The sequence below is a fragment of the Bubalus kerabau genome, chromosome 3 (assembly GCF_029407905.1).
Source record: "Bubalus kerabau isolate K-KA32 ecotype Philippines breed swamp buffalo chromosome 3, PCC_UOA_SB_1v2, whole genome shotgun sequence".
In the NCBI taxonomy this organism is placed as follows: domain Eukaryota; kingdom Metazoa; phylum Chordata; class Mammalia; order Artiodactyla; family Bovidae; genus Bubalus; species Bubalus kerabau.
In genome coordinates this window covers 185016724-185134890 of record NC_073626.1, presented here as the reverse complement: position 1 = coordinate 185134890, position 118167 = coordinate 185016724, and the positions used below count along the sequence as shown (strand labels likewise).

The 118167-nt window shown below is 54.8% G+C and overlaps 2 protein-coding genes, 1 long non-coding RNA gene and 1 other non-coding gene across 6 annotated transcripts; 1 reads left to right on the top strand and 3 right to left on the bottom strand.

Moving 5' to 3' along the window:
* Nucleotides 1-5781: 5781 nt before the first annotated feature.
* On the top strand, nt 5782-69521 carry ALPL (alkaline phosphatase, biomineralization associated). 3 transcript variants are annotated; one of them, XM_055574231.1, is made up of 12 exons: nt 5782-5921; nt 48530-48693; nt 53906-54025; nt 54302-54417; nt 55877-56051; nt 57028-57203; nt 60598-60741; nt 62338-62407; nt 64395-64529; nt 66895-67086; nt 67562-67681; nt 68539-69521. In XM_055574231.1, the coding sequence occupies exons 2-12, from the start codon at nt 48633-48635 to the stop codon at nt 68802-68804; spliced, it is 1575 nt and encodes a 524-aa protein (XP_055430206.1). In that variant the 5' UTR covers nt 5782-5921; nt 48530-48632; the 3' UTR covers nt 68805-69521. The 3 variants fall into 3 exon arrangements, with proteins under 3 accessions (XP_055430206.1, XP_055430204.1, XP_055430205.1); XM_055574229.1 differs by lacking the exon at nt 5782-5921 and adding an exon at nt 41798-42059; XM_055574230.1 differs by lacking the exon at nt 5782-5921 and adding an exon at nt 42072-45541.
* Nucleotides 15519-37556, bottom strand: LOC129647089 (uncharacterized). Its single transcript, XR_008712267.1, has 2 exons — nt 37170-37556; nt 15519-19362 (listed from the first exon to the last, which is right to left on the bottom strand). It is a non-coding gene; the product is annotated as an uncharacterized LOC129647089 (long non-coding RNA).
* Nucleotides 47361-47468, bottom strand: LOC129648165 (U6 spliceosomal RNA). Its single transcript, XR_008712746.1, has one exon. It is a non-coding gene; the product is annotated as a U6 spliceosomal RNA (small nuclear RNA).
* A 15407-nt stretch (nt 69522-84928) lies between the features above and the next one.
* Nucleotides 84929-113109, bottom strand: RAP1GAP (RAP1 GTPase activating protein). The gene is given in 23 exon segments (XM_055574863.1): nt 84929-85943; nt 85945-86066; nt 86782-86885; nt 87269-87371; nt 88611-88734; nt 90892-91005; nt 92093-92202; nt 95100-95231; nt 97322-97459; nt 97919-98005; nt 98608-98679; nt 99136-99291; nt 100318-100447; nt 100581-100681; nt 100879-100962; nt 102665-102718; nt 103085-103163; nt 103439-103542; nt 107026-107211; nt 107785-107823; nt 109047-109094; nt 110087-110122; nt 112891-113109. Coding segments are annotated over 23 exon segments (2469 nt in total). The 5' UTR covers nt 112966-113109; the 3' UTR covers nt 84929-85672.
* Between the last annotated feature and the right edge of the window lie 5058 nt (nt 113110-118167).

Here is a 118167-nt window from a genome sequence, read left to right as displayed (position 1 = left end):
GCACTCCAGGATGTCTGGCTCTAGGTGAGTGATCACACCATCGTGGTTATCTGGGTCATTAAGATTTTTCTGGATAGTTCTGTGTATTCTAGCCACCTCTTCTTAATATCTTCTGCTTCTGTTAGGTCCATACCGTTTCTGTACCTTATTGTGCCCATTTTACATGAAATGTTCCCTTGGTATCTTCAATTTTCTTGAAGAGATCTCTAGTCTTTTCCATTCTATTGTTTTCCTCTATTTGTTTGCATTGTTCACTTAGGAAGGCTTTGTTATCTCTCCTTGCTATTCTTTGGAACGCTGCATTCAGATGGGTATATCTTTCCTTTTCTCCTTTGCCTTTAGCTTCTCTTTTTTTCTCAGCTATTTGTAAGGCCTCCTCAGACAGTCATTTTGCCTTTTTGCATTTCTTTTTCTTGGGGATGGTTTTGTAGGCTTAGTAGGTGTCTGATCTATTTGCTATAAGAGCCATAATCCTTTCAGAACATTGCTAAAGAAATCCCCAAGCTGCCAAATATCAGCTTGCCATCGTCCAAGCCCTAAAGTATTCTTGGGCCCTCAAGTTTGCATCTAACAGGAAGTGGGAGGCAAAAGTGATACAGTCCCCGGGGGAGCACCTCCAAGGCCCATCTCAGATGTGTCCATTGAAGACAGGGAGAGGGATGGACAGCCAGGAGCATGGATGAATCTTCAGAAAGACTTTATCAGAGGGGATCCAAGTCCTGTAAGTATGTGGTGGGGAAAGGAGGGGAGGAGATCTCTCCGCCACCCTGGGTACAGCCTCTCTTCCTACTTATTTGGGATGCTTTCCTTCCTGTCTCCATTCTGGAAATGCCACGGGACTGCTATGGCTGGGCCTGCCTGAATCTGCTCTGATCTCTGGAATCCAGCCCCCAGCAGACAGCCTTGACCCTTCCTTTTGGCCTGCAGCCTTTTCCAGGGCTGAGAATAGGAAGCAGCACTCTCTGTCTTGGAGCTTGGAGCCTGCTCACAAGTCCCTTTAGAAATAAAGGAGAAAATAGAGACATTGTTCCTCAGACAATGGGGTTTTCTCACAGGGCGGGCGCCCCAGGGTTTTGTGAGGAAGGCTTCCTTTAAGTACAGTGGGGGCTGGGGGACACTCTCTGGTCATTTCTTAGGGTACTGGGCACGGGGCTGACTACCAGGGAAGGGGGGCGGGCGGTGGGGAGGTGTGCGAGGGGGCTGGGACTGCCGATGAGCTGGAAGCTTGGGTTAGCACTGCCTGGGAGACCCGGCCTGAGACGGAGAAGAGGAGGGCTGAGCCAGGATGAGGCTCAAGGTGGCATGGCGCACGCGGGGGCGGAACTGGGGAGGGGGCAGTCTGGGACTAGGGCTGAAGCTAGAGCTGGTCCTGGGAAGGACTGTCAGCACTGCTCAAAAGCTCAGGTGAGGGCCTTCCTTGGTGGCTCAGTGGTAAAGAGTCTGCCTGCCTGCCAATACTGGAGATTCGGGGTCGATCCTGAACGGGCAAGATCCCACACGCTGCAGAGCAGCTAAGCCCAGGAGCCACAACTATCGAGCCGGGGCTCTGGAACTCAGGAAGGGCGACGGGAGAAGCCAGCGCAGAGAGAAGACCACACACGGCAACTGAGACAAGGCCCCACTTGCCGCAACTAGAGAAAAGTTTGCTCAGCAACAAGAGCCCCAGCAAGTCAAGAATAAATACTTACATAAAATTATTTTTAAAAAAATAATCAGCAACTGCAGCAGCAAATGATTAAAAAAAAACCCCAAACAAAAAAGCTCAGGCCTTGCCTATAGCTGAAACAATAAAGAATCTGCCTGCAATGCAGGAGACCCGGGTTCGATCCCTGGGTAGGGAAGGTCCTGTGGAGAAGGGCATGGCAATCCACTCCAGTGTCCTTGCCTGGAGAATTCCACGGACAGAGGAGCCTGGTGGGCTACCGTTCATGGGGTCGCAAAGAGTCAGGCATGACTGAGCGGCTAACACTGTTACTCCCCACAGGCAGCCTGACTTCTCCCTGGTGGGCTGGGTGGCCTCAGGAAGGCCTTCTCTTGGCTTCTATCTTCTCTAACAAGTGGCCTTGGCTCAGAGCACGCCCCTGCCCTCGGTTTAAGGGTTGGCTTCTTCCTTGACGTGTCTCAGCAGGGATGGAGCATGTGTGCATGCTAAGTCGCTTCAGTTGTCTCTGACTCTTTGCGATCACATGGACTGTAGCCCGCCAGGCTCCTCTGTCCATGGGGATTCTCTGGGCAAGAATAGTGCAGTGGGTCGCCATGCTCTTCTTCAGAGGATCTTCCCGACCCAGGAATGGAACGGCAGGCGGGGTTTTTTTTGTTTTGTTTTGTTTTGTTTTTTACCACTAGCACCACCTGGGAAGCCCAGAGACAGAGAGAGATATTGCTAGTTGGCCTCTTGTCCACAGTCTGCTTCCCAGCAGACGCATCCCAGAGAGGAGTTGGGTCTCCTTGTTAAAGAATGCTTGGGAATTCCCTCGTCTTCTCTCCCCTGAACACTCTTATGCCACAATCTGTCCCCTTCCCAGCACGCCTCCTCTGCCTAATATCTGCTCTAGTTCTTTATTCATTCCTTTATCATCTTCGAATTTACATATAACTTACTTAACTATAACGTTGATTATTATCTGTCTTCCTTAACTGGAATGTCAGTTCCATGAGGCCAGACGTCTCTGTCTTGCTCATTTGTGTCTCCAGATCCTAGCACAGTGCCTGCACTGAGCAGGCACCCTGTGAATATTCTTGAAAGAATAAGCTGTTAAGCCTCTCTGAGCCAAGAGCTTCCTCATTTGAAAAGCGAGGGTGACATTAACGACCGTGCCTCAGTCTTACAGAGAGAAGTCAACAAAATTTCACCTGTAAAGAGCTTTACACCAGGCTGTTGGGCACTTCTGCAAATGACAGCTCGTATGTGCCTGTTTTCTCATCTGTAAAGTGGGAATAAAAGCCCCTACTCGGTAGGACTGTTGTGAGCATTAGCTGGGTTAATGTGTACAAAGACTCGTATAGGACCAGAGCCTCACACGAAGTCAGCACTTGGTAATGTTGGGCGGTACCACCCTTGGTTTAATGATATTGCCTCAGTTTTCTATTTGTTTTTGACTGTGCTGGGTCTTCGTTGCTGTGAGTGGGCTTTCTCTAGTCGCGATGAGTGGGGGTTCCTCTCTAGTTGTGGTGCAAGAGCTTCTCATCTCGGTGACTCCTCTTGTCGTGGGGCACAGGCTCCAGGGTGTGCAGGCTTCGGTAGCTGCAGCCCGCGGGCTCTCGAGCACAGGCTCGGGAGTTGGTGCACAGGTTTAGCTGCTCTGAGGCACGTGGGATCTTCCTGGCTCAGGGACTGAACCTGTGTCCCCTGCATTGGCAGGTGATTCTTAACCACTGAACCACTAGGCAAGCTCCTGTTTCAGTTTTCTTAGTTCCTTTCCTCTCAGCACGCCAGGCTCCTCTGTCCTCTCCTGTCTCCCAGAGTTTGCTCAAATTCATGTCCATAGAGTCAGTGATGCTATCTAACCATCTCATTCTCTACCATCCCCTTCTCCTTTTGCCTTCAATCTTTCCAGCATCGGGGTCTTTTCCAATGAGTCTACTATTTCCATTAGGCGGCCAAAGTATTGGAGCTTCAGTTTCAGCGTTAGCCCTTCCAATGAATATTCAGGGTTGATTTCCTTTAGGATGGACTGGTTTGATCTCACTGTCCAAGGGACTCTCCAGAGTCTTCTCCAGCACAACAATTCAAAAGCATCCATTCTTAGCCATTCAGCCAGTGGTACCTGGGAAAATCGCTCAGACACAGGGGCCAATGCTGGCCATGAGGTGCAACTAGAAGTGTCCATCCCCTAACAGTTTTGGGGAGGTCAGAAGTCAAGGGCAGGCGTGGGGGCCCATAATCGGTGAAACGAGGTCCATCCAAGTTGCTATTGCCTCAGCCCCCCAGCCTCTGTTCAGGCTGGGACGTGTGGGAATATGCCCCTGGCTCACTAACAATGACATCATCTCAAGTCTCTTTGTATCCCTAACCCCTTCCTTGGAGTTTGTGAGCACTTACAGAACCCCTCCAAGGTTTGAGGCTCCGTTCTGAATGCCTTCACTCACCATTTCTCATGCAAAAGTGTTGTTTCCCAAACTTGATTCATTGACCACCTCCATGATTTTTGCCATAATAATCTAACTCATTGAATACATAAATAATATTTAATCAATGTTTTGATTCACTTTCTAAAAACAAACTTATGTCAGGAAGGACGCTTCATATCACTCCTATAAATAAAGAAGTAATATCAGTTGCTAAAAATACAAGAAAAAAGAAAAATACAAAGACACTCTTGGTCTTTGGTGCTAGTCCCCAGTTCTGGTTCCAGTATACTGACAAGCTGTCTTCATGCTCTGTCTGGGCCTCTGTTTTCTCCTCTCTAAAATGGGGTTGTTGGGAGAAAATGCATGCAAGATGACTGGCCCAAGGTCGGCATGTCCTAGGTAAGATAGAGAATTCTGGGCCAGGACTTTCCTGGTGCCTCAGATGGTAAAGAATCGGCCTGCCAATGCAAGAGACATGGGTTCGATCCCTGGGTCAAGAAGATCTCCTGGAGAAGAAATGGCAATTCACTCCAGTATTCCTGCCTGGAAAATCCCATGGACAGAGGAGCCTGGTGTGCTGCAGACCATGGGGTCTCGGTGACTCCGACCCGACTTAGTGACTCAACTGGTTCTGCCGGTACTGACAGCTTCTCTGCTCAGGCCTCAGTCTCCTCCAGTCCTGCCCCGCCTCCCTTTATCTTTGAGAGCTTTTAGAGTTTCCTGTGCACTTTTCAACCACTGTCTCATATTAGTCTGCCTCTCAGCATATGACAGTGGAGATAGCGGAGGACAGCGGAGCCTGGTGTCCTGCAGTCCATGGAATCCCAAAGAGTCGGACACAACTTAACACCTGAACAGCAACAACAACAGCATGTGATAAGGGCAGCTGGGGGAGCTGACCTCTGCGGGTTAAGGGGCCGGCCAGGCCACAGGGCTCAAGTGATTTGCCCAAGGTCACCAGGGCGGAGTTTTGAACCTGGGCTGTCTGATTCCACCTGGTGTGGGCTTCCTCCTCTAGTCACTGGGGAGGCAGGTCCTCACCTCTGGATGGAATGCAGTCAGCAGGAACCCTGGCTGGCTCTAAGGACAAAGAGGGAACAGTCCCCGTCCAGGAGAGGGGGCTCCCCTCCCCAAGCCACCCCCGGAGGTATCCCTCCGTTTCCTCTGCTGAGCAGAGGAGAGAGCCCAAGGCCAGCGGAGAAAGGGCCAGGCCAGTGGTCTGGTTGGAGTGGGAAGGCGGGATGGGACAGGGAGGAGAGTCACACACACGGGTGGACAGCGGCCGAGAGACACGTGCACAGAGATGGGGAGAGACATAGGTCCCAAACAGAGCCAGGTGGGTTGTCAGACAGAGAGGCAGACAAGTCAGAGGGCGCGAAAGACACAGCCACAAAGAGACACAGCAGGAAGTTGGAGCCAAGGATAAGGACAACCCCAAAGAGACGGAATCAGAGCCGGAGCTCGCGGAGAGAAAGGACAGAGCGTGGCCTCGCTGGGAAGCGCCCGCCCCAACCCGGCGCCAGGGCGGGAGCGGAGCCGGGGCTCAGGAAGACGGAGGGCGCCCCGCTGCCCGGCAGGCGGCGCGCTGGCCGCGCGGCGCGACCGGCCGGCAGGGCCCGGGCCGGGGGAGGGGAGGGCCGGGGCCCGGGCCGGGGGCGGGGGCGGAGGCGGGGGCGGGGGCCGGGGAGGGCTGCCCCGGCCGCGCGCGAGCCCCGCGATCGCCTTTATAAGCCCGCGGGGTACTTGGCCCGGGCAGCGTCGCGCTCCCGCCCCTCCGCGTCCGCGCTCCCAGAGCACCGACCCTGCGTCCCTTGCGCCGGGACGGACCTTCGCCCACGAACTCTGCGCAGGTAAAGACTCGACGCTGGTTCCTGGCTCTCCAGGACCCCCGGGATGTGGAGCGTCCCAGGCCCCCTTTCCTCATCCTCCCCTCGCCGGGAGAGGGCGGCGAGGCTGGACATCAGGGGCCGGGCCGGGCCCTCCGCGCCCCCCCCCCAACACCGCCCAAGGCAGCCCATTCGGAACCTCCAGCCACCTGTCCCGCTCCCGCGCTCGCGCGCATCCGCGGCTCCCGGCGGGCGCACTGGGCGGGCCCAGAAAGTGGACGTGGCCCCAGCGGAGCCGGCGAGGCGGGCTGACTGCGCTCGAGTCGGCCGCTGCAGCCCTGCGGTCTCCCCGCCGCTGCCTGAGACCCCCATCTTCAGTCTCGGCACCGCCTCCCGTTGCCCAGTGGCTGAGCGGCTTCTGCGGCGCCCCCTTGGTCCGCGATCAAGAGACTTGGGTTGCCCACCCCAGAACTGCCAGCCATCTAGCCGTCTCGAGATCTTGGCACAGCCGCCAGAGGAGGGGGCTGGTCTGCCTGGGTGGGCTTCAAAAGTAGTTTGGGCCGGAGCTGGGAACGGTACAGAGAGGAAGGCACTTGGGTCCGGGAGTCGCAGGGGGGCGGGGAGGGGGCGTGGGGGGGCGGCGGGGGACGGACATCCGGCGTGTTGGAGTCTGTTTGGAAGTTGTAGCCGGGGGGCGCAGCGGTCTTGGGGCCGAGCTCTGGAAGCCCCCGAAGCTGGGGGAGTTTGCAGCGATCCGTCTCTGGGCGTAGGCAGGTGAGCGGCTGGCCCGGGGTGGGTTCCTGCAACTCTTCTTGATTAAGAAAAGGTTAAAAGCCTGGTCGCAATGGTGGGGCGGGTAGCTGAGCGGAGCTCCATCCTTCCCCCGCATTGTCTCTTCAGACCCTTTTTCAATGCAAAATGGGGCTGGGGGAGGGGTCTTTACAGCGGCTTGTGGGTGGAGGAGGAGATCTCAAGACTGGGCAGTTCTCTGGCCAGAAAGGGCCTCTGGGCTCTCGGAAAGAAAAGGCTTCAGGTGGGCCCGGCTTCCCTGGGAGGCAGGGGGTGGGCTCCCACACCTGCAAAGTTGACAGCGACCGTTTTTTGAACACCTACTGCGTGCCAGGCTCCAACACTCGACATGCATCATCTCCTTTACAAACAGGGAAACTGAGGCCTGAAGAAGTTAAGCAAGTCTGAGGCCAGGATTTGAAGCCAGACTCTAAACCTACAACCATATCCCTCTGCTACTTCTACACAAACCCAAGAGATGAGGGGCTGATCTTGGTTCTTCCTTCTGACTCTTCTGGTGTTCAGTCTTGCCTCCCCCTACGCCCTAGACCTGTCTTCCAATCTTTAGACCTCCCCAGGGTGTCTTCCCCACCCTACTCTCCACTCCCTGCCCACTCTTGTCTCCCCTCGTCTCCCACTCTTGTCTGTCCTCTCCCCTCCACTCTTGTCTCTGTGTCTCCTTTTCTCTTCCTGAACTTCAATACATCTGAACTCCATAAGCAGAAACGGTTCTTGGACGAGGCTTCCCAACTTCCCAGCCCCTGGAGTGAGACAGAGGCTTCAGTGATAGCCCCTGTCTGTATCTGTGACCCCACCTGTAAGATAAGGGAGTGTACCTCTCTCATAAGACTGTTGTGAGCAACAAAACTGAACTGAGGGCAGAAACAGAACGCCGTCTCCATTCAACAAACATTTATTAATGACCCAAACCCTGTTCTAGGTGCTGGGAATGCAGAGATAAATTACACAGACATCTGCACACTTGTATAACAAAACTTTTTCAGGCTCTGCAACTGACACTTTAGAAAAGGAATCAAGCAATTCACAAGCAAGGAGATTAACAGGCAGTAACATGGGTAAAAGGGATCAGCCAACCTTTCGTTTTCACTAATAGAAAAAGGCAACCTAGCTGTGTGACCTGGGACAAATTCTGTTGCCTGTCCTGCCCCAGTCTCCTCCTTTTAGCTGAGATTAGTAAATAGTATGATTAACGTATGCAAAGTGTTGAGCTGGTGCCTGTGTGCTTAAGAAAATTTTGGCTCTCATCAGCTCTAATCTCAATGGAAAATGCAAACTTGAGATGGGGTGTAGGGTTTTGTCTCGCCCCGAACCCTGGAAACCTGTCACCCACCGCCTGGCCCCTGCCCATTCCCTGATGGGTTGTGTTGTCGAGTGGCACGGTGTCTGCCTTGCTCACAGTCAGATGCCACCTCCTGTCATCCTAGACTCAGCCTTGGCCAGGAGCCTGGAGCTCGGTGTTGGGAACAGGCCTGGGACTGAACCGCCAGAGTCCCTTCCGCCTGGATGTGTCCCAGCTTTGAAGTGAGGTGAAACCATACTCAAGCCCTACCTGTCGTTACATACCCGACCAACCCTGCAAACTGGATGCAGTCCTACAGATGAAGAAACCCGTCCTGGAGAAGGGAGGTGACTTGTTCAAGAACAAGAGATGCTACCTGGGGAGCTGGGGCTGGAGCCCTGGGAACCAGCTCCAGTGATATTGGTATTGTATACGTCTTTGGGGATGAGGCCTCCTAATCCAGGGGTAGGATCCAATGGCACAGCTCAGAGTGCTCACTTTGAATAGGTCCAGCTGGAGTTATTAATACAAAACTCAGAGCTTGAAGAGAACATTACGGGGAGAGTGAGCAAGCTGGGCTGAGGACCAGCACTCAAAATCTCCGTGTGGCCACAGGAATGCAAACTCAGCTTTCCAGTGCTACGTCGTGGTCCTCGTCCTCCGCAGGCTGGAGCTAGGCTGTACAGTGTGTATTTTTGTTTTTTTTTTTTTAGAGATGTCCTTACTTTTTTGAGGGCTTCCCAGGTGGCGCTAGTGGTAAAGAACCCGCCTGCCAATGCAGGAGACATCAGAGACGTGGGCTCCATCCCTGGGCCAGGAAGATCCCCTGGAGGAGGGCATGGCAACCCACTCCAGTATTCTTGCCTGGAGAATCCCATGCATAGAGGAGCCTGGCAGGCTACAGTCCACAGGATTGCTTTTAGAGGGCAGCTGTGGGCAGTAGATTGGAGGTTCATTCCCAGCACTGCTGTATGACTCTAGACAAGTTTCTTTCCCTCTTTGAGCCTTAGGTGAGGAAATCATCCATCATATGGGTTAATAATATATAGTTTGCAGAGTTGTGAAGGGTTTGCAAGATTATAATGGTTTTTCACCATTGAATGGCTCAGTTGGAAATGACCACTGTTCGGGATTGTTGTTGAGAAGTTAATATTCTCTGTGAGACATTTCTGGCTGCTACCAGGTGATTCATGAGGGCCAGAGGGAAGGCCCTGTGTAGGTTACAAAGGCCTCGACAGGAGGCAAAAGAATGGCTTTAGGATCAACACCTTGGGTTCCAATCCTAGCTGTGTGACCTGAGGCAACTCACTTGACCTCTTTAAGTGCTGGGTTCCTAGTAGGCATCCGACAACTCTTCTCTGATGCTCGGTGTCCAAATAACATTCAAGAATAGTCTTCCTATTTTTCCACCCCCTCATGCCATCCCCCAACATTTCCTAATTGCTCCCAGAAAAACATCATGCTTAAAGTTTTCCATGCTGGAATTCTCAGCCTCATTGTGGCATGAAATCAATTGTTTGCATTTAATTTGACTTCTCAAATTAAGGGGTAAAATCGAGACGAGGGTGGGGGTTCAGGGGCGGGGGAAGAGTTGAGGAAAATGAAGTCAAACCAGATGTGTTTTTGTTTAACTGTTGGATGGTGGTTAAACTGCCTGGGTATTTACATCGTTCTTTCTGAATTCCAGTAACTAAGAGTCAAGTTTCACTAAAAATTGTAGTGTTCCTTCCTGGCTACCGTGGACTTGTCCTCCCCATTATTATTATTATTACTATTTTATGTTCATCTGAGGCCACAAAGTACTGGCTGCAGAAGAGACCTCATAGATGCCTAGAATTTCAGAGTTGGAAGGCATTTAAAGGCTGCTTCTGTCAACTGGCTACTTTGCAGACCAGGGAGACTGACGTCCAGAGAGAATAAGGGCTTGCCCAGGGTCTCCCATGACCTTTCTGAAAAGTATCCACTGTCTTGATTTTGGTGTGTACTATTTCCATGGCATAACTTCAATATATATCTATTTTTTAAAAGAAAGAATTGCTGGTAAAATGAGGGGCAGGGAGACAGTTTAGAGGAAAGCAACAAACATGTTTGATGGGTAGATAGTAGGTGATACAAAAAAGATACTAAAAAATATTACCACTAAAAATGTCTCTGGTCTGAGGGACAAAAATAAGGAGATCTTAGAGTCTTCAAATATATAAAATTTTAAACAAATTTTGTTAATATAGTTTTACATTTTAATAATGGATTAAATATGTGGAATTTCAACATAAAGACTCTTCAAAAAATAATGACATATTTGGAATATAAAATTATTGAAATGTTAAAAAAAAAAAAAGAATTGTTAAGGATACAGTTGGTGTGAGTTGGTGGGAAAAATCTGCAACTCAGGACAGAGGTTAAGCCGTTGAACTGGTGCTACCTGCCTGCGTGACCTTGGGCAAGTCACTTGCCCTCTCTGAGCCTCAGGGTCCGTGTCTGTATCCCAGGATGCCCGAAGGGCATGAGCTGGGGATTTGGGACATCCCTAAGACTTGGAGTGGGTCTGATTTAATTTGAGTTGGTCCTCAAACATCTGTGGCTGAAGTTATGGTAGGTCAGTTGCAAACTGCCCTCCTGGGGCAGCAGGGGGTGGGGGTAGGGGAATTGTTGACTCCTACAGTGATTTAAAACTTGGATTTAGTTGTTGGTGTTGTGAAAACAAGTGATTTCGTTTTACATAAAACTAAGGGTTCTGGTTTCTCTGGGAAGATCAAAAGATGTGGCCACGCTGGGCTGCATCCCGCCTGGCCGCGGTGGCTGGAGCCGATCAGCAGCCGGTCCGTCCTCTTGACCACAGTCCCCTCTGCGCCCTGCTCTCACACCCAGCCCCTTCATCTCGTTGCCATTCCCGGCCTGCCTTCTGAGTGTGCAGTTTCTGAGCTAGGTGCATGTGGCTCGAGCTGGCCATCACGCTCGGGGGCGGAATGTGGGGCATAACGGACCCCAGCCCCTCTTCTGGGGCCTGGCAGCATCTCTGGAACATGTCAGCCAGGACGAGGGCGCTCTCTTCCTGCTTTACTGGTCCCGGGAAGGGGCTAAGGGCTCGAGAGTTCGGGGGCTGACCGAGCATCAGCCTGTCAGTTTTTAGGGAGCTAGGGAGCTGGGCCTGGGGTCCACCCCCTTGGGGACAGGCAACCCTGGGTGCTTCAGACTAGAGATTCCGCAGCCCCATCAGGGAAGGGACTCCCTTGACATCTAGTGCTCCCAACAGCCCTGTGCGCTGGTGATACTTCACAGACAGGAAGCACCATCCTGCACTCTGAAGCCACAGTGGTCTGTTTTTTCCCCTTTTCTGGGGGCCTAAAGTGAAGTGAAGTTGCTCAGTTGTGTCTGACTCCTTGCGATCCCATGGACAGTGGAGCCTGGTAGGCTACAGTCTCCTCCCCATGGACTGTAGCCTACCAGGCTCCTCTGTCCATGGGATTTTCTAGGCAAGAATACTGCAGTGGGTTGCCATTCCCTTCTCCAGGGGCCGAGGCCCACGGGTAACAGGCAGCATAACAGCTGCAGCAGAGATCTCCAGATCGCCGTGTCTGAGCTCGACAGTGAGGAAAGCCGTGAAGTCTCATGGTTAAAGCTCCTGGTAAACTTCCCTGGTGGCTCAGTGATAAAGAACCCGCCTGCCAATGCAGGAGATGTGGGTTCGATCCCTGGGTCAGGAAGATCCCCTGGAGAAGGAAATGGCAATCCATGCCAGTATTCTTGCCTGGGAAAATCCCATGGACAGAGGAGCCTGGGGTTGCAAGGAGTTGGACACAACTTAGCGACTGAGCATGAAAGACTCTGGAGGCAGCTGAGATTCTAGAAGGTCTCCACAAGCAAACTGCTCTGGGGGTTACAAGGTGAACGGGGAGAGCCCTGATTCCTGATAGCAGCCACAGGGCCCCTGGTCCTTGCACCCGCAAAGGAGTTCAGAAATGACCTTGAGTGGGAAGTAGCATTTTTGTGAGTACCCGCTGGGTACCATGCAATTTCCCCATCATCCTTGAACCTCCCCTGGCCCTCACACCCTGCTGTTTTGCAGTTGAGGCTCCAAAAGGATATCTTAGGTCCAAATCCCTCCCCTTGGTGGCTCGGTCACCCTGCCCTGACCTGGGAAGGGAGAGAGGGGAGGGGCAACAAAGGCTGTTTCCTTAGCGACCCTGTGGTGAGGTGCTGACCCCCAGGCTCATTCGAGAGAAGCATTCTCATCCTCCCAGATCTCAGTCTGTGATTCAAGTGGATTAATTTCACCCAGCCAGGTCTGCAAGCTGCCAGGCAAAGCTCAGGAAACATTTGATGTTCTTTAAAAAAAAGTGTTTAGGTGGCTTTTATCTGAAAACAAGTAAGTCCCACCTTTAGAAGGGTCTGCCATGTGACTTTCTGTTAAGTCAAGTTCTTGCCTGCTCTGAGGGACCTTTCACTTTGTCCACAGAACAACAGCGTGGCCACCGGCAGCTCTCAGGTTGAGGCGGTCAGGTCACTGTTGGGTTGGTCCTCTAGGCTGACTGTCACTCAGCTGCGTCAGGCGCGGCCTCTCTGAGCATCATTCATCTCTTTCTTCCTCCACCGGCCTCTTAAATACAGGAGTTAATAACTTTCTCACCTGCCACCGTTTTGGCTAGAAAGTGTGTCAGCTGACTCTGAGACCCCCCTCCCTTCACTCCTTCTTAGCACCTCGATAGCTGCCCTGTCTTTCCTGCCTAATTCAGCGCGCTCCCCTCTGCCACCCACACACACACTCGCTAACACTGCCATGCCCGGTGGCGCTCAGCGCCTCTCCTGGAACCGCTCATTTATCTAAACAGCAGCCCTGTGTGGCAGGTGCAATTATTCCCACTTTACAGATGAGGAAGCTGAGTCAGCCCGCTGGGAAGTGGGAAATGCACACATTCATCTCCTGCCATTGCCAATCCGCCCATTCAAGGCTGCTTCCTTCTTTGTGGTATGAATGACACAATCTATCTTCCTAGAAGGGTTTGGTTCCTTGTTTTGAAATCATCAAATCTAGTAATTCATGTTTCAGCTTTAGCTAGCCTAGCAAGATAATCAGAGATAAATAGATTCTCTGAACAGCTTATCTGAGCTCTCGCCTTCATCACTTGAGTTCACTTTTGTGAAAATGCCGTGTGTTTTAATTTTTCCCCTTGACCTCATCCTTCCAACTAACATTTAAGGCAGTGGTTCCCAACATTTTTGGCACCAGGGACTGGTTTCGTGGAAGACAGTTTTTCCACGGGTGGCAGGATGGGAGGGGTGGTGGCGATGGTTTCCAGATGACTCATGTGCGTTACATGTATTGTGCACTTTATTTGTATTATTGTTATATCAGCTGCCTCTCAGATCATCAGGCATTAGATCCTGGAGGTTGAGGACCCCCGGTTTAAGGTCTTAACTCTTGTCAGGAACTGAGCAAATCACTTTTAATGACCTTATTTAACTTGTTATCCTCTCTGTTTTATAGAGGCGAAAATTTGAGCTCAGAGAAGCTGAGTAACTTTCTCAAGGTCATACAGCTAGAAAGTGGCAATGAGACTCAAATTTAGGTCTCATGCCTTCCGTCAGATTAGCATCTGGATTCAGATTTTTGTCTGGATACAAGCCCTTGCTGTATATATCTGTTTTCAGTAGAACCATCTGTCTCTGGGGTTTGCAGAGTCATTTGGGGTGGGCCGTGTCAGATGGAGGGGACCCAGCATAGGCACACTCCTGGTTGGGCAGTGGCTTATGTTCTCCCAAACAATGGGCTTTGGCCTGGACATCCCCTCTTGTAGTCAAAGGGAGGACACGATGACCCTAGCAGGCAGCATCCTCAAAAACCCAGAGGGGCCTGTGTTCAAATCCCAGCCCTGCCATTTCAAGCTATGTGACCTTGGGCAAGTCCCTTCCCCTCCTTGGCTTTTGGTTACCCTGCCTGACAACTATGGCTTGTTCCAGGGAGTCAGTGTTAGGACTTTTCTAGTTCTGCTGCTGCTGAGTCGCTTCAGTCGTGTCTGACTCCGTGCGACCCCATGGACTGCAGCCTACCAGGCTTCTCCATCCATGGGATTCTCCAGGCAAGAACACTGGAGTGGGTTGCCATTTCCTTCTCCAATGCATGAAAGTGGAAAGTGAAAGTGAAGTCACTCAGTTGTGTCTGACTTTTAGCGACCCCTGGACTGCAGCCCACCAGGCTCCTCCATCCATGGGATTTTCCAGGCAAGAGCAGTGGAGTGGGTTGCCATTTCCTTCTCCAATGCATGAAAGTGGAAAGTGAAAGTGAAGTCGCTCAGTCGTGTCTGACTCTTAGCAACTCCATGGACTGCAGCCTACCAGGCTCCTCCATCCATGGGATTTTCCGGGCAACAGTACTGGAGTGGGGTGCCATTGCCTTCTCCCTTTTCTAGTTCATGTGTGGCCAAATAGTTGGCATGCGTACCGCCCCTTCTCCTGTGTTATACATGTCAGACGTTACTAATCAACCACTGTTCTCTTTCCTTCTAAACCTCAGGTCCCTTCTAAATGCAGTCATCCAGGCAGCCATTATTCACTCAATAGAGTTGGCACACACCAAATGGAAAGACATCCTGAACCAAATTCGACTTAGGCATTGTGTGAACAGCGACGAGAAGGGACAGGCCCAGGGTGGTGCCCTGGTCTCTATGCTCTTTAATCTTTCTTTCCTGGTCTGGGAAAGCTGGAGGAACCCTGAGCTAGACCGCCCCAGAACTCACCTCGGGTGTGGGGTGGAGTCCTGCCACGGAGCACCCGGCTGTGTCCCTGTCCATTCCTCAGAGAAGGTGGGGGGCGGCGGTGGGCTTCTGAGGCTGGTCACAACCCAGGCTTGTTAAGACTGAGAAGAAAGAGGCTGGTTTTGGATCCCTCTTGGAAAGAGTTCCACTCACCCCTTCCCCTACCCTCCATAATAATATCTGTAGTAGTAGAATAGTAATGATGAGTTATTAACATTTACTGAATATCTGTTAGGCACCAAGCCACTCAGCTAAATGCTTCTATACATTCGTGCTTTTAATCCTTCTAACAGCCCACTTTTCAAGGGGGGGAAATGACTCAAAAGTGAAACACCATGCCTGCGTTTCCTCGGCTGGTGAACCAGTGGAGTTGCTGAGATTGGGGTTTGCCCGTCCATGCAACCCTTAGCTGTCTCCCCTCCCTGCTCAGTCTCCGTACTGACTCCTCTTACTCACCACCGCCATCTCCCCTTCGTGACTAGGACGCTCCTTCACCTGTGGAAGGTGCTCTTCTACCTGCAGAGCCATCGTGTACACGCGGGAGGAGCACAGCAAGCGGCATCTCCGTGTTTGGGGTTAGGAAATTGGGTCTGGAAATAGGGATGGCCCAGGGGAGCCTGGGGTGGGGGTGGGAACATGGGCGTGTTGCAGCTGAGGTAGGGCTGAGTTACCCACTCTGTATCCTGGATAAACCAAAATGAGTTCCTGTTTTAATCAGCCTTTGGACCATGGATGAGTCACTTTGATTCACCCCCACCTCAGCATCCAGGCTCTTAGACGTTTTCCTTTTTTAAAGCTCTTTCTTATTCATGAACCCAGTGAATCCTGGAAACAGCCGGATAAAGTATGATCTTCATCTGCAGAAGGGAAGCAGGCTCAGGTCGAACGGACGGCAGAACCAGTCCTCGGCCTCAGGCCGGGATCCCAGGCTCGTGCTCTTGGCCCAGGTGTGGCCCCCGCCCTGTCACGCCTTTGCCTTTGCAGCCGCTGTGCCCCTCTGCAGTGTCTTCCCCGCCTTTGTCACCAGTCGGCACCATCACTGGTTTTCTAGATCTTGCTTGGAAATCTTCAGCCCTTTGTAATCTGATCATCCTCGTAGTGTCTGGCCCTGCATGAGTTTCCAGAGGGCAGGAACCCCATCTGAGTCATTCGTGAATCCCAGTGTCTAACAATGTACCTGCCTCCAGCAAGTGTCCAGTGACGTTCATGTATTGAAAGGCTGCCCCACCTGGCAGGGGCTTCCACAACCCAGGCAGGTTTGGTTCGCATGGGGAAAGCTGGAAATGCTGTCCTGCTGGGTTTGACACCTGAGCTACTCCAGGCTGAGCCTGGCTGCCCTTCCCACATCTGCATCTTCTTTTTTTACGACTGACATCAGCTCGTAATCATCAGAGATTTGTCAGTGATTGGCAGCAGGACGAACCAGTTTCCCTATTGGTGGCTCAGGCCTTAGTCAGGTGTGAGTTTTCCCAGCGTCACACCTCTGACCAATCCTCTTGTCCAACTTGTTCACAGATGTACCCTCAGTGCCAAATAACCTCAGCCAGGAACAGCCATCATTTGCTGAATCTATTATATGTACCGTATGTACTATAATGTCTGTACCAAGCATCCTGTATGCACTTAATACATATATGGTGAATGAATGATTGAATTCTTGCAGAGATTAACATCCCTTAGGAACAAAGACCTTATAATGCCTCTGTACCTCAGTTTCCCCACATGTCTATGAGAGGTACTCGGAGGAGTGATTGACACATACATCAATAGATATTTGCTTTAAATAAGTCATGAATCAGGCTCTGTATTAAGTGCATTACTTATATATATTTACTTATCCTCATAGCTGAGCTCCAAAAAATGTAAGTAATGTCTCCTATGTCACATAGTCAGTACCAAGTGTAAATATTTTCATACCTTCCAGGACACAAGTATTCCAATCTATGGAACATGGTGACCACTTTCCCCAAAGCTCTTTCCATAGCACAGAATGCCCTACCCTGAAGCCTATGATCATAAGTAGTAGGAGAGTCCAGGGGTCGTTCTGCCCCCTGATTAAGAAACATCTCCATGAATATAAAATGCTTAACACAGGACTTCCCTGGTGGTGCAGTGGATAAGAATCCACCTGCCAATGCAGGGACACAGGTTCGATCCCTGGTCTGGGAAGATTCCACTGTGGCGGAACAGCGAAGCCTAGACACCACAGCTGCTGAAGCCCGTGTTCCACAACAAGAGAAGCCTCGGCGATGAAAAACCCACCTGCTGCAACGAACAGGAGCCCTCGCTCACCGCAGCTTGAGAAAGCCCGTGCACAGCAACGGAGACCCAGCACAGTCGAAATAAAAAAATTTTTTAAAAAATGCTTAACAGGGTGCCGAGCACGTGGTAGGTCTTGTGAGCATCATCCGTGTAACAGGCGTGGATCCTGCCCTGTGCTGAAGCCCGCAGGAGGAACCTGAGCCTGCTGGGAAAGCTGAGAAAGCCTTTGTGGAAGAAGGGAAAGCGGTCATGAATGACTGTAACAGCGTCAGCTCACGCCTCTTGGGGGGCAGACCCTGCTCCAAGTGCGTTAGATGTAGGAACTCCTTTAATCCTCCTAGTGGGTGAGTATTGTGATGACCCCCACCCCACGGAAGAGGAAACAGAGAAATGAGCTCGTTTGTCCGGGTGATGGCAGCCTGGTGTGTGCATCCTGGCCTTCCAGCTACGGCGTCTGGCCGCCTCCTTTTGTAAGGAAAGGCTCATCGAAGTTTCCTGCTGGTCAGTTCGCTTTCGCCTGTGTTCAGGCCTGGCTGTTGGCTGGCAGGCCTTTGTCAGGGTCCACACTGCTATTACATGGTCCCCGGAGTGGACTATTTCCTGGGGAGGCTTCCCCACATCACATCCGAAGGCTGAGCCTGGATGGAAGTTCCAGAAAAGGAAGCCAGGCTATCACCTCACCCCTGCCTGGGGCAGTCCCGGCACGTGTCAGCTCCGTAATTCCCTGGGCACTGCTCACAGTGGACAGCAGCAGGGCTTAGCATCCTTCCTGATGGGGAAGATTCGTGACGGTTCTGAGGGAGGTGCTGCTCTGGTTTGTAGTACATAGAGGCAGAAACCAGGTTCATTGTGGTTAAGTAACCTGCCCAGGGTTGCAGAGCTGATGAGTGGTGGGGCTGGCGTTTCAAGCCAGAGCCTGGGGCCTTTCTGCTCTGCCTCTCAGTCTGCTCTGAGTCGACTGGTTTTGGCTCTGGTGACGGAAAAAAGGTCTGTCTTGAGGATGTCTGCTGCAGAGATTCAGGCCAGCCTCCGAACAATCTTAATTTGTTTAGTAATACTAAGAGCTGTCATTTGCCGAATCCCCCACGTGTAGCCAGCTAAGTAAGTATTTTACACACCCTTTTTCATTTGGTCCTCTTTTAAAAAAAAAACCAAACTATTTATATATTTGGCTGTGGCTCGTGGGATCTTTGTTATGTGACATGTGAGCTCGTAGTTGTGGCATGTGGGATCTAGTTCCCTGACCAGGGATCGAGCATGGACCCCCTGCATTGGGAGCGTGGAGTCTTAGCCTCTGGACTACCAGAGAAGTCTCTCACTTGATCCTCTTAAACTTCCCACAGAGTAGGTACTCCGATCCCAGTTTTTACAGGTGAAAAAAGCATGGAAAAGGAAAGGGACTTACCCACGGTCATGCAACTCAGACATGGTTAAGCCAGAATTTGAACCTGGGCAGCTTGGCTCCAGAGTGTGGGCACCTAATCACTTAATAAATATTAGATAAAACTCTGCAGGCCAGATGCATAAACTCTTCTTGAACCTGATGGTTCTTCCGGAGTCCAACTCAGGGATGCGGGTGCAAGGCAAGAAATGAGCAAAAAGCAGGAATAGACCGCGGGATACTCCCCGGCCGCCTGAGCTGAGGATGTGGAGTTTATCTACCCCTGTGTGATTCCTGGGTGAAGGCAGGAACAAACGGGTTGGGGGACACGGCGGGGTGGTCCTGCTGTCTCCAGAACCAGGGTCAGGAGGAGGGCAGGCAATCAGCCTGGCTGAAGCTACTGCTAACTGAATCCTCAGTGGGGGACTGGCCCCGGCCTCTGTCCAGGGCTCAGGCCTGACCCTCCTGAGTTTCCATCTCAGGTTTCAAGAGTCTGCCTGGGGTGGGAAATCTCAGCGCGCTGGTTTGTGCAAGAACTTTGCAATTTCCCCCTTCAGCACCCAAGTCCCTGGGCTGGTGTGCCTGCCCCAATTTGTGCTTTTGGAGGAAGCAGATCGTTTCCTCTTCAGTGGCTACATGATTTGAATAATAAAGTATTTCCCCACTGGCCCACGGTCAGACAGAGCTCAGTGTGCAACGGGCAGAGCCCGTTCAGGCTCCAGAGCAGGCCTGCCAGCCTCCTGGTCCCACGGATTGCTCTCCTTTGCACGGCTGAGATGGACAGGAGCCCCCCGTCCTGTTGGCTTTGCTGGGCAGGCCCCGGACAGTTCCTGTGACAGAGGCAAGGCTGGTCTCGTGCTTTGCCACCTCGCTGTCTGGAGTGGCTCCTTTTGGAGGAAGGGGGGACTGTCCTCCTTCAGGAAGTTCATGCTGGAGTGGCCTTTCTTGTCAGCTGGGTGTGACCTCTTGGCGCCTGTTGGTCTGTAGAAAGGAGGAAGCAGAGTCAGGAAGTGGGAAGATGGGTGCAGAACATTCGTTCATTCATTCAGTGAACATTTCCTCAGCCCAGCTGCCTGCTCGGCCCAAGACTGGGTGCTGGAATTCACAGATGAGCCTGGTCTAGTATTTCCTTCAAAGATCATCCAGTGTGTGAGGAGATGGTCATGTAAACAGAGTCCCGGTGGCACAGGATGAAGGAAAGTTTAAGAGCTGTGGGACCAGGGGAGTCCACCTAACCAATCCCTGGGTGGAATGACCACAAATTCCGCAGGAGACAGCATCATTCTCTCTTTTTTTTTTAAGCATCTTCTGTAGGCATGCAGAGTTCTAGGTGGAGATACAGGAGTGAACCACACTCTCCTCCCTCCTGGAGCTCCTCTAATGCAAAAGACAGACCACAGAGTGAAACTAGGTTTTATATACAGCAGTGTGTATACGTCCATCCCAGCCTTCCAACTTACCCCTCACCCCGCTTACCCTCCAGTAATCATAAATTTGTTCTACATCTGTGACTTCATTTCTGTTTTATAAAGAAGTTCATCTGCGCCCTTTTTTTAGACTTCACATATAAATGAATGATATATGAAATTTATCTTTCTTTGACTTCACTCAGTATGACACTCTCTAGGTCCATCCATGTACACACTGCTATATATAAAATAGATGACTAATAAAACCTACTATATAGTACAGGAAACTATTCAATATTCTGTAATGACCTATGTGGGAAAAGAATCTAAAAAAGAATAGATAACATGTGTCTGTATAACCGATATGTGTATATGCGTATGCGGGAAGAGAATCTAAAAAAGAGTAGATGTGTGTGTCTGTATAACTGGCATGTGTTTGTATAACTAATCAGAGTCGGACGTGACTTAGCGATTGAGCACACACACGCATGGTTGATTTACACGGTTGTGTTGCTGTACACCTAACACTAACACAGCATTGTGAATCAACCATGCGTGCGTGCTCAATCACTAAGTCACGTCCGACTCTGTGACTGTGTGCCTTGGACTGCAGCCCACCAGGGTCCTCTGTCCAGGGGATTTTCTAGGTAAGAATACTGGAATGGATTGCCATTTCCTCCTCCAGGGGATCTTCCCGAGCCAGGGATTAAACCCACGTCTCCTGCATTGGCAGGCAGATTCTTTAGCACTTAGCCACCTGGGACTCTGTACTCCAATAAAAATGTAAATGAAATAAAAATTCAAAAATAAATAATAAATAAAAATTAGGTTAATTTCAGCCAACGACAAGCACTGTGAAGAGAAGAAATGGGATTGTGAAATAGTGAGGGGACTGGGGTGTAGTGAGGGACTGGGTTCAGAGGTGGTGACCTTTGACCTGAAGGAGGCGTGAGCCAGGCCAAGACCTGGGTTGGGGGGGAGGGGATGAGTGTTCCAGACAGGGGGAACAGGAGGTGCAAAATCCCTGGGGGAAGACAGCAGAGCACAGAAGGTCGGAGTGGTCAGGGGAGGGGGCCAGGAGATGACCTCAGAAGCTGGGCTTAGACAGAGCCTGCAGACCTCTGACCCTCCTCCGGGAGAACCAGCAGCACCTGCCGGGGCGTGTAGGTGGTGGCTGACCAGTTTGTTGGATGGCCCTTTGAAAACTTGTAAAGCAGGAACCTTCAGTGTTCACCGTACCAGTCCTCTACAGGCACAGAGGGGGCAGCTGAGGCCCAGAGGGAGAGGGAAGGGGACCCTTCCAGATCTCAGAGGGAGGTGATGGACTCTAATCTGGGTCCCCTAGCCTCCCACTGTTTCGCTCCAACATGCCCATGCCCATGCAGCCCCTCTAAATTAAACACTTCCTCTTTGCCAAGGAAGTTATCTATCTTGCCTCCTTTGTCAGGAGGAAGGTGAGGCTCAGGGAGGTGACCAGGGTTCCATGGGATTGACCCTGGGCAAGTGACTGAACCTCAGTTTACTCTAAAATGGGGACAGTAATGATCTCCCACTCACAAAACTGTTGAGCAGTCAGTGAGATGCAACAAGCATTGAGCTCTTACTGTTCAGTTCAGTTGCTCAGTTGTGTCTGACTCTGCGACCCCATGAACCGCAGCACGCCAGGCCTCCCTGTCCATCACCAGCTCCCGGAGTTCACCCAAACCCATCTCCATTGAGTCGGTGATGCCATCCAACCATCTCATCCTCTGTCATCCCCTTCTCCTCCTGCCCTCAATCTTTCCCAGCATCAGGGTCTTTTCAAATGAGTCAGTTCTTTGCATCAGGTGGCCAAAGTATTGGAGCTTCAGCTTCAACATCAGTCCTTCCAATGAACACCCAGGACTGATCTCCGTTAGGATGGACTGGTTGGTTCTCCTTGCAGTCCAAGGGACTCACTCGCCAGAGTCTTCTCCGACACCACAGTTTGAAACCATCAATTCTTCGGCACTCGGCTTTCTTCACAGTCCAGCTCTCACAGCCATACATGACCACTGGAAAAACCATAGCCTTGACTAGATGGACTTTTGGCAAAGTAATGTCTTTGCTTTTTAATATGCTGTCTAGGTTGGTCATGACTTTCCTTCCAAGGAGTAAGCGTCTTTTAATTTCATGGCTGCAGTCACCATCTGCAGTGAATTTGGGGCCCAGAAAAATTAAGTCAGTCACTGTGTCCACTGTTTCCCCATCTATTTGCCATGAAGTGACGGGACCGGATGCCATGATCTTTGTTTTCTGAATGTTGAGCTTTAAGCCAACGTTTTCACTCTCCTCTTTCACTTTCATCAAGAGGCTCTTAGTTCTTTCTGTAGTGCTTGTCAAAATGTGAATATTTACCTAGCATTTTTTTTTAAGTTATTTTACGGACTCTGGGATCTTTCATTGGAGTCCTCATGACCCTTGTTCAAGCATATGTCACTGGTTCATAATGGCTCTCTTGTTTGTTTTTTAAAATTAATTAATTTATTTTTGGCCGTGCTGGGTCTTTGTTGCTGCTCATGGTCTTTATTTGGTTGCAGCAATCGGGGGCTGCTCTCTGTTGAAGTACGCGGACTTCTCATTTCGGTGGCTTCTCTTGTTGCAAAGCGCGGGCTTAATAGTTGGGTGAACCAGTGTCCATTGCACTTCAGTGCAGATTCCCTTTTTTTTTGTAAATCAAACTAATGCATATTTACTTATTTTTCCAACACGTTATCCTAAAAATTTTCAAACATACACAGCAGTTGAGAGAACTCTATAATGAAAGTCCTGGCCCCTGAGGGCCTTCACTCTGCTGAGCTGGGTTCTGTTCTCCACGGAGCTGTATGTCTCTCATACAGATGCTTGGTCAAAAAGATCGGAAGTCGTTGGGCAAACAGGAAAGGGTGTGTAAGAGCTTGTAGCTGCTATAGTTACTCACGTCTCTGCTTTGAAGCCTTGGCTTTTATCTTCCTGCCCCGTTATGTGGTGATGTGTATCACTTTGCAGCAAGGCATATTCTTAACCACTGGACCACCAGGGAAGCCCTGCTGTTTCCATTTTTAAATGTAGTCTTCTTATTTCCTTTTGAGTCAGTTTTGGTATGTTATAAATATATGGACTTCTTTGGTGGCTTAGACGGTAAAGAATCTGCCACCAAAGAATGTGGGAGACCTTGGTTGATCCCTGGCTTGGGAAGATCCCCTGGAGGAGGGCATGGGAACCTACTCCAGTATTCTTGCCTGGAGAATCCCATGGACAGAGGAGGCTGGCAGGCTACAGTCCATGGGATTGCATATATTTATATATTTTTAGAAATGTATGCATTTAATCTACATTTTTATACTTATTGGCAAAGGTTGCTTATAGCATTTTCTTATTGTATTTCTCTTTTCCATAATAACTGTGTATTATCTCTTTCTCCCTCTATTTTTTAAAATTAATCTTGCCTCATTTATCATCTTTTTTAAAGGACCAATTTGTGGCTTTGATCTTTTCAACTTAATCTTTTTTTTTCCCTTTTTGTTGATTTTGCTCTTTATAATCTTTCATTCTGTTTGAGTTTCTGTTCTTTCTAATTTCCTTAATTGGAAACTTAGTTTATTAATTTTTAGCCTTTCTTTGCTGCATTGCACAATTTTTGGTTTATCGTGTTTTATCATCAATTGGTGCTAAGTAGTGTTTAATTTCCGGAGAAGGCAATGGTACCCCACTCCAGTGCTCTTTCCTGGGAAATCCCATGGAAGGAGGAGCCTGGTAGTCTGCAGTCCATGGGGTCGCTAAGAGTCGGACACGACTGAGCGACTTCACTTTCAATTTTTACTTTCCTGCATTGGAGAAGGAAATGGCAACCCACTCCAGTGTTCTTGCCTGGAGAATCCCAGGGACAGGGGAGCCTGGTGGGCTGCCGTCTATGGGGTCGCACAGAGTCTGACACGACTGAAGTGACTTAGCAGCAGCAGCAGCAGCAGTGTTTAGTTTCTACTGCGGCATTTCTCTGATGTATGAGTTACTTAGGAATTTTTTTTTTTTAATCTCCAAGTATATGGGGGAATTGTTTGTTCTTTTAAAAACTGACTTCTAAGTTAATGGTCGCAGAATGTGTGAAGACCTGCTATTTAAAATGTGAGACTTGTTTTGTGGCCTGGTATGTGATGAATGTTTTGTTTGCGTGTTCCTGAAAAGAATGTGTGGGTACTTTGTTTCTCCTACCCCACTTTTTCATTACAACTTATCTTGTTTTTCCTTTAATAGTTTATTACTTTAAAAAATTATCAGCTGTAGCTTTGCCTACAAAGACAAGATGAGCATTTTCTCATATCCCTTGGTCTCTCTCCTCCCTTTCAGCCCTTAAGCTCTTCAACAACTGGCCTTTGAGCCCCCATGATAGCACTTTAAAGTTGTCTAGATTTTTCAGTTCTGAGGGGTGTGTGTGTGTGTGCATGTGCTAAGTCACTTCAGTCATGTCTGACTCTGTGATCCTACGGACTGTAGCTATATATATATATTTATCTTACTCTTTTCTTTGATCTGGGAATTTCTTTTTAAAACACCAACTTTACTAAGTTATTTGCTCAGCTTTCATATATCTTTAGTATCATCTGAGGAATTTGTTTCTATTACTGAAGTGTTAATAATTACTTCAAAGAATTTGGGGGTGAGGGTTGTATAAACCTTTAACATTTGAATGGCAGTTTAGCTGGATATAAAATTCTCAGTTCAGATTCTTTTCCTTGGGTACTTTGGTCGATTCAATTTGACGCTTGCACCTTTGTAAGTGATCTGTTTTTCCCTGGACTTTGAGAATGTTTTTTTATTCTGATGTTCACTCTAATATTTCTCAGTGTGCATTTTTCATTATTCATCCTGTTTGGTGTATTTGGGGCTCTTTCAAAATGAGATCTATCATCTTTCTTCAGTTCCAAGGTTATCTGCATTATTTCTTCCAATATCTCCTCCTTTGATTTATTTTCCTCTCCTGGAACGCTTAATATCTGCTGCTACTGCTGCTAAGTCACTTCAGTCGTGTCCGACTCTGTGCGACCCCATAGATGGCAGCCCACCAGGCTCCGCCGTCCCTGGGATTCTCCAGGCAAGAACACTGGAGTGGGTTGCCATTTCCTTCTCCAATGCATGAAAGTGAAAAGTGAAAGTGAAGTCGCTCAGTCGTGTCTGACTCTTAGCGACCCCATGGACTGCAGCCTACCAGGCTCCTCCTTCCATGGGATTTCCTAGGCAAGAGCACTGGAGTTGGGTGCCATTGCCTTCTCTGGCTTAATATCTAGATGTTAGCAATTATATTTCATCTCTCTTTTTTTGTAGTTTATATATAATTTCATTCAATAAAATGTACAGATCTTAAATGTTCAGTGTGGTGGTTTTTTTTAACTTTATATTTTGTATTGCAGTATAGCATAATAACTATAAAACTCACAGAATCGGACACGACTGAGTGACTGAACTGAATTTATAGCCAAGTAACAATGTTGTGATCATTTCAGGTGAGCGGTAAAAGGACTCAGCCATATGTATGCATGTATCCGTTGTTGTGAGTCGCTCAGTTATGTCCAATTCTTTGCAACCCCATGGGCAGCACCATGCCAACATTTCCTGTCCTTCACCACCTCCCAGAGTTTGCTGAAACTCATGTCCACTGAGTCAGTGATGCCATCCAACCATCTCATCCTCTGTCGTCCCCTTCTCCTGCCTTCAATCTTTCCCAGCATCAGGGTCTTTTCCAAAGAGTTGGCTCTTCTCCTCTGGTGGCCAAAGTATTGGAGCTTTAGCTTCAGCATCAGTCCTAATTTTAGCATATGTGCTGCCAAAGTGAGCACATACATCAATCCTTCTAATGAATATTCAGGGTTGATTTCCTTTAGGATGGACTAATTTGATCTCCTTGCAAACTAAGGGACTCTCAAGAGTCTTCTCCAGCACCACAGTTTGAAAGATCAATTCTTTGGTGCTCAGCTTTCTTTATGGTCCAACTCTCACATCCATACGTGACTACTGGAAAAACCGTAGCTTTGACTATACGGACCTTTGTTGGGAAAGTAATATCTCTGCTTTTTAATATGCAGCTATGTTTGTCGTTGCTTTTCTTCCAAGGAGCAAGCATCTTTTAATTTCATGGCTGCAGTCACCATCTGCAGTGATTTTTGGAGCCCAAGAAAATAAAGTCTGTCACTGTTTCCATTGTTTGCCCATCTATTTGCCATGAAGTGATGGCACAGGATGCCATGATCTTCATTTTCTGAATGTTGAGTTTTAAGCCAGGTTTTTCACTCTCTTTCACCTTCATCAAGAGGCTCTTTAGTTCCTCTTTGCTTTCTGCCATAAGGGTGGTGTCATCTGCATATCTGAGGTTACTGATAATTCTCCCCAAAATTTTGATTCCAGTTTGTGCTTTATCCAGCCTGGCATTTTGCATGGTATACTCTGCATATAAGTTAAATAAGCAGGGTGACAATATGTAGCCTTGACGAATTCCTTTCCCAATTTAGAACCAGTCCATTGTTCCATGTCCAGTTCTAACTGTTGCTTCTTGACCTGCATGCAGATTTCACAGAAGGCAGGTAAGGTGGTCTGATATTCCCATCTCTTTAAGAATTTTCCAGAGTTTGTTGTGGTCTACACAGTCAAAGGCTGTAGTGTAGTCAATGAAGCAGAAGTAGATGTTTTTCCAGAATTCTCTAGCTTTTTCTGTGATCAATGGATGTTGGCGATTTGATCTCTGGTTCCTCTGCCTTTTTCTAAATCCAGCTTATACATCTGGAAGTTCTTGGTTCAAACACTGTCGAAGCCTAGCTTGAAGGATTTTGAGTGTTACTTTGCTAGCATGTGAAATAAGTGCAGCAGTGTGGTCGTTTGCACATGCTTTGGCGTTGCCCTTCTTTGGGATCGGAATGAAAACCGACCTCCCCCCCGCCACCCACAGTCAATGTGGCAGTCATTACCTTATAAACAGAACCCCGAAATAAGATTTCAAAAAATTTTCTCTCTGTCGAGTTCCCTCATACCCCTTTCCAGTCTATTTTTCCTCCCAAATTGCAATCATTATTCCCATTCCTTTTACCATAGATTAGATTGGTTCTCTTCTAGAGTCTCACAGAAATGAAATCATACAGCAGGCACTCTTCTTCGTCTAGCTTCTTTCACTTAGCACAATGCTTTTGATATTTATCTGTGCTTGTTGCCTCGGTAGCTCTCTTTTTTTCCGCCAAGGGGTTTTCCATTGTATTGATATACCAAACCAGCACTGTTTATTCATTCCTCAGTTACTGAATATTTGAACTATTTCCAGTTTGGGGATATTATGAATAAAGTTCCTTTGAATACTTCGTAATCTTTGAGTGTAAATACTTAGGAGTGAAATTGCTGGATCGTGTCATAAGTATATGTTTGCTTGACAAACTCTTTTTCAAAAGATTATTACACAATCATGAGTTTTTCTACGTTTTTGTCATGGTGACTTGGTTTTAGTCATTCTGGTGGATGTGAAAGGTGTTTTGATTTTCATTTACCTGATAATGATGTGGCATACCTAGAGCTATTGGTCATTTGTATGTTTTCTTTTTTTTTTTTTTTTTTTGAAATGGTTAAGTCTCTTGCTGTTTGTGTGGGGTGGGGAGGAAGAGTTAATCATTTTATCTTGAACTTCGTGTGCACATGCTCATTCATGTCTGACTCTTTGTCACTCCATAGACTGTAGCCCACTAGGTTCCTCTGTCCATGGGATTCTCCAGGCAAGAATACTGGAGTGGGCTGCCATTTCCTCCTCCAGAGCATCTTCCCAACCCAGGGATTGAACTTACGTCTCCTGCATTGGGAAGCGGATTCTTTACCACTGATCCGCCTGGGAAGCATTGTCAACTTCAGGAGTTCTTTATTTCCTGGATACAGTCTTTTGTAAGCCATGTGTATTGTACCTATTCTTTTCTAGAATATGTCTTATCTATTCAGTTTCTTAATCCTGTCTTTTTTTTTTTTAAGATTTATTTATTTATTGGCCATGGTGGGTCTTGTTGCTACACCGTGGGGCATTCTTTCTTATGGAGCGCAGGCTCTAGGTATGGAGGCTTCAATAGTTACGGCCTTTGGGCTTAGTTGCTCTGTGGCATGTGGGATCTTCCTGAACCAGGGATGAAACTGGTGTCCCTTGCATTGCAAGGTGGATTCTTAACCACTGGACCACCAGGGAAGCCCAGTGCTATCTTTTGATGAGCAGAAATTTTAAATGTTGGATGAAGTCCAACTTATCAATTTTTTAAATGAAGTCAAGACTCCTTGTCTTACCCAGAGTCACAAAGATATCTGCTTATGTTATCTTCTAGAAGCTTTACGGTTCTGGCTTTTTATTTATTTTCAGTTGAAGGATAATGCTTTATAGTTCTGACTTTTATAATTAGGTTTATGATCCATTTCAAATTGACAGAAGAAGATTGGGGTTGGTGTTCAACTTTTAGCCAATCTCTTACCATTTCTTTCATATTTTCTATTTCGTCATCCCTCCTGGCTTCTTCCTAGAGATATTCCTCCATCTGATATCCCAGTTCCCTATTTCATTGCTCAGATGCTGTATCTGTTCTATAATTCATTCTACCTATTATATTTGTTGTTTCAACTGGTTTTTCATATAGAATATTTCCACCTGGGTCCTTTAACAATTTCTTATTCTCTTTTATTTCACTAATATCATATTTCTTTCACGTGTTTCTAATGCTTGTTTTAGAATTCTTGTTTTAAAATCCATCTGTTGAACGTGGCCAGTTCCAGTGGTATCTCTAATCAGTTATCTCTAATCAGTTTGTTTTTCTTTGGAAGCCAGTCTGCTCCTCAGATTCCCTGTTCTTTAACCCGTGATCTCATTCCTCAGGGGAAGGGAACGTTCAGCTAGCCTGTCTGGTGCTGCACATTGGGGTAAAAATCCAAGCCTGACCCTGATCTCTGTCAGCAGCCCAAGGAGAGGCCAGCCCCAGAGTGGAGACCCTCAGGTGCCAGAGTTGCATAGCTCCTCCGGGTTTAGCATCACAGCTCCCCCCACCCCCACCAAGTAACTAACTCTACGGGACTGAGCCTCACTTTCTTTTCTTTAACTGTTTAATCTGGGCTGTGCTAAGTCTTCATTGCTGTGCACAGGTGTTTTCTAGTTGTGGCAGGCGGGGGCCAGTTGCGGCACGTGGGGGCTCAGTAGTTGTGGCACGTGGGTTTAGTTGCCCCGTGGCGTGTGGAATCTTCCCACACCAGGGACCGAACCCACGTCCCTTGCATTGGCAGGCGGATTTTTACCCACTGGATTCCCAGGGAAGTCCTGAGCCTCACTTTCTGAGTGCTAGGAAGAAGCAGCCAGGGGAGGGGGCTGTCTGCCTAGGTCAGAATCTCCAACCTCCAGGTCTGGAAGAGAAGGGCTGGTGCAGTGGCTGTGTCAGCCTGTTAGTTCGCTCCTGATTTCTGCAGTTCCTCAGTGCCTGCTCCGTGGCCCTGGTTTTACTCCCGCAGGCACTTGGGCCGTCTGCCTGGTCCCTGCCTGTTCCAGTGAGAATGCTGGCCTTCATTTCTGAAGGGCAAGTGGGCATGTTTTGGGGGCAGGGGCCGGGAGGGGGCATGGAGGGGTTGTGCTGGGGAAGTCTTGATGCAAAAAGGCAAGAGCAGAGCTCAAACTCTGTTATCTGTTCCATGGTGTTCTCCACGCCCGCTCCAGGCCCTACCCCTTCTCCCGGCTGCTACGTCCCCACCCCCTACCCCTGCACACACCGATTTAACCACCCCCTTCCATCTCCCCAGGAGATTCCGCTTCCCTCCACAAGTTCCTAGGCTTAGTGACGTTTTGCTCTATTGTTACTCTGGTGTTGATTTGTGGGAAAGGAGCCCAGAGCCATATGTCTTCCCTCACTGTTTGAAGGGAAAGTACGTGCAGCACCCCCACCGCATCGCCAGCCAGAGCACAAAACTTCAAAAAAAAACCCAGCAAACGGACTCAGGATAGCGACGTTGGGACGAAAAGACCCAGAACTTGTAATTAGCATTAGAAACATAGCTTTATCATCTGTTCCTGCCCCAACCTTTGCATGCAATGGGAGAAGGCAATGGCACCCCACTCCAGTACTCTTGCCTGAAAAATCCCACGGGCGGAGGAGCCTGGTAGGCTGCAGTCCATGGGGTCCCTAAGAGCCAGATTCGACTGAGCGGCTTCACCTTTGCTTTTCACTTTCATGCATTGGAGAAGGAAATGGCAACCTACTCCAGTGTTCTTGCCTGGAGGATCCCAGGGACGGGGGAGCCTGGTGGGCTGCCATCTATGGGGTTGCACAGAGTCGGACACGACTGAAGTGACTTAGCAGCAGCAGCTGCTCACTGTTCCCTAAAAAAAGGACTTTCTCCTCCAGACCTTCACCTGTGCTGCTGTTCACTTTAATTAGTCTGTTTTCCATGCACTTCTGCTGGAAAACTTCTGGTACATCCTCAAGATTCTTTCCCTGAAGGCCTCTCGTGGGCAATGTGATACTCATTGATAGCATGGGGTTCTACAGTTAGGAAACCAGGTGCCTGTCCTGTTCTTCAAATAACTGACTGTGTGACTTTGGGAAAGTCTCACTATCTCTCTGGACATTTAGGCCCCTGCTGGGAAAAAATGAGAGTATTGAGTTTGATTATTTTAGAGCCTCTTTTAGCTCTGACAAGCTGGTACAGTTGTTTCAGGAAGTGGGGGACCCCATTCAGGGTCCAGAAGTGGGCTCTTGTCTAACACTCAGAAATGAATTGTCTGAGGAGACACACGTGCTGACAAGGCAAGGGACTTTGTTGGGAATCCAGGAGGGCTGCTCCGCTACATGGCTTGCAGTCTCAGGGTTTATGGTGATGGGATTCGTTTCCAGGTTGTCTCTGGCCAACCATTTTGACTCAGAGTCCTTCCTGATGGTACTCGCATTGCTCAAGCCACGATGGATTCCAACAAGGAGGACTCTGGAGGCTTCGTAGGACACATGGCGTCTCCTTTTGACCTTTCCCAAATTCTTCCGGTTGGTAGTGGCTCGTTAGTTCCGTGCTCCTTGCCAGGACCTCGTGTCACAGAGTCACTTATGCGAATGGTTACTGTGGAGCCTGGCCAGGCAGTTTCCCCTAATAACTCCCGCTGAGAGACTGCAGTTCCTACTCAAGATACTTCTTGGGAACTGGGGCAGCAGTCTCTTTCTTCTGTAACTGCTTCCAGCTGAGATGACTGTAGTCCTGCTTCCACAGGATCTGCATATAGGTATTCTGTGCCCCAAACCGACCCTCACCCTCGTGGTAACAATTTAGCCTGAAACTATTTGACCCTGTTGGGGATGAAACAGAGACCAAAACAGGAGACCTAGCAGGATGGTCATCACCAGGCCCCAGAAAAGGAAGGTGAAACTGGGTTGGAGGCTTCAGGGTGTGATTCTCTTCTGATTCGTTGATGGTGAGGTAATAGGGCAGTGCTGTCTTGCCTGGAGAATCCCAGGGACGGGGGAGCCTGGGGGGCTGCCGTCTATGGGGTCGCAGAGAGTCGAACATGACTGAATCGATTTAGCAGCAGCAGCAGCAGCCAGGTGTCTAACATTCAGCCTGAAGTTACCATCCTCCACCTGGGTGGGGGCCCCAGTTCTCAAAGGTATTGTTATGCACGTTTGGTGAGTGGGCACCAGGATCCTGCCCCAAGACTCGAGCGCCACTTGACTGCTCTTCCCCTGTTTCTGTACCTACTCCCTTCCCTTATCAGCAGAGGTTTGAATCTGAGTTCCAGAGAACTCAGGAAAGGTCAAGGAGGCTGAATGACGCCTATACCCTACAAGGATATAGAGAAGGATCTGAATTCCAAAGGCCCACAGAGTCCTGCTCAGTTTTAATTCAGGGAACTGGGCCACTATGGCTCTGGCAACTTCCTGTCAAAATGTGGCATGATGCTGCCTCAATTTGAAGCATAAACTCTGAACTGTAAGTTTTTCTGAGTTGCAAGTCCTAGATCTGAGTCTTCTTAAATTAAAACCTCAATCCCTTGGTCTGCCATGTTGGTGTAACCGACCCAATTAAAGGTAGTTGGAGGAGTGACAACTGGAATTTTAATAGAGTAAATCTCATTTCTTTTCAGGAGAGTAAGCCTGAAACCCAGTCTGGACCAGGTATTTTGGGGAAACTCATCTAAGTAGGTTTTAACTTTAAATGTAATATTAACATATAGATAAAAGGTGCTATTGGTCATCATATATGTCTCCTCTTTTTGTTAGTATATGATCTAAAACAATTTCCTTGTCTAAAAATGTAACAGTTACAAGAGGAGACCTTTAAAAAGTAAGGTTGCAGTTACTAGCTGCCGGCAGACATTGTTTTGAGAACATCTGGTGGCATCCAAGTCTGACACAGCTCAGAAAACAATTTCTTGGCAATACAAGGACTAGCCTTAAATTACCATAGTGTCATCTAGTTATTTCTTTGGGTGTCTAAATCATAGTTACTCCATTTTTACTTTTAATTGTAATATTCTCCTTAATAGCCAAAGCAGATGTCACCATTAATGATGTTAGTATTTCTCTAGGTATGAGAAGATGCTAGAATTGAGACTCATAAAATCTTCTCCTGGAAATATCTATTTGAAGACCTCTTCTTCCAGTTTTTCCCAGAGCACCAAGTGCCTCATTCCTGATCTCCACCCTGAGCTGCTTTCAAGAGGGTGTTGAAGGTCAGCAGCTGCAGTAATTTGATCCTTGTAGAGGTAGATGACAAGTGCCAATTTCCAGTCAGCAGATTCTTTACTAGCCTCTTAAGATACAGGAAAAGATTCCCTCTTGTTGCTTCTTCCCATATCTCAAATTAGACACTGTTATAATTATTGATCTCATATGGATCTACATGGCATCATATTATCAGAGGCTCATTCAAACATTTGGTTATGTAGGAAATAGCAATTTTATAAAATAGATAAAATACAAATAACATAGCTAGCAGTATTAGTAAAGTCATAAGGGAATTCTTAGGTGTAGCCCAGTATATCCCAGGTCATCTAATTTAGTCTATTCTGTACCAATCCTTATCTTTCAAGGAAATTATGTATTGGCATTGTCCATAAAGAAGATCCCCTGGAGGAGGGCATAGCAACCCACTCTAGGGTTCTTGCCTGGAGAAGCCCCATGGACAGAGGAGCCTGGTGGGCTACAGCCCATAGGGACACAAAGAATTGGACACGCCTGAAGCAACTGAGCACACATTGTCCACAAGGCACAAAGTCCTAGTGTTACGAGACTGATTATCCTTGCTGCTGCTGCTAAGTCACTTCAGTTGTGTCTGACTCTGTACGACCCCATAGATGGCAGCCCACCAGGCTCCCCCATCCCTGGGATTCTCCAGGCAAGAACACTGGAGTGGGTTGCCATTTTGTTCTCCAATGCATGAAAGTGAAAAGTGAAAGTGAAGTCGCTCAGTCGTGTCCGACTCTTAGCAACCCCATGGGCTGCAGCCTACCAGGCTCCTCCGTCCATGGGATTTTCCAGGCAAGAGTACTGGAGTGGGGTGCCATTGCCTTCTCCGATTATCCTTAGTATGATTTAATTGTTCCCAACATAGAGGAAACTTTAAACTTAAATTACCATAGCCTGGTGTTTTCTACATAAATCCATCCCATAATTGTGGGAGATTTTATTGCTTGGCTGAAACTTTGCTTGTTGGTCTGATTGAGCTTGATTCACAGAAGAAAACTCATATTTATGGCCAGAGTCAGAGTAGACATTATGAACTGACCAGGTGAGGGGATTCTACCTAGGAATACCTGAACAGGACTGGTGGGGCACACGTTGCTCAGCCAAAACAGATTCCAACGAGGAGGATTCTGAGAGGTTGGTAGGACACGTGGCGTCTCCCTATGACCTTTCCTGAATTCTCCTGGTTGGTGGTGACTTGTTAGTTCCGTGTTCCTTACCAGGATGTGTTGTAAAATAAAAAGTGGTTACTGCGGTCTCTGGCCGGGGTGAGTGGTTTCAGTCAGTGGTTAAGAGCCTTCGTTCTTAAGAATGAAGTTTCTGGACTTACTTAATCTCTGTGTTTCAATGAGTAGCTAGTTCAGCTCGTGAAAGCTCATTTACTAACCTAGCATAGTGGTTAAGAGCTTACCCGTCGGGCTTGGACAATTTGGGTTCGTAATCCCAACTCTGCCACTTGTCTGCTGTGTGACCATAGGCAAGTTGCTTAGTCTCTATGCTTTTCCCCCCAACTTCTGTCTAATAAGTTTGATCATAAGGGTCCCTACCTCAGGGCATAGGAGCCGAATGAATGCAGCTGCCGCTGTGCTGATGGTGGTGGTTCACCATCACACAGACCTTTTCTTCATTCCAGTCCATAGAATCTTGATGTTTGCCTGCCAGGTTCTATCGAAATTTTAAAAAATTCTACCCAATATTATTGCCTAACAGATACTCTCTATTGCATTGCATCTTTAAAACAGCCTTGCAAAATCAGGATGTTTTAAAACAACCTTGCAAAATGAGAATCTGTAACCCTGTCTTACAGATAAGGAAATTGCAGCCTCAGACATAAAATCACTTTCAAAGCTGTACCGCCAGGACCTAACCTTGTATCCAGCTTCTCCAAGGCCAAGGCCTTTCCACTCTGCCTCATATTTAGAAAGATAAGTCTGGGGTTTGGGAGCTTATTGAACAAATCCAGATGGGAAAGCTTGGTGAGAACGCCCCCTCCCCATACCACACGTACGCCCGCTGTCTGCCGGCCCTAGGCCTTCCCCAAGATGTCTTTTGTAGGTTTCATGCAAATACAGGTTTTGTGATGGGCCAGAAGTTAATTGAGGAGACAGAACGAGGGTGGGTTGGATAATCAGCGGCTCAAGGAACCTGAGATAGGGAGCCAGAGGGGCTCTGGGAAGGAGAGCAGTAGTCTTGGAGGACATGGAATCCGCAAAGAAGAGAACTGAGATTCAAGCAGCCCGGAGCTGACGCTGGAGAGCGAGGCCTGCGGAAACAGTTATAGGTCTTGCTAAGAGGCGGTTCCAGACTGTGGCACCAGGGCTGACCCCAGCCCTGTCGTTTCCTCTTGCAGGTTTGAACATGTGGCTTTACCTCTCAGAGGCTGCGAAAGGGCTGCTTGTAACCTTTGGTAAGGGAGAAGTATCAGTGTACCAGAATCTCAGCTCCACGGCTTGTTAGATTGGCGTGCGTGGACTTTATTTAGTCCTGAAGTCTCGGTTTCCTTATTCGCAGTTCTCAGCTGTGTGGGATTATTGCAAGGCTCCGGTGAGATGATTTCCTGGTGAGACCTTCTCTGATCTCTCTATTTAAAACTGCAAAAAAAAACCCCACCCCAAAACAACAACAAAAACTCCTCTGCAAATACCACCTCTCCTCCCTGCCTTCTATTTCTCCATCTCACTTACCTACTGATTTTACTTATTTTCCTGCATTATCCTACTGATTTTACTTGATTTCTTGTTGTCTGCTCACCCCACCAGCAGGGATTTGCCCCTGGTATATAGTAGGTGCTCAGTAAGCAGTGGTCAAATGACGGTTGGTTGATAATGTATAGGGAAGGCCCTAGGGTATATCGGGGATGTTGAAGCCATGTCAGTTGGATCTTAAAGATGCTGGGCAGAGGCAGCAGGACAGCTCGCTTGGGATGCCACAGGCTGCCTGTGAAAGCATTTGGAGCCTGGATTTTAGGGTGGTGGCTGGACCCTCTCTGGCCACAGCCTGCAGGAAGTGAGCCCTGTAGGAGAGCCCTGTAAAGCCGGATGGGCCTGAGTACTGGGGCCTCTCATGGAGCCAAGACCCTCAGGGCAAACAGGAAGCCCATGATACTAGGCTTCCCTGCTTTGTTTGGCTTTTTAAACCGCTCTGATTGCCCTGTGCAGGCATGCTCAGTCGCTCAGTCGTGCCCTCCTCTTTGTGGCCCCATGGACCACAGCATGCCAGTCATTCTGTCCATGGAATTTTCTAGGCAACAATACTGGAGTGGGTTGCCATTGCCTCCTCCAGGGGATCCTCCCAACTCAGGGATCAAGCCTGCGTCTCCTGCATCTTTACCACTGGGCCATCTTCGAAGCCCTCTGATTGCCCCTAAGTGGAGCAAACTACCTCAAAGAAAAGCCAGTCCCAGCACCGTCCTTATCATCCAGAAGGCCAGGAGAAAAGGCACTGGGTTTGGAGTCAGATAGATCCAGGGGCATGGCCTGGCCCTGCCCCTCTTTAGCAGTTGGGAGAGTCACTACACCCCTCTGAGTCTCTATTTCCTTCTCTGTGAAATGGGTGCAGCAGTTTCCCCTTGTAGGCCAGCCTCCTAGGGCTTTGTGTAAAATATAGTGAAAGTGTGGTGACCTAGCATCATTAGACCAAAGGGCCTAGAAGGCTGATTGTACCTGTGGCCCTCAGCACAGGACCAGGCACATAGTAGCCACTTGAACCAGGTGGTCAAAGAGTTGTTAAACTCAACTGACGACAACCTGTTGGAAGCGGAGGGTCTGAGTCTTACATGTAGAAGAGCTTTTAGGCAAATCCTCTCCATGGACTTTCTACAATTCTACTAGTTAATAGATTCCACAAAGACCTAACTTGTATTGGTTGGCCTCATTTTATCACCCACTTGAAACTTACTGATCCATCTTTAACTTGTTTGCAAAATTTTTTCCTTTGATAGAGACAACTAGCTGAGTGACATGATGTGGTTGTTTACAATGTAAGAAAAAAATGGGCTAAACTAGAGTTCTGAGCTCAGGCTCTATGTTCCAAATAACAGAAAATCCAAGGTAAGCAATATGGGGAGGTAATTAGCTCATATAACTTGGATGTTCAGAGGTAGGCTTCAGGCATGGCTGTATCCAGGGGCTCATGCAATGTCATCAAAGATTCAGATTCTCTGCATCTCTCTGTTTCACCTTCTGAGAGCTTGCTTTATCTTCAGGCTCTGCACAGTGCACCTCCCCATTGCCCCACACCCTCACATCACACCATCCAGGTGGGGAGAGTCTTCTAACTGAAGCCATCAGGACCCACCTGCAGCTGCTGGAGGTAGGATTGACTCATACCACTTGGCTGAAAAGGGGAGAGTCGCTTCCCAAGGGAACTCTGCGATATTGTTAGGAAGGGAGAATGGATTCTGTCTGGGTGGCCAAAAATGACAGCAGATGTCCACCACAGTCCTCAAGGGGAGGCAGCAGAAAGCAATAGAAACATCTGATAGCACTTGACAGTTTGCAAAGTTCCTTCCCTCTCAAGAATCTATTTCTGGAAGTGGAGTGGCGTTTCTTGTCCCTGCTTTACAGATGAGAGAACAGCCCTTGCTGACCAGCCACGACTCTGACTTGTAACTCTGAGCTGTCACCACGCACCTCGGCCCCTTTTATAAATTTATAAACCCAAAGGGACTGACCCGGGAGGGAGGGGCCAGTGTGACTGAAACCCCTCCCTTAAGTGCCTGTTCCAGATAGGAGAGGTCCCGAGGAGGCTGCAGTCACGTGGAGGCCCAGGAGGAGCCAGTCTGGGGACAGAGGCAACACGCTGACGTGAGGACCGGTCACGGGGCTGGACGCACGCACAATGGGAGCCCTGCTTTGCTCACTGCCAGGACTCTGCAGCACGCGTGCATGTGCCGCACACGTGCACACACACACACGTCACACACACACGTCACGTGGCACACTGACGCAGGGCTCCCTGTACTGGGGGTGGCTGAGCCATCGGGATCTGCTGTCCGTGATGGTGACTCTGATGGAGGTTGTCCTGCATGTGACTGGGCTGGGGAGCCAGTGCCCTGGATACGGAGCCAGACATGCCTGGCCTGCATCCCAGCTCTCCCACGTGGTTTCGGTGTGACCCTGCATCCCCCCGCCCCCTCTCCGAGCCTCAGTTTTCTCTTCTGACCCGAGCTGGTAATTCCCCCCTGGCCGGGTTCTTGGAAGGTTGAACAAAAAGCTCCCGGTGCGTAGTAGGTGCTTCATTCATTGAGCTTTTCCCTTTCCCTCTTCATAGTGGTCCTCCTGTTGACAGTTGTGTGACCCCAGCCAAGTTACTTAACTTCTTTGTGCAGGGGGAGCAATGATCTCCTGTACTGTGTGTTGTGAGGATTAGACGAGGGAAGGCCTGGAAAGCGCTTAGTGCCTGGCAACCTTGTTATCACTTCTCCCACTAGCTAACATTTACTTTGGGTGTTTAATATGGGCCAAGCCCTGGGTCTTTGTCTTACTGTTTGTTGTGAAATTCGTTCTGATGATCGCCCAGCGATACAGGTACACACTGTGATGGTTGCCATTGGACCCGTGAGAAAACTGAGGCCCAGAAACGGCAAGAGACGTGCCCGAGGTCATAAAGCCAGCAAGTGATGGGGACTCTGCTCAGCCGCACACCCGTGGGTTGGGACCCTCACCTCTGCAGGCCCATTTTTCCTGCCCGAGGTGCAGGGTGCATGCCCTCCCAGAGTCAGCAGGGATGTCAAATGCAGGAGTGCCAGGAGCCTCCATCCGCCGGAAGGTTCCCTGGGAATGTGAGGAGCGCTGTCATTGTGGGCCCGGGGCAGTGAGACCTGTCTCTGGGAACATCCGTGCCCTTCCTGTTCTGACGGGAGCCGGGCATTCGAGAAACCAGACACACGCCACCCAGGGATACTGCTTGAGTTGGCTGCCGCCCAGAAGGTTACTAGTTCATGGCCCATTTCTCTGAAGTCCAGAGCTGCCTCAGCCCCCCACTTGCAGGGCCTGTGTGGGCCGTCTGTGGAATGGAGGTTTCTTCTCCTCGGGGAAGGCTGCCAGGGCACATGGCGCAGTGGGGGCAGGCGGGGAGAGCAGCCACGGTGGTCCAGGGTCCTGCAGGAGGGCCAGCCGAAGTGGGGGATGGTGGGGGAGGAGGGGTGTGTCCAGGGGTTGAGACAGGCCTCCAGCCGAGGTCCGCCCCTCCCCCCACCCCACACACCCTGGGTGGTCCCCTCTGCCGGACAGGCCTCCTGTGATCAAAGACTTGGACTCAGCCACTCTGGGACAAGTCATCTCACCTGTCTTTGATGAAGTCGGGGTACGAAGCCCTCCCGCAGGGGCTGAGGTGCACATTCAGAAAGAGCGTATCGTGAGTGTGAGTCAAATGGTAGCTGTGTCTATTCCATTAGTCCACACACTTATCGTGTACACATTGCAGGTAGAAAAGATGTGGTTTGTTTCTAACCTGACTGATTGCTTCAGGAGTTTACACTTGGCCCCGGGAGACAGGAACATCCACAAGCGATGCTGAATTCTCGACTCGGTCGCTTTCTGGCTGTGTGATCTTCGATAAGGTGCTTAACCTCTCTGTGCTTATGTTTCGTTACCTGGAAGTTGGGTGGATGGCATCACCGACTCAATGCACATGAAGTTGAGCAAACTCCGGGAGTTGGCGACGGACAGGGAGGCCTGGTGTGCTGCAGTCCACGGGGTTGCAAAGAGGCAGACACAACCAAGTGACTGAACTGAACCGAAGTTGGGTGTAATCATTGTTGTGGAGACTGAATGAATTAATATAGGTGAAGTGCTTAGAACAATGTCTGGCACCCAGTAAGAGCTATGAAAAGATACGCTATTTTTGTCACAAATGTAATGACCAAGTATGTAAAATAAGGATTTTTCTAGAATAGGCTCAATTTGAAATGTTCTTTTCAGTTGACAGGAACCACTAATGTTTGGAATTCCAAGACACTGGCATCCGTGCTGTGCCTCACAGATGGCCCGGTGCTTCCCATAATAGTGCCGGAAATCTTAGCTGGTTGGTGGGGTTGACTGCTGTGTGACCCTGGGGAGGTTGCACACCCTCTCTGTGCCTTTCGTTTCTTGTCCACTGTGAGAGTAAGCATGGGACAGTTTGTCTCCTGGCACCAGAGGGGCTCCCGCTGTAAGAGTGCTGAGTGAGGGGCCCGAGGGCAAGAGATGGCAAACACCCCGGATGTAAAACACATCCCCCACCCCCACGCCACTCAGCTCGCAGGCTTGGCCCTGAGCAAGGTGGCCTGGGAACATGTCCTTCCCGTGGGAGGGGGGGAGCCCGTGTGGGAGCATCCCGGACGCCCCTCTGCCTGGGCACGGCGTCTCTGGGCCCTGCCCTCTCCCTCCCCCACCTCCCTGCTGCCAGCTCGCCTCTCTCCAGTTGAACCTTGACTGGCTTCAGTCCTTTGCCCGCGGAGCCAGTGTGTGGCACCCAGACTGGGCCAGGCACCCCAGAGAGCCTCAGAAAAACCTCCAGCTCTAGAACTCAGACCCTTGAGGCTTTCGGTTCCAGCTCTGCTGTGTGGCCTCGGGCGAGCGGCAGACCATCTGAGCTTCAGAGTCCTCATCTGTGAAATGGGTCAACAAGAGGCATGTGAGTCAGGTGGGGCCTGCGAGCGCCTGCCCTTGATCCTGCTGACCTCAGGGAGCAAAGCCCTCTGTGGTCTGTCCTGGCTAACTTTGTCCTCTATCACTAAGGGACCCCTGCCTTTTCCCCCCTGACCTCTATATGCCACATTGCTACCTCCTTGCCTTTGCATTTTCGGGTTCCCCTGTACGGAGCGCTCGCTCTCTCTATTCATTTTAACCCCGCCATCCAGCCAGCCCGGCTCTCCTCCTCCCCACTCCATGGAAGCTTCCCCTGTTTCTTCCTTCTTCAAGAGAAAAAGGAAGTGGCAGGCCGCCAGCTGGGTGGTTTGTCTGTGAGAGAGAGACAGACAGACGGATCTGGTCCTCAGGACACGCGGCACCCCTTGACTCTAGGAACTGGAACCTCCATCTCTTAACTAACTCCTCCCCTGGCTGGAGGTGCCCAGTAGCCAGGCAGGCTTTTCGGTTTCTGGAGCCTTGGAGCGAGAAAGACCTCCTGGACCTCCCGGGTGGGCAGGTCTGTGGTGCACCCGGGGAGAATGACCGCCGGCTGAGTGGGCAGGGAAGGGTCTGTCCATTCTCAGCGCTAGCCTCTCGCCGGCCCACTTGTCTCCGAGCCCAGCCCCACGCTGCCCAGTGGCCATGGCTGCCAGGTGACACTCACTGCCTGTTTGCCACGTCTCGGGCTCTGTTTTAAGCCTTCCTGTGTATTAACTCATACAATCCTTACAACGACCCATGGCTTCTGTTGTCTCCCACATTGCCGATGAGACGCCTGAGGCTCCAGGGGTGGGCTCACTGGCCCTGAGCACCCCCTGCCCTGGCTTGAGAGGAGGGATCTGAACCTGGAGCCCTGGCTCCAGGGCTCTCTTCCTGCTGCCGAGCCGCCTCCTCCGTCACTCAGCATTGACCTGCCACCCTTCCACCCACCTACCCACATTCCTGCCCGGCCGGCCAGCTGTGCGCTGGGCTCTGCCAGCCGCGGGGCAGCCGCCATCCACAGAGCAAGATCCCTGCTCGCTAGGAGCTCACACCATGGTGAGGAGCGACCACCCATGGGTCTCCAGGGTGCTCCAGGTCTTGAGCACCCGGCTTCTAGGGGAGGAGCTGTAACTCCCACCAGGTCCTGGGCGGGGGTGCTGGGCAGCCCAGTAGAGCTGAGGTCGAGGGGGGAAAGGTGATGGGAGGACTTTATCGGGTGGACAGCAGGGAACATTTGAGACCTGTTCCAGACCAGGGAACGCAGTGTACAGAGGGGCTGAGGCTGGAGGTGCCTGGGTTGAGGGAGCGGAGGTGGTGGTGGAGAGAAAGCTGGCATCTTATTACAGCTCTGAAGGTGCCACGGCTTGGCAGCAGGCAGGGCTGACACCAAGCCTCCCCAGGCACTCCCGCGCCTGTTTTCTGCCAAGATGGGGTGCTGTCAGCAGTGACTAGAGGTCTCACTCCATCCCAGCACCTGACCTGCCACCCTCCCAAGGAAGTCTGTCCTTGGGTCTGACCTGCAGCCCACTCTGACCACCACACATTCCTTCCAGAGCCCTTCACCCCGAGGCTGCTTTATGGCAGCAACCATAAATAACTTCCGTCCTGAATGAATAAACTCCCAGCCAGCAAGGCTTGCCAGGGACGCTGGGCTTGGCTGCAAGAGCGATTCCGTGTCCCCTCTCTCTGACCCTGCAGCTGAAATGTTCCTGGGCTCATCTTCAGTGGCTCCCTCTCCCCAGGCAGCTGCTGCAGCCCCGTCTGGTGGTGCCGGACCCCCTCCAGCTTCCATCCCATTCCCCACACCGCCCCCCCGGAAGCACTGGGAACATTTAGCCCTTCTCTTCAGTCACAGTTCCTTGAAAAAGCCAAGAAGGCCCAGCTGACAGCCCAGAGGCACTGGCTCCGGGCTGGTTCTGACTGATCTCGGTGCATGTCTATGGGGAGTAGGAACTGGGAGACCCGGGGTAAGTCTTTTATCTTCTTTAGGCCTTAGTGTTCCCATCTGGGCAATGGGATCATCTCTAACGCAATGTTTCTCAAACTAATCTGCTTGTGGGATGACTTCCCAGGCCCTGCCCTGGGAGATTCTGAGTAGGTTTGAGGTGGGGGTGGAGGCTAAGAATGAATTAGGTGGGGGAGGTTGTCATGTCTCTTTCATTTTTTTTTAAATTTGAGCACAGCCACCCCCAGGACACCTCTTCTTTCCCAATGTTTCCTTAACTCAAATATCGACAGACCTTCCTCACCTAACAGTTCAGGCAAGGTGGGGGTTACTGGCCCCTGGATGAATTTTTACGTGTTTATACACTTTACCTCCCAGATCACTGTAAAGAATGCTTCCACCACGCCATAAAATTCCCTCATGCACTTGCCAGGCTATGCACCTCCCTGGGTACCATTTGGAAACAGGACTTTTCCTGCAATCACCCAGAGTGATTTTTGTGGTCTGGGACATTTGGGAAGATCTGGTCAAAGAACCCTTCCCAGCCCAGACATTGTTGAACTGTGACCTCTAGACTGGGGGCTCCCGAGGACAAATAACTAATACCCCCCACCAAGCACTGCTAGGGAGCACGCGATGACACTCCTGTGGTCTCATATCGATTTATTAGGCTGGTGTGTAGGGGAGCTATAAAGGGTATCTCGGGCTTGGGAGCTCAGTGGGGGTGGGGAGGGCTCCTGGGTGAGCTGCGGTGGGAAGAGTCTGGAACAGGGGTGACCCCTGGGTAGGGCCCACGTGGAGCCCTGTGAAGGCCTGGCTCTACACCTCCCATCAGTGTACCCCTGGATCATCTTCACCACGCCCCCTGGGCCTTTTTCCTCACCTGGAAAGGGGGACAATTGTATCTAGCTCTCAGTTAATAAGGATTAAAGTAAGATCAGGCATGGGCTTCCCAGGTGGTGCAGGGGTAAAGAATCCTCCTGCCAATGCAGGAGACGCAAGAGATGTGGGTTCATTCCCTGGGTTGGGAAGCTAACCTGGACTAGGAAACGACAACCTACTCCAGTTATTTTTGGCTTCCCTGGTGGCTCAGATGGTGAAGAATCTGCCTGCCATGGGAGAGAGACCCAGGTTCGATTCCTGGGCTGGAAAGATCCCCTGGAGAAGGGAATGGCAACCCACTCCAGTATTCTTGCCTGGAGAATCCCATGGACAGGGGAGCCTGGCGGGCCATAGTTCATGGGGTCACAAAGAGCCGGGCACGACTGAGTGCACACAGGCAAGATGAGGTACTTCACATTTCAGTGCCCAGCCTGCCTCTGGGGCCTCCTAAATGGGAGAGAGATGTTAGGAGGAGAAGGCAGCGGGTTCTCTGATGCAGGAACTGACCAGCATCACACAGCTGGGGAGTGATGGAGCTGGGACTTGAACCAGACTTGCTGGCCATGTGACAGCTCAGAACGGCTTTCCTGATAAGCCCCATTTTCCCCCATCTACCCTGCCTATATCATTAGGGTGTGGTGAGGATCTGATGCAAAGTGAGAAAGAAAAAGATGTAAGGGAGTAATGCGATGGGTTTCCTGTTTTCATAGTGAGCTCGGTGGGCTTTCTGTCGCCGGGAGAAGAGCCCCTCCCTTGGCACCAAGAGGGTAAAAGCATCTCCTCCCACCAACTTTGGGTGCTTTGTTCCATGGGATCTGAGGTGTCCCGGGAGGCTGGACGTATAATCGGAAAAGGCCTGGTTTCTTAGGCACCCAGGCCCCGTGGGTGTCCAGTGGCTTCACCTCTCTGAACCTCAGCTTCTAAATCTATAAGCAGGGAACTATAATCACCATCCTGACTTGAGAGGTTGTCGGAAGCCAAAGAAAAATGAAGGGCTTCCCTTGTAGCTTAGTTGGTAAAGAATCTGCCTACAATGCAGGAGACCCGGGTTTGATTCCTGGGTTGAGAAGATCCCCTGGAGAAGGAAATGGCAACCCACTCCTATTCTTGCCTGGAGAATCCCATGAACTGTAGCCTGCCAGCCTCCTCTGTCCATGGGATCGCAAGGGTTGGACCCGACTTAGCAACCAAACCACCACCACCAAAGAAAAATGAAAAGGGGGTTGGGGACACTTGGGAAGCAGGAAAGGCCCCTCTAGGCAGGTGGCGGTTCAGCGCCCTCCAGCCTGTGTGTGCTGCCTCTGGTGATGGCTGGGTTTGCACACCTGCCTGAGGCTTGACTGAAGCCTCCTTGCCGCCTTGCAGGGCTGGTACAACCCAGACCTGAAGCAGTGCTGGGGTTGGGGTCACAGCTGTGATGGCCGGGTTCAAATTCCAAGTCCATCATCGCACCTCTGAGCATCTGTTTTTCCTTCATCTGGAAGTGCTCTGTAAGGACAGTTGCTCTTATTCTGGACATGGGTTCACCTCTCTGGCTGATTCAGTGCAGACACAGGTTCCTGGGCGTGGAAATGGGTTGCAGCGACAGCTAGTGCTGGGAAAAAACGATTGTGCAATTTGTCCCTCCCCCATGGCCTTTTCCCCTTTGGCATCAGTGGGTTTGCTTTCTGGGTCTATGAGTCTGTTTCTGTTTTGTGGGCGGGTTCGTTTGTACCATTGTTTTGAAGTCCCCACGTAGGCAGTGTTGAATGGTGTTTGTCTTTATCTGACTTGCTTTACTTGGTATGATGGTCTCTGGGTCCATCTGTGTTGCTGTGAATGGCATGGTTTCATTTTTTTTATGGCTGAGTAATATTCCTGTGTGTGTGCCATGTTTTCTTTATCCCTTCTTCTGTTGACGGACATTTGGGTTGCCACCATGTCTTGGCTATACAATTTTTTTACGTTTTTAGGAATTCTCTTTCGGCATTTTTAGGATTTTTTTTTACGTTTTTTTACGTTTTTAGGAATTCTCTTTTGGCAAAGCAGAATCATCCAATACATTAGTGTTTAAAAAAAAAAAGATCATGACCCCAGGTAGGGGCTCCTTTCCTTCTGTGCTTTTATTCCACAAGGTGCCCAGCACAATGACTGACACATAGTAGGTGCTTTTCCTATCCTGGCTGGTCAAGAATCTCCAGGAAAACAGACAGTGTCTGTCCTGTTCCCCACTGAGTCCTTAGCACCTTGAATAGAGCCCGGTACCCAGCAGGTGCTCAATAATGTTTGGGCATGAAGGAGGAATGGCCAGGCCTCAAGTGGGGGTGGACTAGCCGGGGAGAGGAGAGCCTCGGGGATTGTCCCTCCTCCCGTTTCACCCCTCCTGGGCTAATCCCCAAAGATTAAGCCCAAGGAGCAAAGCCAGGTCAGGGCCACTGACCCAGGGCTTTGGAGCAGGCGTCCAGGGCTCATGTGACTGAGTGTTTCGGGTTGTGGCGACTGCTCCGTGGGGCCCTCTTGGCTCAAGATGGCCCTGCTGTCCCCCACCCTGGACCTGGTCCTCACAGCAGTCCTCAGCCTCCTCTTCCTGGTGCTGACCTTGGCCTTGGTCTGCTTCTTGACCCGTCTGGCCCGGCCCCTCAGGTAGGGCTCGCCCCAGCCTGACTCCCGCCCTGCCAGAGATCCTGCCCTAGATTCGTGTGGCTTCTGTTTGCTCTTGTGGGAGGGGGAAGGGTGGGCACTGGTTGCTCTCCCTCTCTGTGGTGGGGAAACCGAGGCCCCAGGAGGTTGAGTCAGCTGGAGATTGAATCGCGCTTGGCCACAGACTAGCTGAGAGCCTTTGCTCAGGTTCCTGAACTGTAAAACGGGATCTAATGGTGCTTGTTAAGTGGGATCACAGATATACGCTGTTGTTAGCGCAGGGCTGGATCTGAGTGCCCAAGAAGTGGCAGTGATTTGTATCAGTCCTGTTACTCTGCCGTTTGTCCTGGACCTTCTGAGGCCCAATCCAGGGCTGGCTTTCTGCCCAGCTTCAAAGGGCTCCAGGGCCCTCTGTCCCAGGATGCTGAGTCAGTCCTCAGGGCCAAAACCCAGCCTCCGCTTCCTCCCCTAACCTACCAAGTAGCTGCTCCTCCCGCAGGGCCGAGCCCAGCCAGGGCTTCTGCACGCTTGCTGTGCATAATCAGGGCACGTAGCTGGGAGCCTGGCAGAGACGGTCAGGCTGGGAGGTGGGGGGCGGGGGTGGTGGTGAGGGGGGCAGACACACACCCCGAGGCTCCATTCTGAACTGGTAGAGCGTTGGCAGAGGGTGGTGGGCAGCCGGGGTCCCTGAAGCCCCAGACGGAGCCCCACGCAGCCCATCGCCCAGGGCCACCCACCCGGAAGCAGACTTGGAGCCTCTGAATCCGGGTGGGGGCCAAGAGGAGGAGCCAACGAGGGTGACTGGCCCTGGAGTTTCCTAGGAGACCCTGGTTTCCTAGATTCGTGCCTCCTCTCCTTCCCAGGCTGAGGCAATGGGGAAAAGGCACCGGTTTGTCTTCAGAACAGACCTTTCTCAAAGCCACAGCCCTGGGGTCAAAATTCAGAGCATTCCATCCTGAATCGGGGGACTTTTCATTGTTAGCTTTTACAGAGCCAATTCTGTGTGCAGGGGGTTGGGAGTCAGCGATGGGGATGAGGTGGGTCTTCACTCTCACGGAGCATCATGCTAGCAGAGGAAAGAGATAAGAATACCAGGCAGGGCCAGCTGAGCTTTGGAGAGCTCCTGGGGCCACCTTCACTTTCTTTTTTCCTTATTGATGTGTCTGCTTTGGACCTGTGGTGCAGACAGTTGAGTGAGTCCTATTCCTCAATGTATGGGCTTCTATCATGAGCTCAGTTTTTGTTTTATTTGTTCATTTTCCCCTTCATCCCTGCTCCCCAGTACCAGTCCCAACCGTTCTCCAAATGTCTTCATGCCAGTATGCTTTAAACTTTAGAGTTGGACATGACTTATCAACTAAACAGCAACAACCATCATTAAGAGTCACGATATATACTCCCAGGTTGGCTTCCCTCGCTCAACCTCACCTTCATGGGAGGCATCCCTGTTGATGTATATTCTTCTCAATTATTCCTCCTCATTGTTGGTGTAAATTTCCTTCTCGTGAACCCATACAATGCATTTATCCATCTCACCAAGGATGGACAGAGGGTTGAATCAAGAATCAACTTCCCTTTCCCAGGAGTAGAGTGGTTTCTTTTTTTTTTTTTTCATTTTAATTCAAATTTATTTATCCTTTGATTTAAATGTAAATTTCATCCCTCCATACACACAAAAACCCTCACAGAAACATCCAGAATAACGTTTGAACAAATATCTAGTTTTGATCTCATGACACAGCCAAGTTAACACGTAGAATGAACTACGACATGTGTCTTAAGTAATTTCCATGGGACTGATGTTTGAAAACAAACAAATGCAAAAAATATGGAACGCTTCATGAATTTGCATGTCATCCTTGCGCAAGGGGTCATGCTAATCTTCTCTGTATCGTTCCAATTTTAGTATATGTGCTGCCGAAGTGAGCACTAGAGTGGTTTCTTATCTCACAAGCCACTGTTGTGGAAGAATGTTGTACCATTTCCCATAACAAATGAAATAATCATTTTTATCTTGGTTTTGGTGAAAATGCTAACATTATTTTCCAGTGAAACTCTTGCCGTTTAAAATTCCTCATCTTCCAGTAACATTTATACGCAACAGGGCTAGTATGTTTCTCAACAGAGTTAGCACACTGCTCAGAAATAGTCATTCACAACCCTACTACCCATAGAAAACCACAGTGAACATTCCGGTGTGTCTCCTTTCAGTCTTTTTAAAAAATAACATTTGAAAAAAATTATAAGGGTAACATCTCAACACAGAAGGAAAATTTGGGAAAACAACAATGAAAAAAACAATCAGTCATCTAAAATGTCACAACCCAGAAATGATCACGCTTGTAAGATAGCCTTGTCCTGTATGTAGCTTGTATAGTTTTTATATCTCTTGCCATAAATGACAAGCTGCAGAAGAGATCGTAGCAAATATCGTTGTCCTGTAAGAGCAAATGTAGGTGTCCCAATGACAAAAGGTGGACTCTTTGTTTTGTCTCAGATGTACTTGGGACGCGGGTAATTCAAGGCTGAAGACGGATGTTCCAGAACAGAGCTTCTCACAGTAGGGTCCATGAGCCCGCAGCCGCACCAGCATCTGGGGGCTTGTTAGAAATGCAGTCGGGGTCTCTGGGCCAGGGCTGGGGGTACTGGAATCTGTTTCCACAAGCCCTCTGGAAAATTCTGATGCATCCTGCAGTTTGAGAAGCACTTCACAGAAAAGCTAAAGTCTGATGGGTTCTGGGCTTCAGCGGGGTTCAAAGTGGGCCTTCACTTGAGGAACGAGAAGGAACCCGCTGACAGCACAGAACTCATTTATGCCTCTACAGCTCTTTGTGTGGTTAAGCTTCCTGATGGAGGGACCACTTCGATTTGACATCCTAATGCCTAGCCTCCTGTAATAAGTGGGAAATGAATGAATCAACAAACAAATAAGTGAATGAACAAATGACCTCTGGAGCTGTGACTTTCATGTCTTTTTTTTTTAATTTCTAGGATTGGAACGTCAATTAACTTCTGACCACTGGCAGCCCACCTTTCCCACGCACATCCATCGCACCTCTGGGCTCCAGAGAGAAAGCAGGTCTTGGAGGGCGCCATGATTTCACCATTCTTACTGCTGGCTATCGGTACCTGTCTTGCCAGCTCCTTAGTGCCAGGTAGGATTGGGGGCAAGGGTGGAGGGAGGGGGAGAGCTGGTACAGCTGGGATAGGATGAGGGCAGTGTCTGTGGTCAGGGTCGTAGAGTCACCCACAGTATTTAAGAGCTAGAAACAAATGTTCAGAGCAGGACATCCAGCTACTACATGTGCTTGTGTTGGAAAAGTCAGTCTTTTTCCTTTTATATTATTCTTTAATTGCAGTTTCTAGTCTCGATTAGCTCTAGGAATCTGAAATAGAACTTACCCTATAAACTCTTCTATAAACCCCTGATAGAACATTTCTTTATATTTTGTCATTCTTGCTTTAAAACTCACCTTCAGGGAGTTTTGTTTTGTTTTGTTTTGTTTTTGTAGTTTGTGTTTCCTATTGGAAACTCACATGAGAGTGTTTCTACAGTGTGGTATTCTGTTTGATTCTTCGATCAATTCTGTAAGAGTGTTTATGTTAATTTCTCAGTTTGGGGCTCTTGCACTTTAAATTCAGGCTCAGATATGGAGTGTTTTATAATTTGGTTTATTTTTGACTGTGCTGGGTCTTCGTTGCTTTGCACGGGAATTCTCTAGTTGTAGAGTGTGGGCTTGGAGTCGTGACACACGGGCTTAGTTGCCTCACAGCATGTGGAGTCTTCCCGGACCAGGGATCGAACCCGGGTCCCCTGCACTGGCAGACGGATTCTTATCCACTGTGGCACCAGGAGAGTCCTTCAGATTTGGAATTGAGTTCACATTTCATCACTGGCTTTCTCTCTCCAGCCCTTCCATATCTCCCAGGCAAAACACGTACCTGAAAGCAGGCTCAGCTGTTCTGTATCTGCTCGGGGCCTCCAAGGCCCCTCAATATCAGCTCCTGTGTACCTGCATGGTTTTGAATTCCAGCTTAATTTCTGCCTCCTGGGAATTTCCCTTCTGCCTCCTTTTTCTGCCTTCTGCCTTTTCTGCCTTTTCCCCCTTCTGCCTTCCTTTTTCAAGCTGTACACCGTTCTCAATTGTTTTTTCCTTCAGCATTTCAATGTCTGTGGTAGAAGGGGAGTCTTCCTTAGCTCACTCCATCATGTGACTGGGAGTCCCCCAACTTGCCTTCCCTGAGCCTTGATTTCTCCATCTGCTCGGTGGAGATACTGATCTCTCCTCCTTAGGGCTGCTGTGGGAATTATAGGGGCAGTCACAGTGTCAGGCGGGGAGCAGGGGCTCATGGGCAGAATATATTTCAACGGATGAGGAAGTTGAGGTGCAGAGAAGGGACTGGGCCTCCCAGTCACACAGCACGTCCGCAGCAGGCCTGGGGACTGAACCTGAGCTGCCAGGCTCCCAGGCCATTGCTCCTGCTGTGATCGCATGATGCCTTTCAGTGTGACTCCTGGGGACCCAAGGTCACTCTGGGACTGAGTTCTTGCTTTCTCAGCACTCACAGCCCTCTTGAAAGATGAGCGATGAAAGATGAGCAGGTGGATGAAACCTGAGAAAATGAAAAAGCAACAAAATGAAAAATCTTCAAATATTCAGCTCTTTAATTTTTCTTATCTGCTTCATTTTAGCCATTCTGATGGGTGTGTAGTAGTGTTACATCGTGGCCTTTTCCTTTTTTAAAAAAAATTAGGGGACTTCCCTGGCAGGCCAGTGGTTAAAACTTTACCTTCCAATGCAAGGAGTGTGAGTTTGACTCCTGGTCAGGGAGCAAGCTAAGCTTGACCAGCTAAGATGGCCAAAAAGGCCAAGGCTGTAAAACAAGTGATACATTGTAACAAATTCAATAAGGACTTTAAAAATGGTCCACATCAAAAAAAATCTTTAAAAAAGTAATTAGGTGTAACTTACAGCAAAGTGCACACATCTTAAATATACAGCTTGATGAGTTTTGACATATTTTGGTACCCATGTAGCCATCACCCAGATCAAGAAAGGACATTTCCAGTCATGGGACACCATGGGCTTTCCTGTGCCACCCCCCGCCCCACCCCAAGCAGGGAAGAGGAAGCGACTAGGCTTCCTCTTGCTACCTTAGACGAGTTTTGCCTGTTTTGGGGCTTCGTATAAACGGACCCCTACAGTACGTACTGATAAGTACTCTTCATGTAGCGTTTGTTACAGCACAGGGATTTCCGAGTGTCCTTTAATGGTCTCCGAAAACAATAGCCTTCTGATGCTCAGTTGTCCGAAGCCACCGTTGCTTAAACCAGTCCTCAGACCGTGGAGTCAGTTTGACATCCACCAAACCCTTCTTGGACCCTGGCATAGCGCTGGTGAGAAAGACAAGGGCTGTGCCTTCACCAGACTCCCAGTGCCCCGGGGAGCAGGCAGAGCAGGGAACTGGCAAACAGGTACAGGGCTCACCTGGAGAAGAAGCAACGGCAACAGGGAGGCTGAGGGCAGCCTGGCTCCAGGGCGTGCACCTGGTGCCAGGCGGAGGGCAGGAGGGGCAGAGGCTCATCACCACCCAGATGGCACCCAAATGGCCAAAGAAGCTCCTTGACCAAAGCCTCGGCACTGTGGTCATATGTGGGAGGAAGGCAGGAGGGAGATTGAAACCCGCCCACAGCTAGTAGATCCCTGATCAAAACCATTAGCCCTCGGAGTTGGGAGTTAGTAGATGCAGACTCTTACATGTAAAATGGATAAACAGCAAGGTCCTACTGTATGGCACAGGGACTATATTCGATATCCTGGAATAAACCGTGATGGAGAAGAATATGGGAAAAAAAAAAGATATGTCAATAACTGAGGTTCGTTCCAGTAGTCATGTATGGATGTGAGAGTTGGAGTATAAAGAAAGCTGAACACCGAAGAACTGATACTTTTGAACTGTGGTGTTGGAGAAATCCAACCAGTCCATCCTAAAGGAAATCAGTCCTGAATATTCATTGGAAGGACTGATGCTGAAGCTGAAGCTCCAATAGTTTGGCCACCTGATGTGAAGAGCTGACTCATTTGAAAAGACCCTGATGCTGGGAAAGATTGAAGGCAGGAGGAGAAGGGGACGACAGAGGATGAGATGGCTGGATGGCATCACCGACTCGATGGACATGAGTTTGAGTAAACTCCGGGAGCTGGTGATGGACAGGGAGGCCTGGTGTGCTGCGGTCCATGGGGTCGCAAAGAGTCGGACACGACTGAGCGCCTGAACTGAATGAACTGAGTCACTTTGTTGTGCAGCAGAAATGAACACAATGTGGTAAATCAGCTATACTTCAATTGAGAAAAAACAACAACTTCTATTTGAAAATCCAAGTTTAAAAAAAAACAAAACCACTGGCCAAGGGCACTTGCCCAGGCTTTACGTCTTTCAATCCTAGAACTGCCTGTGAGTAGCTCCGTGCTCTCGTTTTCCTAGAACAGAAACTCAAGTGGCAGGAACTTGCATAAAGGCGCTCAGCTGGATGGAAGGACCATGGTCTCGGGGCTCCGGCAGGAGCCTCCGGCCGGGAGGTCTGAACTTAGGGAGCTTCAGAAGAGAGGGGTGGCACTGGGGGCTGCTGGCGTGAAGGTGGTGGGCTAACGGATCAGGGTGAGGATGGGACCGCTGTGGGGTAGTGGGGCATGGACCCAGGCTTGAGGTGAGAACGGCTTCCTTCCTGCCCTCATCGCCTGCCCCATGCAAGAGCACCGCCACGCAGTGTGGGTTTCCGGCTCCTCTGTGGCTCAAATCTCAGGATGTTCAGTTTCCCCATTCCGTAATGTGGAGGAAGTAATGGTAGCCACTCCATCAGGCTGCTGGGGAGGGGGAGGCACTTGGCACGAGCCTGGGCGCCGTGCGTAAGAAGGGAGTGCTGTGGGGGCATCCCTGGTGGTGCAGTGGTTGAGAACCCTGCCAGCGCGGGGGGGTCATGGGTTCAGTCCCAGGGGTCGTGGGTTCAGGCCCGTGCAGGAGGATTGCACATGCGGGTGTCTTCCAATGAGAAGCGCTTTGCAACTAGAGAAAGCCCACGTGCAGCAACAAAGACCCAGCACAGCCATAAAAAAAGGAAAGCTGTGCTCTTCACCCACACTACGAGCCTGGGCGTGAGCTGGGCCGAGAGCTGAGGCCTGTGTCTTCAGCTGTGAATGTGTAACATGACCCTGGACACGACCCTCCCACCTCTCATGGCCTCCGCCTTCCTTCCGGGCAATGGAGGCCACTGAAAGAGAGAATCCCCGAGGAGCGCCCTTCTCGAGGCTTCTGTGCCTGGATGGGCAGGTTTGGTGAGGCCCAGGCACAGAGGAGAAACCAACAGGAGGTGGGAGGGCCCTGACCCCTGTGGACGGGGATCTGGGGCCTCTGCTTGGAAGGAAAGGGGAGTCCGGGTCTGGCGTGGAATTGTTGGGAGTGGGGTGTTGATCTTCTCCTGTAGGTCCGTGTGTTGCCTTATCTAATCCTGCCCTCATGAGACCCTGAGGGTGCAAACACCCGCATCTGACGGGGAGGAGACTGAGGACCAGGGAGCTCGGCTTCTCCGCACAGCAACTGTTCTGCGAGGGCTCTCAGGCACTAGAGTGCTCTTTCGGCTGGAAAATTGATGACTCAACCCATGGACATGGTGGGGGGTTGGGTGGGGAGAGACAGAGAGAGAAAAGAAGGCATTCCTGGTTTTCCCAGGAATTAGAGACACAGAGCATCTTCTTGGCCAATTTACACTAACAAGAGTGAGGCTGTACCTGGCTCCTTTAAGTTTGTTACGGTAAACAGAAAGGCAAGCCTTGCTTCCAGCCCTGCTAAATAGCTGTTGCTGAGTCAGGTTCCTGCCAAGCCTACTTTAATGAATAAGCCAAGCAGAGTTTATAATTGATAGCTGGGATACATCTGGGAGTTCCTGCCATTGGAACTAGCTTGTTCTCTTGAATAGGTTAAACATTACCCTCCTGATTGTGCCCGCACTGTTCATTTGCTGCCTGAGCACAATGCCTCTCCACTGGGTGGAAGGAAAGAGCGTGGGCTTTGGAGTGAAGCCCAGCTCTGCCAGTGTCTGCCAGAGCTGTGTGGCCTTGGGCGAGTCGCTTGGCATCTCTGAGCCTTGGTTCCTCCGCTCTCGGGTGTGGGGAGAAGACCCAGAGTCCTCAGGCTTGTTTGGCCTGGCAGAGGCTGGCAGACCTCAGGATGGCTGTCTGGGATAGGGCAATGACTGCTTGCTCTGCTGACTGCAGGCAGCCACACCATCGCCATGAGAAGTTGGGGTCTGTAATGGCTGGGGGAGCTGCCCCGCTCCTGCTGAATAACTCTGCCTCTCTGTCTCTGCAGAGAAAGAGAAAGATCCCAAGTACTGGCGAGACCAAGCTCAGCAGACCCTGAAAAATGCCCTGAGGCTTCAGACTCTCAACACCAACGTGGCTAAGAATGTCATCATGTTCCTGGGAGATGGTGAGGCCTGGGGTGGGGGACCCGGGGTGGCAGGCAGAGGTGAGGGGGCTGTGTTATAGAGGCTCGGGCTCTGGGGGCATGTTGCAGAGGATGGGGGCGGGGCCAGGCTGTGGGCCCTGAAGGTCTAGGGAGGGAAGGAGGAAGGTCAGGCTCTGGTGCCCCCTGCCCGACCTGCCTCGGCCCCAGGCTGGGGGGCTGTGGGGGCCTGAGAGGCCTGATTGAAGAGACTGGGAGCCCGAAAACCTGAGCTTCCCGACCTCCCGCCCTCCACCACAGGCATGGGCGTCTCCACCGTGACAGCTGCCCGCATCCTCAAGGGTCAGCTCCACCACAACCCCGGGGAGGAGACCAGGCTGGAGATGGACAAGTTTCCCTACGTGGCCCTCTCCAAGGTGAGCTCCAGCCCTGAGCCTCCTACCTTCCAGGAGAAAGTGAAGGGAAGTCACTCAGTCATGTCCGACTCTTTGCGACCCCGTGGACTGTAGCCCACCAGGCTCCTCCATCCATGGGATTCTCCAGGCAAGAGTAGTGGAGTGGGTTGCCATTTCCTTCTCCAGGGGGATCTTCCCGACCCAGGGATCGAACTGAGGTCTCCTGCATTGCAGGCAGACGCTTTATCCTCTGAGCCACCCCCAGGGAGGAAAGGGCAGGGGCGTGGCTCCCGCTAGACCCCTCAAGCCCACTGACAAGGCAGTCAGCCCTCCTGGGGACTCCGTGGCCAAGCCGTGAAGAAAGGACAGCTGCTTCCTAAGACTTTGAGGATTTCAGCTCCTGGTTTTAAGATCTATTGATGCACAACAAGCGTAGAGAGAAGGGCACACGTGTGTGGGGTGAATTTTCCACCAACTTTCCACGTGTCTGTGTGACTAGCATTGGGGCTGAGAAGCTGAACGTGATGGCAGCCGGGGCTCCTGCCCCGCACTCCCCTGCAGTTCTGCTCCCTGACTTTCGGTGCCATGGATTAGCTGTTCCTGCTTTTGCGCTTGATAAGAATGGAATCACGCAGCGTGTCCTCTTTGCACGGGGCTCTGTGACGCTCATTTCTCCCAAAGCGGCTCAGATGGAAGCTGGCAGCTCTGTCACGGGGGTTGTCATTGCTAGTTCTGGGGGTCCTCGAGACGCTGGGGGTCCTCGAGACGCTGGGGGTCCTCGAGACGCTGTGGGCAGATAGTTTCAGGGTCCCCACCAGTGGTCTGAATAAAAGGAAAGTGACGTCGCTCAGTCGTGTCCAGCTCTTTGCAGCCCCATGGACTGTAGCCTCCGTCCATGGGATTTTCCAGGCAAGAGTACTGGAGTAGGTTGCCATTTCCTTCTCCAGGAGATCTTCCTAACCCTGGGATTGAACCTGGGTCTCCCATATGGTAGGCAGACGCTTTACCGTCTGAGCCACCAGGGAAGTCTGAATAAGGGGGTCCCCATTTCCTCCTCCTAGATCCTGCCTCCCTCTCACTTTCCCTCCCCTTCCCCAGCCTCCCTCCCTCCTTCAAGAACCCTCTCCCTTCTCCACACTCACCTGCCTCCTCCACCCCTTGCTGGCTCCCGGAGCCTCAGACCCAGGGAGAGCTGACCCGGGTCTCACCCTCTGCCCAATGAGTCTCCATGTCCTAGAACACTGCGTTCCTGCCCTTCCTGTTACCCTGGCTGCCAGGGCGTGGGGGTGGGCAGGAGGCAGGCAGCTAGGGGATCTGGTGGCTCTAGGGGTGGGGGGACCTTGGTGGGCAGCAGGGCTCAGCCAAGACCACAGGAGGCCTCTGTCTCCCTTGTGTCCAGGCCCCATGCTGTGAGTGGGGTGGGGGGCAGCAGGGTGGACCGAGGCCGGGCCGTGTCCTGACCCTCCTTTTCCACCTGCAGACGTACAACACCAACGCCCAGGTCCCCGATAGCGCGGGCACCGCCACCGCCTACTTGTGTGGGGTGAAGGCCAATGAGGGCACCGTGGGGGTGAGCGCAGCGACCCAGCGCTCCCAGTGCAACACCACTCAGGGCAACGAGGTCACCTCCATCCTGCGCTGGGCCAAGGACGCAGGTGAGTGGGGCGAGCTGTGCGGAACGGGGCCCAGCTCTGTGACCTGTCTGGGCCTCAGTCTGTCCAACTGTACAATGGGGAGAGAGCAGAAAAAGAGGCTTGCCAGCGCCCTTCCAGCTCCGATGTTCTGGGACTTCGCAAACTCTTCCGGGACTCTCTTCCATGACAGCGAAGTCTCGCTGTTTAGGGGGTTACTCGGTGTGGGTTCGCTCCCCGCTCATTTCCCTGAGTCTATTTGTTTGACTATAAAATGTGCTTGAAAACGTAGCCCCTCGTAGGTTCAGCATGAGGAGGGTGAGGGATCTAGCCCAGCTCTGGTCTCGTGGGAGTCCAGTAGCTGTCTACCCCCGTTCTTTTCCTCCTTGGAACTGGGAGGCACCAGGATGTCCCCCCAGCACCTCTGGAGTCATGGTGTGAGTCCGGCTGATGTAGGTGACAGAGCCACACTCCATCTGAGAGCCCTTCGGAGGGACCCCTGAGTTCTTGCAGGGCAGCTGTGGGGCTTCCTGCAGGGATGAGACTCGGGGGGGTCCTCGGTGGAGAGGAGGGCTCCCGCCTAGGTGCTCATGCTTCAGGGGCCCTCGGGAGCAGGGAGGGTCACAGAGGCAGACGGTCTGAGCTTTCTGGCTATTTGGAAGCCACCCACCCTGCCGGCCCAGGTAGCTCAGCACAGAACAAGCAGGAGACCTGGGTTCAATTCCTGGGTCGGGAAGATCCCCTGGAGGACATGGCAACCCACTCCAGCATTCTTCCCTGGGAATTCCCATGGACAGAGGGGCCTGGTGGACTACAGTCCATGCGGCCAAAGAGTCGAGTGACTGAGCACACGCGTAAGCCTGCCTTAGTACTGATGCAGAGCCTGGGGCCAGGCCGGCAGCAGAACTGGCCCGTCTTTAGCTAAGAGAAGGAAAGAGAAGAGCTGGCTTGGACAGCCCTATGTCCAGATGAACCTGACCCCTCCTCCCCCACTCCTCAGGGAAATCCGTGGGCGTCGTGACCACCACGCGCGTGAACCACGCCACCCCCAGCGCCTCCTATGCCCACTCCGCTGACCGGGACTGGTACTCAGACAACGAGATGCCCCCGGAGGCCCTGAGCCAGGGCTGCAAGGACATCGCCTACCAGCTCATGCACAACATTAAGGACATCGAGGCAAGTGCGGGGCGGGTATAGCCGGGGCAGGGCAGGTGAGGCGGGGCCCCTGGTAGGCCTGAGGCCTCAGGCCCAGACTGGCCCGGGAGAAGTGGCTTGGCCTGGGTCTGCCCTCACCTGGGAGGGCTCCCGGCCCATTAGGGGATTTGCGGTTGGGGCAGGGAGGCACTGTGGGATTTCACCGCGGTGGGACTGAGGGATGAACCCTGAGGTGGCCGCCACCGCGCCCCGAGAGTCAGGCGCCCAGGGATTATTCTGTCCATTGGGAACTGGTGCTGCCCTGGAGCATGGGGGTGACACGGTGCCATCTGAGGGGAGTACCCGCCCCGTACGTTCCCACATGCATGGACAGGCGTGAGTCCTGTGCACTCAGGCAGCATGCCCAGAGAAAAGGTGATGTGCAAGCTGTGGTTGGTGCAGGCTCTTACTTTAAAACTTGGGGTCACGTCCTTGGGCTGCTGTTTGCTAGCTGTGTGACCTTGGGTCAGTTACTTAACCTCTCGGAGCCTTCCCTTCTAAAGCCCTTTTGTGAAATGTACCTACCTTATAAGCCCATTGCAAGATCTAGATAAAATAATCCCTGTCAGAGTTCAGCGCCAGGCCTGATGCCTCGTGAGTGTTTGGAAGGTGGAAGCATTTACTCAGGAGCAGCCATGTGTCCCTGCCCTGAAACACGAGCTGTGACTCACGGAGCAGGCTTAGCGCGCGCCCCAGCATCATCCACCTGAAGCTCAGATGGGCCCCAGCCTCTGTTTCTTAAATGAGACCCTCTAGTTGGTTCCCTTTTCAAGGTCTTGTTACCTACCTTGCCAGGAATTTGGGGGTGGGGGGGCGGGCTGGTGAGGGGGAGAGGGGACCTCAGCCCCTGAGCTTAGAATGGGGGTTCAGGGAGGCTCAGAGAGAGAGCCCCCAGGCCCCTCCCACTCTGTCTGCGTCTACCCCCACCAGACTAACTCCCTGGCTCCCAGACCCCCCATGCCACCCCCCCAATTTCTAAGTGCCACCTGCCCCTCTTCCAACCTCTCGTTTCTCTTCCGAGCTGTGGATTGAGCTGCCCTTCTCGGGGCGTGCAGTCCTGGTGACCAGCTCCTAGAGAGCAAGTATCTCAGGCAAAGCGCCCTTCTGACTTTGCGGGTACCCGACGGGTCGCTTCCCTCCCCCGAGCCTCAGTGTCCCCACCTGTGTAGTAAGAGCAGAGCGCCCCCACGTCCCCTCCCCGCCTCCCGGGGCTGCTGGAGGCCGAGGTGAGGTCATGGATGTGAGAACATTTGTTGTACAAGTGCAGGGTGTAATTACGGGACTGCTCTTGAGAGAGATTTGGCGGCAGCCGCCTGAGAAGGGGACAGGAGCTTAAAGGAAGGCTTTGCTGGTGGAGGAGGCGGGCGCGGGGGTTGCACCCCAGCCTGAGTGAGGGGTGCGGCCGCTGGGAGGCCCACCCCGCCCCCACCTCCTCCCTCAGCCCCCTGTCCTTCCCTGCCCCTCCATCGCCACCCCACCACAGAGCCCCCCGCCCCGCCCCCCAGGCTGCACATGAAACAGAAATGCTGGTGTCCGCCCTGAAAATAAATATCTTTTACTAAAAAAAAAAAAGAAAGAAAGAAAAAGAAAAATGAAAGACACAAACCCAAACCCCAAAGCCAAACAGCAAGTCTGTTATTTGGGAGTTTAATGAGTGTGTGAAGTCCCTGCTGGGGCTGGAGATGACGAGGCTCCCGGCAAGAAGATTGGGGGCTTCATTTTCCATTCTGAAAATGCCAAGGGGTCAGGTTCTGTGGGAACAGTCTGGGGGGGCAGGGAGCCAGTGACCCGGGGTCCCCTTCTCCTTTCTCTAAGAAGCCTGCCCCGCCCCGCAGAGCACCCGGCTGGAGCTGGCCGTGAGAAGCTTGCCTTCACGGAGCCACCCTGAGCTCCACTACTTCTGGCCATGAGAATGCCTTGCGGGGGAAGCCAGCCCCCCGGGGTGGGGCGGCCGGGACTGGACTGCTGGTCACTGCGTTTCCTCCTGGGACAGTCCTGTGCGTGGGCTGTCCATTCCATTTAATAGATGGACACATAGAGCCAAAGAGCTTAAGCACCCAGACCTTGGTCAAGATACAGCAGAGGCAGGATTCCAACTCCAGGCTGACTTCAAAGGCCTTTCTGGTTCCCCGGGATCCAGGATGGCCCTGTATCCACCACCTGTACCACCAGCCTGGACTCCTGGCTCCCTGTCCACCCGGCAGAACCTGGGTTCTGAGGAGGGTGCCTGTGAGATGCCAGCCCCGGGGACGGCGGGTCTAAGGCTGGGCGTCCCTGGACTCTGCGCTCCCGAGGTGTCAGCCAGGGGCAGCGGCCTGGGCTGACGCCCGCGGTAACAGGAGGACACCGGTGTGGTGGTCACCGCGGGCGGCGGCTGTTATGCCCTTGGCCCCCGTTTTAAAAATAGTCAGGACTTCAAACATGGACTCCCAAGGAAAACAAACAGCCCCGCGTCCGTCTGCCCGCGTGGGTCAGCGCAGTGGGTAAAATTAGCCTGGCCGGTGACTACACAGACGTGGGCGCTGGCCCGCTGTTTGCCAGGCTCCCAGCTGGGCTGCCCCAAGACCTCCCTGGCAGAGGCCTCTCGCCTCCCGGGTGGGGGCGAGGAGGCAGCTCTCGGTCGGAGTCCCCATCCTCTGCTCCATGGACACAGCAGGAGCTGGAGGGGCCTTGGGTTCACATCCTGGCTCTATCCCCTTGCTGGCTGTGTGGCCTTAGGGGAAAGAAATCATATTTCTGCACCCATTTATTTGGAAAAGAGGTCACGTAGGTAGCCTTGCAGCCTTGTATGACGTTGAACAAGATCAGGTATCTTGGGCCCTTTAGGGCTTCCCAGGTGGCTCAGGGGTAAAGAATCCGCCTGCCAATGCAGCAGACTCGGGTTTGATCCCTGGGTCAGGAAGGTCCCCTGGAGAAGGAAATGGGCAACCCACTCCAGTATTCTTGCCTGGAGAATCCCATGGACAGAGGAGCCTGGTGGGCTACAGTCCATGGGGTCACACGTGTGGGACACGACTGAGCGACTGAACAACAGCGGCAGTCTCGAGTCCTTAGTGCCCGACACACACGCTGTAAGATGCCATCGCTCTCACGCCAGCCAAAGTTGGTACTGGGCTTCTGGAAAGCCAGGTATGGGAGGTTAGCACCAGTACTGCACTCCGAAGCCCAAACCACAATCCCGGTAGACAAGTGATTTCATTTCCGGCCCCGCCGGAGGAGCAGAGGCTCAGAGTGGCGCACACGGAGCCAGGATTCACCACGCCGGAGAAATGTCCACTCCGCCCGTCCCCCGGGGAACCCAGCTCTCCAGGCGGACCTCTGGGAACCTCCAGATGGCATGGCACCCCCGGGGTACTGATGGCTGTGTCCCCTTTAGGTGATCATGGGGGGCGGCCGGAAGTACATGTTCCCCAAGAATAGAACCGATGTGGAGTATGAGCTGGATGAGAAGGCCAGAGGCACGAGGCTGGACGGCCTGAACCTCATCGACATCTGGAAGAGCTTCAAACCGAAACACAAGGTAGCCTGTCCAGGGGCCTGGATGGGGAGGTGCTGGGGGGCATCCTTCTCTGCATCTGTTCATTTCTGTAGAATGGGTTTGTAATTCTTAGCTCAGGCCCAAACAACCTTACGGGTGTCTGAATGGCACACAGTGGGTGCCCCTTGATTCCTTCCTTCAGGCAGTGAGGAAGAGGGTGGGTCAAGGAATGACCTGCATGGACATGGAGCCCACCGGCACCCCTACTGAGTGTGGGGCCCCTGGCTAGGCCTGAGGTCCAAAGGATGAATCAGATGGTCAAGGAAACGTGGAACACTGTGCTTGGATGGCGAGATGCCCAGGACCTACGGGAACTCAGAGGGGACAGACCACAAGGGAGGGGCTGAGAAGCCCCGAAATGGGGGAGGGGAGGGGAGGAGGCCACGGTGCGGGGAATCTCGCAGGCCACCGTGGCAGGGAGGGGCCAGAGTCAGGGCACGTGTTGGCCGGGGAAGGGGGGCCGAAGCGTGGGAAGACCTGGGCACTGGCTCCCGGGAGCAGCTCCGGCTCGTGAAATCCATCTGCCGGCCGCGGGGCCTGGGGCAGCTGGGGTCTGGAAATGACTGTGGTCAGAGCTGAAGACAGTGGGGAGCAGCCTGGCAGCCTCTTTGATGTCACTCTGGGGTTGGGTTTCGGAGGCTTCCAGGCCTGGCCCCTGGGGAGGCCTTGTGGGATGGGGCTGGGCCAAGACTGAGGTGGGGGTAGGGACAGGGGAATGGCCCCCTGGGGTGGGTGGGGGGCAGGACCCAGCTGCTTTGAACTCTTTCCGTGCCTTCTGAGTCAGTGCTGGCTAGACCAGAGCCCCTTCCCAGCCCAAGCCTGAGAGACACCACCATTCCAAGCCTCGGTTTCTCTACTTGGCCCCCCGGGCACGAAGTGAGGGACAGCAGGGGAGCCCCACTTTCTTAGCCTTCCCACCTTCCTTCCCAGAGCAGCCCCGGAGGTTTGAAAAACCCCTGATCCCAATGCCATCACCCAGAGAAGGCGAGGAGCTCGCCTAAGGACACACAGCTGATTCCTGGTAGTTGAGGGCCCCACCCCCCCGTCCAGGCCTGAATGGCACCCTCTCCAGGCAAGCTGGCCAGTCCCTTCCCATGGCCTCTGCAGAAGCTGTACTTCCTTTACTTCCACCTTGGCTGGGGTCCCCAGGCAGAGCTAGGGCCTTGCTCCCTTCCCGGCTCTGAGAACACCCACAGCCCACACCTCAGTGAGTGCTCAAGGCCCCTGGTGACCTGTGCCTTCCTCCTCTTTGCTCCACAGTCCTTCCCCTGCTTGGAAGTCTATTCCCTGACTCCAGCTTGTTCAGTTCTTACTTGTCCTCCAGGTCCCCATTAGGACCTCACCTCCACCAGGGAGCCCTCCCTGATCTCGTCTCTAGGTTCACAGTGCCCCTGGTCTCAGAATTCTCATCACCTTGCGTTAAAATTACCTGTTTACTTGCCATTTCTTGAAGGCAGGGATGGTAGGTCCTCAGAGAGGGGCTGTTAAATGACTGAAGGATGCACATGCGTGCCCCAGACTCTGAGACCAGCTGGCTCCCCCAGTCCCAGCATGACTGACGCTGGCCCTTCCTTCTAGCACTCTCACTATGTCTGGAACCGCACTGATCTCCTGGCCCTTGACCCCCACAGCGTGGACTACCTCTTGGGTAAGTGGAGGGGGTGGAGTGGACATCCAGCTGGGCGCCCTGGGGCCAGGGCTGTGTGAGCCAGCACTGGGGAATGAGGCCCCAGCCACCTCCCTCCACAACTTAGGGACCTTTGTCCCAGGCTCCAGGACCTGGGAGGGGTGAGGGAAGTGTTCTGGTTCATAGAATTAGACCTGAAATTTGCTGGCTGTGCAGGGCGAACAGCTCCATTGAGCACAAAGGGAAACAAAGCTCAGAGAAGGGAGATGACCTCTGGCCCGCATGGCCCAGGTGAGTCTGAACCCTAGCTGGTGCTGGGACTTAAAGAAATCCTTGGCTGTGGAGCCAGGGGACGCAGAGCCAGCCCTGCGGAGCTGCCAGGGCAGAAGCCAGCTAGATTGTCTCTGCCGGTCTTGACTGGGGGGGTGGGGGGTTGCCCCCCCTCCCCAGGGACTGGGTAACAGCTGTGGGTCCGGGGCGGCTCCAGGTGAGGTGGGATGAGACCCTGAGTACCACCATGCTGACGTCTGGGTCCCCATTCCCTCCTGGCTGTTGGGCCAAGCAGGTGGTGGCAAAGCCCCCTGCAAGGCTTTCTCAAGGAACACGGCCCCTGGGTCCTGGGCGTGTCCGCGGAGATTCTGGGCTTAGAGCAGGGCACCCGGAGGGTCGCTCCGACACATGCAGCTCTCTGCTTGCCCGGGCCCCACAGCCCACGCTACCTGTAGAGAGTTACGCCTGTACCTGCAGAGCATGAAAATTCCGTGTATGGGTTCAAATCCAGCTCCTACCACTCATGAGCTGTGCAGCCCTCTGTGCCTCTACCTTCTATAAAATGAGGATTATGAATCCTCTGTACAGTGGGTACAGTGACCGGGTCTGCCTCAGCGCTGTCATGACGATTAAATGAGCTAATGTATAAGTTATCTCTGTGGGTGCATAGCAGATTATCCCAAAGCTTTACAGTTTAAAACGAGAGCAAACACTTGCTCCTTCACGGTTTCTTTGGGTCAGGAATTTGGGAGTGGTTCAGCTAGGTCTCTCAGGAGGTTGCAGTCCTCTGAGGCTTGACTGGGGCTGGGGCTTCCAGGGGGGCTCACTCATGGCTAGTAAGTCAGTGTGGGCTGTTGGCAGGAGGCCCCAGTTTCTCACCGCGTGAATCTCTCCACTGAGCTGCTTGAGTGTCCTCATGTCATGGCGACTGACTTTCCCCAGAAAGTAGGAGTTTGCAAGGCAGAAGCCACAGTGTCTTACGCTCGGGCCTGGAAGTCACACGCCGTCATCTAGACAGCATTCTGTCGGATACACAGGCCAGCCCGAGTCGGTGGGGAGGGCACGTGAGCATGAATTCCAGGAGGAAGGGTTATTGGGCGACCTCTCGGAGGCTGGGGCCCAGGTGCTTCCAAAGCACGCAGGATGACGTGTCCCAGAGTAAGCGCTCTGTTCACTGGAGCGCCCCCCTCCACGCACCCACGCATGGAGGGCAAGGTGTTCTGGAAGCACACCCAGGACTGGAAAACAGCAACCAGTACATGTGGAATCTTGTGATATGAGCAAGGAATGGATCTCTCTCCTTGTTTCACGAGGGGAAAAAACCACACTCAGGGAACAGCAGAGACAGTGACCCCAAACCTTCTGTTTCACTGTATAAGCACTGAGCCCTTCAAACCTGGCATGGAAACACACACCCGGGCTGTCTCATTGAGGCCGGGACACAGTCCTCTGCCATGTCCAGGACCCTCCAAGGCTCGGATGGGCTGATGGAGTAGAATCCCAGGTCTCCCATTAGCAGCTGAACATAGCAAGTTACGGAACACCTGAGCCTCAGTCTCCTCCTCTGTGAAATGGACACAGTGCCCCCCTCACCATGGCGAGGCTGAGAAGACAAATGGAGGCAGCCCTCCCAAAGCCACCCAGAGCTGCTTCCACCCCCCACCTCCCTTTACCCCCCAGTCATGTGTGAGAAGCCTCTGTTCCCCGAGACACCAACACCCTCCTGGCTCCTCCTCAGGTCTCTTTGAGCCGGGGGACATGCAGTACGAACTCAACAGGAACAACGTGACTGACCCTTCACTCTCCGAGATGGTAGAGATGGCCATCAGGATCCTGAACAAGAACCCCAAAGGCTTCTTCCTGCTGGTGGAAGGTAGGGGACCCAGGCCTGGCTGCAGGGCTGCTTCCCTGGGGGAATCTAGGCGGGTTCAGGGTCGGGTGGTCAGCTCTCAGAGAGCACTGTCCCATTTGGGGATGAGCGGGGAGATTCCTTTGGGGAGGATGGGTCATGAACGAGAGAGGTGGAGAGAAGGGGCAGTGCTGAAGCTTCCAGCCCAACAAGCTCTTCTTCCTTGGGCGTGGAGATGGCACATCCGGCTTACCAGTCCAGGAAGGCTTCCTGAGAGAGGAGGCAGGTTTCTTCCTTTTGAAAATTTCTCCCCAAAGCCTGTCTCTGGATGGGTGTGCAGCCCCCTCAGCTTCACTCCTCCCCAAAGACAAGTCTACAAGCCCCTGTAGTCAGAGGTGCCCTGAGCAGCTGCCTGGCTGGACCCAAGGACACCGGCCCAGGGTCGACCAGATGCCCATTGGTCTGTGGATGCCCTCACAGCTGGACAGCGGACCTCTGCTGTGACTAGGCCCATGTGGGGCCAAGGTCAGAGAGGAGACGGCCGAGAGCAGCCCCCGGGTGCATCCTGGGGCCCCAGGGCTGGGAGAGCCAGGCCCTCAGGAGGCAGCAGGGCCGTCTGCCAGTGCTCCTGGGCTTTCCCAGCGCTGTCTTAACGGCCCTGGGCTCATCTGAGTGCTGCCACCCTCTGGCTTCTGTGACTGTTACCTGTGCATTGCTGTAAAAATGAGGCCCAAAATAGTCCCCCTTCTCCAAGAAGGACTGTGAGCATCCATTGCGTCCAGAGACATAATGTACTTGGAAGGGGGCCCAGCAGAGAATAAACCCTCAATGCGTCTATTATTATCATTATTATGATTGCCCAATAGCTAAGGCGATCACAATAGAAAGTAAGAGGAAATGATAAAGTCTCTGGAATCTTCCAGAGTTCTAACAACTATTCACGTTCTGCCTGGACACACACACACACAGACACACTTGCACGCATCCTCCCACCGTACACACACACACGCTCGGGCCCGTCCCCTCTCCAGAGGCCAGCGGCCGCCAACCCAGCTTGGCTGCCTTCTTGCCAAACCCTGGGGTTCCCACTCAAGCACGGCGGTCTCGGCCTGGCCCTGAACGGGCCTCTGATGCTGAGGAAGCAGCCAGGAACCAGTGGTGGTGAGCACGAGCTCCCTCGGGAGCGGTCCTCTTTGTGAGCAGGGCCAGGACCGGGCCGGCAAGGCCAGCTGCTCCCAGAGCCACAACAAAGGAGGGACCCACCCTGCCAGCCGGCCAGGCCTGTGTGGTGAGGCCCAGGCCGGCAGGAAGGCAGGGCGGCCAGGCGCCCAGGCTCCGGACCCTCAGAGTTCGGAGTGTCCACCCAGGCATCGTCTTCCTCTTAGAGATGGGAGGTGCTCCCTGCAGCCGCAGTCTCAGCTGTGATCTTCAAGCCAGGCCTCCTCTGCTCACCTGGGGGAGGCGGCACGGGATGCAGGCTTCTCCAGGCCTGTATGGAAGCCTGCTGTGGGCGCTGCCCAGGCACCAAGGGCTTTTCCCCTCTAAGAGTAATTTGGAGTGATTCCCTGAGAGCTCAGTTGGTAGAGAATATGCCTGCAATGCAGGAGACCCCGGTTCGACTCCTGGGTCAGAAAGATCCCCTGGAGAAAGAATAGGCTACTCACTCCAGTATTCTTGGGCTTCCCTTGTGGCCCAGCTGGTAAAGAATTTTCTGGGTTCAGAAGATCCCCTGGAGAAAGGAAAGGCTACCCACGCCAGTATTCTGGCCTGGAGAATTCCATGGACTGTATACTCCATGGGGTCGCAAAGAGTTGGATAGGACTGAGCGACTTTCACTTTCACTTTACACTCAGAGTGGATGTATTCAAAGATGGAAAAACAGGGCTTTAGAGTGGGTCATCTGAATCCAAAGCCCAGCAGATCTCACCTTGGACACGTCACTTCCCCACTCTCGGCCTCAGCTGTTCCATCTGTAAACTGGGCTGATTGTGCCCATCTCTGCCCCAGTTGTCAGGAATGGGGAACAAGATGTCAGCTTGTTCTGTCTGGCACCTAGTGGGTATTCAGGCATGTTGGGTCCTTTCTCTAACTCTCTGAGATCTTCAGGGACTCTGAGCAGCTAAGGAAACAGCTCAGGGAGCAGCATGGGGTGGTGGATCTGCTTTAAGTCTGACTTTGCACTGTCCACACGTGGGCCTGTGGCCCAGCGACTCACCATCTGAGCCGCTGGGAAGGTTGAACAGCTGTATTAAATGCCCGGCATGGTGCCCGGCCCAGGGGAGCTCCCATCAAAGAGGTTAACCTTGCGGTTAACCCAGGGGGATGGGAATCGGGGATTACACCTCCTTCCCCGCCCCCTGACCAGAGGCCTTTGCCTTGGCATCCCAAGGGGGCAGGATTGACCACGGGCACCACGAGGGCAAAGCCAAGCAGGCACTGCACGAGGCGGTGGAGATGGACCAGGCCATCGGGCAGGCGGGTGCTATGACCTCCGTCGAAGACACGCTGACTGTTGTCACTGCTGACCACTCCCACGTCTTTACCTTTGGCGGGTACACCCCCCGTGGCAACTCGATCTTTGGTAGGTAGGCCTCCACTGGGGTAGGCACTGGGCATTCCCAGGGTCTGCCATCCTTGAGCGGGGGTAGGGGAGGAGAGCTGGCAAGCCCAGGGCCTGGCACATGTGGGACTCGGAACTGGGGAGGGAAGAGACGTTACTGGCAGGTGGGGGAATAGAGGGTGGGGGGCGTGGAGGGAAGTGATGCCTGGGTGCATGGGTGGCCACCGGGATGATGGATAGGTAGAAGAATGAGAGGCAGGATGGATTAATGGACGGGGAGAGGAGAGGATGGAGGGACGGATGGACGGATGAGGGGTGGGTGGACCAACAGGTGGGAGGATATGGGCACGATAAAAACTGAGGGATGGTTGGTCGGAAATAAACTGGGCTTGGAAGGTGGCTTCCTTGGGAGGGGACCCAGGGGTCCTAGCTGGGGGTTAGGGACTGTACTGTTGGTGCTCCAACAGGACCCCTGGACCAATGCCTTCTTATGCAGGTCTGGCCCCCATGGTGAGTGACACAGACAAGAAGCCGTTCACCGCCATCCTGTACGGCAACGGGCCTGGCTACAAGGTGGTGGGTGGTGAGCGAGAGAATGTCTCCATGGTGGACTACGGTGAGAACGCAAGGCCCAGGGCTGGGAGGGGACAGGGCACCCCCTCAGGGATGAGCTCAGAAACAGTACAGTCCTCTGGTTAAGGCTGGGAGCGAGGTGTCCCAGGATAGACAGGAGTTGAGTCATTGAGTCAGAACAATGTCAACTTGAATCCCCTCCGAAAATCCAACAACTCTGTGACCTTGGGCACTTAACTTGACCTTCCTCATTTCCAGTTTCCTTCTGAAGAATGGTCTGCGTCCCGGGGTTGTCTGAAGGGCGAGCTCAGTGTGGGGCCTGGCACGTGCAGGCGCTTGCTGTGCTGCACAGTCATTTTTACTGGCTGTATAGTGTTCCAGCGTGTGTGCACCTTCCCAGTTTGCTTATCTGATTCCATATTGTTGAATATTTGCTCATGATGACCCCAGCACCCCCCTGGGGGTCTAATGGCACAACCCAGGATCAGAAGCTTTTCCTGGGTTGGCTTTTCCCTTCTAATCCAGACAGCCCAGATGAGATCTGTGGGTTGAGAGGGCAGACTTCTGTGTCAACAGACTCAGGCTTGAGTCCTGTAGCCTGGTGTAGGAAATGACTTCCCTGCACTGAACCTCAGTTTCCTCTTCTATAAAATGGGAGCATTTGGGACTTTCCAAATGGTCCAGTGGTTAAAGACTTCACGCTCCCGGTGCAGGTGGCATGGGTTTGATCAATCCCTGGTTGGGGAACTGGGATCCCATGTGCTGCACAGAGTGGCCCTCCCTCGGAAAAAAATATGGGGGAGGAGGGCATTTGAGCCAGCCCAGAAGTGGGCACAGAAAGCTGCTGCATCGTGCCCGGCCCCCTGGCAGGCGCTCAGCAAGCATTTCTCTGGCCCACAGCTCACAATAACTACCAGGCCCAGTCCGCGGTGCCCCTGCGCCACGAGACCCACGGCGGCGAGGACGTGGCCGTCTTTGCCAAGGGCCCCATGGCACACCTGCTGCATGGCGTCCATGAGCAGAACTACATCCCCCACGTGATGGCCTACGCAGCCTGCATTGGTGCCAACCGCGACCACTGTGCCTCAGCCAGCTCGTCCAGCAGCCCCTCCCCCGGCCCCCTGCTGCTCCTGCTGGCCCTGCTGCCCCTGGGCAGCCTGTTCTGAGGGCCCGGGGCCCGGGCACCCACCAGCCCATGACCGATGGCCGGTGCTGCCCACAGCCTGGCAGCCCACACCTCAAAGAGGCAGGAGGCAGAGACCCCCACCGCCTCTGCCGCTGCCGGCAAGGGGACCCAGGAAACCAAAGTCTGCCTGCGCCCACCTGGCTCCCCTCTGGAATCCTCCACTGCGGCCAGATCAGTTGCTGGCCTCCAGCCTCCCCCGCCACCCGCTGCCCCCTTTTGGCCGACAGGGTAGGTTTCTCTTGGGCAGGCAGAGAGCATAGACTGCAAAACTTCTCAAAGCCTCTTATTTTTCTAGCAACTCTATTTCTCCAGACCCAGAGGCCCTGGAGCTTCTATGGAACATTCCGGATCTGACCCTCCCCCACCCCCTTCCCTGTCCCTCTGGAACCCACCAGGCTCATGGCCTGTTCCCCAAGTCTGTCCGTGACTGCAGGGGAGACCAGGTCCTCCTCAGGAGGGAGGTTTGCTCACTCACTCATTCCAAGGTCGCCCCGGGGCTCCCAGGAAGTTGGTTCCGAGGACTGGCCATCCAGCCCCGGGTGACCCAGGCTGGGAAGAGAAGCCTGGCAAAGCGGACGCTTCCCGGCTCTAAACACACACGCCAGCCTCTCTGAAGGGACGCTCCTGTTTGAAACAGCCAAAAAATTTTCTCTTTTTGGTGTTGGTTAAAAGGGAACACAAAACATTTAAATAAAACTTTCCAAATATTTCTGAGGACAGGACTGAGTCTTTGTGGTCAGCGAGGAAGAGACTGAAATAAGCTCATTTCTCTGGGGAGAGCTGGACTCGGGGCCCAGAAGCGCACGCAGGTGGGGTTGGATGGGGAGGAGAAGGGGTCTCCCGCTGACCTGAGGGCTTCGCCACGCATTACCTGGGCGACTGTGGACAGAGTCCTTTGCGTCTCTGCCTCTCTGTTTTCTTATCTGTAACATGGGAGGCAGCCCACTGCAGGACTGCCATGAGGATTAAAGAACGGTGCCTCTGAGCCCCACAGCCCACAGCAGGAAGGCTTTTAAGTGCCCCAGGACACCCTTGCTGCGTGGTGCCCTCAAACAGCTGCCCGCCGTGGCCCATCGTACCCGCTCCTTCATCCGTTCATTCAGCGAGTATTGAGCATGCGCCAGGCACCATACCAGCCTGAGAGTTTAGGGGTTGACCTCACAGAGCCTCAGCCTAGACAGGGATGGTGATCTGTCCACTCCTGATTGTCAAGGCTGGGTACACACTCAGGGTTACACCTGCTATTGGGGGAGAGGACCCCAAGTTTGCTCCTCTTGCCTTCCTGGAACGAAAGATTCAGTCATGATGATAATGATGATTATTTACTATCTGCCAGTCTCTGAGCATGATGCTTATGTGGATTCATTTCATCTTAAGAAGCAGGCCCCCTTGGTCCATCCACATTTATAGATGATGAAACCAGGGTGCAGCAAGTGACATGAGCGCCCAAGGTCCCCCAAGCCGTGGAGCTGGGGTTTGAGTCCAAGGTTCCCACAGTTAATGACATCCTTTATTTATAATGCATTTCCAGCCTCCTGCCAACCAGGCTCTGAGGCAGCCGGTACTAATGACTCATAACACACTAGTTAAAAATGAACTCGGCAAGAAATTGTATGTTAGAAGCAAGGCATCCTTCAAGAATGAAAATACGAAAAAAAAAAATGCAGCTGAGAAGATTTAAGTTTCCCAGCAGTCCTGGCCAAAAGGGCACAGCCAAGCTGATGCTGGGCTAGTAAACTATGTGCCCACATTCTTGCCAGGACAGACACCTCACCTTTAACTCTACAGTGCAGCATTTTCATTTGCTGTTCTCATACCATCTTCATACTTTTTGCCATGTCTCTATTGTCACTTCCTAAACACTTCTTTAAATTCACATTTAAGCAGTCTGTCTTTAAAGTTCACCGGTACCACCCAAAATCAGTGTACAAACCACACTGGGGTGTGCAAACCACACTTTGTGTCTTAGGTTGGGTTCTTCAGAGGCAGAGCCTGTGACAAGGATTTGAATACAGTTTGTAAAGGGGCTTCCCAAGTGGCTCAGTGGTAAAGAAACCTCCTGCCAATGCAGGGGATGCGGTTCCAATCCCTGGGTTAGGAAAAGGAACCCAGGAAGCACCAGGCAGAGTGGGGAAGTGAGCCGGGAAAGGAAAGATGTGTGTTAAGCAGGTCACCATCATGGGCAACCCAGGCTGTCCCACTGTGGGCCTCCAGGATATAAGGGAGATGCATCTCAGGGTTATCTCACCGTGGAGTGAGGGAGCTGGGGTATTTATTCTTCAACCCTCCTTTCTCACCGGCTTAGAGCTGTTCTGAAAAAATGAACACCCTGGCCCTTCCAACCCACCCCTGGAAGGGCTGAGAGCAAGCCCCAAAGCCTGAGCCAGGACAGTAAATGCTCAAAGGATACAAGCAAAGCAGCAACATCATTTATTAAACTTTGGGATGGGGTTCAAAAGCCTGGGCTGCCGCCGGTCAGAGAGGTAGGGGTTCCGATCACTTTCTCGTTTCCATGAACTCAGGAGAGTTCTTTAACTTCGCTGATGTTCCGTTCCTAACATCTGAATGAACTATCCCGACACTGAGCTGAACACACTGAGCTCTCAGGATCCCACGAGGAAGTTCCTAGTTCCTCCTAGCACGAGTCCAGGCTGAGGCTCATGTGTGTATGCTTCAAGAAGAATCAAGGGTGCTCTGACTGCTCCCTTGCCCAGGCTGGGCCCCGCGCGCACCGTCAGCTCACTCATCACCCCTTTATTCTAACTGTTGGTGGCTCTGAGTCCTAATCCAGGCCAGGGGTCCAGGCTGAAGTCCCAGCTCCACCCATTCCCCCATAACTAGAGGCTAAGGGTGAAGGTAAGACATTTTCTCAGTGAGGAAGAACAAATCTAAGCTGACAAATCCTCTTCTAGTCACCCAGATAACCCTGTCTTCTGTTAAAGAGAAATCTGGAATTTAACACAATGAGTTCATTTCTATCTCAAACATCTCGGGGTGCCTCTGGTCAGGTGCCTGGGACCCAGGCTCTCGTTCCACCATGCGGCTCTGCCCTCCTCTAAATTCCAGAGGTTCCATCTTAACCAGAATGCCTATCTAAATTCCATCTGGTCAGCACACTGATGAGGGAAGGGGTGGAAGGGGAGGGGGGCTCACGCTCACGTTTTAATCACTTCTTCCTGGAAGCTACACTCATCACTCCTACTCACAGTCCATTGGTGAGAACTAGTCACGTGATTCTACCTGGATGCAAAGGAGGCTGGGAAATGTAGTCTTTGGTTGAGCAGACACTTCCCACCACCAACTCTTCAGTTCAGTTCAGTCCCTCAGTCATGTCCGACTCTTTGCAACCCCATGGACTGCAGCATACCAGGCCTCTGTGTCCATCACGAACTCCTGGAGTTTACTCAAACTCACATCCATCGAGTCAGTGATGGTGCCATCCAACCATCTCATCCTCTGTCGTCCCCTTCTCCTGCCTTCAATCTTTCCCAGTATCAGGGTCTTTTCCAGTGAGTCAGTTCTTCCCATCAGGGGGCCTGAGTATTGGAGCTTCAGCTTCAGCATCAGTCCTTCCAATGAATATTCAGGACTGATCTCCTTTAGGATGGACTGGTTGGATTTCCTTGCAGTCCAAGGAACTCTCAAGAGTCTTCTCCAACACCACAGTTCAAAAGCATCAATTCTTCAGTGCTCAGCTTTCTTTATAGTCCAACTCTCACATTCATACATGACTACTGGAAAAACCACAGACCTTTGTTGGCAAAGTAATGTCTCTGCTTTTTAATATGCTATCTAGGTTGGTTATAACTTTTCTTCCAAGGAGCAAACATCTTTTAATTTCATGGCTGCAGTCACCATCTGCAGTGATTTTGGAGCCCCCCAAAATAAAAATCTGTCACTGTTTGCATTGTTTCCCCACCTATTTGCCATGAAGTGATGGGACGAGATGCCACGGTCTTAGTTTTCTGGTTCTCAGCCTGGGCACTCTTGGCACTTGGGGCCAGATGGTCTCTCTGTCGTAAGAGGGTTAGCAGCACCCCCAGCCCCTCCTCCCGAGATGTCTATTGCTGCCCCTCCCCCCACCGTTGAGCCCTTTCCTCCACAGTAAGGAAGGGGTGTGGGAGGTCTGGGTTGTCTTGTCTCAGCTTCACGTGTGCTCAGGGCACCTCCCACTCATGTGCTCCCCAGATGTCACTGATTATCCTCAGTGTTTTAAAACACTGGGAACTTGCACAAAAGATTTGGAGTTCTGGTTTGGTTGAAAAATTGGAAGGTCTGCTCGCCTTGCCCCACATTTATGCAGGGCAGTGGTCAGTCAGAGCTGAGAGACGGCCGCCCGTCATGGGTGTAGCTCTCCTGCCTGCCACACTCCCCAGCATTCCCGTCTGTCCTCCTACAGGAAGCCCCTGTGGACTGGTGTTCCCTGTTTGGCCATGGTGGAAACTGGGCGTGTGGCCTCTGCCTTATTCTGGGCCACACCTGGGAGACGACAGTGAACGGGCTTCCTGTCCTCAGGAAGCTCGTGTCTCATGGAAGAGAATGCCAGAGGGAATCCCAGCGCGATGGGGACGCAAGGAACCATGGGGGCAGAGTTGTTGTTGTTCAGTCGCTCAGTGGTGTCCGAGTCTTTGCGACCCCATGGACTGCAGCAAGCCAGGCCTCCCTGTCCATCACCAACTCCCGGAGTCCACCCAAACTCATGTGCAGCCAGTCGGTGATGCCATTCAGCCATCCCACCCTCTGCAGCACTCTTTTCCTTTGCCTTCGGTCTTTCCCAGCATCAGGGTCTTTTCCAATGAGTCTTTAACACTGTCTTCTGTTAAAGAGAAATCCAGAATTTAACACAATGAGTTCATTTCTATCTCAAACATCTGGTGGTGTTTGAGATAGAAACAGCCCCAACAGCCCCAAAGCTGCTGTTTGCATCAGGTGGCCAAAGTATTGGCGCTTCAGTATCAGTCCTTCCAGTGAGTATCCAGGGTTGATTTCCTTTAGGACTGACTGGTTGGATCTCCTTGCTATCCAAGGGACCCTAGAGAGTCTTCTCCAGGACTTCTCCATTGAGGGCATAGAGAGGGCACCTCACCAGCTGGGGCACGGGTGGGATGGGCACAGAGACAGGGCAATGAATGAGCTGGGGCTGGACTAGGAGAGGACTGAGGCGGGGCTTGAGGCCACAGAGCAGAGTTAGAGGGGACCCTGCAGGGAGACATGAGTGGCGGAGCCTACGATACCATCCCAAGAAGCTGGGAGGCGACCTTGGAGACCCTGGAGAGCCATGGAAGTTTCTGGAACCAGACGTGCGCATCGCTTTCAAAAGACCATCTTGGCTGCCAGCTTTGAGGGCAGCTTTGAGAAGAGCTAGAGGCTGAGAGGCCAGCAAGAAGTCTGCTACAGGAGGCCAGGCAGGGGACGCTGGGGTCATGGAGACAGGCAGGAAGAAACAGGCCCCAGATCTGCGCCTGTGGGTCTCAGTCCTGCTTATGAAGAAGGAAACTGGACCCGCGTGTGAGTGGGTGGGTGGTCAGCAGACTGACTGCGCTGAGAGGGAAGGCAGGAGGGAGCAGGAGGCCCATAATGCACCACACACCCTACTAAGCACCTGAGACGTGCCGTGAAGTTGCTGCCCTTGGGGAGGTGGTGGGGGGGCGTATACTGGACACATCCACATAGCCCACCGCCATCCCGTGACCCGGGCACTGTCATCCCCATTTTACAGATGAGAAAGTTGAGGCTTGGCAGGGCACAGTGACCTGTTCCACGTTTCTTAAGTGACAGCTGCAAGTTGAACCCTTGACCCCCGAGTCCACCTCCCCCAACCCCCTCCGAGGCCCTCATCTCCCCAAGGAAAACAACCCAGACCCCTTCAGCCGCAGAAGCCCTTCAATGGGGCGGTGAGAGCCCCAAACCAGCAGCATTTATAATTAGCCCTGGTGGCTTACCCCCAAGACCTCCCACCAAGATCTAGCCCCAGCTGATCCAGGGGTGGGGTGAAGGGATTAAGTTCTCAGAAGAGGATTTGGGCTCCTGTGTGGCTTCCCAGGGCCTCCTTGTGATGCTGCCTTGATCATGGCGCCAGGCTCCTTTCTGACTCCTCAGTCATCTGCCCCCAACCTCAGGATGGGGGGCACACATGTGACCCACCAGCCCGGCAAGGGCAGGCCAGGCCAACCGGCCAGTACCACATCTCCCTCCCTGCCCATGAGAACCAAGGCTTAGAGTCACTGAGGCGGTGGATACACCACTGCCAGCGAAGCCCAGACCTTTCCACAGGGCTCCCTGCGTGCCCGGGGCCCTTCCGAGTGCCTCACAGGGAGCCTAACCCATTTACCCTCCCAACCACTCTCAGAGGGCAGGGACCGCTGCTGTCTCTGGTTTACGGATGAAGAGACGGATGCAGAGAGAAATCTGATAACCTGTGAAGTCCCACAACTAACAGGATATGGAGGAGGATATAAAGGCAAAATTGGGCTTCCCTGCTGGCTCAGACGGTAAAGCGTCTGCCTGCAATGCAGGAGACCTGGGTTCTCCAGGAGGTTAAGAAGATCCCCTGGAGGAGGAAACGGCCACCCACTCCAGTACTCTTGCCTGGAAAATCCCATGGATGGAGGAGCCTGGTGGGTTACAGTCCATGGGGTCGCGAAGAGTCGGACACAACTGAGCGACTTCACTTTCACTTTTCACTTTCATGCATTGGAGAAGGAAATGGCAACCTACACCAGTGTTCTTGCCTGGAGAATCCCAGGGATGGTGGAGCATGGTGGGCTGCCGTCTATGGGGTCACACAGAGTTGGACACGACTGAAGCAACTTAGCAGCAGCAGCAACTGGCTCAGACGGTAAAGCGTCTGCCTGCAATGCAGGATACCTGAGTTCGATCCCTGGGTTGAGAAGATCCCCTGGAGAAGGAAACGGCCACCCACTCCAGTGCTCTTGCCTGGAAAACCCCAGGGGCAGAGGAGCCTGGTAGGCTACAGTCCATGGGGTCGCAAAGAGTCGGATGCAACTGAGTGACTTCACTATAAAGGCAGACGGTGCGGCTGCAGGGTGTGAGATTTAACCACGCACCGGGCAGGGTGAGGGGCAAAAACGAGGATCAGGATTGTAACCCTGCAAAGATTCAAGGGAGTGGGCTGCCGGCGTCAGTCAGGAGATCCTGACCCCCTGGGCCTGTGCCCTTGTCCTGGTGGGAAGCGCCCGGTAGCCTTGGGCAGAATCCGGGCCTCCCCCTGCCCGTGCCAGGGCAGGTGGCCCCAGGCTCTCCGAGGTCAGCCTGGGCTTGACCACTGGCTGAAGGGCTTTGTCATCAGACCTCCTGCCACTCAGGTGACCTGGTTGGGGAACAGTGGCAGCTAAGAGGCCATGTCCTGATGACACAGTACTGGGCTGGGATGAGAAAGAGGGCTCTGGGGCAGGGTGTGGACAGGTTTTTGGTTTTGTTTTTTCCTGTTTATTTATCTGGCTGCCCCGGGCCTTCGCTGCAGCATGCGGAATCTTCAGCTGCCGCACGTGGAATCCAGCTCCCCAGCCAGGAATTGAGCGCGGGCCCCTCGCACTTGGTAGCGTGGAGTCTTAGCCGCTGGACCACCAGGGAAGTCCCTGGACAGGTTGGAAGTGTGATCATTCCCTCTTCTCCCAGGGTCCTTGCAGGGTCAAGGCCTGAGTAGCTGCTTCCTGTTCTCAAGGCATGAGGGTACTGTGCCCACACTCGGGGCAAGAGTCAGCGCTGGAGGGGTCTTTGGCCCTGAGCCCTCCACTCCTGAGGGACCATCCCCAGACAAACTCAGGGCTGGAGTCGGCTTCTGCACCAGAGGGGAAGGTAACCAAGAGAGGGTCAGGCACCAGGTTGAAGTCACAGAGTAAAATGGGCAGAGGACCCCAGCCAAGGGGCAAACCCCCGGCAAAGAGTCCTCACCGTGCCCTGACCCCTGGGCACTGCGGATGCCAGGGAGAGAGGAGGACTCACAGGGGCCCAGTGCCTGCCTCAGCCTGGCATTTCAGTACCCCCTCCTCCCTGACCATCTCTTCCCGCTCTCTTAGGTAGGGCACTGGCATTGACTCTCCTTTTCAGTTCAGTCGCTCAGTCGTGTCCGACTCTTTGTGACCCCATGGACTGCGGCACACCAGGCCTCCCTGTCCATCACCAAATCCCGGAGCTCACTCAGACTCACATCCATTGAGTCGGTGATGCCATCCAACCATCTCATCCTCTGTCGTCCCCTTCTCCTCCTGCCCTCAATCTTTCCCAGCATCAGGGTCTTTTCTAATGAGTCAGCTCTTAAATGAAGGTCCAGAGAGTGACTGGGGGCCCTGCTATGGCTGGTAGTCAGTGAAGACCAGAAGAGGCTGGGCTGTGACCGAGTTGGTAAGGTGATAGCTTTGCAAGGAGCTGGAGGAAAGATTATTCCAAGTAGGGCAAAGCAAGTGCAAGGACCCAGGGACAGGAATAAGCTTAATATGCTTGAGCGACAGACATAACCAAAGTGGCTGGAGCCCAGAGAAGGGGGAGACAGTAGGTGGGTTAAGGTGGGAGGGGCGGACGGAACTGTGTCCCACGGGGAACAACAGGAAGTGCCTGCATCTTCTGTCTCAGTGGAGGGTCAGACACAGCGAGTGACCCGATCCAGCTCATGCTTTGGAAAGATCGCTCCGGCTGCCAGGCAGCGACCGGGAATGCCAGGAGCTGACGCCGGAGGGCAGTCCGGAGGCCTTTCCGTTGCTGCGGGTGGAGGTGGTGGTGGCTTGGACCAGCTGAGGATGGTGGTGGCGGGAAGGAGCTGGATCCCAGACACGTTCGGGAATTGAAGCCAGCTGGGCTTGCTTATGGACCGAACCCTGGGGGGGCAGGGGAAACAGTGGAATCAGGGATGCGCCTGGAGTTTGGCATCTGAGCACCTAGGTGAAATGTCATCTGTGGATATGGTGGAGCAGATCTGGGGAGGAAATAGTTTGTTTGGATCACGTTAGCTTGGAGATCAGAGAAGGCAATGGCACCCCACTCCAGTACTCTTGCTTGGAAAATCCCAGGGATGGAGGAGCCTGGTAGGCTGTAGTCCATGGGGTCGCTAAGAGTTGGACACGACTGAGTGACTTCCCTTTCACTTTTCAGTTTTATGCATTGGAGAAGGAAATGGCAACCCACTCCAGTGTTCTTGCCTGGAGAATCCCAGGGACAAGGGAGCCTGGTGGGCTGCTGTCTATGGGGTCGCACAGAGTTGGACACGACTGAAGCGACTTAGCAGCAGCAGCAGCAGCAGCTTGGAGATGCCCATTGGACTTTAGACACGCTGGTAGGAAGTCGGAAAAATTCTGGAGTTCAGGCAAGGAGCCCAGGAGCTGGAGACAGAAGGACAAGGACCACTATGGTGCTTGAAGCAATGTGGCAGGAAGACGGGGGAACGTGCCAAAGGTCATGGGGAGCCAGTGGCCGGGATTGGAGCTGCAATCTGTCAGACTCCACAACCCATGGGAGCTCTTTCCACTCCATCAGGCAGTCACCACTGGGAACAGAGGCCTAGGGGTATAGGGGGATGGGCTTCAAGATTCAGTGGGGGCAAGAAGAAGCCCCTGGAAATGAATTTGAGAACAACTGAGATCCTTCCAGCCTGGGCTGCCCACCCCACCACCACAGCCTTGTGGAGCTCTTGCTGAGCATGGAGTCCTGACCTCTGCCCATCGTACAGATGGAGAAACAGGTCCAGAGGAAAACAGAACTGAATGCTAGGTCTTCTGCCTGCCAACCCTGGCGTCTCCACCCACCGTTAAGGAGGGTTCCTGTCTGAATCAACTCAATGGTTGAGTTGGAACCACCCAAAAATGATAATCTTGAATTGGGTGGATGTTTCTCTTGAGCCCACAGGGGGACCTGGTGCCTAGGGCCTTCCGTCCTGGGCTCCCCCCAAGGCTGTGTCTCTACCCTGCCCTACCCAGGTCTGCATCTACGCAGTCCAGCCACCTCCGGCCTTCAGGATCCCTCCAGTCCCTGGCAGGGCAGCCTCAAGTCTCGTGGGGCATGGCTCCTGCCCCATGGCCAGGATCAAGGGCCCCCCTGGCCCCCGCCCAGACCACCCAGCGCCAGGGCCTGGCGGAGCCCAGCAGGGCCGGTGGGCAGTCTTCCCAGGCCAGCCCGTCGCGGTCTGGCTCCGCCCGAGAGGGGCTGTGGCCTGGGAACCACTAGCTGTCTCCTTGGGGAAGCAGCTGGGATTTCCAGAACAAACAGGGAAACCGCAGGCCCGCGCCACGCCCGAGGAGGGGAGCTGCCTCTGGCCTCATCTGCAAACGCCAGTGGGAAGGAGCATGTGGACAGGGAAGGCTGGGGGGTGGGGCTCGAAGTCCCTGGGAGTGGGGCGGGTTGTGGGGGGTTGCTTGGCTGAGCTGGGGTGGGGTGTCTCCTGGGCCTCAGGCAGGGACCCAAGCCTTGGAATCAGACCGACCCAGGTTCCTATCTGGACTCGGCCGGTGAATTCGCTGCTCTGTGCCTCAGTTTCCCCTTCTGCAACAACGGCCGAGGCCGCCCTTGCCTCCCGAAGCCGTGGTGATGTGACCTGGAGTTGGCTCCATGCAAAGTGCCCAGGCTCAGCGCCTCAGGCACGGTAGGCCTGGAAGGACTTCAGTCCCTGAACCATCTGGTTCACCGGGAACCAGAACAATCCTGGGGGATTCCTGGGCCTGGCAGGGCAGGCTGGGACAACCTCGCTGATTCAGAGCTGTGGGGAGCGGGGGGAACGGGGGGACCGGGGGAGCAGCTGACTCCACTGAAAGCCGCAATTAGAGCTCAATTTACAGGGACGCTGTTAGTTCTTCCCAGGCCCGAAGTGATTACAGGCTCTGAGCTAACCCGTTACTGACGGGGTGACACGCACAGGGGCCCCTCTGGGCCAAGGTGGGGTGTCCAGCCCCTCCCCCTCGCTGTATGACTGGGGAAACCGAGGCCCGAGCAGGTGGGACCAGCTCCAGGTCACACCGCAGGCTGGGGTGGGGGGGCCAGGCCTCCCTGTCGGCCAATGGCTGATTCAAGCTCCATCCCCAACTCTCACTTCTCTCCGAAGGATGGATACCTTGCCAATCTAGAAGCCATAGGCACCTTGCGGGAGCAGACCTTCCTTGAAAAGGAGGGATGGGGGCCAAGAGGGCTGAAGCCCCAAGAGGAGGGGCCTGTCGTGATGGCTCAGTGAGGCTCGAGTCCTGGGCCCTGGACTTTGGGGCCACCCACTCCCGGCCCAGCCCACAGGGGCCTCAAAATGCTACTGATAATCACAACAGTAATCATGGCAGATCCCCCTTCTAAAGCTCTCACCGAGGGCTGGCCTCATCTCACACCTTCACCGCGGCCTAGGGGTGAGCTGCTAGCCTTATCCATTGTAGAGATGGGGAAACTGAGGTCCCAGCTGGTCAGTGACTGGCCCAAGCTCACACGGGGAGCCAGCGGTAGGGCCGCTGGGACACGTATGTTCCGCCAGGCTGGGAGAGATGCCACAGTCCTTTCTCCCTGGGCACAGAGCCATGCCGTCCTAGTGAATGGTAACAGTGAGGGGGCAATTAGCAAGTGAGAAAATCAATGAATGAATGAGCCAAAAGGCTGTTGAAGGGACTCTGCTGTGGGGGAGGTGCGGCAGAGCCACAGGCCTCTTCTTAGTTGCCCCCTCCAGGAAGACCCCTGCGCTTAGTGGGCTAAAGGAAAAGGCCCGAATCTTACCTCCCCAGAAACAAGTGTCCTCAAGTTTCTTGGTCCCAGGAATCCCCAGACTTGTTCAAATGCCCCTCTAAGGAGCCCTGAGCAGCCAGCCACCTCTTTGGCCTGCCCTCTGCTTTAGTCCCAACCAGTCCCCAGGGCCAGAGGTCACCCTCCCCTAGTTCCCACGCCTGACCTGTACCCTTGCCCAGGCTGGACTCTGAGTTGGGGTTGGGGTCTGCGGTGAGAGCGGGCTAGGCAAATAGCTGGCATCACCTCTCCATGGCTTCTCCCCACTTCCTCCTCCTCTGCAGCTCACTTTGGGGGTCCCCTGGTGGGGGGCAGTACACCGTCCCGTGGGATCCAAGCAGCTTGGGAGGTGAGTGTTGGAGCCTCTGCTGGCCAGGCACCCTCCCACTCCCGTGGGCATGGGCTGGGAGAATTCTCCTCTCATTTGACAAATATTGATGAAGCCCCTACTATGTGCCAGGCCCTGGGTGAGGCTCAGGGGCTCAGGAGAGACCCTCCTTCTGATGTCCGTCCTGAAGAGGTAGCTGGCTTCTGTGCGGCCGGTGAGCTCCACCCACCAAGCTCCAGAGGACTGCCCCTGCCCCTTCACCGGAAGACTGAAAGCTGCCTGCGGCCAGGAGTCGTGCCTCCGGCATCAGACCCGGATGTCCCCAGGGTATAGCTACCTCATCCTCGCCAGGCAGGGGCTCCCTCAGTCTCTAAAACCTGCCCTTGCTAAAAAAATTTCCCTCTCACTCTTAAAGCCTCCCTGGAGAGGGCTGCCAGATAAAATATAGGATGCCCAGTCAAACTCGAATTTCAGATAAACAAGGGAGGATTTTTAGTCTGTGTCCCAAACATTTCATGAGGTATACTTAAACTAAAAAATCCTCCCTTGTTTATCTGAAATGCAACTTTACCTGGGCTCCGTGGGTTTCTACTTGCTAAATCTGGCAACCTTACCCCCAGAGTTCATTCCTTCTGCTCGTGCCCGGCCAGGCCGGGCCGGATGGCCCAGGTCATGCCTGGACATGGCCCCTGCCTGCCCGGTGACAGGTCCTGTTGGCTCCCGGGACAGCTGTCCTTCCCTCGGCGGGCCCCACCTGCAGCCCCAGCTCCCAAGGGGACACCTGCCCCCTACCTGGCACGCACAGTCCAGCCGACAGGCTGTCAGGAAGGCGCCAGTGCCTCTTAAGAGCATGAGGGACCCAGGCAGAGGGGAACAGAGTCATCGCTGCAGAGACTCCAGCATCAGAGACAGAGAGGCAGAGACCCAGAGAGGCAGGGGCAGGGTGAGGGAGCAGAAGGAGACCGTGAAGACAGCTAAGACAGAGACCGACAGCGAGCTTCCGGTCCAGGCAGCCCAGTGCAGAGGGTGGAGGTCTGGAGAGCCCACCAGGGTTCCCTCAGAGTGGCTCAGGGCAGAGGCCCCATTTGGGGCCAGGGCTCTGGGCCCTGGATGGGCCGGCTTTGGGACGCAGCCTGGGGTCTCCGGCGCCGGCTATCAGGGGTGGGGGTCCTCCGGGCCCCTCTGCCCTCTCTCCCCTCGCCCTGCCTCCCAGGGGCCAAACACAGGGACATTCACAGCTTCCCAGAAGGGCCTATTGGGCAGCCAGAGTGGCGTTTAAAATTAGCCTCGCTAACCAGATCTGGTTATTTCAGGAGGCTCCGTCCCTGGCTGTCCCCTCGGCAGGGCGGGACCTCCACATTCCAGGGTCCCTGGTTAAGTACCCCCTGTGGCCTGAACAGCAGAGAAAGTCCAGGTCGCAGTCCCCTGGCGCTGGGCGGGCCTGGGCCTGTGGCCGGCTCTTTGGCAAAGCTGCCCCAGGGTGAGCCATGGGCGTCCAAGGACACCCCAGTGGCTGGGAGATGGGGGGAAGACCCCTCCTATTGGGCACGGGGTCCAGGCCAGGTCCCTTAGAGGCTGCGAGAGCCTCTTCACAGCGACAGGTAGGGCTCTGCCCGCATTTTACAGGTGGGGAGACTGATGCCTGGGGAGACAGGTCCCCATTCTGAAGCAGGGGAGATGAGGCTGCCGGTTCAGCCGGGCACCCAAGTCCCTCTGCAGGGGCCTCTCACCTCCTGTGTCTGGAGCAACCTCTGCCAGGCGTTTGCAGCACCAGAGTCATTTCTAAGCCGAGTCCAGGGCTTCCCGGGGCCTGGCACCCCCCACCCAGGCCCTAATTCCAGTCTCGGGTCTGTGTCCCAGCTCGCCCTGCCCACCTCCGAACCCAGGGCGAGCACAGAGCTGGCGCGAGCACAAGAGAAACAGGACTGGACGCTTTGATCACAGAGGCTGGTTTGGTCCTTGGCCTCCCCCAGCCCCACCCTGGAGCCTGGAAGGGTGGGGTGGGGTGGGGGCCCCGGCTGAAACCCAGCCCAGAAGCCGGTCGTTTCCACTGATGGGGGCGCGGGCACAACTGGGCAGGCCGAGGGGGCCAAAGTGGGTGCTGCTCGCCCAGCTGGGCCCCAGCTTCTGGGCTAGGTCGGCAGCGGGCCAGAGCGGAGGTGGGCACCCAGTAAAGGGACCCAATGGGATACACCCAGTTCTTTTCTGAAAGGATCATCAAGCCCAGGGAAGCCCTGGAGGCTGGGGCTCAGGGATGCAATTGATCATCGTACATTCCTGACACCGGTCCTGGGCCAGCCACCTCATCACCCATGCAGAGAGCTGGCCCCACGGCCTGCGACATGGGTTGTGGAGATGTCCTCATTCGTGGCTAAGTGCAACCCCCCACACAACGCACACACTGTTTTTTTGAGCCCACCTCATGCTGGGGCTGCACCAAGAACTTTGTGAGGCATCACGTCATTGAATCCTCCCACCCGGGTACTAAAGGCAGGGCTATTAGCATTCCCAATGAACAAATGAGGACCCTGAGGTCCATGTGCCCAATCTTAGCGAGCTTATAGGAGGTAAATAAACTCAGAGCTAAGCTCTTGATCTTGGGGCTGGACTGTGGCTACTGGCCCTTGTTGGAATGGGAGGAGGCAGGGCCCGGGGGCCAGGGTGGGGGGCGCAGGTTAGAGAAAAGGGGTTAGGCAGAGGAGGGGAGTGGGGGATAGTTAGCCGGGACCCATTGAGTCTAGGGAGGCCCAGGGCCAAACCCGGGTGGATGGGGCTGGGGAGTGAGTCACCACCTGTGGGGGGACCCCAGACATCCAAGGGTCACAGCAGGGCCCAGTCAGGAAGGCCCTAGGCTGCCTCCAGCATCGTCCCGGGGGCTGGTGGTGGGGAGGGCGTGAGGCCAAGGCATCGTGAGCCCCCCAGGGACCCACCTCCAAGCCCCAAATCCCCCAACCTGCCCTTCTTCCGACGCGCCTACCTCAGAGGAGAACCCCCCTCATACCCCCTTCACCAACACTCAGGCCAGGCCCCTGAGCACCTCCCAGCTCCTCCTTCAGCCACTTCCTCCAGACGCTCAAGTCTCCCAGCACCTTCCAGACCTGCCCACTGTCCCGGGCAGGCTCCATGTCTTGGCACCTCGGCAAAGGGCTCCTGGACCGACGCTGCCCGCTGGCCCCCGCCAGCCAGGGTCTGCTCCCGGTGTCCCATCCTGCATGGCTTCCCCACTGATCCCGGCCGGCATAAGGCCTTAGTCCCTGGGTCCAGCATCCAAGGCCATGCGGCCTGTGGCCGGATCCCTGCCCTCTCCCTGCCCCCTCCACCATCACCATCCCCTCCGCTTCTCGGCTGCAAGCAGCACTCTCTGGCCTCTCCCTTTGCACCTGTGGCTTCCTCCCCAAGGACACTATGCTAAGCCTTTCCGGGGGTGCTAGGAACCACGGCGTCTTCCCCATTCCCCCTTCAGTCAGGCTGCACCCCGGGGCTCCTCCCACGTCTCCCCCCCCCACCCACCCCCAGGCCCTCATCCCCGCTTATCACCCGGTGAGCTCCTTCCCGCAGCCGGACAGGTTCAGCGCCGGCTGCCCGCCCCCATCAGTGCAGGTAAGCGATCCCTTGGCGCCCCCTGGTGGCCACACAGGGAACACACGAGAACTTCACCCACAGGGTGCCCGACGCTGTCCTGGGTGTTCCACGTGCACCCGTCAAGGAATCCTCAGGACAGACCCCTGGGAGAAGGACTACCACTCCTGTGTTACAGAAGTGGAAACAGGCTCAGAGAAGCTTCTAAGTTTCTCAGCACCACCAGCTAGAGGCAGGACTCCAATTGGTGGGCATGAGTTTGAGCAAGCTTCGGGAGCTGGTGATGGACAGGGAGGCCTGGTGTGCTGACGTCCATAGGGTCGCAAAGAGGCGGACACGACTGAGCGACTGAACTGAACGGAACTGACTTCAAAGCCATGTTCTCCCTGCTGGGGAGAGGGAACAAAGTGGGAAAAGGGCAGAGCGATGGGAGGAAAGCTGGTGGTCAAAGAGCTCATCACTTGGCCTTGGAGGTGTCTACAGACCCAGGAGCTCTGATTGGGTGGGGATGGCGGGGTGGAGAGGTTGGGGTGGGATGGGGGTGTGAACAGGCTCCTTGGTCTTGACCACAGCACCACTAAGATCTGTCTGGGCTTGATCTGAGGCGGGGGGAGAGGGTCATATGAAGCCAGGTCCAACTCAGGGTACAATAGCGATAAATAGAATTTATTTTGTACAACTGTTACCGACACACACACGCGGCCACGGGGGCTTCTGAAATGGGTGTTGGGGCTGGAAGGCTGCCCCTTGGCGTGGTGCCTAAAAAGTGTGGACAGACACACACGAGGATGTGGCCTCACAGCAGCTGTGCCTGCCTGCCCGCTCCGTGCGGGGTGGGGGTGGTGCAAAGGTGAGCCAGCTGAGACCCCTCAGCCTGGAGTGCCAGGAGCAGGAGATGCCGGGGGTCGAGCCGGGGGATGGCGGAAGAGCCAGGTAGGTCCCCCGACGCCCACAAGGGGGTCACTCGTCTGTCATGTAGAGGCAGTGGGCAGGGCCTTGGCAGGTCTAGGAGGTGCCGTGGCCCACAGCCAGCCCCCTGCCCCTCAGCCGACCTGGGGCCCCAGGAACCCCAAGAAGCGGGAGAGGGTGACAGGAGGCCCCCGGGATCCTCCACTCTGGGGCAGGTGCGCGGAATCCCACTCTTCAGCGACCTCTGAAATGACCTCGTCCATTTGGGGCAGAAGCACTCAGAGAGGGAGCGTGATGGGCCTAGAGTCGCAGAGCGGATCCCGAACCACAAGCTAGGACTCAGGACCCCAGCCCAGGGCTCCTCCTACCCAGTGCCTCCATGGCAGGCTCTGTGTGCACTGAGATGCCTCAGTTCTCCTTTCCAGCTCACTCCCTCGAATCCAGAGGGGCACCCAGGGGTGATGGATGAGCCAGGCCTGGAGTCCCGTTCCAACTGACCTCTCCCTGCCCCAGCCAGCCCCCCAGCCCAGGGGGTGGGGACGGTGCCAGCAGCTTCCCCACTCCCAGGGCTGGCTGGCTCCGCCCTGCAGAGACAGCCCGGACGTGGGCCAGGAGGAGGGCTGGGCAGGCGAGGGGCGGCCCCCAGGCTGGTGCTGGCCTCGGGGCAGAGGTCCCGTCCGCCCGGATCTGCCAGAGCATCCTCGCCTCGTGCTTCCGCACCCTCATCTGCAGGGTAAAGGGAGACAGACGCGCCATGAGACGGGGAGCCGGATGTGGACGGGTCATGCCCTTGGGACTGCAGGCTCTGAGTCTTTCTACCCCACGGGGAACCCCCGAGACCCCTCCCTCCCAACGATTCCCAAATCCCTTTCAGGCTCTCATCAAATTCTCCCAGTAACTCATGAGCAGAGGTGAGGCAGAATTTATTGGCCCCACTGTGCAGATAAAGAAACTGAGGCCCAGGGTCACCTAGCAAACTGAGTGGTAGAAGATTCAAACCTAGACACGTAACTCTCACCCCGCAGAGGTGATGGAGAAGGAGAGAAGCCGGCCCAGCCCTGCCTTCCCCTGCCCTTTCCCTCCTCCCAACCAAACAGGAGCTAAAGGCTGGGACTGACCTGCTCAGGGTCACCTTCAGAGTGACAGCGTGGCTAACAGCCCTGCGGTCAGAACAGCGGCAATACAGGCGCCAGGACAGGGGGTGGGAGACACGGGTGAGCAGAAGTCAGCGGGAGCGCCCAGGCTGGACAAGCCCAACCCCTCCAGGCTTGGGGGGAGGGGGGCCCACGTCTTGGTCCAGCGCCATCCCTGGGGACCCCTGGCTGCCTGAGGCCTCTCCCCAACAGCCAATCCCCCTTCCGGGGGCAAGGGTGCCCCCCACAGGGCCAGCATCCAGGCCATCCGTCCCAGCCCCACCCAGGCCCCTGGCAGCTGTGCGTACCAGCTGGGGCGTGTGCTGTTCAGATGCTTCCAGCTGGATCTTGATCTCGGGACATGCAGGGTCCCCCAACTTGCTGGCGTCGGGATGGGGTGACCGAGAGGGGCCTGGGGAAGGAGGCAGGAGGGAGCCACCTCACTGGCCGCGGGGTGGCACCAGGGAGACGGGGGCATGGATGGGCGGTAGGCACCAGTGTCCCCCAACCCCAGCAAGCCCCTCCCTCGGGGACTCCCACCCTTAACTCCCATATTTACCCCCTTTAAAGCCCCATCAACTTTCAAGGCCCTTCTAGAAGCCACCAGTCCTCCAAGCCACCAACTACCATAATAGGCAGGATAAGGACCAGCCCACGGAGCCCACGTCAGTGGCAGGCCCATTACACACCCACCACCTGGGACCTGAAAATGGGTCTTGGCCCTCGGTGCCCAGCCCTGGCCGCCGCCCATCACAGGGGTGGGCGTGCCCATGGTGGGGCTGGCCCTGCTGGTACCTGGGGAGCTGCCTCCACTCGTGGTACTGATGCTGTCTTCCAACCACGTGCTGTAGATGAAGGAGTCCCGCTTGTGGGGCGTGCCCGAGGAGGAAACACTCTCCTGGGGATGGGAGAGAGAGAAGGAGGGAGGTTAAGTCCTTGCCCACGGCACTGGCTGGCTCCCCCCTCCCCTCCTCACCCCCTCCTCTGATCCACAACCCCCCACCCGACCCTGGCCCCTCTGCAAAGAGGGGGAGGGCTCAGCCATGTCTGCCCCAGGGGACCCCAGGAGGGCAGAGTGGGAACAGAAGCGGACACAGACACACACACACACACACTTCCACTCATCCGTGCATTCAAACACTGAGATTCTCGTAAGCTAAGCCACCGAGAGAATTCGAGTAGGGTCCTGGCCCTCCAAGAGCTCCAAGTTAAGAGGAGAGACACGCTGGGAAGAGACCAGCACAGTTCCAGATCCCAGGCTCCACAGGGTGGGGGCTTGGTGGTCTGCATGCTCAGCATCTGACACGGAGCCTGGCAGGGAACTGAGGTGTTGTCGAAAGAAGCGTGATGGAGCTTGCCAAGGACAGAGCCCAGGGTCCGTGAGAGTGTGCTGCTGCTGCTAAGTCGCTTCAGTCGTGTCTGACTCTGTGCAACCCCGTAGATGGCAGCCCACCAGCTTCCCCGTCTCTGGGATTCTCCAGGCAAGAAACACTGGAGTAGGTTGCCATTTCCTTCTCCAGTGCATGAAAGTGAAAGGGAAGTCGCTCAGTCGTGTCCGACTCTTAGCGACCCCATGGACTGGAGCCCACCAGGCTCCTCCGTCCATGGGATTTTCCAGGCAAGAGTACTGGAGTGGGGTGCCATTGCCTTCTCCAGTGAGAGTGTACAAGGGCCTCCTAACCTACCCTGGGACCGGAAAGTCAGGCTTTCTGGAGGAGATGCTGTGAGGCTGAGCTGAGAAGGAGGAACAGAGCCAGTCAGACAAAGGGGGAAGGAGGGAGCAGGCAGTGTTCTAGACAGCGGAGACGACATGTGCAAAGGCCCAGGGGTAGAGTAGTAAGCCTGACTGGTTTGGGGGACTGGCTAAAGGAGGAGGGCAGACTGGCCGAAGGGGTAAGAGACAGGGCTGGGGAGGGAGGAGCTAGACCTCACAGATTGGGCTGCGTGGGGAACTGGGGAGCCATGGGAGGCTTCAGAGTAAGAGAAGGTCAGTCCGCACTACTCCTCTGGGCTGGGTCTCCTGATCACAACTCAGCCACAGCCGGGCTCACGCTTCACCCCAGAGCATCATCTCCAGGGATCAAAGAGCACCCCTTTCACACTGCCGTGGGGCACCTCTCCTTCCTGGGCCTCTCACCAGGCCTGTGTCGTCCGCATCCACGCCCTCTGCTTCCTCCACGACGCTGGCGAAGCTGCTGGCACTGGACGAGGAGCGGGAGAAGTCCTTCAGCACTTCTGCTCTCTGGGCCACTGTCTCCGCTCTGCCATGGAACACGTCCCGTCAGCCAGCATCCGCACTGGGCACCTCCTGAGCCGAGACCCCCGGTCCCTGCCCTCCCCGCCCAGGCAGGCCCAGCCTGCAGCCAGCCAAGCTCCTCCGTGGCACCTTATAGCTCCCAGGGCCCCTGAGCCTCCCCGATGCCACCGTCCTTCCTAACACAGAGATCCTGTCGGGTCCCAGTCCTGCTCCTCCCCACTGCCCCTGATGAAGCCCAACTCTCTTGGCTGTATGATCAATCGAAACTATTTATCTATACACCATCGGTTAATACTTACACCATCGGCACCGTCAGCGAGTGCAGACTGACTCTGGGCCAGGCACTGATCTAAGTGTGTTGACCCCAGTTATTTCATTGCTATCATTATCAGACCCATGTCACAAATGAGCAGACACCCAGACACAGAGAGGGTGGGTACCCAGCCCGAGGTGGGAGAGCAGGTGGGACCCAGGCCTTCCACCTCCACAGTCTCCTCCTTAACTCTCTCCCAGTTTCATTCCACGTCCAAGGGCTTTTCTCACCACAATCACCACCATATCACATTGATTATTCCAATGTCACCAATGTAGCCGGAGGAGCTCATGTAACACTGCACAGGATTTCCTGCCTTCTAGCCTCTGCTCAGAGAGAAATATCTACCCACTTGTTCCTTCCTCCCCCCTTTCTGGAGGAAAATCCACTGCGGGCCAATCTGTGTCTGCTGCCTGCGGTCCCACGCCTTCCCTCAAGTCCTAAAAAGTAAATTCACTTTTCAAACACCAGTGGGGGGGAGACACCTCCTCAAGGAGGCCCTCCCTGATTCCTCCTCATGGGGGTGGGCGGGGAACGACCCTCTCTGCTCGGCTCAGTCTCTTCCTGCCCCTGTCGCCTTTTCCTGCTTCCCTGTTCACCTGCCTTACTCTTCAGCCCAGGATGGGTCCTCCCCCCAGCCCTCTCACCCCCGGGGCTCAGCTGACAAGCAGCGAAGGGAGGGCGGCCTCCGGGCTGGCCTCTCTGCTCCCACTCCTGGACCTACTCTCACAAGGTGACCAGGGTCAGCTTGTGAAAGCATCACTCCTCTTAAAATCCTCCAAAGCCTCCTTGCTACACTTAGGATAAAATCCAAAGTTCTCAGGCTTGCCTGGGGGCTCCGTGGGAAAGATCTGCCTGCCGATGCAGAGAAGATACAGGTTTGATCCCTGATCCGGGAAGATCCCACGTGCTGTCGGGAAACTAAGCCCGAGCACCACGAGCCGCAACCACTGAGCCCGAGCACTCTAAACACTGAGCCAGCATGTCGGAAGTACTGAAGCCCTGATGGAACACTGAGCCAGCGCGCCGTAAGTACTGAAGGCCCGATGGAACACTGAGCCTGCGTGCTGGAAGTACTGAAGCCCCGATGGCCCAGGCTCCATGACAACGTGAAGCCTGTGCCTCACAGCTGGAGAGTAGCCCCCGCTCTCCACAACTAGAGAAAAGCCCGCGCAGCAGTGAAGACCCAGCACGGCAAAAAATAAATAAACATTTAAAAAAAATTCAAAGTTCTCACATAGCCTTCAAAGCTATGACCCAGCCCCGGCCCAACTCTTCAGCTTCCTCCCATCGTCAACCACCAGGCAGGCCCAGCCTCACTCACTCAGCTCCAACGACACCACCCTTCTGCTAAGCCTTCAAGCACACCTCAGGGCCTTTGCACGTGCTGTGCTTCCTACCTGGAACCCTCCTCCCTCTACCCTGCCATCATCAGTCCATCCTAACAGGGCCAACTCCTCACTTGGCTCTCAATTCCAACCTTACCCCTCGGGAGACGTCTTTTCTGAGCTCCCAGCTAACCCCAGCCATTCTTCACTGCAACCTCTGCTTTATTTTCCTTCTGTCATCGCTACCTGGAAGTAGCTTACTATATTCTGTTACTCTGGACTGTCAGCTCTGCGAGGCAGGGGCCGTATGTCCAGCTGACTGCAGTCTTGCAGAGCGTGGCATGCACAAAGCACTCAGTGGGTGTGTATCAGAGGAGGACCCAGGAGAGTGCCCGGGCCCCCCTGCTACCCTGGGGTGGTCATGTCCACGTTCCCGGGCAGCCCTGAGCCCAGACAGGGGGAAGAAAGAATGGGCCCGCCACACCCAAGCCCCCCGGCTCAGCATGCCTCAAGCCCCAACCTGTTTTTGGTCGTGGGCATCTCTGGGGAGCTCTGAGTGGATGAGTTCTCCGACTTGGGCTCCTGGGAGACGTGCCCGCTGTCTGGGGTCTTCTGGCCGGCCGGGGGGCTCTCCCTGCGGGGCACACGGGGGCGGTGGGGGGATTCAGCACCAGGCCTGGCCTCAAGGGTAGAAGGAGCCCCAGGTGGGGAGAGGAGGTCCCGGGCGCTCCTGCCTCGTACCCACACCCTGCATCCTCAGGGGCCAGCCCCAGAGCGGTCCCCGCGGCCCCTGGGCTGACCAGGGGGGAGCAGGAACTGTGGGAGCACCTACGCAGAACGTCCTTGGGAACTCCCCAGCGGGCCAGGGGTTAGGCCTTGGCACTTTCAGTGCCACGGACTCAGGTTCAATCCCTGATCTCAGAACTAAGATCCCACAAGCCGCACAGAGAGGCCAAAAAGAAAAGAAAAAAAGAGACAGGACATCCCCCATGGATGGGGGTATAAGTGTCCCCCATAACGGATAAGGAGACTGGAGTCCAGAGATGAGAAGAGACCTGCCCAGGGACGTGCAGCCAGAACGTGGCAAAGCCAAGACGCGAACCCTGGATTCATGGGATTCTGGGCTCTCCTGCCTATGAAGGGAGGGCCAGCTCACTCCTGAGACCTCAGCGCATCTGGCGCCCGGCTTCGCACGCCCGGCGCGCACCCCCACAGCCAGCCCCGTGCCCCTGGTTGTGTCCTTATCCCTGTTTTTTCGTTTTTTTTCAGATTAGGACAATGAGGCTCAGAGAGGTTCAGTGACTTTCCCGAGATCACACAGCCACAGCGTGGTGAAGACCGGATTCACAACCCTCTGCTTCCCCCAGGGCTCCCTGCTTCTCATGCGGCGGGCGCGGTCCACACCCCGCCTACACTGACGTACTTACAGAGCTCCGCAGACCCCAGCTCTGCCCCTCCCCAGCTGCGCGACCCGGGCCAGGCCCTCCCCTGACCTACGGCTCCCGGGACCAGCAGAGCTGGGACTGGGTGGCGGCGGCTTGCGTGAGATGACGAGCTGGTGCACAGCAGATCCTCGAGGGCGCGGACAGGAGGGGAGAAGGCTGGGGCCCCCCGTTGTCTGCTTTCCTTGGCCGCTGAATGGCGGTCGGCGCAGGGGTGCGGGGTGGGAGGAGGAGCCAGAGGGGACGCAGGACGCCATCCCGCCCCGATGCCCCGCCCACCTCTTCTCCTGCACCTCCTGGATGTTCTCGATGCCGATAGCGCTGCTGCGGCGAGAGCCAAACGGACCGGACTTCTTCCTCGTGGGGCTCTTGCCAGGGACAATCAGCGACTGTGGGGAGAGGCCCCAACTCAGTGGTCACCTGCTCCCGGAGCTCCAGGGACCCCCCCAACCCACCCCACAGGCCACCCTGGGGCCCTGCTGCCCAGGCCCCGAAGCAGAGGACTGTCCATTGCCCAAGAGAGCCAACCTAGTTTACAGATAAAGGAAAACAGGCCCAGAGACGGCAAAGGGCCCCTTGAGGTCACACAGCAGGCCTGGACCTGGGATCTTAGGAAAAGGGGGCAGAGGCCTGAGCCGGGGGGGCTGGACAGCTGCTCTGGGCTGGGGTGGGGAGGGAGGCCAGGTCCTCAGAGCAGCAGCCCCCCGGGCGTTACAGGACCTACAATGGAGGGCAGCGGGGAGAAAGCAGGCACAGCCACCCAGGCACTGCCCCACTCCAGCTCTGCCGGGGGAGGCTCTAGCTCAGCAGGTGAAAGACCCTCACTTAAGTTTCCACACACACAACTGTGGGTCATCCCAGGCACCAGAAGCAGGCCCCCCATCCCCGCCGGCTTCTCTGGGGCAGGCAGGCAGGATGGGGGTCCCCAGGGAGGGACGGAGGGGCAGGAGCCCCCAGGCCAGTTCACAGTCGGGACCGGGAAGGGGGGCAGAGGAGGGCAAGGCGCTCCATGCAGGCCTGGCGATATTGGGGGACGTGCAGCTGGGTGTGGGGTCTTCAGGTAGCAGATCCCGGCAGGGTCTGGGCCTGAGTCCCGGGGGCCAGGGCAGGGCCAGAGCCCCTGGTGGGGGTGGGGGGCCTGGCTCTGGCAGAGGCACCAGGCCCCAAAACTGGTTGCTGAGTGCTGTCAGAGCTGCTGGCACTCCATCCCGCCTGGCCCTCGGGCCTGTCCCGGGGGTTGGGGGGTTGGGGGTCGGGGGGCAACGTCCCCAATATGGCCTCCGTCCTGAGAGCGAGCAGAGAACAGCGCGTGCAGACAGCCTCCAGAGCCGGCGGCCCCGCGGACGACAACCTCTTCCACGGTTCCTATGCCTATGGCACTGCCTCGGCGTCCGAATCTACTGGCACTTTTCCCGGGAATAAGCAATGACTGGCAAGCGGCAGAGGGCGGGGGCAGAGAGAGACAGAGAGTCAGAGACAGGGATGGCAGGACAGGGAGACAGAGAAGTGAAACAGGGAGAGGAGGGACAGACAGACAAGGACAGAGAAGAATTGGGCAGGGGGGTTAAGACAGACAAGGCCGGGGAAGGAAGCAGAGAAGAGGTGGAAGGAGACACAGAGAAGAGAGGCGAGAGAGTGATAGTCACACGAGAAGGGGCGCAGGGTGAAACAGACAGACAGAGACGCCCCGGCGGTGAAACAGACAAGAAGAGACCGAGAAGGGGCGCAGGGTGAAACAGACAGACAGAGACGCCCCGGCGGTGAAACAGACAAGAAGAGACCGAGAGGGGAGGCACAAAGGGAAAAGCAAGGGAGGAAACGGTGCAAAGCAGAGGAGAGGGCGTAAAGAAGGTGCAAGAGGAGAGAATGCACAAGTACAAGCAAGTTGGGGGTGGCGGGAGAAGGGGAGAGGAGAGAAAGGGAAGGAAAAGGAGGCCACGAGAAGAGAGGGGAGAGTGTGCAAAAACAAAACAGAAATGGGTCTGGTTACTGCCGTGGCGGGCGCTGCTGGCCTGGCCCTGTCCCCGGGGCCCCCTCTGCAGCCACCCGTGGGAGGCGGGGCCCCGCTGGGGGGAGGAAGAGAGTGGCTGGGGCATCGGGCTTGGAGGAGGGCGGGCTGCGGCTCCTGTGCCGGTGGGCTTGGTGATGGCTGGGAAACGGACGACTCGCCTTGCTCCCCTGGCCAGGCCAGACCCCAGGGCCGGGGTGGGGGCGGGGGGGTCCCTCCTGTCACAGGACACAGCCTCACAGCACTGAGCACAGAGCTTGCTTGGCATGCAGCTGACAGTCAATAAATGATGGATGGGAGGATGGATGGATGGATGGAAGGATGGATGGATGGGTGATAGAAGGAAAGACGGATGGGGAAGGGACAGCAAAGCAACAGGTGCAGAGCTCGGGGTTGGCCACTGGGCAGTGGAAAGTGGACAGGTCCGCCACCGAAGGCCTTTTTCATCCTGTGCCCAGCACACCCTCTGTGTGTTAGTGGCAGAGTCCCACAGAGCCCGGCAGACAGGAGGTGATCACTCAGGAGAGGTTCACACAGAAGCCCAGCTCCTGACACACAGTAGGCAGCCACAACCACAAGGGCTCTGTGAGCACACAGTGGGCGCTCACACAGCTCGCTTCCCCGATGCGTAATGGGCATTCACTGACATCCAGGGCTTATCACAGCAGGCCATTTCCCGATACACAGTAGGTTCTTGTACAGCAGTTCAGGGCCTGGGCACACGGCAGACACTCACAGAGGCAGGTCCACACAGGAGCCCAGGTCTGACACACAACAGGGGCTCGCGGACACGCAGGGCCAGGCCCCCAGGAGACGCCCACAAGGTGCATGTCCACACAGCGACCGGGCCCCCATACACAGCGCACGGCAGCCCAGGTCCGGACACACAGTGGTGCCCAGCAGCATCTCAGAGCCAGACACACAGCAGATGCTCACGTAGAGACCTGGGTCCTGACATAGTGTGCGCCCACAGCCCGACACACAGTAGGTGTTCCCAGAAACTCAAGGCTTGGTCAGAAGTGTCCGCACAGCAGCCCCACTCCCAGCGTACGACAAGACAGGACGTGTTCCCTAAGGAGCGTGATAGAGGGCTGACATGCTGCAGGAAGTCCGGGCTGAATAAGGGGCCCGGAGGAGGGCGGGGAGCGTCAAGGGGCTGGAGAGGGGGCTGCAGGGTCTCAGGGTCACAGCCCGGGCGCCTGACCCCCTGGACAGCAGTGGCGAGCCCTAGCCTAGAGTCTGGGGTGGGCCCTGGGGCGGGCAGGGGCGGGCACTCACTATTCCAGCTGCCTTGGCCAGGTCGGGGTTGTTGGGCGTGAAGCTCCCGCTGTGGCTGGTGGACACGGTGTGGGGCTTCTTGTTGCTCAGCCCCATGGCGTCCATGGACTGGCTGCGGCTCCGGATGACCCGCTGCGAAGGTGGGGCAAGGAGTTCTTAAGGCCCCCCTCCCTTGGGGAAACCCGGGAGCCACCCACCGATACCACCCTAGGTGACCCCGGTAAGTCCCTTCCCGTGAGTCCACACAGGAGTCAGCTCCACCCGTGCAGAGGGCTGTGTAGGTCCCAGCTCTGCCACTAGCTTGCTGGGTGACCTCAGGCAAACCACTCCACCGCTGAGCCTTGGAGCCTCACGACCTGTCATGTGGTTGTAAGGACCACAGGAGATGCAGAGTTGTGACCCAAAGCGTGTGCAGAGAACACCCCAGAAACGCCAGTTTCCTCCTTTTAAGGGTCTCCTGGAGCCTGCTTCCTGCTTGCTTTTCTTTCCGCCCTCCCTCCCCTCCTTGCCTTTTTCAGACAACCTGCCCAGAAAGCTCAAGTCGGGCCGGGGTTCTCTACCTATCCTCTCACTCAATCCGCCCCTGGAGGCAGGCACTGCTACCAGGCCCATTCTCCACGTGACGAAACCAAAGCAGAGGTGGGTCTGGGACCCAGATGCCAAACCCAAAGCCTAGGCCGTGGGCTCTGCTGTCTGAGAAAGGCTGTGACTTAATCCAGTGCCCACCATATGCTGGGCGCCTGGAGCCCTCCCTCAGAGAAGACAGTCCAGGCCCACATCCACCCCACCCACTTGCTGTCTGCTCCTCCCAAAGGTAGGGTTCTCCTCAAGCCTCTTTCTCAAAGACGGTCTGTTCGCCTCAGCCCAGGGCAGAACTTGGGCGGCTTGGGCTAATCCTCTTATGCAAACCCACGTCTCCAGCTCTGTAGCCTGCCCTGGGGTAAAGGTGAGGCCCTGCCAGCCTGGCTGGGCACCTGGAGGATAGGCAGTCCTCCTCCTGTGGGTGGAGGCAGAGGGGTCACTGCCTGGGGACCTGCAGCCTGCGGGGGGCGGGGGGGGGGGATGCGGTGGTCCAGGTCCCGCGGGGGGGCGGTGGGGGAAGGGAACTTGCTCTCTCCTCTGCGGTGGGGGAAGGGAACTTGCTCTCTCCTCTGCCTCTCAACTTTGGACGGTAGTCACCGAGGTAAATGGGCACAGCTTTACATTTTGTTTCTTAACTTACATTACACCGATCAAATTGCTTTACAAATAATTCTCAACAGCTGAACAAGGTAAGAAGCCTAAACAACAGATTTGAAAAAAAAAACAAAAAAACAAAACTGAGGCTCAGAGAATGCTCAAGCGGGTAAGTGGAAGGGCTGGAACCTGAATCCAGGGTGTCTATGCTTTTACCACTAAGCTGAATATTCATTGGAAGGACTGATGCTGAAGCTGAAACTCCAATACTTTGATCACCTGATGCGAAGAACTGACTCACTGGTAAAGACCCTGATGCTGGAAAAGATTGAAGGCAGGAGAAGGGGACGACGGCATCACCGACTCGATGGACATGAGTTTGAGTAAACTCTGGGATTTGGTGATGGACAGGGAGGCCTGGTGTGCTGCAGTCCATGGGGTCGCAAAGAGCTGGACACGAACTGAACTGAACTGAACCAGAGACAGCCAAAGCGGGTCACACGGGCCTAACGCCATGCAGATCAGCTCCTTGTTCACGTTCCTTCCTGGACCTCTGGTTTCTTTCCCTCGGTCAGGACACGGGGGTCCTCTCTTCTCTGCCCTGACCTGGCAGCCACCACCATTGGCACCAGAGCGCTCCAACCTTCTACCGTCCAGGCAGACTCCGCCCCCAAGCTTAAGCCCCGCCTCCAACCAGCAGCTCCTCCTCCAGCCAGAGCGCACCTTACAGCTCCCAACCGTGGCTCTGCCCCGGCAGAGAGCACGCGCACGGCCGCGAGTCTGCAGGCCCACGCTAGAACCTGGGTCCACCCTGAGGCTCACCGTCCTCCGGACTCTACCCCAGGTGTGCACCCACCTGGCCCGAGCTCGCGCCTATTAACTCCACCCCGAGCCACGCCCCCACGCGACCCCACCTCCCGGGCGAGTCCGCCTCTAGCCACACCCTCTACCTGGTCCTGCCCCGCACCCCTGCACCTCATCCCCACCGCGTCCCCGCCCCATCCCCGCCGCGTCCCTCCGCGCGCAGGTGGACCCCCGCCCTTCACCTTGAAGGACTCGAAGAAGCCGCCGCCCCCGCCGCCGTTTTCCATCTTGTCCTCGTCGCCGCCCAGGCCCATCATGGACTGACTGTGGATGTGCAGCTCCTCATAGAGCGTCTCCAGGAGGGCGGTCCGTGTCCGCTCCTGTGGGCCGGGCCATCAGGAGAGACCCCAGGGATCAGTCCTTCTTCCCGCACTTGGAATCCCGGCTGCCTTCTCTGAGTGGGAAGCGGGCCGGGGCCCCGGACGCCTCTACCGGTTTCCCTCGGGCCCCCGCGCAGCTCCAGCAGCGCCCGGGGGTCTCACCACAGCTCCTCTGAGATCTTGCTTCCCCACGCCCCACCTCCACTGTGTCATCTGTGCTGTCAGCCTACCTCCGAGCCCCTCCTGGGCATTCCATACGAACCCCTGCTTCCTCTCCCTGGATTCTGGCCCTGCTCACTGGATTCTGGCCCTGTCGGATTCATCCTTCCCCGTCGGATTCATCCTTCCCCCAGGCAGCCCTCCCTAAGGCCAAGGTCTGAACATGGCTTTTCCCTTCCCAGGAGGCTCGGCTGAAATTCTAGGGGGTGGTGGGTCCCAGTTCCAAGAGCCCATGCTCACCTCCAGTTTGGCAAACTTCTCTGCCTTGTAGCAAGCATATTCAGCATTGATCAGCTTTGTCAGCAAAAATTCCTGGAACTCAGGCCCCTGGGAGCCCCCAGCGTGGAGAAGAGAAAGGGAGGAGGTCAGGGGAACACAAGAAACCGGGGGCTGAGACCCAACGAGTCAGGGGCTGGGGCTCTGCTGGGTTCTGTCCTCTTCACTCCTGGAAGGGCACCTCCCTGGGCTCAGTGCCCCAGCCCAGGCGCCTGTGAGAGGCCCCCATGCCCTTCATGGCTGCCCACCCCTCAGGAGAGCTGGGTTGGGGGTCTCCCACCGCCTCGGTCTGGGGGATCTGTTGGGGGACTGGAGCCAAGGCTCCTTCTGAGAGATGAGAGACGTGTGCCCCCACCCCCAAACATTGTAGAAGACTGAAATTGTCAAAAAGACAACAGAGTGGAGGGAAGGTCACAGAGTCTGCTATGCGGAATGTAAAGCAATGATACAGTCTGCTCTGTGACTTTGTGAAACAGTCACAGTTCTTATCAAGATGGACAGAAAAGCTGGGCCCCAGCCAATCCGGTCAGGGGAGCCTGGCTGCCCTGGCACCCAGGGGGGCTCCACGACCTAGTACAGTGCACTGTGCACCCCAGGGCCCCCACCCATTTAGTCCTGCTCTGCCCACGGCGGGGCTGGGGGCTGCCCCTCACCTTCCGAAATACAGCGGGGTCTGGGAGGGGTGGCCCGAAGAAGGGGACGTCATCTCTCGCAGTGACGGATACCTGGAAGGGAGGGTGGGTGTCCCTGGGGGGTCCCCACACCAGCCAGAGACCCCTGATTTGCCTCTCTAGCCCGATGCTTGGCACAGGGCTGCCCCTTGGCTGGGGACATTCGGTGACTACATATGGGGTGGGCGGACCCCAAGTTTTCAGCGGCTCCATCCTTGGTCTTGAATTTGAGTGGTGAGGAGGGGTGGAGGGTCTCTGGGCTCATGAGGGCCAAGAGGAGGAGGAGAATAAAGGGAGGAAAAGGGTAAGCAGCCTTTTTTAGGGGAGGGACTTCAGGCAGCAGAGAGGATGGGATGGGAATCCTCCCCCATCATCAGGGCAACAGCGGGGCTCAGAGCCCTCCGGACAGCACCCCTATTCAAACCTGGGAAAACCGAGGTTCGGAGAGGCCTTGCAGCGAGTGAGGACGGGGCTAGGAGGGTGCCCTCGGGAGGCTCCGAGATCACCCACCTTGTAGAGGGGGCCGTCGGGGCCCCCGCCCTCGGCCTGCACCACCACGTAGGCATGCAGGAAGTTGGACGCAATCATGTCCGGCACAAACGGCGTGTTCTCGTCCTGGAAGACCACAGCCACGATGTCGTTGCCAATGTGTCGCTTCCGCTGCAACTGAAGACAGGGCCACAGTCTTTCAGCGCCTGGCAGGGGGCGCAGGGAGGGTGCCCACCGGGGCGGAGGGGGGCTGGGGGTAAGCAGAGGGGCACATCTAGGGAGTTGCTTCCCCCCAGAAAAATGTGGCGAGAAACTGGTCTTAACATTGTTTTTGTTTTCTTGGAATTCTGTGGCAGAGGAGAACACTGAGAGAAGGGGGCTGTAAGGTCTTCCAGTGACCTCGGGGACTTGGATCCAGGCCCCTGGTCCCCAGGCCCTACCTCTCTGCCCTCCTCCTGTCTAAACACCCCACACGTGGCCCCTCCTGCACAAGTTAAGTTCCGCTCGGTATATATGAGTTGCTAAATTGAACAGAGAATCTTATTCAAAGAAAATGAAAAGACATTAAGGGTAAGGAAGAAACGTTTCCATTTTTCTCCCATGATGCCCTCATCCGCCTGGGGTGGAGGCGTGGGGGTCACAGGGAGAAGGCAGGCAGCCCCCAGGAAGCTTAGGGCACAGTGATAGATCTCCAAGTTCAGGTCGGGGAGCATGCCTTGTGCTTGTTCATCACCAGGCCTCTGCAGAAGGCGGGAGCCATTCTCCCCAGGAACACTCCGCCTCCCTCTCCCACCTCCTCTGCAGCCAGAAGTCACTTGATCTTGAGCGCTTTGCCTGACTCCCACCTCTGCCAAGTCTAAGTGCCCCCGCGTGACCTGACAAAGCCCTTCACTCCCACTAAAAATCCTCACTTACTGAGCTCCTGCTCCATCGCTACCAGATCCTGTTCTAGCCACTCTGTGCGCATCCTCTCACTTGGGCTCACCTGTGAGGTAGGCGCCATTATTATCCCCATTTCACAGATGTGGAAACTGAGGCTCCCACAGCATCACAGCCACTTTTCACCCTGCCCCAACCAGAGAAGGCCACAAGTCGGGGGACTGGATCATTTCCCTCTCTGTGTCCCAGGGCCCACTGAGTCTGGTGTGGTGGACGCTGAAGGAGCAGGTAGATGGACGAACAGGAGGACAGGCAGAGGGCTACCTGCTGGGCGTCTCCTTCTGTGTAGGGCAGCTTGGTGGACACGTGAAACATGATCTCCTTGTTGCGGAAGTTGCAATACACAGACTCGGTCCCCGTCTGCCCATGGGTCACGTCCAGGCCTCCTCGGAACCTGCCCCAGGCCCCCCAGGCCACAGCTCAGTCTCCAGCCCCCGCCAGGCCTCGGTGGGACCAGGACGGGGGCTCCGTCCCTGCCCAAAGGCCTGGGTCGGATTCTCGTCTGCCTATCCCAACCCAGGGCTCACCCCTTAAAGTCCTGCAATTTGACCTTCTGGCCCAGAAACTCGAGGAACTCCACGAAGGCGGGGCTCTCCTCGTTGGTGCTGAAGAGTTCTTCCTCGGAGGTCTGGCGGGGGGGGCAGGCACACAGAGGGCAGAGGTCATCAAGCTGGGGTGCCATCCCCCACTCACACCCAGGAAGGCTGGAAGGCGGACCTCTGGCAGCCCCGGGGTTCCTGAGCTCGAGTCCCCAGGTAAGGGCTCTCCATGGCAAAGCTCTGAGGCCCCAGGTACATGGGCAGATGGGAGAAGGAGACCACACACCTGCCCGAGCTTCTGATAAATGACTCCGAACTTGAAGTTATTGCTGATAACGTGCTCGTCGAAGGTGACAATGAGGCGAGAGGCCTGCAGGGAGAGGGTGAAACACACTGCCTTTATTTTCCTTTCTTTTTTTACTTTGTATTTTATATGGGCATATAGCCAATTAACAATGTTGTGATGGTTTCAGGCACACAGCAAAGCACCTCAGCCAAACATACCCATGTATCCATGCTCCCCCAAACTGCCCTCCCATCCAGGCTGCCACATAACTGAGCAGAGCTCCCTATGCCATACAGTAGGTCCTTGTCGGTTATCCATTTTAGATACAGCAGTGTGCACATGTCCTTCCCAGACTCCCTAACTATCCCTTCTCTCCAGCCTTCCCCACTGGGAAACGTAAGTTCACTCTCTTAAAGTCTGACACACCGCTTTTTCAAGTTGCTGTTTATGGTTCTATGTGCCAAGCACTGTGCCAGGCACTCCACACGCATCATCTCATCTTCTCCTTGGAAAGGGTCCGTGAGGGACTCCCGCTGCCCTCATTTCACAGACGAAGATGCCCAGATTCTGAGAGCTGAAGGAACTGACTTGGTAAGGTTAACAACTGCCAAATGGCAGAGCTGGGGCTTAAACTCAGGTCTGTTGGATTCCAAAGCCTAAGCTCATTGCTCCTGAGTTTTGCCCACGAGCTCCCACCCCAACTCTGCTCTAACACCGGCCTGATGTCCAGCTCTTCTGTGAAGTCATCTCATCATTCTAGGACAGGCCAAGTCCCGCCACTGTGCTGTGGAGCCTTCAGCAAGTTCCCCTCCTCATCTTGTCCTCTTCTGTACCTGGGAGGTGGGGCCTGATCACTGAGACCCCTTCCTTCAGGGGACCTTTCCTGGACCACTCACTTCTCAGGGACCTCACCTTGCTGGGGAATTCAGTCAGAGCCACAGGCTATACCTGTCTTTCAGGGTCCAGCTCTTTTGAGAAGCCCTCTGGCTTACTGTGGAGAAGGCAATGGCACCCCACTCCAGTACTCTTGCCTGGAAAATCCCATGGACAGAGGAGCCTGGTGGGCTGCAGTCCATGGGGTCGCTAAGAGTCGGACACGACTGAGCGACTTCACTTTCACTTTTCACTTTCATGCATTGGAGAAGGACATGGCACCCCACTCCAGTGTTCTTGCCTGGAGAATCCCAGGGACGAGGGAGCCTGGTGGGCTGCCGTCTATGGGGTCGCACAGAGTCGGACACGACTGAAGCGACTTAGCAGCAGCAGCAGCAGCAGCGGCAGCAGCAGCAGCGGCAGCAGCAGCGGCAGCAGCAGCAGCAGCAGCAGCTTACTGAAGGCTGCAGCCCCTGCCTCACCCGCTGCATCAGTGGCTTCAGCGCCGGAGCTGCAAGTGCAGCGGCCGTCTGCTGCGTGGCACCCAAGGCGGCGCCCGTGCCACTCTCCCCAGGTCCCCTCCGGAGTCAGAAAGCAAGGCCGGTGGAGCCTTGGCTCGGGAGCACAGATGACCCTTAGATGGGTCCCCAGATGGCACTTGAGAATTTCCAGAGGTAAGAAAGACTTGCCTCCAAGGCAGACAGCACTGGGTTCAAATGTGGACTTCCTTATCTGCGGGGCACCCCTAAGGCAAACCTTTCTGGGCCTCCAGTTCCTCTTCTACAAACTGCGGACTTTGCAGGATTATTGTGAGGATTAAAGGAGAGAACTTAGGGAAAGTACCCTGCACAGCACAGGTACCCAATACATGCTTGATCTCCTAGTTACCCACCCTCCCCAGGTCCAGCCATACCTTGGGGTAGAGCACAGGATAGAATCGATCCACATTCACGTCTTCACACACCAACTGCAGCAAGAGATAAGCGAAGGCCTGAGGGTGGGCCCTCTGGGCCTCCCGGGCTAAAGTCGGGTGGCAGGGACAGCAAGACAGCAGAGGCGTGCAGTCAGGGCTGAAGCAGCCTGGGCGTGTTGTCACTCAGAAGAAGACAGACAGAACTGGGGCCCCTGTCTCCAAACGGTGCCCAAAGAGTGCCCCAGACACACAGCCCGCGTGTCAGGGGAACGCGGAGGGGCAGGACCCCAGAGACAGGCCGCAGCACCCAGACCAGGATCTGGGGCTAAAGCCGAGGGTCTGCAGGGGCCAGGCCACAGCCCAGCTCTGGGCCCATGGGGGCTGCCTTCAGGGCTCCGCCCGACGGAGCAGAGGCCTCACCTTTGCCATCTGGACCACGTTGGGGAACTCAGTGAGGCAGGAGATGGGGATGACGTCGTGGTATGTCCGGCACTTGGTCCTGGGAGAAGAAAACCCACGCTGAGAGGCGAGGAAGAGGGAAAGGGAGACGGGAGCCCCGCCCCAGCCAGCAAGACCAGGAGGGGCAGACCTCCGGGAGGTCCAGAGGGGAGGAGGGGCCAGGGCTGGCTTAGGCGCTGACCTGCTGTGCAGCCTCAGGAAAACCGCCTGCCCTCTCTGGGCCTCCATTAGAAGAGCATGTAAACTGGGATGGGCTTGCAGACCCTGAGTCCGCGGCCCTCCCTGCTGTCGCAGGCCCCCTCAGCCCGCCCTCACCTGAGCAGCAGCCGCAGGTGTTCCTGGTCCCCGATGACGTCATACTTGAGTGAGAAGACAAGGTGGCCCAGGGCGGTGTCCAGCGAGTAGTAGTTAAAGTGCTCCTGGGGGTAGGGGGGCCAAGGGAGCGAGCCAGGCTGAGCCTGAGGCTTCCAGAAACCCACCCAGAAGGCCAGCTCCCCGCTGGGCGGAGGTCCCTCCCCAAGCAGCGGGTGTCCGGGCTGACAGCACACTCTGCCTCAGAGAGTGTGTGTGTGTTAGTCGCTCAGTCGTGTCCGACTCTTTGCAAATCCCGTGGACTGTAGCCTGCCAGGCTCCTCTGTCCATGGGATTCCCAGGGAAGAGTACTGGAGCGGGTTGTCATTCCCTTCTCCAGGGGATCTTCCCAACCCAGGGATCAAACCTGGGTCTCCTGCATTGCAGGCAGATTCTTTACCGTCTGCGCCACCAGGGAAGCTCTCAAAGAGACATGCATTTAAATCCGAGCTTTGCCGCTGGCCAGCTGGGCAACCTGAGAAGGCCACCTTACCTTTCTGTGCCTCCATTTCCTAGTCTATAAAGTGGGAGTGAGGCCAACTACCTTGTGGGAAGGCGGCGGGGACTGGAAGAGGCAGTGCCTGAAGCAGAGAAGGGGTTCCTGAATGTCTGTAGTAACCTCGGCTCTCTGAGTCCTCAGCAAGGTCAGGACCACATCTGTATATACATGGCATCTCCCAGCCCCTACCCTTCTCCGAGCTGGGCACACAGTATCTATGTGTGCGTGTGTGTGTGTGTGTGTGTGCACACACATGCATTCAGTCATGTCCGACTCTTTTGCGACCCCCTGGACTGTAGGCCACCCAGTCTCCTCTGTCCATGGGATTTTCCAGGCAAGAATACTAGAGTGGGTTGCCATTTCTTACCCCATGGGATCTTCCCGACCCAGGGATGGAACCTTTCGTCTCCTGCACTGGCAGGCGGGTTCTGCACCATCTGGGAAGCCCACACAGTAGGTGCTCAATAAAAACATGTTGACTGACTGACTGCTCAACTCGTAGCTCTGTGGCCCCCGAAGCCAGCACCCGTGAGAATCAGGAAATCAGGAAACGAAACATCATGAGCACACTGGGTGGCTGACCTGGCTGGTTCCTACCCTCCCGCTGCCGTACCTGGGATGCCGCGGGGTTGGGAAGAAATACTCCCCAGGGCCCAGGGGAAACTGCGGCAGGGCTGGCACCCCTGGAAAGCAGGGCAGGGCTGGCACCTCCAGGTGGGGAGGCCCCAAGGCCAAGGACGGGAGTGCCAGATTTTACCCCACGTGACCCTGGGCTCTCCTGCCAGCTCCCCAGCCACGCCCACGCCAGGAGTCATCATCGAGGAAGGAAGTCCTATTTAGCAAGAACACTGGAGTGGGTTGCCATTTCCTTCTCCAATGTATGAAAGTGAAAAGTGAAAGGGAATTCACTCAGTCGTGCCCAACTCTTCGCCACCCCATGGACTGCAGCCCACCAGGCACCTCCGCCCATGGGATTTAAATATAAACAGCTGCACTCAAAGGGCAGGAGGAAAAAATGCAGGGGCCAGGGGACGGGCCCTGCACATCCACAGCTCAGGGGCGTCTGCGGGGACCTGGGGCAGAGGCCTCCCAGCCCTGCTTGGGCACAGGGTAGTGGAAACCCCCAGTGCTTGGCACCATCTGCAGAAGAGGAGAGGCAGGCACTTGGCAAGGAGGGCTGCACCAAGGCCAAAGTCACCCTAACCTCTGCCAGGCCAGGGCCCACCGCTTCCCCAGTCACCCTGCCTGGAGGGGCGAACGGCCCTGCCCCTCTCCACGGGCCCCCGGCCCCTCCTCTCTGTGCTGCTAACCAGACCCTGGTCATTATACCTCCCCCAGGAACCCCCAACCTGTACCCCTTCCAATCCTCTGGTGCTCACGGCTCCGCCTTCCTTCCGTCACTCACCACTGTCCCTCATCACTCTGTCAGCAAACTCCTCTGAGCGCCAACTGTATGTTCGGTCCACACAGTCCCCCAGGTCCCACCAACTAAGAGCCTCCGGACAGTGGGCTCCTGGGATGCAGGTCCCCCTCCACTCACGGGTGCAACCCCCTGCCCGGCTCTGGGTCTGTCCCCAGGCATAGCTCCTGAGGCCGAGCCTGCTGGTTTGGTTCCCGTCACCCTTTAGCACCCACACCCACCAGCATCAGGCCATCGCCCTGGACCCAGACTCAGTACACGTAGCTCCTCAACACCTCAAAGAGTCGTGTGTCCTTCCCACATGTGCACAAACACACATGCCACACACAAATGTGCACACGTATACGCCTGGGAGCGAGTGCCAGGAACGTGACCACGTGTGTGCGTGCACGCTGAGTCACTTCAATCGTGTCTGATGCTTTGCGATGCTATAGACTGTAGCCTGCCAGGCTCCTTTGTCCATGGGATTCTCCAGGCAAGAACACTGGAGTGGGTTGCCAAGCCCTCCTCAGGGGATCTTCCCAAACCAGGGACTGAACCTGCGTCTCTTATGTCTCCTGCATCAGCAGGCAGGTTCTTCACCACCAGCACTGTGTGGGAAGCCAGACTCTTCCCACAGCAGGTCTCAATGGAAGGTCAGCCAGAGCTAGGTCCAGCTCCGAGCTCGGTAACTGTGTGACCTGAACCGATCCACTTTACCTCTGAGCCTCTTGTTTCCTCTTCTGGAAAAATCAGGACAGTCCTCTGTCCCAGAGTTAATTATGAAGGGGTAATAACAGCTAACATTTCACTGAGCACCTTCTAGGGGCCAAGCGTGGTTCTCAGTGCTTCACATGTACTTCAATCATCCTCATTTTTATAGATGAGAAAACAGGCTCAGGAAGGTTAGACAACCTGCCCAAGGTCATGCCACGAAGCAACAGAGGAGTCAAGAAGCGCCCCCAGGTCACGAGACTCCAGAGCCGGCGCAACATTCCACCACCGCACTTGTAACTGATGGCACCTGGAGTGTGGTCCCGGTGTGTGACCTCCTCCCCAGCTCCCGCTGCCTCGTCCAGCAGCTTCCGCCCAGGAGCTGGGCGATGCCAGCACACGCTGTACGGGGCAGGGGCCCGGATCTGGGGCAGGTGGTGGCATAGGGGCTGCCCCCGTCCGGGTCACCCCATCGCCCACCTCAAGCTGCCCGAGCGCACGGCCTGGGTCTGTTTTGTTCGCCGCTGTATCACTGGCGCCCAGAACCGGACCAGGCACCCAGCTGGCGCTCATCACTCGCTCACCCTGACTGAGCACTTGCCTGGCGCCAGAGGCCTTTCTATACACCTCACAAATAGCATCGCGTTGAAGGAATGAGGTGGAATCACCACCCTCTCCGTTTGTACAGGTGAAGAAACCAAGGCACAGAGGCGGAAAGCCACTTGCCCAGGGTCCCATGTAGTCAGAGGCAGACTCTGCTAACCACTACGCCATCACACCGCCTTGGTGCCATCCGTGTTTGCTGATTGAATGAGCGAATCCACGACGCACGGTCCCTGGACTCCGGGTTGGCCGGCCAGCCCAGCCTCCACCCCCAGGGCTGGGCGGCGACCCCCTCCCCACCCAGCCCAGCACTTCCAGCCCAGCGGGCCACCCCACCTTGCCGAGAAAGTGCTTCCGATAGAGGCGGGCGGTGTGGTTGCACTCCAGCTTCACCTTGGTCGTTGGCGACTGCAGCGTCTCTGTCTCTGGGATGCTGGTGATTTCGTGATTGGTGCCTTCAATCCAGTAGCCCCCAAACTGGGGCAGCAGGATCAGGGGGAAGGGCCCTTCTCGGCCCAGGACCTGAAGGAGCACTCAGCTGAGGGTCACTCACCCTGCACCTTGGTGGGGGCCCTTGGGACACCCCCCCAACTTGGACCCGGAGCCACTTCTGCCATGGCTGAGGGGTACCAGGGGATAGCCTGGAGCCTCTGAGGGTCCCCCAGCTCACACCCAGGGCCCCCTCCCACCTATTTGGTTGGCCAGAAAGTTTGTTCGGGTTTTTACAGACGATGGGATGGAAAAAACCCAAAGGAACTTTTTGGCCAAACCAATACTAGCTCGAACCCTTCTCCTCCCCCTGCAGGCCCAGACCCAGACACACACAGCCTTGGAGGATGGGGGTGTGGGGACAGGTAGAGCTGGGGGAGGGGGTGGGGTGTGACGCTGGCCGGGAGGCTGGCATGTGGGCTCAGATGCCTAAGGGTTTGAGTGGGCTCTGAAGTCTTGGGCCTGTAAACGGAGGCTCCGGCACCCACAGCAAGGCCTGTGGTCAGGCTCGTGACAGGGAGGAGGACCCGGGTGTCTGGACTCCCTGCGTGAGCGCCTCCCAGGCTCAGGGTGGAGACCGGCCCCGTGGGGTCTCCGGCTGCTTACCTCGTGGACACTTGGGTACGGAATGTAGTCCTCCTCCGTCTGCAAAACAGGGCAGGGCAGAGGTCACCCCTTTCCTCCAGCCTCCCCAGGACGCCCGTGGTTCCGCCAGCATCAACCACCCCCGCCCCCAGGCTGGAGGAGTGGATGGGGCCATATCCTCACCTCCCCATCCCACGGTGGGGGGCTGGGGGGTGACCCCACGAGGCAGGGGCTGGGGCAGGCTGAGCTCACTAAGTGCTGGCAGCCTCTTCCGGGCCTCCCTCTGCCAGGTGAAAAGGAGGCGCATAGCCTCCCCAGAAGACACACCTCTGGACAGGTGGCCCTCAGTGCATGGGAATGGCTTAGGGGGCTGGTTACACGGACTGCTGTGCCCCACCCCCAGAGCTTCCCAGGCTGTGGGTCTGGGTGGAGCCCAAGAAGTTACATGCCAACATGCCCTCCAGGTGACGCTGATGCGTCTGGTCTGAGGACCACACTTTGAGCAGCCTGGCTCTGGACAAAGCATGAGCCTTATAGCCATGAAAGCCCTCATCCCTACAGCCCTGGGCCCACTCCTACAGGACCAACTGGTCTTCTTGGAGGGCAGGGGTCCCCAGTCACCCACCACAGAGCTCGATACCTATCAGGAGGGGCCCTACAGCCCCACGCCAAGAAAATTCTGAGTCTCAAGAAACTCCATACATGTCTTTCAGTCCTGAGTTTCCTGGCAGTCTCCTCTGGAGGCTGGGGGGCCACCAGGCCACTCCCTCCCCATCTCCTGCCCCCACCCCCCTCAGTCTTCCCAGGCAGGGGCTACAAGGTGCGAGGAGCACACGCCTCCGGGTCCTGGGCATAGCTGGCTTCAAGGAAAACCTCTTACAGCAGGCTGTGAGGGATGCGGCTTCAGTTCTGGGAAGGGGGAAGCCTGGAGAGGCACGGAGAGTTTACAGCGGAGTGGAGCGGGTGAGGAGGAGTGGAATAAGGGCCCCAGGCCTATAGCAAGCGAGGGGTTCTCCGCATCTAGGCCTCCCAGAGCGCAGGGACTAGGTGTGCCCGGCTTCCGCCTTGGCGTTAGCACCTGGCTGGCAGTGAGACCGCTCCAGGAAAGGATGCTGGGTCCTCCTGGGCTGGCTGCTCCACTGGGCCATCACATCTCCCACCCCTAGAAAGGGGGCCTGCCTCCCCCGTCCCCATCCCCTTCCATCCCCAAGCCCTTGGGAGTGCACTGCTCGGGAAGCCGACAGTCCCCAGAAGGGTGGAGTGGGACCAGCGTCCAGACCTACTTTGAGGGGTGGTGGGAAGGAGCATCGCTGTTCATCCATCCTGCTTCCCTGCAAAGAGAAGGCAGCACAGCCCATCATGGCCCTGCCAGCCCAGTGCAGGGCCGCTCCCCACTGCAGGCAGCACCTCTCCAGGTAGATGGTGATGTTTGGGGGCGGGATGGGGGTGGGGGCTCCCAGAGCAGGGTGCTGGGTACTCAGGCCTCCGGCCTCGGAAGGGCGGGCCCTCCTAGAAGGCCCTGGGGCTGAGGGAGGCGGGCAGCAGCTGGGGGCGCTGGCTGCTGCTGGGAGTGGGGGCAGGGCTGATGCAGGAGCTGGGGAGGGAGGGAGGCATCTACACAGATGCGCCGCTGAGAGGGAGAAAAAGAGGAAGGAGCGGGAGAGGGAGGGAGAGAAGGAGGGGGAGAGGTGGGAACGGAAAGACAGAAAACTCAGAGAGGCAGAGAAACAGAAAGATGGCGGGGGACAGGGTCTGAAGGGTGAACCAAAGCTCAGGCAAGCTCCCGAGCTTTGTTCAAGTGCCATGCCCACACCTCCCAACATCTACCCGAGCCAAACAGCAGGCAAGGGGCCTGGAAGACCAGAGCGGAGGAGCGGAGGGGTCAGGCAGAGGGGGTGGGGGCTGCCCTCCCCGCTGCAGCCCAGCCTCTGGTTGCCCTGTGCCCTCTTCCCACTCCACATGGGGGTCCTACAGAGCCTGCGATGCTCTTGGGAGACGGGGGATGGTCTGTGTAGGCGGGGGTGGGTTGAGGTGCTGAGCCCGGCTGCCTCCACAGGAATGGGAGCTGGGGAGACCCAGGTGGGCCCTAGGCCCCAGGGATCAGCCAGGGAGCCGGGCATTATCAGTGCCCGTTCTCTCTTCTGACCCCGACGGGGAGCTCTGGACACCGCACCGTCACCATCTCCTCCTGGCACGGTCTGCAAGAGCTCCCGGGCCAGTCCTCAGAGAGATGTCGGGCTGAAGGTACAGCAAGGGCCGCCCCCCAAGCCCCAGCCCAGCTCCCTCAGTGGCTCCCTAGAACAGGCATCAGAGCCCGCCTCACCTGCATCTTTTCAATCATCTCAAACAGATCTGTGTTCTGCAACAGAGATGGGGACAGCAGGTCAGCGCTGGGGTGGCCCCACAGACACCGCAAGTCCCCAAGGCATCTCCACCCACCCCAGCCCTCCCAGTCCTCCAGCTCTTGACCAATCCCTGTGGACCTGTCTGAGCAGCAAGAGGGACCAAAAGGGACACCGTTTAGGCTGGGGTTCTGTGCCATGGACTGGAAGAGTCTGACCAGCTGCCTAGGGTTGTCCACCCAGAGTCCAGGACCCTTTCCAGGCAGCCCATCCCAACTGATGCTCTGCCCCAAAGGAGGGCCTCAGATGAGAGGGCCATGACCTTCAGGGAGAGACACACCTCCTCCCTGTCACCGCAGGAGTGGCAGTGCCACGATCGGCCCACGAGCCCCTCAGAGGAGCCCCAGGCCGCAGCTCCAGAGATGAACCCAGCTGGGATCCTTGGGAGGGTCGGTGGTGCCACCCACCTCTGGAAGGAGGACCCCACCCTCCCCACCAAGCAGTGTGGGCTTGGGGGCGGTTGGGGGGCCGAGAGAGGATGCTGAGATGTCCCACTGGCCTGATACCTGCGTGTGCATGCACACACCCTCCCCTACCTGCGTGTGAGTGCACATACACCCTCCCCTACCAGCGTGTGAGTACACACACACCCTCCCCTACCTGCATTTGCATGCACACACAACCCCTCCTCCCCCTCACATGGCCACCAGGCTCTCCAGAGGCCAGCCTGGGCACACACGGGGTTAATCCAGCCATCTGCCAGCTGTGCTTGGCAGCTTCGGCCTCTCCAGCGCCAACTCCCTACGAGCCTTCCTGGAAGGCGGCATCCTTGCTGGCTGGCAGGGCTGGGGGCTGGGCCTGGGAAGCCCCTGGAGTCTCTAGGAGGGCTCCCCTCCCCCAGCACCTTCAAGGCCTCAATTCAGGCGGCTCCTGCTGTCCAGCGGGGGCACCTCTGGAGCTCACACACACGTGCCGTGGGGCTGTGCACCAGGAGGCACATACGCCCTCTCTCGTTCTCTCTCTCTCTCTGGATGAAACACACACAGGCCTGCACGCCAATATTTAAACACGGTCTCACTGTACCAAAGAAAGCAAACGCACAGAAACCCACCACACAAACCCACCAGGTCTGTGTGCACCACCTCTTAGACTCAGAGCGACACACGAACATACACAAACACATATCAGTGTCCTATGTTACACAACAGCACACTCCCTCACACACACACAGGTCCAAGTCCCCCAGGAGCCACACACACAGAGGCAAACCCATCCCTGTGTTCTGCCCTGCTTGCTTTTAGTCGCTCAGTCCTGTCCAACTCTTTGCAGACCCCACGGACTATAGCCTACCAGGCTCCTCTGTCCATGGGATTTTCCAGGCAAGAATACTGGAGCAGGTTGGGTTGCCATTTCCTTCTCCAGGGGATCTTCCCAACCCAGGGATCGAACTCGAGTGCCTCCTGCGGTGGCAGGTGGGTTCTTTACCACTGAGCCCCCTGGGAAGCCCCACCCATATGAAAATCTGTGCAACTGCACCAGCAATTGCACACAAAGCTACACAGACACCACACGACTGCTCTCAAGACTGTGTTTTGAGCGACACAATAACACGTGCTTGCAGACACAGGCAGGTATGTTCATGGAAGCAGAGCCACAGAGCCCCACCCCCACCCACAAGCTCACTGTCCCCGTCAGAGTCACACACCCTGTGTAACAGACACGCCAGACTTGATCCCACAGCACTCCGAGAAAAAGAAAAAAAACATGCAATAACTAGGGGAGTGCTTAATTGCCAAGGATGAGGGGCTTGGGTCTGAACCCTCCCCCCAACTACACGCAGACAGAGCTCTGTGAAAGATCACAAGACACGGACACCCCACGTGCACCCCACTGTGAGGCCTGCCCACAGAAATGCCCACCCTGGAAAATGCACGATAGGTGTCCCTAGGAGATGGGTGACCTGCGGCCCTCGCGGCCACACCCGACACTTGGGAGCTTAGAAGAGACAATTCCACAGGCAGTGACGGCGGAGGCCACAGACACACAGTCCAGGCAGGCAAACACGCCTGTCAACTAACACTCTGTTCAGCAAGCAGCATCTGTTGTACCTTGTACAGCAACAGCGGTTGTGTGCCCGAATGAGCCACACAGCCTCGACCCAGCACAGGCCCAGCGCCGGCCATCCCGGGGCACCCGTGTCCTCCAGGACACCCCACTCGGGGTGACCTCACACGGCCAGAAGCAGGCACCAGGAGTTGCAGCCACCTACACTGACACATGGCTCACTGTCACCCAGGGCACGCACAGCAACAAGTGACACCGCAGATACAGCCTCACTCGTGCACCAGACGCCCTGACACAGGGAAGGCTGGGAGCCAAGTGGTGCAGGGCTCCAAGCAGAGTTACATGGTGACATCCAGACCCCTCGTTAAGGGGGGGAGGGGATGGATGAAGTGGTCCCAAGGCTAGCGCCTGCGCGCGTGCACACACAAACACATACACACACACACACACACACACGGAGTGCCCCTCTAGCCCAGAGCCACAGCACCACCATGGGCACTCTGTTGCTTAGGCAGCTGCAGAAAGAGCCCAGGGCCTGGGACCCCAGGGCAGGGGTGTGCCCTGTGGCCGCGGTGGCCGGGTGTCAGACCAGAAGCGAACACACCCTCCATGACGGAGCCTCGCACACCCGCCCTGCCCGGGACAGAGCCCGCCGGGCTCCGAAGAAGTTGGGCCGAACCGTCTCTGGCGGGCACCCCTCGGCCTTCGCCCCGGTCCTCACCTGCCAGCCGGCCCCTGCAGGCAACGATCCTCTCCGGGGACGGCCGGGGGGCGCCAGGGGCCGCGGCTGCGCCATCCCGAGCCCGGCCCGGCCCCGGCCCCCCGACCCCGGCGTCGCTCCCACTGGCCCGGCCGGCTCCGGCCCGCGCGAGCCGCGCCTGGGTCCCCGCAGCGCCGAGCTCCGCGCTCGCGGCTCCGGGCTCCGGCGGCGCGCTGCCTGCGCTGGGCTCGCCGGGCGGCCGGGCCCTGAGGGGGCGGGGCGCCAGGTACGGGCGGCGCGGGGACGGGGCGGGGCTTCGGGCATCCGGGGCGGGGAGACGGGAGGCCCCGCCCCGCAGGGCCCGGGACACTGCGCCTGCGCGCTCTTGCCGGTGCCTGAGCGGACACCAGAGTATCCGGTCTGTCCGTTGCGTCCCTACCTGTCTTCCTATAATGTCCTTCTTCTAACCTTTCTTAACCCGGTCCATCCTAAAGGAAATCAGTCCTGAATATTCATTGGAAGGACTGATGCTGGAGCTGAAACTCCAATACTTTGGCCACCTGATGCAAAGAACTGACTCAGTGGAAAAGACCCTGATGCTGGGAAAGATTGAAGGCGGGAGGAGAAGGGGACGACAGAGGATGAGATGGTTGGATGGCATCACCGACTCCATGGACACGAGTTTGAGTAAACTCTGGGAGGTGGTGATGGACAGGGAGGCCTGGCGTGCTGCAGTCCATGGGGTCTCAAGGAGTCAGACACAACTGAGTTACTGAACTGAACTGAACCTCCTCTGGGTACTGTGCCTCAGGGCCTCGGAGATGGGCTTCTTGGGCTGGGCTTTGAAGTCGGGAAGGAAGCGGAGGGGATGGGAGGCTTAGGTTGGAGACAGAGGGGTTTTCTTGAGCATCTGCTTAATGTTGGACCCTTTGCAAGTCTGATCCTCTCCCCACAACTCAAGAGGTAGGAGTGTTATCCCCATTTTACAGAAGAGAAAACTGATTCCAAGAGATAACATATGCTCAAGATCACACGGCTAAGAAAAGGCAGAACTAGGAATCCACCTCCATCCCCACCAATGCCTGACAGGCAAACTGGTACCCTGGTTTTCCTAGGCCCCAGGCCCATACCTGTCCCTTACTGCCCCTGACCCTGGGGAGAGGGCAGGAACAGGGCTTGCCAAGGCCCCATGCGTGGAGAGGACTTCAGGATATGTGGGTTCTAGCTCTGACCTTGCTACAACTTGCTGAGTAGACTTGAGTAAGCCCCTGCCACCTCTGTAGGCCTCAGCTTCCCCATCTGCAAAATACAACGCCTCCGCAGGCCCTCCAGCTGACCCTGCATTGTGTCTGCCACTGTGAGTGGGGGCAGGGCCGCAGCACCCCCTCCCCAGACAGATGCTGGGAAAGCAGTAATTGCTTCCTGAGTTCTGGCCAAGTCAACACCAGCTGCTTCGGACCCTACAGGGCAAGGCTGCCCACCAGCTCAGTACCCAACGTCTCTTCAGCTCCCTGAAGGAGTTGTTGGCAGCTACACACCACCACTCTCCATCTCAGGGCCAAGGGCTCCTGGAAGGAAGGCACTGCACCTTCCTTTCCCCTAGACCTGGCCATGGGTCAGGCTGGAGCCCAGGAAGCCAGCGGGAACCCTGGAGATGTGTGTTCCAGACACGGCGTAGCTTTGTTTTTAATAATTAACAGCAGCAAATATTGATTTATGCAGGCACTTTCAGGCCTGAGCGCTTCCGGGCACCCATCAAAATGCAGCCAGAGAAACATTCATTCCCACACGGGGAGGAGGCAAGAGCTGCTTGCATCAGTGGAGACGTGTGTGTGCCAGGAGTGGAGAGTGTGCACATGTGTGCCTGCAACTGTGTGTGTGTGACTCTGAGAGCAGATATGGCTGTGTGTTTGTGGACATCCTAGGTGTGTCTGTACACATGTATCTATATATACATACGTGTGTACACGTGCAAATCTGAATACATCTGCAGACATGTGGATGTGCCCACGTGTGTAGGTGTGGGTAGGCTGTATATGTAAACAGGTGCAGATTTCTAAATCCTCGAGTAGAAAAACCCCTACAAGGGAACAGGGTAGGAGTGCCTTGGGTAGCTCTGTGTCTCTACCAATGTGGCTTCCCAGTGAGAGAGAGATGTCCCTTCTGGGTGTTCTCTCCTGCCCTGGGAACATAATGAGGCCAATCATCCCTCAACTTCCTGATTGCAACTTTCCAAGATTACTTTCACAGTCATCACCCTTTTGCAAATGGGCCTAGTGGGTAGAGAAGAAACTGTCCCCTCTATTTTACAGACAAGAACCTGAGGCCCAGGGAGGGGCAGGGCTTTGCCCATTGACGCACGGAGGTCACCTGCTCCTCAGACTGGCTCCGCCATTAACATTAATGTGAGCAGAGCCGGGAGAGGGGGACGGAGAACATGTCACAGACCTGGGACCCCTCACCCCTCCCTGGTTTGCTGGGGACCCAGATGGATCACTCAGTCTCTCTGGGCCTTGGTTTCCTTTCCTGTCAAAGGAGAACAATCCATCGGCTGTGTCTTGATCCTGGGATGGGCGTGGGCTGTGGGACGGGGCAGTCTGGAGCCCGCAGCCATCTGAGCCTGTGTTGGCACAAATGGAGGCTTCCAGCTGAACTGGGCAAGAGGCCAGGAAGCCTGGGGGAGACAGCCCAGCGCTAACCTGAGCAGGCAGGACTCAGGGAGATGGGCTCTACTAACCCTCATGTTTCTGATGGGAACACTGAGGTGCAGGGAGGGGAAGTGAACCCAGGCCTCCTGCCGGATGCTTAGGGGGACAAGGACTGGGAACCTCACTTCTGAACCCAGCTGCCATGGAGTCGCTCCCTTCCAGGTCCCAGGATCCACATGGCCCAGTCTTGGGCAGTTGCCCAGGCACAGACAGCAGGAGAGGATCTCAAGGACCCCCTGATATAGTCCCTAGGACCCACACTTGGACCCCCTTGGAGGTGGTGATCCCCGAAAAGTACAGTATTCCTTAGCCATGTATCGTTCCTGACCTAGGAGGGGTACATGACTCTTGTTCCAGGTCAGAATTCTGGGCGAGAAGCTTGGCATATCCTGTGTCTACTATTTATTGGCTGTGTGACCTTGGGAAAACCACTTTACCTCTCTGGGCATCTGGATCCTTATCTCGAGAATGCCTACCACCCAAGGTTTGATGAAAGGACTGAGAAGCACGATACCTGCGCACACACTTTAGGATCCGAAAAGTGTACTACACGAGTGAGAGCTTACTGCCCTCGGCATTAGAAATTCCACCAGACTAGGCACTCTGCTCAGACTACATGAGTTCCGGTCCTGGACCCATCACATCCTACCTGTGTGTCTTTGTGCAAGTAACTTAACCTCTCTTAGCTTCGATTTTCTCATCTGCAAAATGGGACTAAGAAGAGTACTAATATAAGTCCACAGTAGTTATAGTTTGGGGACGAAATGAGATCCTGCATGCAAAACATTAAGAACCCACCCATTAACTATTAAGCCCATGCTGCTGCTGCTGCTAAGTCGCGTCAGTCATGTCTGACTCTGTGCGACCCCAGAGACAGTAGCCCACCAGGCTCTCCTGTCCCTGAGATTCTCCAGGCAAGAACACTGGAGTGGGTTGCCATTTCCTTCTCTAATGCATGAAAGTGAAAAGTGAAAGTGAAGTCGCTCAGTCGTGTCTGACTCTTAGCGACCCCATGGACTGCAGCCTACCAGGCTCCTCCATCCATGGGAATTTCCAGGCAAGAGTACTGGAGTGGAGTGCCATTGCCTTCTCCGATTAAGCCCATAGTAAATCTCAATAAATGCTTGTGGTTATTACTACTGATCCCCTGAAGAAGTTGTTTAGTTATCTATCTCCTAACCAGACCATGGCTCCCTGAGAGCAGGGTCTGTGTCAGATCGATTTCTGGCACCTCAGCACCCAGCAGAAAGTTGACACAGGTCATGGGCCAGGCAAACATTTAATTTCCACGATAACAAGAAGAGCCTCATTTACAGGGCTTTTACTCTGTGCCAGATATTATGCACAGTGTTTTATCATCACTTTTTCACACTTTACCCCACCTCACAGGGCTCCTCTGAGAAGCAGCCCTATGAAGTGGGATATTCTCATTACACCCGATTTACAGCTGAGGAAATGGATGGTATTGTCGATAATGAAGATGAGGAAGAAAAGCTGTTTGGCCAGTTTATTCCCAGCTGTTTTGCCCCCCAACCTTACAACAGACCCTGGTTCAACCTCTGAGACTGTGTCAGGTCCATCAGGGGCAAGGAGCGGTATCCCCTTGGGGGGCTAAACCTCAAGCCCCATCTACCCAAACATTTTGCCTCTGCCCAGCAGTCACTCTTAGATATCTCCTGGCCCTGGGGTGGGGGTGGGGGATCCTCCAGACCGGGGGCCACGGGGAGGCGAGCACTTACCTTAGGTTGGAATGAAGCAGTCTGAGAGGGAACTAAGTCCACTCTTGGCAGGTCTAGTGCCTGAGGGAAGCGCTGGTTCTGCCCATCACTCCTCCTGGAAGAGAAAAAGAGTCTGAGGTCAGGGAGGGCCCCAAGTTGGGAGATCTGTGAACTTTGGGAGGAAGAGTCATTCTCAGAATTAGGGGATGTTAGGGGAACAGATTTCAGAAAGGAGGGGAACCTGGATTCCCCAGGAAGCAGGAGGCGAGCAGGGCTTCCAACCTTTCCCAGAGATCAGAGATATGGACAAAGTGTCCCTGTAAACTCTCCATTAGGCCTCCCTAACCCATACTCCCAAAATCACTGCAGATGGTGATTGCAACCACGAAATTAAAAGACACTCCTTGGAAGGAAAGTTATGACCAACCTAGATAGCATATTAAAAAAACAGAGACATTACTTTGCCAAAAAAGGTCCGTCTAGTCAAGGCTATGGTTTTTCCTGTGGTCATGTATGGATGTGAGAGTTGGACTGTGAAGAAAGCTGAGCGCCGAAGAATTGATGCTTTTGAACTGTGGTGTTGGAAAAGACTCTTGAGAGTCCCTTGGACTGCAAGGAGAGCCTACCAGTCCATTCTAAAGGAGATCAGTCCTGGGTGTTCATTGGAAGGACTGATGCTAAAGCTGAAACTCCAATACTTTGGTCACCTCATGCGAAGAGTTGACTCATTGGAAAAGACCCTGATGCTGGGAGGGATTGGGGGCAGGGGAAGCGGACGACAGAGGATGAGATGGCTGGATGGCATCACCGACTTGAGGGACATGAGTTTGGGTAGACTCTGGGAGACCTGGCGTGCTGTGATTCATGGGGTT

Excerpts from the sequence above, each read along its gene's own strand:
- ALPL (XM_055574231.1), top strand. The coding sequence starts at position 48,633 with ATGATTTCACCATTCTTACTGCTGGCTATCGGTACCTGTCTTGCCAGC. Across the intron at positions 56,052-57,027 it reads GCGCTGGGCCAAGGACGCAG|GGAAATCCGTGGGCGTCGTG; the intron begins GTGAGTGGGGCG and ends CCCACTCCTCAG. Across the intron at positions 60,742-62,337 it reads GCTTCAAACCGAAACACAAG|CACTCTCACTATGTCTGGAA; the intron begins GTAGCCTGTCCA and ends CCTTCCTTCTAG.